Source organism: Amblyraja radiata, chromosome 11 (assembly GCF_010909765.2).
Source record: "Amblyraja radiata isolate CabotCenter1 chromosome 11, sAmbRad1.1.pri, whole genome shotgun sequence".
NCBI lineage: Eukaryota > Metazoa > Chordata > Chondrichthyes > Rajiformes > Rajidae > Amblyraja > Amblyraja radiata.
The window spans coordinates 13491141-13613036 of NC_045966.1; the positions used below are offsets into that span (position 1 = coordinate 13491141).

Genomic DNA, 121896 nt, shown 5'->3' on the forward strand with positions numbered 1-121896 from the left:
CCTTGCTTGGTGGAGAAGAGGGATGTGGGAACGCTGTACGCAGGTGGTGACTCACTCTCACACTGGGATCCCCCCTGTCATTGCGCAGTCTATCTGACTCCCTGCATCTCCCCCCCCCCCCCCCTGTGAGGGATAAGATGATTAAACCACCATCATTGTGAGGGGCCGAGTGATTGTAGACACCGACCTTGTGATGGGCCGAAAAGTTGGAATCACCAACCTTGTGATTCGAACAAACAGTCAGACCTTCAGAGCTGTTGATAACATTGTAGAATAACAAGATGAGGTAAGGAATGTAGCTGACAAGACAGAAGCTATTCTTTAGGTCAAAGGCAATTAAGTAGGTTAGGGCAACAGCTACTGCACATGCTTAATAAAATAAATGAATATTAACTTTACGCCCCTCATGACAAAGAACCTAATTTAAATGTACATGCGATGTATGATGTGGGAGGAGAGGGAATGATTGATGACGCACGGAGGGGAGGGTTGGAAGATTGTGAACCTCGGTACCCTGATTGGAAGGGGTCAGAAGGGGAGGCGTCTGATCAATAAAGACTGTATACTGAATTGTATAAAAATAGACGTTTTTCCTTTGCTCGGTGTGTCTCAACTTGGAGAGGCACCCGATTCTGCAGACTCGCAAATAAAGCATTTCTTGTTTCCACGATTTAGTCTCTGAGTAGTGATTGTGAGCACAAACCATATATCTCACACCCCTCTATGAAGCGAAGGAAATATGCAACGTTTCGGGTCGAAACCCTTCTTTAGACCCGGCCCGAAACATTGGCTATTTCCTTCGCTCCATAGATGCTGCCTCACACCCGCTGAGTTCCTCCAGCATTTTTGTCTACCTTCGATTTTCCAGCATCTACAGTTAATTCTTAGACGTTTCGCGGATGGCTGCATCTACGGTTCCTTTCTGTTGGGGGGGGGGGGTCGGCGCAGAGTCCAGGCCCGTAGTGGCTCCTGATAAGTGATGTGTTCCCTCCGCGGGTGCTGCCTTGCCCGCTGAGTTCCTCCAGCACTGTGTGTTTTTTGTTTGGCTCTGAAGTTGAAGGTGGATCCCCCTGTGTCTACCTTCAACTCCCTGTCTGTGGTGGCTCAGCGGGACGGGCAGGGGCTCTGGGGAGAGGGTTGCAGTTCTGGTCGAGACCCTTCTTCGGACAATCACAAGTACTCTCACCGACGAGAGTTCAATTCAGTCTAAAGAAGGGTCTTTTCTCCAGAGTCGCTGCCAGAGGTGAGCGGGATGGCAGAAAGTGCTGAGATGGCAGTCGGTTCCGCTGGCCGGTGATGGAGGCCGCTCGTAGCCACGCGAGCTGCTTCACTCCCCGGCCACAATGCGGTGGCGCCCGGAGCGCCGCGGCAGCGGTGAGTGAGTGTTACTGGCATAAACCCCGACCCTCTCCTTCTCAATGCTTCTTCCCTCCTCGCAACTTTACCCCTGGCTAGACTCCCCACACGCTGTGAAAGGAACTCTCCCCCGAATTGTCATGTTACTCACGACACGTGACTCAATCATAATTATTTATTTATATATTTCTACCCAAAAAAATCCCAATTGGGCCCCGCACCTCCTAAGGCCGGCCCTGGGTCTATGTAGGAGTGGCCATTGCTCCATCAAGCATGTCTCTGCTGATTTTACTGTATGACTGTACGGGCGGCACAGTGCCGCAGCGGTACAGTTGTTGCCTTACAGCGATTGCAGCGCAAGAGTCCCAGGTTCGATCCCGACCAAGGGTGCCGTCTGTATGGAGTTTGTACATTCTCGCCGTGACCACGTTGGTTTTCTCCGAGATCTTCGGGTTTTATTCCCACATAGGGTTGCCAACTGTCCCGTATTAGCTGGGACATCCCATATATTGAGCTAAATTGGTTTGTCCCATATGGGACCTTGTCCTGTATTTGACTGCTACTACTCTGTAATCACCAGAGGGCACGCTTACAGCCAGATCCTAGATCTGATACGGCATCGTGCATGCGTGTTGCATGTGCTGTTGATGCCATGCTTGATTGAATCACCTGTCATCCAATCACAGGCCCCCTTATGCTCATAAGTTGGACGCTATATTTTGCCAATTCCTGCCAAAACAAAAAGTCTCAGTAACGCCTGGTGTTGTTCAGTCGGTTTTGCATATGCAAATATGGAGAAACCTGCAAAAAAGAAAAGACTGAAGGTAGGCAAAAAATGATGGAGAAACTCAGCGGATGAGGCAGCATCTATGGAGAGAAGGAATTGCCGACGTTTCGGGTTGAGACCATTCTTCAGACTGAGGAAGGGTCTCGACTGTACAGCTATACAAGCAATGGGAAGCAAAAAAGACGTGGATTAAGCCCGTCAGCGGTGACTCGACGAAGGCCTTCTGAACTTTATGCCGTCAGGAATTATCAATTGACCATGGAGGTGAGAATGACCTAACTCAGCGTGCTTCCACAAAAGTGCACAACAAGGCCACACTAGCTAAAGGTGTAAGCAACATTGGTGCATTCTTCGTGAAATCTACCGCGGAAAATGACAAAATCGCGGCAAGTGAAGCCTCGTATGTGTACCATACGGTTAAACACTGTCTCAGCTACAACTGCACCGACTGTCTTGCTAAGCTCAACGGTGCTTTGTTTAATGTCTTAAATGTTGTGAAGAAGATGCCCTTGTGAAGGCCAACATTTGGATGATTATAATGAATGTTTTAGGACCAAAGACTGTGCGGGAGATTATGGATGATCTGTCCCCGACCGAAGAAGGTGAGCTAACCCTATTTCTCAGTTGCCACCGAAGATCAAACAGGGGAGATAGAAAAAAAATTCCGGTGTGCGTGAGATATTTCTCTGTGTCTGATCGAGTGCAGTGTAAGTGACTTGACTTTTATGAAGACAGTGATGAAACTGCAAATGGCATACATCAAGCTCTGATGAGCTGTCTGGAAAAGTATGAACTGGATATTAGACACGTCACAGCCAATGCAGCAGATAATGCCAATGTAAACTTTGGAAAACACCACTCAGTTTACCAGTTATTGAGCAGTGCCAACAATCGCATTCTGAAAGCTCACATAGCTCATAACGCCTGCAAGCACGCCTGTGTTCAGGTTGACTAAAGTTGACTTTATCGGTTTTGTCTTCTGCCCATCTCTGGGAGTGTCTGCCACAGGGAGATGCATGTACAGAGCAGAAAACAGCAAAAATGCTTGGACAGGCAATGGGGGAGAGCACCAAGGTGATTCATTTGGACCTGCACACAACATTTCTGTCTTAAACTATGAATTTAGTTTGAAATGCTTAATTTAGTTTTATTTTAGATACACCATGGAAACAGGTCCTTTGGCCCACCGAGTCTGCGCCAACCAATGATCCCCGTACACTAGAACTAACCTACACACTAGGAGCACACTGAAGCTTTTCACTGTACCTCGGTACACGTGACAATAAACTAAACTGAACTATACACGAGGGACAATTTACAATCTTTACTGAAGCCAATTATCCTACAAACCCGCACGTCTTTGGAATGTAGGAGGAACCGGATCACCCGGAGAAAACCCATGCGGTCACTGGGAGAACGTACAAACTCCGTACAGACAGCACCGGTAGTCAGGTTCGTACCCCGGTCCCTGGCGCTGTAATGTAGCAACTCTACCACTGCATCACTGTGCCATCCACTGATATTATCTGATATTATTATCTGATATTCTAACCAAGCAGAATTGTGATGGTCCGGGACAATGGATGTTAGATGTGTTGGTTACCAACACCACACACTGGCTTGTTCTTCATGGACTGCTCAGACAGAAAGCAGCCTTGCAGTCCTCGTTGGGTTTGCGATGGGTGTAATGGGCAGTGGACGGTCACAGAACTCTTGCAACATAACATTAGCTGATATATCATGTGGATATTGTAAAAAGAAATACCAAGCAGTTCCAACACTTGGCCAAGTTGACGTGCATTGCAAAATAACTTCATGCAGTCTACTCTGTAGTGGGAAAGCCAGCAATGCTAGCAAAGCTATGGACTCTTAGCGATGTTGACGCAGCCCAGACCATCACGCAAACCAACCTCCTTTCCAATCACTCCATCTACACTTCACACTGCCTCGGCAAGGCCGCCAGCATAATCATGGGCGAGCCTCACCCCTCTTCTCCCTTCTCCCATCAGACAAGAGGTACAGAAGTGTGAAAATGCACACCTCCAGATTCAGGAATAGTTTCTTTACGGCTGTTATCAGGCAACGGAACCATCCTATCACCAACTAGAGAGTGGTCCCGAGCTACCATCTACCTCATTGGAGAACCTCAGGCTACCTTTAATTGGACTTTACTGGACTTTATCTTGCACTAAACGTTATTCCCTTTACCCTGTATCTGTACGGCTCACTGTAATCATGAATAGTTTTTCCACTGACTGGATAGCATGCAACAAAAGCTTTCCACTGTACCTCGATACACATGACAATAAATTAAACTTTTCATCTAGTACATACAGCATAGTATTATAGCACTATAGACCATAGTACTATAAACCATAGTACAGCACTGGAACAGACCCTTCGGACCACAATGTCTATATCTTGTTGCACGATACTGTACATATTTTTCCATTCCCTGCATATTCCAATGCTATCATATCTGCCGCAACCACCACCCCTGGCAGTGTGTTCCAGGCACTCACCACCAACTTGTAAAAAAACTTGTCCACGCATCTCCATTATACTTTGCCCCTCTCAGCATCTGTTGGTTTCTGACAAGATGGAATTAATTGCTCCGAGCACTCTTTGAATCGAGAGCCTCAGTGACCTCCCATATAGATCATAGAAACATAGAAAATAGGTGCAGGAGGAGGCCATTCGCCCCTTCGAGCCAGCAACGCCATTCAATATGATCATGACTGATCATCCAAAATTGTCTAAGAATAAGGGGTAGGCCATTTAGGACTGAGATGCGGAAAAACTTTTTCACCCAGAAATTCACCATGAATTTGTGGAACGAGGGCATACACTGAAATATTGATCTCTGCAGGTTCCCACAGCATGCTAATTCAATCTAAACTCTGGATGTCTTTGCAAATTGAGAATTATTGTTCATCTGAATTCACCGGACTTGCTCATGTTCTAACAGATCACCGTATGATGAGCCATGTCCGGTAACTTTATCGCTCATCTAAAGTGGCAAGCATCAAGCATTAAGTATACTCCGAGAAAAGAATGTATACATACGCACGCACACAGACACACACATGTGCACACATTCTGACACATTAATACACACACATGTACACACATACAGACACACTCATTCATGCATATCCACACACACACACACACACACACACAAACGCACAACTTCAAAGAGTCAAAAGCCTCCCTATTAGCTCATGTCTAAGCAATGAAACATCAATTTTAGGATTTAATCCAAAAATGACGATAGTAAATAGAACCAAACAAACAAGATCTCATTCAGAACAGAATGTACATAACAGGTTGAGATTTGCTTAACATCTGCAATGTTACTCAGTGTGTATCATGCACGGGGGGACTCTTTTGACATCAATACTCCATAAGGGAGAGTCCTACTTCCCAATAAAAAGCAATACATGACTCCTCTCTGTTTTAATGTTGGAATAATTTGTGTTTTGCATTGCAAGGTGCAAACATAATTTGGGAACTTGTTAGTATCTGAAAGCAGCCCCAGGAAGAATAGAGCATATGGATATCATAGTCATAGTATCATACAGTGTGGAAGCAGGCCATTCAGCCCATCGACTAACATGTCCCATCTACACTAGTCCCACCTGCCTGCGATGGGCCCATATCCCTCGAAACTTGTCCTATCCACTTAAACGTTGCGATAGTACCTGCCTCAACTACCTCCTCTGGCAGCTCGTTCCATATGCCTACCACCTATGTGTGAAAAAATTGCCCCTCAGATGCCTATTAAATCTTTCCGCACTCACCTTAAACCTACTGTACATCCTCTGGGTCTCGATTCTCCTACTCTGGGCAAGAGACTCTGTGCGTCTATCCGATTTATTCTTCTCATGATTTTTTACTAAGGTATACATAAAAATAATTTATTTTAGCATTCAATATATCAATCACTTTTCAAATACTAACATAAACTGCAAATTGATTGATATTTCTAATGTGTTCTGACAATTTGGTGCAAAACGATTGCTGCCAGGTAAACTGCAATATTCTGACCTTCAAGAAGTGAGGCATTGAATTAGAGTTATTGCCGATAAGGTTGATATCAGCACTTAATTTTCACAAGGTTAAATACTAGAGGACACAAGTGTAAGGTGACCTGGGGAAATGTTTGAAGATATTCAATGCAAGTTTTGTTTTTACACAGACAGTGATAGGCGCTGCCTAAGAAAGTGGTGGAAGCAGATACAACAGTATTGTTTAACAGACATTGAGGCAGATACATGAACAGCCTGGGAATAAAGGGATAGGGCCATGTGCAGGCACAATGTATTATAGACAATAGGTGCAGGAGCAGGCCATTTGGCCCTTCGACCCAGCACCGCCATTCACTGTGATCATGGCTGATCATCCACATTCAGTATACTGTTCCTGCCTTCTCCCCGTATCCCCTGACTCTGCTATCTTTAAGAGTTCTATCTAACTCTCGCTTGAAAGCATCCAGAGAATTGGTCTCCACTGCCTTCTGTGACGCAGAAAATTCCACAGATTCACAACTCTCTGAGGAAGCATCAACGTGGGTGTGCAATCCCCCAGATCCACTGGCAATATAAGTGAGTCAATGTTAGCATCCTTACCAGGTTGACGTCACCAGCAATAACGGTCTAATTACACCTAGTCAACTCCAATAGGTAGGTTATGTTGTACACGTACCTCACACTGGATTTCTAAAGCACGTATTCCATTCTGAGTTCTGCCAGGGCAGGAGACAATAGACAATAGGTGCACGAGTAGGCCATTCGGCCCTTCAGCCATTCACTGTGATCATGGCTGATTACAAAGTGTACAAGGAGATTACAAAGTGGGTCAAGGATATCAAATTGAACTTTTTGTTGTTGTTTATAATGGTGTCTACTGAGTCATGTTTACACATCTGTTGCGCTGCTGTAAGTAAGAATTTCATTGTTCCATTTCATGACATATGACTTTACTTTAGACGTCAGTGATAACAGCCCGGAAACAGGCCCTTCGGCCCACCGAGTCTGTTTCGACCAGCAATCACCCCGTACACTAACCTACACACTAAGGATAATTTACAATTTACAGACAGCAATTAACCTACAAATCTGTACGTCTTTGGAGTGTGGGAGGAAACCGGAGCACCCGGAGAAAACCCCACATGGTCACAGGGAGAATGTACAAACTCCGTACAGACAGCACCCGTAGTCAGGATCGAACCCGGGTCTCTGACGCTGTAAGGCAGCAACACTATCGTTGCGCTACCGAGCCGCCCACTAAACATTGACAATAAAACACTCTTAACCATGAGTTTCTTGACTCATCCTTTAAAAACTGAAACAAACCCACCAATTCTCAGGAACTGCTCTAAAATGGAGATGCCTTCAGCAAAGAGAAGCTGAAACCCGTTCATTGGTGGCCGATTAGGAAAGGGGGAGATGCGACGAGACCTGGGTGTCATGGTACACCAGTCATTGAAAGTAGGCATGCAGGTGCAGCAGGCAGTGAAGAAAGCGAATGGTATGTTGGCATTCATAGCAAAAGGATTTGAGTATAGGAGCAGGGAGGTTCTACTGCAGTTGTACAGGGTCTTGGTGAGACCACACCTGGAGTATTGCGTACAGTTTTGGTCTCCTAATCTGTTAAAAACATCGCGGAGCTGCGGGTGGCGGCGCTGAACTTTACATCGGGAGCCTGGGATCTCTCGATGAGATCGCCAGTTGAGCTCCATTCGGCGCGGCCTTGTCGGCTCCGGAAGCCGCGGTCTCGAGTAGGGAGGCGGCCGTTCCAGGGTTCCCATGCCGCTGAGAGGACTCTCCCGACGCCGGAACATCATCACCCGGCGAGGACGGCCTGGAACATCGGGCCTCCGTAGAGGCAACTGTGGAGGCCTCAATAGGCCCGACTATGGGTGGACATTGGGGATGGGACTGGACTTTGTGCCTTCCCCCATAATGGGAACCATTGTGGGGGGATGTTTTTATGTTAAAGCTATTTATTATTGTTATGTTTGTATTCTTTCTTATGTGCTGCATTGGCAAAAAGAATTTCACTACACCTAGGTGTATGTGACAATAAATCAACCTTTGAACCTTTGAACCTTTGAGGAAAGACATTCTTGCCATAGAGGGAGTACAGAGAAGGTTCACCAGACTGATTTCTGGGATGTCAGGACTTTCATATGAAGAAAGACTGGATAGACTCGACTTGTACTCACTAGAATTTAGAAGATTGAGGGGGGATCTTATAGAAACTTACAAAATTCTTAAGGGGTTGGACAGGCTAGATGCAGGAAGATTGTTCCCGATGTTGGGGGAGTCCAGGACAAGGGATCACAGTTTAAGGATAAGGGGGCAATCTTTTAGGACCGAGATGAGGAAAACATTTTTCGCACAGAGAGTGGTGAATCTCTGGAATTCTCTGCCACAGAAGGTAGTTGAGGCCAGTTAATTGGCTATATTTAAGAGGGAGTTAGATGTGGCCCTTGTGGCTAAAGGGATCAGGGGGTATGGAGAGAAGGCAGGTACAGGATACTGAGTTGGATGATCAGCCATGATCATATTGAATGGCGGTGCAGGCTCGAAGGGCCGAATGGCCTACTCCTGCACCTATTTTCTATGTTCTATGTTTCTATTGGGAATACACAGAAGCCCACACAAATGGTTGAAGGGAAACACTAAGCATAAAGTCTGAAGAAGGGTCTCGACCCAAAACATCATCCATTCCTTCTCTCCAGAGATGCTGCCTGTCCCGCTGAGTTACTCCAGCATTTTGTGCCTATCTTCGATTTAAACCAGCAGCTGCAGTTCCTTCCTACGCTAAGCATAAAGTAATTGGCATCATGATCAGCACAGACATTGTGGGCCGAAGGGCCTGTTCTTGTGCTGTACTGTTCTATGCTCTATGTGCTACGTTTAATTGTCCATAAATGTTAGGCAAAATGTTGGGGTATACAAAAGTGGGTAATGTTTCTGCTAAATATGCATCTTCTTATATGTTCTTCCCTCAATCCAGTTCAAGTCTTTTCTCCTAAGAGCACTGAATTATTTCTAACCATCTATTCATCATGTCTCACATTAAAGGAGGCAAGATAATGTATATTTTTGCCATAACTAAGTAGTATTTCCAACAAAATTGCTGGTGTGAAAATAAATTCCAAAAGCTGTTAAATTATCCTTCATTGTTTGATGATTGCCAAAGGATCATTTATCAGCTTTTTAAAATTTAGTTTCACGTTTTGTTAGAAATACTACCTTCAGTTATGGCAAAATAAATATGCATAATAATTCCTCTGATCCACTGATTACCCGATCCTCGATTCCCTTATGCAATGCATGTGCTTGCATGTCATTGTTTAATTCTCAAACACAAATTTATGGCAACAAAAAGTAAATAATGAGTCTGAGCATTTATTCTGCATGCTATTTGATAAACTGAATCTGAATTTCGGACTTAGGTTACATTTTAGAATTCTTGTAAAGATTATTTCACAAACTGGTGAACTCTAGTTTCAGACTAATTGCCAATTGGCAAACTTCAAATCAGCCGAGTCTTTCATGAAAAGTATTTTTCAATCAGGTTGCCTTTCTCCAACAGGAGAATAGCCAACAAAATTCAGTTTGAAGGAAACATTTATGGACTAATTTTCTGCACAGGTGCAGTCGGGTATACGCATTTGCATGCGATATTTTTCATATCGTGGATTGGAGCACACACTGAGCCACACAGGTTTTTTCATAGTCATCACATATCGTGTTGCCTGCACATTGGGAGAGGATGGGCTGACGTATGGACAAACTCTGCACAGACAGCACCCGTAGTCAGGATCGAACCCAGGTCTCTGGCGCTGTACAGCAGCAACTCTACCACTGCGATGTCCTCCAGAGATGCTACCTGACCGGTTGAGTTACTCCAGCACTTTGTGTTCTGTGCAAGATTCCAGCATATGCACTGCCTTATGATTTTATTGCCAAACTGTGATTGGGTTCATGCCAATTGTCCACTTGGGACTTAGTCAAGGGCTGACACCACCAAGGCAGATGACCACCTGCTTATTCTGCTGAAATAAGCCAGATACAACAGATGCCGGCTCAGTGAAATGTTGAAAAGAGGCTCAGGCCTTATTATTATGTAGAAACATAGAAACATAGAAAATAGGTGCAGGATGAGGCCATTCGGCCCTTCGAGCCAGCACCGCCGTTCATTGCGATCATATAAGATTCCCCCTCATCCTTCTAAACTCCAGTGAATACAAGCCCAGTCTTTTCAATCTTTGCTCATATGACAGTCCCGCCATCCCAGGGATCAATTTTGTGAACCTACGCTGCACTGCCTCAATCACAAGGATGCCCTTCCTCAAATTAGTACGCAATACTCCAGATGTGGTCTCACCGGAGCCCTATACAACTGCAGAAGAACCTCTCTACTTCTATACTGAAATCCTCTTGTTATGAAGGCCAACATTCCATTAGCTTTCTTCACTGCCTGCTGTACCTGCACGCCAACTTTAAGTGACTGGTGTACAAGGACACCCAGGTCTCGCTGTACCTCCCCCTTCCTAACCTAACCACATTGAGATAATAATCTGCCCCCTTGTTTTTGCCACCAAAGTGGATAACCTCACATTTATCTATATTATACTGCATCTGCCACGCATCTGCCCACTCACTCAACCTGTCCAGGTCACCCTGCAACCTCCTAACATCCTCTTCACAGTTCACACCGCCACCCAGCTTTGTGTCATCTGCAAACTTGCTAGTGTTGCTCCTAATTCCCTCTTCCAAATCATTAATATATATGCTAAACAGTTGCGGCCCCAACACCGAGCCTTGCGGCACTCCACTCGCCATTGCCTGCCATTCTGAAAAGGACCCGTTCACTCCTACTCTTTGCTTCCTGTCTGCCAACCAATTTTCTATCCATGTCAACACCCTACCCCCAATACCATGTGCTCTAATTTTAGTAACCAGTCTCCCGTGCAGGACCTTATCGAAGGCTTTCTGAAAGTCTAGATACACTACATTGACTGCCTCCCTTTAATCCATTTTACTTGTCACATCCTCAAAAAATTCCAGAAGATTAGTCAAGCATGATTTTCCTTTCATAAATCCATGCTGACTTGGACTAACCATTTTACTGCTATCCAAATGCCCCATTACATATTATATTGCCCTCTTTAATAATTGACTCCAGCATCCTTCCCACCACCGAAGTCAGGCTAACTGGTCTGTAATTCCCCGTTTTCTCTCTCACTCCTTTCTTAAAATGTGGGATAACATTATCTATCCTCCAATCCACAGGAACTGATCCTGAATCTATTGAACATTGGAAAATGATCACCAATGCGTCCACTATTTCTAGAGCCACCTCCCTGAGGACCCTGGGATGCAGTCCATCGAGCTCTGGGGATTTATCATCCTTCAGTCCCATTAGCCTACCCAATACTATTTCTCGCCTAATGAAATTTTCTTTCAGTTCCTCGACCCCCTTAGATCCTCTGTCCTCCAGTACTTCTGGGAGATTGTTTGTGTCTTCCTTAGTGAAGACAGATCCGAAGTACCTATTCAACTCTTCTGCCATTTCCTTGTTCCCCATAATAATTTCACCCTTTTCTGCCTTCAACATTTCGCCTTGCTACTCTTTTTCCCTTAACATATCTAAAGAAGCTTTTACTGCCCTTCTTTATATTCCTGGCCAGCTTCCCTTCGTACTTCATCTTTTCAGCCCGTATTGCCCGTTTTATTTCCTTCTGTTGTCCTATGAAAGTTTCCCAATCCTCTGGCTTCTGGCTACTCTTTGCTGTGTTATACATCTTTTCTTTTAGTTTTATTCTATCCCTAACTTCTCTTGTCAGCCACGATTGCCTCCTACTCCCCTTAGAATCTTTCTTCCTTTTTGGAATGAAATGATCCTGTGTCTTCCGGATTATGCCCAGAAATTCTTGCCATTGCTGTTCCACTGTCATTCCTGCTAGTATCCCTTTCCAGTCTACCTTGGCCAGCTCCTCTATCATGCCTTCATAATCCCCTTTGTTCAGCTGCATCACTGCCACTTCCGATTTAGCCTTCTCCTTCTCAAATTGCAGATTAAAACTAATCATATTATGATCACTACCTCCAAGCGGTTCCTTTACCTCGAGTTCTCTTATCAAATTTGGTTCATTGGACAACACTAAATCCAGAATTGCCTTTTCTCTGGTCGGCTCCATTATAAGCTGCTCTAAGAATCCATCTCGGAGGCATTCTACAAACTCTCTTTCTAGAGGTCCTGAACCAACCTGATTTTCCCAGTCGACCTGCATATTGAAATCCCCCATCACCACAGTGGCATTACCTTTGTTACATGCCAGTTTTAACTCCTGCTGCAACTTACACCCTACATCCGGGCTACTATTTGGGGGTCTGTAGATAACACCAATTAGTGTCTTCTTGCCTTTGCAATTCCTCAATTCAATCCACAGAAACTCTACCTCGTCAGTCCCTATGTCTTCCCTCGCAGGGGACTGAATTCCAGTCCTCACCAGAAGAGCTACCCCCTGTGCCCACCTGCCTGCCTGTCCTTTCTATAGGATGTATAACCCTGAATATTAAGTTCCCAGACCAATCCTCCTGCAGCCACGTCTCGGTAATCCCCACAATGTCATATCTACCAACCTCTATCTGAGCCTCAAGCTCATCTACTTTACTTCTTATACTTCGCGCATTCAAATATAGTACTTTTAATTCCTTACGCATCTCACCATTCACATCGATCCCTACTACACTTGGCCATACTCTCCTATCCCTTTGTGAGCTTTCTTTCCCGTTAATTCTGGGGTCATTAACTATCCCTTTACTCCCTTTCCCTTTAACTCCGTCCTTGACTATCCCATTTGAAACCGCCCCCCCCCCCCCTATTTATTTTAAAACCACCTGTGTTGCAGTGGCAAAGCTGCCTGCCAGAATGCCGGTCCCCCACCTGTTAAGGTGCAATCCGTCCCTTTTGTACAGTTCCCCCTTACTCCAAAACAGATCCCAGTGATCTAAGAATCTAAATCCCTGCCCCCTGCACCAGTTCCCCAGCCACACATTAAGCCTATCTGCATATTACATGTTGAGCCTATCTTGGACATCCTTGTTCATACACCATTAATGCTGTATCCAAAGGAAGCAATAGCCAATATTACCTCATTGTGTTTCAGTTGCAATCTTGTTACACGTTATTTTCTTCTCTTTAATTTGGTTTAGTTTAGTCTAGAGATACAGCGTGGAAACAAGCCCTACGGCCAACCGCGTCCGTGCCGACCAGCGATACCCGTACACTAGCAGTATCCTACACAAAAGGGACAATTTACAATCTTGACCAAAGCCAATTGACCTACAAACCTGGTTTAAACCTACAAACCTGTACGTCTTTGGAGTGTGGGAGGAATCCGAAAACCCATGTGGTCATGGGGAGAACTTACAAACTCTGTGCAGACAGCACCCGTAGTCAGAATCGAACCCAGGTCTCTGGAGCTGTAAGGCAGCATCTCTACCGCTGCACCACCGTGCTGCCCTTTACTTTTCCATCTTTATCCACGCTTTTGATGGTTTTAATCACTCCAGCATTGTTTTGTTAATATGGAACATGTTTTTGCTCCATGCATGGAGCTAAACTATGCAGCTGACAATTTTTTGCATAACCCCCTAATTCTCTGTGAAACAGATTCATGTGCCCCCTGATTTCCACATCTGGGACTCGTTTCGCATAGCAGCCAGAGATGTTAAATGCAAGTCATTCCAAGAAAGCTGGAAGTTGGAACTGGTTTCTGGAATAGCCATCGCGATCTACCAGCTGGTCACAAAAACTCATCTTGATTCGCTTAATCCCATCCAGGAAGAAGATTTGCTGCGTTCATCTGGCCCATAAATGACTCCAGATTCACCACCATGGCTAACTCTTCGTTTTCTTCTCATTTCTCAGGCAATTAGCAATGATCAACAAATAATGGCTTTACTAGTGACGTCCGTATCCTGTAACTGAATAAATAAGACAAAATTAATCTACTTTACTCTTTTTTTAATGACAAAAATGGTTGTCTACCACTAGGTTTTTAGTTCTGGTGAAGGGAACACACCCAAGGCATAGCCAAGCACCCACGCATCTGTTGACCTTTCACGTCAACAGATGCCAATGAGCATTCTGCATTACTTTAGCCATCTCTGTTGTTGAAGCCAGCTTATTGGCAGAAGTAGTAAACATAGGAGATACAAAGTGTTGGAGTAACTCAGTGGAACAGGCAGCATCAGTTAATCATTTTTCAATTAAGAGTAAGGTTATCAGGGCCTGTGTATCAGATAAAAGACTTGTAGGTATCAGTTGGGACAGGAGATGTTCCAAATATAACTGAATGTATATCAGTTTGGTTTATTGTCATGTGTACCGAGGGACAGTGAAAAGCTTTTGTTGCGTGCTAACCAGTCAGAGGAAAGACAATACATGATTACAATCAAGCCATGTACATAGAAACATAAAAACATAGAAAATAAGTGCAGGAGTAGGCCATTTGGCCCTTCGAGCTTGCACCGCGATTCAATATGATCATGGCTGATCATCCAACTCAGTGTCCTGTACCTGCCTTCTCTCCATACCCCCTGATCCCTTTAGCAACAAGGGCCACATCTAACTCCCTCTTAAATATAGTCAATGAACTGGCCTCAACTACCTTCTGTGGCAGAGAGTTCCAGAGATTTATCACTCTCTGTGTGAAAAATGTTTTTCTCATCTCAGTCCTAAAGGATTTCCCCTTTATCCTTAAACTGTGACCCCTTGTCCTGGACTTCCCCAACATCGGGAACAATCTTCCTGCATCTAGCTGTCCAACCCCTTAACAATTTTGTAAGTTTCTATAAGATCCCTCCTCAATCTTCTAAATTCTAGCGCGTACAAGCCGAGTCTATCCAGTCTTTCTTCATATGAAAGTCCTGACATCTCAGGACTTTACAGGGTATAAATACATGATAAGGGAATAACGTTTAATAACATAAGGTAAAGCTAGCAAATGTCCGATCAAGGATAGTCCGAGGGTCACCAATGAGGTAGATAGTAGTTCAGGACTGCTCTCTGGTTGTGGTAGGATGTTTCAGTTGCCTGACAACAGCTGGGAAGAAACTGTCCCTGAATCTGGAGGTGTGCATTGAGAGCACTTGTAGGAATCTAAATAGGGGTGTCGAATGGGTGACGGGGAAGATCAGTTTTGTATTGCCAAATGCCTCAGGATTATCAAAAACCATGAAGGAAATGTGACTGAAAAATGTCAAACAGTCCTATCTTTTGTTTTGATTGGAGTGAACCAAAAGCCTGCTCAATGGTGCATGATGGAGCCATTATCTGAATAATGGAAACAGGCCCTCCAGCTCATTGTGCCTATGCTGATTCCAGTTACACTAATCCCGTTTATTCTCCCAACGTTCCTATCAATTCCTCCCAGAGTCCACCACTCGTCAGCATGCTAGAAGCAATTTACAGTGGCTAAATAATTCACCAACACCTAGATTTGACATACCACCAGATATCCTAACAAACGTTGAATAAACAGCAGTCTAGAAAAGGGAGGCACAGCGACGCAGTCATTGGGGGAGCTGCTGCCTTACATCGCCAGAGTTCGATCCTGACTACCGGTGCTGTCTATGCGGAGTTTGTACCTTCTCCACGTGACCATGTGGGGTTTCTCCTGGTGCTCCAGGTTTCCTCCCACATTACAAAGACGTGCATGTTTGTAGGTTAATTGGCCACTGTAAATTCTTCCTAGAGTGTAGGATAGAACTTGTGTATGGGGATGATTGTCAGTCGGCACGGCCTCGGTGGGCCGAAGGGCCTGTATCCTTGCTGTATCTCTAAACAAAAAAAATATCCTGACTGTTGCATCATGCCCACATGTGGCAATTCCAATGCATAGGAACGCAAGGTGCCACAGAGAGTGGTGGACTCAGCCCAGTCCATCATGGGCACAGCCCTCCCCACCATCAAAGCATCTACATGAGGCACTGCCTCAAGAAGGCGGCATCCATCATTAAGGTTACTTGTGGGCCATAGCCTCTTTGTCCTGCTACCTTCTGGCAGAAAGTAAAGAGGCCTTAAGTTCCACACCACCAGGTTCAGGAACTGTTTCTATCCACCCATCAGGTTCTTGAACTAGCCGGCACAATCCTGATCCTACATCATCAACAGATTACCATAGTCCACCTCTCACATTACCACAGACGTTCTTTTTCTAATTTTGCTTTGCATTAATGTCCTAGTTTTCTTTTTGCATTGTTCTTTCTTTTAGAAAATTTACATGAAATTTGTTTTTGCCTGAGTTTGTCTGAGTCTATCTGTCTGTGATGCTGGCGACATGACTACAATCAAGACTATGCGAATGAATGGATAGAACAGATTTGGAGGGATATGGACAAAATGCTGGCAGGTGGGACTAGCGTAGCTGGGACATGTTGGCCGGTATGGGCAAGTTGGGCCAAGGGGCCTGGTTGCACTCTGTATCACTCTACGTCTCTATGAACGGGTGTTTTTTTAAACAAGTGCATCTCCCAAAAATGTGAAAAGATCATCTACTGTCCCGATTTCCCATTTCTGGTGAAACAAATCTGACCCAATTTTGGCCCAGCCCGAGCCATTGTGTATTTAATGAGGATGAAACCATATGAGAGACCTTCAAGCCTTGCATTTCTAACATGGTCTCTGCTGATCTTTCCTCTTCCTCTGTCCATATAGGTATAGGTTTATTATTGTCACGTGTAAGAGGTACAGTGAAAAGTCAAAGTCAATTTTATTCCTCACATGCTGCCGATGGTGCAGTGAAATGAATTTGCCAGCAGCGATACACTTTAAAAAAGCACACAATACACAATAGAATCTAACACAGACATCAGTGAAGAATGCTGTGGTGGAAGGCAACACAGTTCAGTCAGTCCTCCTCCTTTGTTCATCCGTGGTCGGGGCCATGAACCCTCCGTAGTCGCCACTACAGATGGCCCGATGTACAGGCCCTCTCGTCGGGATGATCAAAGCTCCGACATCGGGACTGTCAAACACACTCCGCGGCTTGGAGTGGCCGAAATCCCGGCTTGGAGTGTCCGAATCAGCACTTTCCTACCGGAGACCTTGGCTTCAGGATGTTATAGGCCGCAGGCTGGCGGTCGGAGCTCTTCTCCGGCGATACCCGGCAAGGGATCTGACTCCGGATGGTAAGTCCACGCCACGCCCGCTGCTCGAAGCTCCGCAGACCACAGCCCCATGATGCCAAAATCACCAGGCCAGCGATCAGAGCACTCCTCTCTGGCGACCCCCGGCATGTGTTTGCCCGCTCCATGATGGAAAACTCCACGCTGCGCCTGCTGTTGAAGCTCTGGGTCCAACTCCGGGAAAAGCCACTCCAATCCATGCAGTTAGGCTGCGAGGGAGGCGACATGGAAAAAGTCTCCTCTCCATCGAGGAGGTGACCAAAAGTGGTTCCTCCCTCCCCCCACCCCACCACCACATCCCACACAAGACACGCCAAGAGACACCTAAACTAACAATTAACCAACAGCATTTTCGTTATTTCAATTTTTGGTTTTTTTTTTGGAGTGTCTACTACAAAAAAACCAAAAAAAGTTGAAATAACGAACACGCTGTTGGCAGGGCAGCCGACTCGCAGACTATTTATGCCCCCATGCATGCTTTCCAAACAGATTATATATATATACTGTACGTGAATACAATCAAGTCAATCTCAGGTATAATAGGTAGGTAGCACGCACTACCTATCATTCCAGGCATGTCGAGTGAATGCATTATATTATAGTGCACAGTGGTGCAGCAATAGAGTTGCTACCGCCCAGCGCCAGTGACTCGGGTTCGATTCTGATTACGGGTGTTGTCTGTGCAGAGTTTGCCTGTCTCCCTGTGGACCTCCTGGGCTTTCTCCGGGTGCTCCAGTTTCTTCCCACACTCCAAAGACGATGCGATACGATAGAACTTTATTTATCCCAGGAGGGAAATTGATCTGCCAACTGTCATTAAACACAAAATACATGGAATATGAGATTAATGTGATGAGTGGAAAGATTGGGGATGGGCAAAGATTGGGAGGGGGGGGGGGGGGTGGGGGGGAGTCAGTCTACCCCACGACAGAAGGGGGAGGAATTGTACAGTTTGATATCCAGAGGGAAGAATGATCTCCTGTGGCATTCTGTTCTGCATCTTGGTGCTTGTGCAGAACATGCAGGTTTGTAGGTTAATTGGCTTCTGCAAATTGTCTTTAGCGGGTTGCATAGAACAAGTGAACGAAGTAATCGTTGATCACCGTGGGCCGAAGGGCCTGTTTCCATGCTGTATCTCTAAATTATCTCTAAACTATAGTGTACCATTGTATCTTAGGAACAATTTCATTTTCACATCTGTCCACTGGCCTCTGAACTGTGTTTTTGGTGTTGAGAAATAACTATGCAAGTCTCGGGAACATTGGCTGCAATGAGGTTTAAATCAGTGGGCCCACATTTCAAACTATATTTTGCATACTACTGCAATGAACTTTAGGGCACAATAATGAACTAACAGGAAGTAAACTTTTACCAAATTATTGTGCTGCTAAATTAGGTGAACTCTGTATGCCTGTAAATTGAAACGGGAAGTGTGATTACTATCGTGATATGATCTTCTTCAGAATAATTCTTCAGAAAGGGCAGCACGGTGACACAGAGATAGAGGTGCTGCCTTACAGCACCAGAAACCTGGGTGCAATCCTGACTACAGGTGCTGGTCTGTAGTGAGTTTGTACGTTCTTCTCTGGTTTCCTCCCACTCTCGAAAGACTTTTGTTGGTAAATTGGCTTGATCTAATTTTAAAAATTGTCCCGAGTGTGTGTCGGAAAGTGTTAGTATGCGGCAATCACTGGTCGGTGTGGACTCGGTGGGCTGAAGAGCATGTTTCTGTGCTGTATCTCTAAACTAAACTAAAATAAACTGAAAAAAATAATCAGCCTGAGGTCATAGAGACAAAGAGCTGAACAGAAGAAACAATCCCTCAGAACCAACTCATTCATGCCAATTAAGATATCCAACTAAGCTAGTCCAATTTGCCTCTAATACATATCCCCCAAACATATACTATCCATGTACCCATTCAAGTTTATTTTAAATATCATTATGGTACCTAACTCTACCACTTCTTCCAACAGCTCATTCTATACATGCATCATCATTTGTATGAAAATGTTACCCCTCAGGTGCCTTGTAAATCTATATCGATGATGGGAGTAGCGGAAGCTAAATAAACAAGTCACACAGCCCCAAATCACCATTAGGAATATCTGTCAATGACAAAGACGCAAAGATCATCTGAGCTGCTAAACAATGGCAGTCAACATTGGCCATAGCTTCAGAATAAAAGGATGTACCTCGAGAAAGATGATGAGAAGGAATTTCTTCAGTCAGTGGGTGGTGAATCTGTGGAATTCTTTGCCACAGAAGACAGTGGAGGCCAAGTCAATGGATATTTTTAAGGAGGAAATTGGCAGTTTCTTAATTAGTACGGGTGTCAGAGGTTATGGGAAGAAGGCAGGAGAATGGGGATGAGACTTGAATGGCAGAGTAGACTTGATGGACCAAATAGCCTAATTCTGCTTCTATTACTTATGAACATTGATTTTAATGCGATAAATATTATGTAACTGCTTTTGACAAAGAATGATAGAGCAATGTAAAAAAGCCAGAAAATTACTGACACAAATAAATTATTGACATTATTAACGTCTGCACTGGTGTACTGCTGTAATGAACCAAATTTTATGCACAAGCAAGAGTCCTTTGCATTTTCAACTTGTTTTACAATAAGTAAAACAGCTTTTTGAAGTTTTTTTGAGGGGGATGGGGATTCATTCTCACCAATAAAGGATGTCGGACGATTCATTTTCAGGGAGGATTCACTTCCAACATGGCTGAAATGGAAAAAAGACACAAAGTGCTGGAGTAACTCAGCAGGTCAGGCAGCACCTCTGGAGAACATGGATAGGTGACGATTCAGGTCGGGATTCTTCTTCAGACTGATTGTCGGGGGTGGGGGAGTGTAAGAAAGGCTTAGTGGACCTTCAGACTTGGATAACCTTTTGTCTTACTTAGAACGTGGTACCGTGCAAGTATTGATGTTTTCAAGAATTGTAAATGGGTGGAATACTAGGAAATCCAGTAACTTTTTCTTTGTCTCCAATGTTACTTCAATGACGTGCAACGCACTTATTAGCAGATGAGTCAGGGACATAAGAGAGCTGCAAGGGTGAAATCACTACAAACACTTTAAAGTTGACATGGTGATGCAGCAGCTAATACCTCACCCGACCTGGGACCTAACACGACCTTGGTCTGGATGCTGTGTGTAGGACTTTCACATTCTCTCTACTGGTTCTTTCTGAGTGCTTTAGTTTCCTCCCATATCGCAGGTAGGTTAATTCACTCCTATAAATGACCCCTTAATGAAAGTAAATAGATAAAAATAGAATCAATGGCAAGCTGTTGGGCATACGTGACAAAGAAAATCTGCAAGGAAAGAGGAAAGGAGGGGTGTAGTCTTCCCGAGGGCCGAATGGTTTCCTTCTGTGTTGTACGAGATCAGGGCGGCACAGTGGCACAGCGGTAGAGTTGCTGCCTTACAGCACCAGCGACCCGAGTTCGATCCTGACTACGGGTGTTGTCTGTACAGAGTTTGTACGTTCTCTCCGTGACCACGTGGGTTTTCTCTGCATGCTCCGGTTTCCTCCCACGCTCCAACATCGTATAGGTTTGTAGGTTGATTAGTCTGTAAAATTGCCATTAATGATTAGAGAGTGGGTGAGAAAGTGGGATAATATAGAAATAGTGTGAATGAATGTTCAATGGTTAAGTGGACTAGGTGGGCCGAATGCCCTGTTTCCATGTTGTATTTTCCAATCAGAAAAGACTTGGTCTGCCTGGACATAATCAAAATCCTTAAATTTCCCTGCATTTCCATTATCCAAAGTCTCTTAAATGTCACTATTGTATTTGCCTACACCACCACACCCATGTTCCAGGCACTCACCACCCTCTGTGTAAAAATACTTGTGCCAATTCATATGTGTCACAAAGATCTTCACGTTACTTCACAATTCAGCAGTCCGACTGAGGAGTTGGCCTCAGTACAGCTGTGGGAGAGATCTGGAAGGAACCCTCTGTAATGTTGAAGTCAACAGAGTCCAAGGAGATTCAGAAGCAGCAGTATTAAACGGTGCCAAAGGCTGTGTACACCTTTCTCTAAGAGCCGAACATGAAAGTGATTTTTCAAGATATAAAATTGATAAATATTTTGTTGTACGGGGTTTAATATTGTTAACATGCTGCCTCCCTGTGGGAAATCAAATAAAGTTTGCCATTACTTGTCACTTATCACTTACAATGTATCACTTTAAATAGATTACCATCAGGTCTCCTGATCTAGTTAGCAAGTGAATTATTGGGAAGCGTGTTGTTTCCTGTCAGCTTCCATGCTTTGTGTATAGAGACACAGATGGACTTACATTTATTTTCCATACTCTTCTTTTTAAGATGTTTCCATATCTGCAGCTGAACGTCGCACACAAGACTCACAAAGTTGATTTTATTTGAGGTTTTGGTAGAATGGTGCGTTTTTGACAGGAATATGTTAAGACCCATCAGCCATAGAAATTCAATTCAGTTGAGTTAAACATCTAGAGTAATAAGCCATTAGCAGTAATGGTGACCACAAAATTACCAGGGAGTCGGAAAAAACCCCCCCATCTGATTCAATACTTTCCATCAGTCTCCTTTATCTGGATTGGACTGCGTATGACACCAGATGCAATGTGTTGGACAGATATCTACCCTCTGAAACGTCAAAGGAAGAGACTTGGCTGCAGCAAATAGCTATATTCAACTCTAATAAGAATTATACCAGAAAGACCATTTGGCATCGGATTTGATAAACAAAACAGATTTGGAATAGTCAATCCAAACTTGAAACAATTTGTTCCAATATTAAAAGGTCTGTCAGTTATAGAATAGTATCTTTATGTGTCAAACTCCTCTATTATGGACAGATACCGTGATTAGTTTAGTTTAGTTTTGAGATAGATCTTGGAAAAGGGCCCTTCGGCCCACCAAGTCCGTGCAGACCAGTGATCACCCAGTACACTAGCACTATCCTACATACACTGGGGAGAATTTACAATTTTAGCAAAGCCAATTAACCTACAAACATGTAGGTCTTTGGAGTGTGGGAGGGAAACGAAAACCCACGTGGTCACAGGGAGAAATACAGCACAAGTACTGATTTGAGGCTGCAGAGAAGATGAATGGGAGATAAAAGTACTGCTAGCACTGCTTGGAGTAGTCTGGAAAGACATTGCATTAGGCAGCTGCAACAAGTCTGCAACTGGGCAACAAACTGGCAAACTGAGTTTAATGTGGAGAAGTGCGAGGACATGTATTTCTTTAAGAGAAGGTTAAAGGCAAATTATTATCTAAATGGACCGAGGCTGCAAATGAGTGATGTACAGAGGGATCTAGGTATTCTGGGATGTAAATCACAAAGAGCCAGGAGACAGGTTCATCAAGTAGTTAAGAAGGTAAATGGCATTTTGACCTTCATAGCAAAAGGATCCGAGTTTAACAATCAAGTGGTTTTGTTAGTCAGGCCACACCCAGAATACTGTGCACAATTTTGGTCCTCTTACCTAAAAAAAAGATATAACATTGGAGGCAGTACAAACAAAATTGACCATATTAATACCTAGGATGAGAGGACTATCGTTACCAGAGATAGTGCCTCTTGCAAGTTGCAAACCTCAGTGCTCCCCTCTCTGCATTCATGTGCAAACTGCTTTTCTCTCCTATAGAAGCTCCAGCTGCTGAAATTAATGCCGGTCATATTAAGGTCCACGGTTTAGTTTGGTTTAGTTTAGAGATACAGCGTGGAAACAGTTCCTTTGGCCCACCGAGTCCGCACCGACCAGCGATCCCCGCACATTAACACCAGACTTCACACACTTGGGAAATTTACACTTATACCAAGCCAATTAACCTACAAATCTGCATGTCTTTGGAGTGTAGGGGGAAACCGAAGATCGCGGAGAAAACCCACGCGATTCAGGGGGAGAACGTAGAAACTCAGTGGAGACAGCACACTTAGTCGCCTGTAGAGCAGCAACTCCACCGCTGTGCCCCCGTTCCGCCCCACAGTCCACAGCTTCATTCAATCTGCTATGAAAATCTCCAAAGTGTAGAAAGCAATCTCTCATCACCGGTGCTGTGTGCATTTCCTGCCAGTTACGAGGTGCTTGTTTAAGCCTGGTATGCTACCGCATTTGTAGGAGTTTGATTCAGTCTCTTCAAATGTCAAAGTGCTCTTGTTGTTGCTGATGAGTTTGCGTTTGCATGGGAAAACCTTTGGCAACAGCATTAAATTTGTATCAAAATATTACTCCACTGAGAAGTTGAGCAGTCTAGTCTCTCATGAGGATTCAGTGCAAGCAGTCAATCGCCCCCAAAGGAGAAAGTGGAAGCTTGCAACTAGTAGTGAGCATTCATATGTTGGCCAGTTATAACCACCCACTGACACCTAAGTCCACGCAGCCTTCCTGGTTAAATTTCCACCCCATGACCGCCTTTCTCTGTTTGGCAACAAGTCAATGGGCCTTTCAGTAAAACTGGCGAACTCTCTTCCTCTTTAGCATAACTCTTTTAATAAAGTGGTGACGTTGAAACGATATATTTGGCCCTCATTTCATCAGGTTGTGATTACACAAGTTGGCCTGCTTGTGTTCAGTGCACCTCTGCAATGCATGTTGTTTGCCTGGTTAAACCTATGGAAGTGTGTGTTTTTTTTTCCACAAGAAACTATAATATAACATTTTCTGTTATTCAAAACTCACAAAACAGGTTATTTCAACAAGAGTGCTGATCAGGTGAAATGAATAGGCGGAAGTCTCTATTAAATCTACAGGAAGGGAATTTGGTTTAAGTACACTAACCTTTCCTTTAGACTTTAGAGTTACTGCGTGGAAACAGGCCCTTTGGCCCATTTAGTCTGCCTTGACCGACGATCACCCCATAGACTAGATCTATCCTACACACTAGGGACAATTTACAATGTACAGAAGTGGCAGAGTTGCTGTTTTACAACGCCAGAGATCCGGGTTCGATCCTGACCACGGGTGCGGTCTGTACGGAGTTTGTACGTTCTCCCCGTGACCGCGTGGGTTTCCCCCAGGTGCTCCGGTTTCCTCCCACATTCCAAAGACGTACAGATTTGTAGGTTAATTGGCTTCTGTAAATTGTAAGTTGTCCCTAGTGTGTTGGATAGTGCTAGTGTACTGGGTGAACGGTCATCGTTCGTTGACACGGACTCGGTGGGCCAAAGTGGGTGTTTCCACGTTGTGTCCATAAAGTCAATAAAGCACTGCACACCAGACCTTCCATGGGTGATGTTTGTTACTGGGAATCTATCCAGAACCTGAACATTCTGATTAAGGCATCAAACTATGCACTTTGGTAGTGAGTAGAAAAGACCAAGCATTTCAGATTGACAAGGCAACATCACATTCAGTGGCAAAAAAACGAAGTTCTGCAGGATCTCAACAGGCCAGACAGCATCAGTGAAGAGAAGTGAACTGGCAACGTTTCTGAATCATCGTCTGTCCATTTCCCTCCACACATGCTGCCTGACCCACTGATCTCCTCCCAGTACAAGATTCCAGCATCTGCAGTTCTTTGCATCGTCACATTTAATGGGATTATTCTTGTTTAATGACGCTAACAGGTTCTTCATGTGAAGCCTTCAGGGGAAAATAGATCCCTTTTCATAGTGGAAAATTGTGCATATCTTTCCAATCTTGGGAACAGCTCTGAAAATAGGTACTGTAGATCAGAGACAGAAATGGTGTGATGGAAATAGTTTGGTCCCGGGGATTTGTCATTCTTTTTTGCCATTATATCTGTCAAGACATACACTTCACATCAGTTTTGGCAAGTTCTGTTCATAAGGTCATAAGGAATAGGAGTGGAATTAGGCCATTTGGCCCATCAAGTCTACTCCGCCATTCAATCATGGCTGATCTATCTCTCCCTCCTAACCCCATTCTCCTGCCTTCTCCCCACAACCTCTGACACCTGTACTAATCAAGAATCTATCTATCTCTGCCTTAAAAATATCAACTGACTTGGCCTCCACAGCCTTCTGCGGCAAAGAATTCCACAGATTCACCATTTTTCATATTTGTTCCCGATCTGTCCAGCTTGTTATTCTACTTCTCACCTGTACCTATGATGCCCTGTGATTATTCCGTTTACACCATTGTTTTTCTTTGGAACTTAAGTGTACACTCGTGTCAACTCCACATTTTGTAAGCTTGCCAGCAGACAGGGAACTCCTGGCATCAGGTGATCTCATTCAGAAGCCTGCTGTGCCAACACAATCAAGACGTTGTCAGGATATCCTAATTCTATGTCCTATAAACATTTATCACACTGTGTAATAAATATGCCAGTTTAGATTTTGTGTACATAGTCATAGAATTGTACAGCAAGAAGACAGTCTCCTCAGACCAACTTGCCCATGCCAACCAAGCTGCCCCATCTATACTAGTCCCACCTACTCCCATTTGCCTCATATCCCTCTAAACCTTTTTTAATCGTGTCTAAATGTCCATATGTCTTTTAAATGTTGTAATAGTACCAGCCTCAACAACTCCCTCTGGCAGCTCATAAGGTCATAAGTGATAGGAGCAGAATTAGGCCATTCGGCCCATCAAGTCTACTCCGCCATTCAATCATGTTTGATCTGTCTCTCCTAACCCTATTCTCCTGCTTTCTCCTCATAATCCCTAACACATGTACTAATCAAGAATCTACCTATCTCTGCTTTAAAAATATCAATTGACTTGGCCTCCACAGCCTTCGCTGGTAAAGAATTCCGCAGATTCACCACCCTCTGAGTAAAGAAATGCCTTCTCATCTCTCTCCTAAAGGAACGCCCTTTAATTCTGAGTCTAGTCCTAGACTCTCCCACTAGTGGAAACATCCTCTCCACATCCACTCTATCCAAGCTTTTCACTATTCGGTACATTTCAGAGGTTCCCCCCTCATTCTTCTAAACCACAGTGAGTACAGGCCCAGTACCGTCAAACGCTCATCATATGTTAACCCACTCATTCCTGGGATCATTCTTGTAAACCTTCCCTGGGCCCTCTCCAGGGCCAGCACATCCTTCCTCAGATATGGTGCCCAACATTGCTCACAATATTCCAAAAGCTGCCTGACCAGCACCTTATAGTGCTTGTTCCACATACCCCACCATCCTCTGTGTGTATGGATAGTATACAGTAAATCACATAAAAGTACCGAAGGTTAGCCTTCCATTGAAGCCTAAAATTACCATTGCGAATAATGTATCTGTACATGAAAGATTGGTAACTTCAGCGCTATTTCCTTTTCAAATTGAAACAAGTGCATACAGTCAATTTAGAAGCTGCCATTATTGCTTCATTGATTTAGATCTCACATTTTGCTGTTCACTTGAAATTTCTCTTGGAACAATTGCTGGTGAAAATCAAAAAGGGACGTATAGTTTTAAAGCATTTTAAAAAGGCAGTTTTATCTGTCTCCAAAACAATTATGATTCCAATAATCTATTTTCTCTTTGTTATACTGTGGGTTATTTAATCTGTTACAAAATCATTGTAAGTTAATTTGATCATCTAGTGAAGGGTTGTGTGAGGGTTGTAACATGGAAGGTAAATTTTCTAAGGCAAAGCTAGTGGTCACCAATTCCAATATTAACATTAACCATCAAAAGTGCTATGTAAAGATACACTGACTTCTGCGACATAGCTTCTGATTTATGGTCTTGCTAATGGGCACTTTACAATGGGAGTTAAGCTTTATAACAATTGTCTTTTTCCCTGATGCGTAGCATTTGCTGCACATTGAATATCTTCGGTTTCTGGGTTTGTAGGTTTAAGTAGCTTCTGGAAATCATCTCTAGTGCACTGGGAGTGGATGCGAAAGTGGAATAAAATACAACAGTGGCGGTACGATGGCACAACGGGAAAGCACCAGAGACCCAGGTACGATCCTGACGATGTACGGAGTTAGTACGTTCTCCCTGTGACTGCGTAGGTTTTCTCCGGGTGCTCTGGTTTCCTCCCACATTATGGGCTGAAGTCCCTGTTCCAGTGCTGTTCTATGTACGTTTTCCAAGTCTATAAGTTTTTGGTTAGGCTGCCTTTGAGGTATTGCATGCACCTCTGGCCATCCCATTGCAGGAAGGATGTGGAACATTTGAAGAGGATGCAGCTTTATTGGATTTTGGCTAGGCCGCATTTGGAGTATTGCATGCAGTTCTGGTTGCCCCATTACAGGAAGGATGTGGAGGCTTTAGCAAAGGTGCAAAGGAAATTTACCAGAAAGATGCCTGGATTAGAATGTATAAGCTACAGGGAGAGGATGGTCAGACTTGGATTGTTTTCTCTGGAATGTCAGAGATTAAGGGGGGGGGGGGGGGGGACTTAATAGAAGTATATAAAGGTATGAGAGGTAGAGATAGACAGTCAGAATCTTTATCCCCAAAGTGAAAAATCTAATATGAGAGGATCAAAGTTTAAAGGAGATGTGCAGGGCAAGATTTTTAAACATAGAGGTGAGTGCCTGGAACGCGCTGTCAATGGTGGTGGTGGAGGCAGATATAATAGTCAAATTTAAGAGACTTTTGGATAGGCATATGGATATGCAGGGAATGGAGGGATATGGATTATATGCAGGCAGGTAAGAGTTAGTCTTGGCATTATGCTCGGCACAAATGTCGCTGGCTGAAGGTGTAGGCAGAGCCGGATTTACCATTAGGCTTCATAGGCTGAAGCCTAGGGCCTTGAAATCTAGGGGGCCTCCGGACCAAGGCAGGACACCTGCCGTTCAACTCTGAGCGGGCCCCCTTCTCTATCTTTCTATCTCTGTCACTCTCCGTCTCCGCTTGCCATCCGAATCCATGTCCGGGCCGCCGGGTCTCCGCTCTCTGCTCGCTCCTCATCCGCCGGCATGGCCGGCCGCCCGCCTTGCACATGCGCACTGGTATGGCCAGCACATCCTCCCCCTGCACATGCGCACAACCATGGCCAGCACATCATCGGCCGCCCTGCACATGCGCACTGCCACAGCAACTGGTCGGCGCTGGGCACTTTCTCCCTCGTTTTGAATTGTGGAAGATCTGGCCGCCATTTCTGTCCAGTCGCCGCCTCGCCGCGACCACTGAAAACCAACGCAGAATCACTCCATGGAGCTGGAGTAACTCCCTGGAGTATCTCCCTGGAGTAACTCTTGCTTCTGGTTTCCTGGTCCTCCAAAAATATTCTAAATGGAATTTAAACTGGAGGTGATGGACGGTCCATCACCAAACTCCAAACTCAGAACAATAATAGCCTATTGCATTTTATCTGTTTATTTTTTGTGTATATATATGGTCTATGGTATATAAACACACTGAACTTTTATCTCCTGTTCTGTATTATGTTTACATATTCTGTTGTGCTGCAGCAAGCAAGAATTTCATTGTCCTATCTGGGACACATGACATAAAACTCTCTTGACTCTTGACTTGGACTTAAGCAAAAAATGGTTCTTGGGGAAAAAAGAGCTACCGTAAATTTAGTTGCATCTGGTTGGGTAACTATGGTAGGGTGAAGACTATTCCATGCTTTAATTATGCGGGGGAACTAGCCAGCAACTCTGGATAGAAAAAATTGTGTGACGTTTCGGGTAGAGACCTTTTTTTAAGACTCCCTCTGGTTTTAGTGTCTTTAGTTTAATTTAAAGATACAGCGTGGAAACAGGCCCTTTGGCCCACCAAGTCCACGCTGACCACCGATCACCCGTACACTAGTTCTATCCCACACATTAGCGACGTAAGTCAAGAGTCAAGAGTGTTTTATTCTCACGTCCCAGTTAGAACAATGAAATCCTTACTTGCAGCAGCACAACACAATATGTAAACATAGTACTCTGTAAACAAAGTTATAAACAAGAAAACAAAACGGTGTCTGTTTATATATGAATATAAATAGCCTGCACTTGGTCTCACAGAGGTTGATCATACGCTGAATAATCCAACCACATTTTTGTTTGGAAGTGGAAAGAAATAACAGAAATTGCATTCATTGCAACGTGTAAAAAGAATTGAGATACTATTATAATTTTGCTGCATGTCATTGTGGTATATATCATGTCTTGATTGGTGAATATGTTTAGTTTGTGACTTTATTTGAAGCAGAAATAATATGTGAATGCTTCATTCAGCATAATTCCGACTGGTAACTACGCACTTCATCCGAGCACATTATCGCACACGTCATGCAAGCCGTCTTAAATGACCACCTAAACTGTCAATTGGCAACCTAGAAAGCTGCCAAGGTTGCCCGGCTGACACCAGAGAAAAATAGTTGTGATTGCCCTGCAAGGTGTATAATATTTTTGACACTGTCATAGGCCTTTCTTACATATGCTGTCACAACGCACTGTCGTCTCTAAACAACCCTTTAGTAATTTTCCTTGCCCTCCATTTCAGAATAATAGTGTTTTAAGCCGATAACTCGACACTAGTACTGGCAATAAATAAATAAATAAACAAGCTCAGCTTTCCAGCCCCATATCTCATTGGCCACGCTCGGCTGCAAATCGGTGTCAATCTGGTGGACTTCCAACTTCCTCTAGTCGTGGGGGTGGGGGATTGGGAGGGGCCTCACAAGTGGAACAGCCTAGGGCTTATCTTCATCTAAATCCGGCACTGGGTGTAGGAAAGAACTGCAGATGCTGGTTTAAATCGAAGATAGACACAAAGTGCTGGAGTAACTCAATGGGACAGGCAACATCTCTTGAGAAGGAATGGGTGATGTTTCAGGTCTTCAGACTCTTCGGTGTAAACCAGCATCTGCAGTTCCGTCCAACACTTTTGAATGTAATCAGCATTCTCCAGTGGCTGGTAAAGTGCTGGAATATATGTGTCCTATGTTATTGTGCTGTGGAATTTAGTGATCTTTTAAAGATACAATAAAAAAGGCTACCAAACCTGTTTAAATTGGCAAGAAGTGGCGCTGTGGAATCTCGAACCTGATGAGTGAAATCTAATTCTACTTCAACACGGTTTAGAACAAGCTGCTCAACCTTTTAAAACGCTGCATGGTCTAACACCGTGACTGTTTCAGTGGAGTGGCAGCTGCGGACTCAAACTTTTTTTTTGGTTTGGTTGCTAATTATAAGGTGCTGCTCTTGCTCTTGCGTGAGATTGATGTACAGAAAGCTGTTTGCAGAGAGGAGCAATCTGTCCTAATTAGCAGCAAGTAAAGGCAATTCTGAAAGCTGTGCACACAACCTACAGAGTCGAGAAGCAGGCGGATGAAAATAATAGCACGACTTGAGTAAAGCGAGCACGATAATGAAACTAATGCTTCATTTACCAGGCGCCTACTTTTTGGCAGCCTCTGCCAAGCCCATTGTGTAGCAGCTACACCCTGCAAGTACTCACCATATATCACTATTCAGTCTTGAAACTGAAGAAGGGTCTCGACCCGAAACATCACACAATCTTTGTCTTCAAGATACAAGTTACAAGATACATTTATTTGTCACATGTGCCAGATGGCACAGTGAAATGAGATAACCATACAGCCATACAATAAAATTAAAGAACACAACACACGATAGAATTCAACATAAGACATCCCCACACAGCAGAATCAAAAGTTTCCCACTGTGAGGGAAGGCACCAAAGTCAGTCTCTTCCTCCAATGTTCCCCAATGTTCACCCGTGGTTGGGGCCTCCCCGAGCCCACCGTAGTCGCCGCTACGGGCGGCCGGGGTGATGTAAATTCGATGTCGGGGCTGGGGGACCTCCTCAGCGGCCTGGATAACAGAGTCAGCCATCATTTAGGTAATAGTCTACTTTTGTGTTTTTGCCACCAAAGTGGATAACCTCACATTTATCCTCATTATACTGCATCTGCCATGCATTTGCCCACTCACCCAGCCTATCCAAGTCACCTTGCAGCCTCCTAGCATCCTCCTCACAGCTAACACTGCCCCCCAGCTTCGTGTCATCCGCAAACTTGGAGATGTTGCATTCAATTCCCTCGTCCAAATCATTAATATATATTGTAAATAGCTGGGGTCCCAGCACTGAGCCTTGCGGTACCCCACTAGTCACTGCCTGCCAATCTGAAAAGGACCCGTTTACTCCTACGCTTTGCTCCCTGTTTGCCAGCCAGTTCTCTATCCACATCAATACTGAACCCCCAATACCATGTGCTTTAAGTTTGTATACTAATCTCTTATGTGGGACCTTGTCAAAAGCCTTCTGAAAGTCCAGATACAACACATCCACTGGTTCTCCCTTATCCACTCTACTAGTTACATCCTCGAAAAATTCTATAAGATTCGTCAGACATGATTTACCTTTCGTAAATCCATGCTGACTTTGTCCAATGATTTCACCACTTTCCAAATGTGCTGCTATCCCATCTTTAATAACTGACTCTAGCAGTTTCCTCACTACCGATGTTAGACTAACTGGTCTGTAATTCCCTGTTTTCTCTCTCCCTCCCTTTTTAAAAAGTGGGGTTACATTAGCTACCCTCCAATCCTCAGGAACTACTCCAGAATCTAAAGACTTTTGAAAAATTATCACCAATGCATCCACTATTTCTGGGGCTACTTCCTTAAGTACTCTGGGATGCAGCCTATCTGGCCCTGGGGATTTATCGGCCTTTAATCCATTCAATTTACCTAACACCACTTCCCGGCTAACCTGGATTTCACTCCCGAAGTGTCACCTATTCCTTTTCTCCAGAGATGCTGCCTGACCTATTGAGTTACTCCAGCGAAAATATATAGTTTCTACCTTGCATCTATCAGGGCTTTTGTCAGGCCTCTCTTTTACGTTGTTATTATTTCATTGAGTCAAGTCAAGTCATGTCAAGTCAAGTTTATTCGTCACATACACATACGAGATGTGAAGTCTCCTTGTTGCGTGGAAAAGTGGAATTCTTAAGAATGATTGCAAAATTGAAGACAGGGCCTTTACTTTGCTACAGTGTGATTTATTTCAATCGTGCCAGCCACAGCGGGGTCCTTTCAATTTTGTGGATGAGTTGAAGAATAAATTCCTATTCTAAAGCTAGCTCAAGAGTCGAGAGTCAAGAAGAGTGTTTAATTGTCATATGTGCCGATCCAGAACAATGACATTATTACTTAGCAGCATAATAGATCTGTAAACGCAATACTAAATAGATAACATGATATAACAAACAAACCATCTGAAGCATCCTACCAAAAACTAGAGGGCAGTCCTGAGCTACTATCTACCTCATTGGAGACCCTCGGACTATCTTTGATCAGACTTTACAGCAAAGATACTAGAGGAACGTTCCTCTAGTATCTTTGCTTTACAGGCACTACATGTTATTCATGTTATTCCCTTTATCATGATCACCCATGATCGCAATTAATCCGCCATTCATTGCTGACTCGAAGGATGTTCCTCCTGCACCTATTTTCTATGTTTCTATGTATCTGTGCACTGTGGGTGGCTAGATTGTAATCATGTATTGTCTTTTCGCTGACTGGTTAGTACAATACAAAAGCTTTTCACTGTACCTTGTTGGTACATGTGATAATAAACTAAACTCAAACTCAAACTCAAACCATAACAAAAGTTCAATAAGTTAAAAAAACAATATCAGTGCAAAACAAAGCAAAAGCCTGAAATCCCTAGTGAAACCAAGACAATTCATAGTTTGAAATATAGTTGTTATTTGTAGTTTTTAAGAGCCTGATGGTTGTTGAGAAGAAGCTGTAGCTGAATCCTGATGTCAGAATTTTTACTGAAGCCAATTAACATCCAAACCTGTACGTCTTTGGAGTGTGGGAGGAACCCGGAGCACCTGGGGGAAACCCACGCAGTCATGGGGAGAACGTACAACCTTCGTACAGACAGCACCCGTATTCAGGATCGAAAACTGGGTCTCTGGCACCGTAAGGAAGCAACTCTGCCGCTGCACCACCATGCCGCCATCTTACCATACAGCTGTAGAAGTTCTAATGTTTGTTCCAGGTGCTTCTTGGTTCTATTAAACTTTCTCACTTACTCGATTATTTGTTGAAAGCTACAAAAAATATATATTATTCTTGCCATAGCTTTCACTTTTGTAGGTTAGTTAATAGATATCTGCAAGCTAGGGTCATAGGGTCCTTGTGGCTTGCTAAATAACTAGTGGGGGCCTCGGAAAATATTGAATATGAAAGCCAGTGCAAACTGTTGTGCAACAATATTCAAACATTGAATTAATGTTTATGTCTCCAGAGTGGAAGATAAGCCAACAAATTTCTGATACAGGATCAGAGAGAGTCAGTGCCTTTCTACCTGATGGGAGTCAGTGCAAATATAAAGGACGTGAAAAACCTTGAAACAGCTTACTGCTGGATCAGTTAAAAATAGGTCACGATTCTGATAAGAGATGGAGAAATAATCATGGGCTAAGGAGAAACTGTTTGTTTCCAGCCGTTGATTGGTTTAATATTGAAAGCGCATGTGTAAGATATTATTTACACAGTGGACTGTTAGGTCGTGCAATACATGACTCGTGTTGGTGTCTCCAGCTAAATGAATGGTGCGCGGGTGTGTTAAATAAATATTCCAACAATATAGACCTACACAAATTTAAGAGGTTACCCTGATATATTTGGCTAATTGGCAAGTCTATCATCTATAATGTATGTACAATTATGTACAAGCAGTACAGAAAATTGACAAGACTATTGGCAAAAATAATGACAATCAATTTTCTTTATCTGAAGAAAGATACATAAAATAAAACTCGACGGGCAGGCAGCATCTCTACAGAACATGGACAGGTGATGTTTCAGGTCAGGATGCTGCCTGGCCAGCCGAGTTACTCCAGCATTTTATGCTTCATAGCAAAAGGATTTGAGTATAGGAGCAGGGAGGTTCTACTGCAGTTGTACAGGGTCTTGGTGAGACCACACCTGAGTATTGCGTACAGTTTGGGTCTCCTAATCTGAGGAAAGACATTCTTGCCAAAGAGGGAGTACAGAGAAGGTTCACCAGATTGATTCCTGGGATGTCAGGACTTTCATATGAAGAAAGACTGGATAGACTCGGCTTGTACTCACTAGAATTTAGAAGATTGAGGGGGGATCTTATAGAAACTTACAAAATTCTTAAGGGATTGGACAGGCTAGATGCAGGAAGATTGTTCCCGATGTTGGGGAAGTCCAGGACAAGGGGTCACAGTTTAAGGATAAGGGGGAAATCGTTTAGGACCGAGATGAGAAAAACATTTTTCACACAGAGTGTGGTGAATCTCTGGAATTCTCTGCCACAGAAGGTAGTTGAGGCCAGTTCATGGGCTATATTTAAGAGGAAGTTAGATGTGGCCATTGTGGCTAAAGGGATCAGGGGGTATGGAGAGAAGACAGGTACGGGATACTGAGTTGGATTATCAGCCATGATCATATTGAATGGCGGTGCAGGCTTGAGGGGCGAATGGCCTACTCCTGCACCTATTTTTTATGTTTCTATGTCTATCACAATATTATTGCTTAAATATATATATTGGTATTGGACTTTGCATTTTGGAAAAGTCCCAGCTGAGAGGAAGACAGCAAAATACTGAAAATATTGGGGGTGAAAATGACTTCAGTTTGTTAGGAAAATGAAGGAAATGGTAACAGAATACTTATACAGCTGATTGAGAAATTATGTTCAACTAATTGATGACTTCTTTGACAAAGTAACTAGCATGTTAGATAACAAGGAAGCCAATGGATGCAGCAAATTTTGTGATAGAAGCTTTGGTCCGTGAAGTGCCCCATAAAAGATTAGATAAGCACCTGTAGACTTGGACATAATAGGTTAAGTCCAGGGGGTCAGATATGAGGCTTTATGTGTGGGCCAGATATGTGGCAGAGGGGCAAGGAGCAAGGCCAAGCGTGCATCCAGAGTCAAGGTCAGTACTAGGTGTGCCGTCAGAGCTAGGACAATGGGAGTGTTCAGCACTGTGAACCTAAGCAGGTAAGCAGCTATGATCAGGGTAGAATAGGGGGCCAGGTGTAAGGCTGGACTCAGGGTCAGGAATGAGGGAAGGTATGCAACTGGAGTCAGGGTCAGGAATAGTAATTAGGAATGTAATTTAGCCTAACCTTATTCATAGCTAATCCAATTTAAAGTATAAACGTTGTATTCAAGTGTAAGTTAAGACTTGCTACAGTATGCACCAGATTGCACAATTTAAAGCTGAAAAATGCAAAAGCTCCGTACCTTTGGGAGGGGGAACAATGGTACCCCCTCCCCTCCGTCGCTATGTTCCCTCCGGCTTGGTCTCTCGCAATTTCTCACTCCCAACTCTCACCCAATGTTGTCAGCCCTGCTTAACTGAAATATAAACAGAGAATGCTCTCTGATCTAATGGCTACTTTCAACATTCTGTGTTGATTTCAGATTTTAGTATTTTTCCAGAAACTTGTTGATACTGTGGTCGGTGGGGAATCTGGGCTTTTCCACCCATCGTTCAGCAGACAAAACGTGTACAGAAAAGGTACGTGCTTTAAAGGGAGAAGTAGAAGAATGAGACAGAATTAAATTATCGCATGGAAAAGGAGCAGAGACAGGCTGAATGTTATTACAAATGAGCGCGAAACAAGGTGTTATGACGACAAATGCGGGGCAGGGGTAAGATATGGAGATAACAGAAATAAACAAATGGAGAATGGCCATATTGTCTGACGCAACCTCACTTATACAGATCGGCTGGTTGCAATCGTGTTTATATATAGGGAGCGAGAAACGAGCATGTTGCAATGAAAAAGTAGTTTTGTGCTGTGTAAATTCAATGCTGAAAATGTGTGGGCTTAATTTTCAAGGGTTAGGAAACGTCTTTGGACGGTTTTTACGGGAGCTAAATGCAACAACCCTCTCTCGTTGCTCCATCTACAGGCCACTGCCGTGCCACTGCCGATAGTGGGCGACTGCACGGAGCTCTCCACACAACTTCAGTGAGTGCCTGCCTGCTGGTTCTGAAGACGTTTTTTGGCCCCCGCTTCGGGATCCACTGGAAGGTGTCAATTCTCAAGACACCCCGCTTTTCCTTTTTGCCACCGAGGATTTTAATGTTTGTGGGACCGAATGTTTGTGGACGTAAGTTTCAATTCGCACCGCGCAAAAAAACAACGCGAAAAAAAGTCAAACACCAACCCTTTGGTTGCGTTTACTGCTGACCGAGACCTAACTATTGACACACCCCCCTCTTGTGTCATATGTCTTTATAAATCTTTATATTTGTAAGCATTTTCTTTCCGAACGGACCGGGCACTTTACGTGTTCGGAGGGTCGAGGCCTTGAATCAGACCGAGTTATTGACAGGATTTGAGATCTTATTCTTTTGCGGCAAGAAATTTGTTTTTTCTTGCTCCGTTTCCCTTTCCCTTCTGTCGACGGAGGCTCAGTCTTTAAGAGTTTTTTTTTAATACGAATGGGTTGTAGCGTGTGCACGTCTCGGAAACGCCTTCACACCCACTCCTAGTGAAGGGATCGACGGAAAACTAGGAAGAAATAACGCGAAGTTGTAGTGTTAGGCGGTGTTGGCATACGTGGGGCGAATGTTTGGATCCCGGGGTATCAGGAATCCAGAGTATCTTTCATGAAACCCGCATAGTTCCACGGATACATTTCTTAAAGCGGCGCTGCCCCCCACACCCGTACAATTGACACTTCACTATTCCAGGCCAGCCGACTGCAAGATAAAATCGTGCATGGGTGGGTTGGGGGGGGGGGGGTGAGACTGTGCACAGAAAGGTGTGATTTCAGATGCACGCCTGTCTTTCTTTCGCGAAATCTTAAGTTTGATTTGCGTTGTTGGGAGGTTTTGTTCGGTTGGGTGGAAGGTGGTGGCGGCGCCGCTTTAAGGGAGCGGTGCGGCTGACGTTGGGGGGCGCCGGGACGTGTGCTGGCGGGAGCGCGCACGGCGGGCGGGTGCTGGCTGGCTGGCGGTTGGGCGGGAGCGCGCACGGCGGGAGTGTGCTGGCTGGCTGGCGGTTGGGCGGGAGCGCGCCCTGGCGGGGAGGGAGCGCTGCGTGGCCGCGCGCGCCCGCGGGTTTGTAGTCGATCGGATCGGGCCGCGCGCGAGCGGTGACATTGGGAGCGAAGAGCGCGGGCGGGCGGGCGGCCTGAGGCGAGTCAAGTCGAGCGGCTTCCTCGCTGACCGAGCGACTTCAACTCAGGGAGAAAGAAGGAGGGAGGGAGGGAGGAGCGGCGCCATGAGGTGAGCGGACGATCTCGGTCGGTTGACGGGGCTCATAAATTACATCGAAGGTGGAGAGAGGGATGGAAGGAAGGGAAGAGGGAGAGAGAAGGGAGGGGAGGAAGAATGAGAAAGAAGGGGGACGGGGAGAGAATGGGAGTGGAGGGTTGGAGGGAGAGCGGGCTTGGGTGCTGTCAATGTCCTGTGGCGGCCTCGATGTCCTGTCCCCTGCATTCCCCTCACTGTGACCATCTGATTGCAGACATTGGACTCTTTCTCTGGAAGTATTACTCTACAATGCAGATAAACTATCTTTTGCACCCAATACCTTTGCTGCCTGTCCCTTCTGAGTTGCTCCAGCATTTAGTATCTATCTTCGGTATAAACCAGTATCTGAAGTTACTTCGTGCACCTTTTTCTTCACTCTACTAATTGTATTTGAGTTTGGCTTGATTGTATTTATGTACAGTATTGTCTGAGTTGATTGGTTAGCATGCAAAAACAAAAACGTTTTGCATTGCCTCGATGACATGTGACAATAATAGATCTAAAAGCTTATCTGGTTAATTTGTGTAGGGATAATCTGAAGAAGGGTCTTGACCCAAAACTTTGCCTATTCCTTTGTTCCAGAGATGTTGTTTGACCCACTGCGTTACGCCAACATTTTGTGTCTATCTACGGTGAAAACCCACATCTGTAGTTCCTTCCTGCATAATTTGTTTAGGGGTTGCACATGTGCACGTGCATACACACACGCATGCACAACATGTGGCTTTAAGTCGCTCTCGAATAATCAAAATTGCTGCAGGAGTTCCCATGGGGGCCTAGCCATTGTCTACAGAAACTATCACTTAACTGTTAGTGGATCCAAGTCGGGGTTAAAATCTGAAATGTTTGCAACTCTTATCAAAATTGTGTTGGGGTAAGTGGCAGAAGGAGCGGTGTACATTGTTAACTCCACAACCATAAGGTCCGTCAACCTCCTCCTGCCCCTTCTGTGAAAGTCTGTGCGGTTCTCACATTCAGCCATCTCGGAATCCACAAAATTGGAATGGAACCAAGTCGTCCTTGCTCCTTGGAACCAAGAAGTAGTTTTACATAGATCGAGAAAAGATATCTCGGAGGTCTCTAGTTTTGATCGACTGTGACAGAGCTGGGATCATCTAAAGTATCGTATAGGGTGATTTCACGAAAGGTCACTGGAGCGTAAATCCCCACTCACGTGACCGAAAATTTTAACTGGGGGATAAGCGTCACTTCCAGTACATGTTAGTGAATGGGAAAACACGCACTTTCACACCCGTTAAAAACATCGAAAACGGCCAGGTTTTGAGCTGCAATTTACGGAGCCAGTCGGGGTGACCGTGAGGAACAGCTACCTAAATTTACAGTTTTAAAAAAAAGATAGAAACTAAGGTAAATACAAGAGCGAGCTGAAGGTGTAAAAAAGGCGGAAGTTGATTGCGGACTTTTTTCTTGGAGATTTAAAGATCCAAAATATCGGGGATTATCGCGTTTGCTCGCTGCATTTCATCAAAAGTGGCATTATTGGCTTTGTTATCTTTATTCATTTGTTAGATCAAAAGTATTAAAAGTTAGAAACCCGTCAGTAAAATTGCAAAATCGCCCATGGTTCTCAGGTGGGTTTTAACATGCAAAATGAAAACGCTTCTGAAGCTCCATTTACCATTTAAATAATCGTAAGCTTGCATCTCAGTAAAATTGATTTCCAAACGCATTGAGAGTTTACGATTATTTAAATGGTAAATGGAGCTTCAGAAGCGTGTTCATTTTGCATGTTAAAACCCACCCGAGATCCATGGGCGATTTTGCAATTTTACTGACGGATTTCTAACTTTTAATACTTTTCATATAACAAATGAATAAAGATAACAAAGTCAATAATGCCACTTTTGATGAAATGCAGCGAGCAAACGCGATAATCCCCGATATTTTGGATCTTTAAATCTCCAAGAAAAAAGTCCGCAATCAACTTCCGCCTTTTTTACACCTTCAGCTCCCTCTTGAATTTACCTTAGTTTCTATCTTTTTTTTGGACTGTATATTTAGGTAGCTGTTCCTCACGGTCAGCCCGACTGGCTCCGTAAATTGCAGCTCAAAAACTGGCCGTTTTCGATGTTTTTAACGGGTGTGAAAGTGCGTGTTTTCCCATTCACTAACATGTACCGGATGTGACGCTTGTCCCCCAGTTAAAATTTTCGGTCACGTGAGTGGGGATTTACGCTCCAGTGACCTTTCGTGAAATCACCCTATATTCATATTTTCAGAAGGCACATAGTTTGTGCTTTATTTTGGCAGTACCTGCAGTTTTGTTCTTCTCCTTTTCTCTGTCTTTTTTATGGTTGATGTGCAGATGTCAGTTGGTGCAGCAGATCCCAAAGATAGCACTGCCTGCAGCATTTAAGTGACAAAGACTATCCCCACATTATGAAATTTGGCTGCTCAATACAGGTTCTGACCGCATTTGATTATGAATGGACTAAACCAAGCTTCAAGTTGATGTCGACCACTCGGCACATTTCTTTGCGATATACAGTGCCCTCCATAATGTTTGGGACAAAGACCTATCATTTATTTATTTGCCTCTGTACTCCACAGTTTAAGATTTGTAATGAAAAAGAATCAGACGTGGTTACAGTGCACATTGTCAGATTTTATTAAAGGGTATTTTTATTTTGGTTTCACCATATAGAAATTACAGCTGTGTTTATACATAGCCCCCCCCCCCCCCCCCCCCCCCCCCCATTTCAGAGCACCATAATGTTTGGGACACATGGCTTTACAGGTGTTTGTAATTGCTCAGGTGTGTTTAATGCAGGTATAAGAGAGCCCTCAGCTCCTAGTCTTTCCTCCAGTCTTTCCATCACCTCTGGAAACTATTATTGCTGTTTATCAAAATGAGGACCAAAGTTGTGCCAATGAAAGACAAATAAGCCATTATGAAACAAGAATAAAACTGTTGGAGACATCAGCCAAACCCTAGGCTTACCAAAATCAACTGTTTGGAACATTATTAAGAAGAAAAAGAGCACTGGTGAGCTTACTAATTGCAAATGGAATGGGAAGCCAAGGAAGACCTCCAAAGCTGATGACAGAAGAATTCTCTCTTATATAAAGAAACATCATGAAACACCTGTCCGACAGATCAGAAACACTCTTCAGGATTCAGGTGTGGATTTGTCAATGACCACTGTCCGCAGAAGACTTCATGAACAGAAATACAGAGGCTACACTACAAGATGCAAGCCACTAGTTAGCTGCAAAAACAGGAGGACACGTTACAGTTTGCCAAGTACTTAAAACAGCAATCACAGTTCTGGAAAAAGGTCTTATGGACAGATGAGACAAAGATTAACATATCAGAGTGATGGCAAGATCCAAAGCATGCCTCCGCATATGTGAGACGTCATGGGGGTGTTATGGCCTGGGCATTTATGGCTGCTGAAGATACTGGCTCACTTATCTTTATTGATGATACAACTACTGATCGTAATAGCATAATGAATTCTGAAATGTATAGACACATCCTAGCTGCTCAAGTTCAAACAAATGCCTCAAAGCTCATTGGCCGGTGGTTCATTCTACAGCAAGACAATGATCCTAAACATACTGCAAAAGCAATAGGAGTTTTTCAAAGCTAAAAAATTATCAACTCTTGAGTGGCCAAGTCAACCATCCGATCTGAACCCAATTGAGCATGTCTTTTATATGCTGAAGAGAAAACTGAAGGGGACTAGTCTCCAAAATAGGCATGTTAAAGATGGCTGCAATGCAGGCCTGGCTGAGCATCACCAGAAAAGGCACCCAGCAACTGGTGATGTCTATGAATCGCATACTTCAAGCAGTCATTACATGCAAAGGACACGCAATGAAATACTAAACATGACTACTTTCATTCACATGACTGCTGTGTCCCAAACATTATGGTGCCCTGAAATGAGGGGGACTATGTATAAACACTGCTGTAATTTCTACATGGTGAAACCAAAATGTATAACAATGGCCTTTATTAAAATCTGACAATGTGCACTTTAACCACCTGTGATTTCTTTCTATTACAAATCTCAAATTGTGGAGTACAGAGGCAAATAAATAAATGACGGGTTTTTGTCCCAAACATTATGGAGGGCACTGTATCCCCAGATGCAATGAGATTTTACGTTGGATTTAGAAGCAGCGTGCTGATAAAATTCAAAGCACATGAACACCAGAGAAGGAAGCCAATATTATTAAAACATTCACATATGTCAGCATAACATTATGAATATTTTCCCTTCAGTTCACGCCAGAATTCAACATTTCAATATGTTGTAGTCCTATTTTGCCTATGGTCAAATTGAAGTTGTTTTAATTAACTACAGTGGGTTGATCCTTCCACAGTTTGTTTTCCTAAATTGGTTAATGGTTTGTTTTGAATTACCACTAAAACCATGTGTTTCTCAATGGGACCATTTTAAATAACATTTGTTTGTTGAAAAGCATTGCTCCCTGGAAAATACACAAAAAGATAATTTAGACAACATGTTAATGTTCAGGGATACATTAGGTTTGCTGATAGCACTAAAGTGTGCGCTGTTGTAGATGGTTGTCAAAATGGTTGTCAAAAATTTCAGCAGGACCTTGATCGGTTGGGCAGGTGGGCTGAGAAATGGTTAATGGAGTTTAACATAGAGAAGTGCGAGGTGTTGCATTTTGGGAAGACAAACCAGGGCAGGACACGGTGAATGGAAGGGCTCTAGGGAGTGTTGTAGAGTAGAGTGATCTAGGATTGTAGATTCATAGTTCCTTGAAAGTAGCGTCACAAGTAGATAGGGTGGTCAAGAAGGCTTTCAGCACATTGGCCTTCATCAGCCAGAATATTGAGTACAGAAGTTGGGAGGTTATGTTACAGTTGTATCTCCTACTTTAAATCATCGGCATACCAAAAGATGAATCTAGTGGTAAAATTGAGATTATGCAAAGCAATATGCACAACAATAACTTCACCAATGTTGTTTATTAAATGATTGCTGGCTGAAAATCAATGTTTTAGCATAAAATACTTTTATAGATTTGATAGTTGTTATAACCAAGTTCAACTAAAATTATTCTAGTTTGACAATTTCTGTGACTTAAGTAACTATATATAAAGGTGCGTGGTGTTCTGCATGTTTCATGGATGTTCACTAGAGGTGCACAGTTGTTGAAAAATGTTGAATAATTAAATAAGTAAATTATATATTTGTATCATAATACTTGTATTTCTTCTGTGCTGAATTTCATTCATTTTTAAAAAGTGATTCATGTGCATGAAGATAATGTTTGCAGTGACATTTTTAGCAGTATGCAATTGAGGAACTGAAGTCTCGCAAGAATAGATTATTGGCAAATCTAGAGATAACAGTGCAGAGGCTGTTGAGAGGACAAGAATTAATTTGTGAAATTACTGTCACAGAAGGCAGTGTTTCATGTAGGCTTGAAATTGGGAAAAGAGAATATTTTAAAGTGCATTGGCGAGGAAAGGTAGTTTGGAGATGGGCAACAGTTGCAAGGATTGGGGAGTTGAGGTACGGATTTGTTTTTAGAGGATATGTGTGGCAGTGAAACGAGAGGAGAGGAAACCATCTGTAATGCTATTGAGCATTGGGAACAGGAAATGAAAATTGAGTGTTGGCAACATATGGCAACAAATGGGTTCAAGGCTGACGCACTAGATCTCATGCTAAGGTGAGATTGAAGAGAATGCGAAAGGAGATGGATGCAAAGCAAATACAATATGCAGGATTGGGGATAGGCATGTGGGTGTAGGGATGATTGGGCTTGGGGCAATGGGTAAATAGCAAGTATAAAATCAACAGTTTGTGAGCTGTGGAAATCTCCACTTATTAGATAAGATTACCTGACCGTGCTCTACAAAATGAAGTAATTCTTCATCTTGTAGATCTGAATTCGCGACATATGTGGAGAAATTGTGTTAAGAATGTCACATGGTGATTAGTGCAGAAATTTGTAAATTATGGGTGTACTCAATTTAAATCAAATTGAAGAATATTTGAAGTAACTTGGAAGACGTCAAAAGCTATCATGTTTCATTTTCTATGTTTTGTAATCACTATCCCAGCTGAATTATCCTTCAATTTGTTGCAGGTTTTGCTCTAAGTATCCACCCCAATGATGGCGAATTTAATAGGGGATGTGAACATGAAACTGGGAAAACAGACCTGGAATGTGGCTGATGATGGATTAGGTGGAGCAAATGGTAATTTGAAAGACTGCGAGGGATTAATAGAAGGTGGGGCGATGCTGTCAGCCATGCCTGCACCCCTGATGCAGTTTCTACCGTCTGGCGGTGGAAGTATCAACAAGCAGCAACTGATTGGAGTTGAGATCACAAATGGAGCAAGTGGGCAACAGGATCACTTTTTCCAGGCGGCCAATGACCTGTCTGAGCTGGAGCAAAGTCTTGCTGCTTTAAATGAATTGCAGGATTCAGGGATCAGAGCACAAAGCGAGAGAGAAATAGGTCTGTACTCGGGTACCGGTGACGACGATCTTATTGAAGTCTTTGGGGATAGTGACTCGGTGGGTTTTTTGCCAGATTTTGAGTTCTTCCCTTCTCCAAAGGGGGAGAAGCAGCAGGACAGCCCGTGGAGCCTGACTGGTTTCTGTGGAGATGACGAATCAGGCTTGCTGTCGCCCCTGTCCTCTGAGCCAGCCCCGCTTGTGGGAAATCTGTTGGAACTACAGCCTATCGAGGATCGTACTATCTCTTGGCCAACTTCAGAAACTAAGAATATCGAGAGGAAAGAAAATATCTGGGCTCCATTGCCAGCCATTGCCTCTATTTCGAAGGAGGTGAAGCAAGAACAGGAGAACTACATCAAGTTGGTCACTCCAGGAGTCATCAAACAGGAGCAAGTCAATAGGGATTACTGCAGAGCTGCTAATGGATCATCATTAGCACAGAGTGCAGTCAAGGATCCCATTTATATATACGGTACGGAACCGGTTCCAACCTGCGGTGATAATCGACCCATCTTCGACTTCATTCCGGCTATCTCAACTGTAACTCAAACCTGGGGAGCGTGCCAGCGTCCCAATCCAGTTTATTCTGGCAGCAAGGCAGGGGATCTCTCTTCTGTGAGAGGAGCTTTACCAGCCAAGCGCAATAGGTAAGCATCATTATTGTTGTTCTGCTTTGGGGAAAGAAAAACGTGTTATTGTAAGAATAAAACATCTTGGCAGAAATATAAATAAAGTAGCACTTCATTGAATGTGAAATTCTTTCCACGCTTTAATGTCATAAAATGCACACTCTTTTTCTAGGTTCCGTTATCTACATTTTAATGGGAATGCAAGTTCCTGTGTGTGGCATTTATATCTGCCTGGAATTTATAATGGCTCAGTTTTCTATGCAGACCATTAGCCACGCTACAATAACTTTTTTTCCTCTTCCAGTGTTTTACATGCCAATTACAGAATATTTGACTGAAAATTTGGAACAGAATCAAGTTCCTGTAACTTAATTTGCCAGGAAATTGTTTCACTTTTTTTTAATCCATGTATAATGCCATGACAGATGAACTGGTATGTATATGTGTTTATGAATGTCTTAAAGGATATAGAACAGTCGGGAAGCATTTAATATTTTTGTTTTATTTCATCAAAACTAGTTTTGAACCACTGTGTTAGCCATGCCAAAAATTGCCTTGATCAAAATGAGAAAAAAAATCATTCAACCAAGAAAAAGTTTAAAGTAATTCTGCAATATGTTATTCTGCTTCCACAAAACTGGCATGAATGTGCCACTATGTACACTGAGAAAGGAACTTGGGTTCATTTGATTTATGAAATTTGCTTTTCACAGGCTGTAGATTTGGGTTGGCAAATTCAAACAATATATGTTGAAGTGAATCAAAATTTGTTGAGAAACTTGGGTTCGTCTTTGCCTTATTACCGTTCTTAGTTCGAGGATACTGGCTCAGTGGAAAGTTAATAAACTTTTTGGTTAAGAAAACCGGTTTTCTTAATATTTATCACAAATATTAAAAGAGGAAATAAGATATTTGTATGTAAAAAGAAAATTACGGCACATGCTGAAAACATGGAATGAAAACAAAATGGTGAAAATAGTGATTGGGTCAGGCAGCATCTTTGGAGAAGTAAATAAGTTAATATTTAAATTGAAGGACGAGCATCTGAAATGGAAATATAAGAAATGGGAGTAGGTGTCGACCATTTTAGGCTGTGGGCCGAATAGCTTTTTCGTTCAGGTTCGTGACCCAACTCACAGAACTACCTGAATTTTTAACATATTGTGTAAAAATATATAAATCATACCTGAAACCCACCAAGAACAAAACCTGCACATTTTGTTTAAATATGACAAAAACTTCCAATTTTCTAAGTAGTAATTGTCCAATCAATGCACGCTTGACATTGAGGTCGTATGCAAATCGACCAATCCTGCGCTTTGTTTTATGGTCGCTAGGCAGCGAGGACCCTGGGATCATGGCTGCCTCCTCATTACATCAATATAATAACAAGATTTCCAAGGGTAACGGTAATTCTAAACTTGCTGATCAATTTTTTTTTCATTTGATATATCCGTATAAAGTAATGATGTGAAGTGTTAAAAATGATAAATAACAAATGTACAGCTAGGGTCAGTCGGTCGGTTGGGCTTGTTGGTAGGCCGATGAATGCTGTGGAGGATCGGTCGGGCTCTCGGTCCGCCGGTGGATGGTGAGAGTGATCGGAAGGCCGGTGAGTGCTGCTAGGGGTCAGTCGGGCAGTTGGTAGGCCGGTGAGTGCTGCGAGAGGTCGGTCGGGCTGTCGGCTCGCCAGTGGATGCTGCGAGAGGTCGGTCGGGCAGTTGATAGGCCGTGAGTGCTGCGAGGGGTCGGTCGGGCAGTCGGCCGGCCGGTGTTGCAGCGAGCGGGCGGACTGACGGAGCCGGCTATGAGGGTGCTGAAGGCGGCCCGGGTGGTGTGCAAGCCAGTGCAGCTCCCCACCATCATCACCACGACGATCCAGAAGGGCATGCTGGACGCGCTGCGGGGCCACACGTACGGAGCCCGCAGCCGATCCCAAAGCGGCTCCAGCTCCAGCCCTGGGCAGCTCTGGAAGGGGATCGAGTTAGGGTTAGTATAGGGTTAGGCATTTTCCTCTCAGTGGAAGATGCCTTGGCCTTCCCCCAACCTGGCATTGCCCCAGTCCCACTATGGCCGTGACCCCCACTCTGCACACTGGCAGTCAGTGGGGTTCAGTAAACGGGGGAACCCAGAAGAACTGCCCTCACCCATTAATTAGGCTGGTTCAGGAGCCAGACCTCTGCAGGAGTCTCATTCAAAAAACACACACAATTATATTAATTATATTATTTTTATATAATTATAGAAAATAGGTGCAGGAGTAGGCCATTCGGCCCTTCGAGCCTGCACCGCCATTCAATATGATTATGGCTGATCATCCAACTGGGTATCCTGTACCTGCCTTCTCTCCATACCCCCTGATCCCTTTAGCCACAAGGGCCACATCTAACTCCCTCTTAAATATAGCCAATGAACTGGCCTCAACTACCTTCTGTAGCAGAGAGTTCCAGAGATTTACTACTCTCTGTGTGAAAAATGTTTTTCTCATCTCGGTCCTAAAGGATTTCCCCTTTATCCTTAAACTGTGACCCCTTGTCCTGGACTTCCCCAACATCGGGAACAATCTTCCTGCATCTAGTCTGTCCAACCCCAACCCCTGTCCAACCCGATTATACATCATTATATATGATTACAGTCTTATTCACATCATATATATATATATATAATTTATAATTTAAATAGACTGCAACACGGAAACAGGCTCCCCATGGTGTAATATGGGCTTTGGACACTAGATGGCTTACTTTTTTTATCTCATTTTCTAATTAGTTTAATTAATTAATGTGCAACTTTTGGCACTGACGAGTTATGACTTCCTTCTCAATTGTATTTTATCTAAATCTGTGCAAAATTTCATGTAGTTCCGAGACATGGGTTACGAAAGTTGATTTCTAGACACAATTTTGATGCTCGGCCCACAGCCTATTTTGATCTTTTCAGCCATTCGTGACATGCTTTAAGATCGTGACTATCTCTGTTCCATTTTCATGCACTATTCATTTCCCTTAATATGTAGAAATTGATTGCTCTGTTTTTGATCGCATCACTGAATGATCTTCATCATCTACATCCTCCCCCTTGGTCAGATACTCCGCCACTTCAACCTGGACTTCCACTGTTACGCCGATGACACCCAGATCTACCTCGGCACCAAATCCCCCCACAATCCCCCCCCCCCCCCCCTCCCATATCAACTCCTGTTTGTCAGCTATAAAAACCTGGATGCAACATAACTTCCTCAAACTCAACAGCGATAAGACAGAATTCCTCCTCATAGGCTCCAAATCCACACTCAGCAAAATCAATAACCCCACTCTCACCATCGACGGCACCACTGTCTCCCCATCTCCTCAGGCCCGCAACCTTGGCGTGATCTTTGATTCCACCCTCTCCCTTGAGCCTCACATCCGCCATGTCATTAAAACCTCCTTCTTTCATCTCCACAACATCGCCAAACTCAGACCCTCTCTCACACCTCCCGCTGCTGAAAGACTCATCCATGCCTTCATCTCCTCCCGACTGGACTATTGCAACTCACTTCTCCTTGGCATCAGCTCCACCTACATCAACCGACTCCAACTGGTCCAGAACGCAGCCGCCCGACTCATCACCCACACCAAATCCTGGCATCACATCACTCCAGCCCTCAAACAACTTCACTGGCTTCTCATCTCCCACCGGATCACTTACAAAATCCTGGCCCTCAATTACAAAGCCCTCCACCATCTGGCCCCCCCATATCTCACTGACCTCCTCTCCCCCTACCAACCCTCACGGTCCCTCGGATCCACATCAGCCGGTCTCCTCTCCATCCACAAGTCCAACCTCCGCAGTTTTGGGGACAGAGCCTTCTCCAGGGCAGCTCCCAGGCTCTGGAACTCCCTCCCCCAACTGTTCCGCAATTCCGTGTCCCTCACCATCTTCCAGTCCCGCCTCAAGACCCATCTCTTCACCTCTGCCTATCCTTAGCCCCACGTCCCCCTCCCTTTTCATCTGTGCATTAATTGCCTCGTATTGTGTTTTGAATTGAATTCTGTCTTTACTTTGTGTACTAGTCATGTCTCTACTATTTATTTCATTCCCCTTACATGTTTTTCCTCTACCTGCTAAATTTTTGTAAGGTGTCCTTGAGACTCTTGAAAGACGCCCATAAATAAAATTTATGATTATTATTATTATTATTATTATTATTATTGGTCTCTGGAGAAGAGAGTTAAAAACACTCCTGAGTGAAGTTTATTCTATCTTACCCTTTTATTCTGATACTGTGTTTGCTTGTTCAAGACTACTCATTCAGGAAAAACATCTTTGCTGAATCCACCATGTTTCACTGAGATTACCTCTCATTCTTCTAAACAATATAAGTACGGCTTTGTCTATTCAATCGCTCTTTGTATATTATACTTACCATTCCAGGAACCAGTCTATTGGATCTTTTCTGCATTTGCCATTGCAAGGGCATCTTTTGCTAAGCAATGAATCAAAAACTGAACAATACTCCAAGCTAGATCTCTCCAAGGCCTCTATATAATCACAGTAAGGTTTTTATTCCTGCACTCAATTTTGCCCAGAGTCAATGTCAACATTCCATTTGCTTCATCTGTATGTTGGCTCTTGGGGCTGATATGAAAGGGCAGATAATAGCATGGATAGCAGGTTGGTTGGATGGCAGAAGGCAAAGAGTGGCAATAAAGGGGGGGTTTTCTGGGTCGGAGCTAGGCTGCTACTCATCACGTTGTATATTAATGATTTGGATGAGGGGATTGAACGCTTTGTGGCCAAATTAGCGGACTATATGAAAATTGATGGAGGGGCAGGCAGTGTAGAGAAAGCAGGGACTCTGCAGAAAGACTTGGACAGATTGGAGAGTGAGTAGAGAAGTGGCAGATTGAATAGACTGTAGCAAATGTGGAGTCATGCATTTTGGTAGTAGGAATAAAGGCATAGACTATTTTATAAATGAGGAGAGAATCCAGAAATCAGAGGTGCAAAGGGACTTTGGAGTGCTGGTGCAGGATTCCCCAAAAGTTAATTTGCAAGTCAAATAGGTGGTAAGGAAGGCAAATGCAATGCTCGCATTTATTTCAAGAGGGCTAGAATCCAAAAACAGGGATGTAATGCTGATGCTCCAGCTGGTCAGGCTGCATTTGGAGTATTGTGAGCAATTTTGGGCACCATATCTGAGTTGTACTGAGATGTACTGGCTCTGGAGAGGATCCAGAGGAGGTTTACAAAAATGATCCCAATAATGAGTTGATCAGCGTTTGACAGCATTGGGCCTGTGCTCACTGGAGTTTAGAAGGATCAGGGGGAACCTCATTGAAACTTACCAAATAGTGAAAGATAGAGTAGACGTGGAGAGGATGTTTTCACTAGTGGGAGAGTCTAGGACTAGAGTTCAAAGCCTCAGAATTAAGGGATGTTTGCTTAGGGAGGAGATGAGGAATTTCTTTGGTCAGAGGGTGGTGAATCTGAAGAATTATTTGCCGCAGAAGGCTGTGGAGGCGAAGTCAATATATATGGCAGAGATGGCTAGATTTTTGATTGGTATGGGTGTCGGAGTTTATGGGGAGAAGGCAGGAGAATGGGGTTTGGAGGGAGAGATGGATCAGCCATGATTGAATGGTGGACTAGACTTAATGGGCTGAATGGCCTAATTCTACTCCTATCACTTATGACTTTATTATATTATTTAATAGGTATTTGCAGGAGATTTAGTGTTTAGTGTTGATGCAGAGAAAATATCTTAATGCAGCTATTTACAAAGAAATATATTTTGAGAATTATTGGAATGACACTTGTATGTGCATTGTAAGTGTAGATCAGCATTGGCAGAACTGAAAATTGTTCTTTCATTTAACTCTTAGTGGGATTTGTCATAGAACAATGGCATTGAAAGCATAATTAGATGGAACCTTTTTTTCAGAAAGTCTGACTAAATTATATGACTGCCCTGTTTAAAACAAATGACGACTACTTTCTTAATCATGTATTGAGTTTGATTTGGTTGCTAGAAAATCTAACTCCCATGAATAGCGATGGCGAAACCAATTCTTTAACTGTAATCTTTTGTTATTCAATCTGAGCTCCAACCTACCTTTGGTCAATTCAGAGGTTGGCTGACAGCATTATTTAACAGCAAAGCTTGGATCTAAAGGGTGGGGATGTTGCTAAAGAATTGTCAACATATGCGTTTAATACACTATTAGTTTAGGGTGTTTAAGTTGATGCACAAACACATTCAATGATGTATTCTGCAAAGCAACTGATATCCTCAGAAAGTCAGCAGCTTTGACCGTCGCAATTCTGTAAAATGTTATGTGCCAGTAATGATTCTTGAAATGTCACTGGTGCTGCAAAACACTGCCACTGAATTATGTGCCCAACGTTTAAAGAATGGCTTCATGAGCATGAAGGGATTAAGGTCAAAACAAAAGCTGTTTGAGATTCTTTTGAGAATTTTTATTGGCGGGAGGTTTCAAGAAGAGCTGTTTTTTTTTTTGTTGTTTCCTTCTAAAACTAAAAGTAATTGCTTGACTAAAAAGTTTTATTTACACGAGCATATGAAACATTGACAGAAAATGCAGTAGGGGTGTAACTTTATAAAACGGGTAGTTCTGCTATAACGTCATATCATAACGTGAATTGAATCTAACACATTTGATGAGTTGGGGGATCTTTATTTGTATTATATGGGCCAAATAGTTTATAACTCAATTTCAATCTGGAACACTTAGAAGTTGCTTTGGAAATTTGTAAGCAGAAAAAAAATAGTGGAGGGTGTTTCAATACAGGCACCTCCCGACATATGTAATAAGTGACTTGCACTTATCTACACAATTCTTTAAGCACACTGCTTTAGTTCTGCGGGTCATGATACTCTGGGTAACAGTACACTACTGCCATCACATGCAGCAATTTCTGGAAGCCTGTGAGCTCGTGGATGCTCCCACATGGTTCCTACGTAATGCTCCCACGTAAGTCAGGGAGCATCTGCATACCCTCCCAAGACAGACACAAAAAGCTGAAGTAACTCGGTGGGTCAGACAGCATCTCTGGATAAAAGGAGTATGGGATGTTTCGGGTTGAGACCCATCTTCATACATCTTTGGCTGTTTAATGTTGTTAATGGCAAGGTTGTGTGTGTGTTCAGTAGACCAGATACTGAACAAATAAAATGACAAAAATAATTATCCAAAATGATAATAGACAGAAATAACCAGTTCTGATACAGAAAGAAACCTGTTGGATGTGAGGTGCAACATTGCAATAAGAAAGATTGAGAAAAGCATTGGGGTGATAACAGAGATTTGCTTGACAGCACTCTGCACTTTGAGTCTATTGTATACCCATGGATTAAGATCACAATGTGCATTCCATCATGTAAAAGATGAAGGAAGAGGACAAATTTCCGTAAGCAGTGGCATATAAACAGGATACTAAAGAAAAAATAAAGAGCTTTGTGAGGTGTGAAAAGGCCATGTATGATGGTGGATGCTGCTCTCCAGATTCTCTCAATTCGTTTTGTACTTGGTCGTTTTGAGTCAGATTTGCATGGGTTTTCTGATTGATTGTGTAATCCTTTTAAGTTTATACACGTGGGGGAAACGGTTTCTTTCCAAGTACAGGTGCACAACCTTTTATCCGGAGTTCCGGAAACCGAAAAGCTCCGAAACCCGGACATTTTTTCCAGGATGTCGTCTGCACACCAAAGCTCGCGTTTGGCGCCAAACTTGACCCGAAACGACCCACGGTCAACCCAGGTCTGTACTACTGTAGCGGCTGCCTCCTCCCCGGAGACCGGGGAGACACTTAAACATCTGTAAATCATTGCTTAAATGTTAGTCGGTTAGTTTGGAAGGCTTTTATGTGAAGGGGGGGGGGGGGGTGAAGGGGGAAACTTTAATTCTTAGTCCCCTACCTGGTCGGAGAGGCGGGGAGCGGGCAATGCCTTACCGGGTCGCCTTGCAGTAAGCTCGGGAGCGCTGTGACCGCCGACTCCCAACATCGCGGAGCTGGGGCTGCGGGCGTCCGGCCGCGGGCGGCGCCGGTTGTAGCACCAACCCCGGCAACTCTACCCCTGGCTGCGCGGCGCTCCAAATCCAGCGCGGCCCGCGGCCAGACGCCCGCAGCCCCAGCTCCGCGATGTTGTGTGTCGGCGGCCACAGCGCTCCGGAGCTTACCGCACGGCGACCCGGTAAGCATTGCCCGCTCCCCGCTGGTATCCCAGCGCTGCGACGCCGCCGACTCCCAACATCGCGGAGCTGGGGCTGCGGGGAGTCCGGCCACAGGCGGCGCTGGATTTGGAGCGCCGCGCAGCCAGGGGTAGAGTTGCCGGGGTCGGAGCTCCAACCGGCGCCGCCCGCAGCCCCCAGCTCCGCGATGTTGGGAGTCGGCGGCCACAGCGCTCCGGAGCTTACTGCACGGCGACCCGGTAAGGCATTGCCCGCTCCCCGCCTCTCCGACCAGGTAGGGGACTAAGAATTAAAGTTTCCCCCTTCACCCCCCCCCACCACATAAAATCCCTCCAAACTAACTGACTAACATTTAAGCAATGATTTACAATGATTCCCCGGTCTCCAGGGAGGAGGCAGCCGCTCCAGACTTTTCAAGCCGCCCGCGCTACCTACCTAATCTACGCTAAAAATCTTCCATTCGGAAATCCGAAAAATTCCGAAATCCGAGAAGTGTCTGGTCCCAAGGCTTTCGGATAAAAGGTTGTGCACCTGTAATCATAATAAATCAAGATATTCAAATGACAAAGTTTAATTGTTCCAATATCTTTATTTTAAAACAGAACTTTCTGCTTTTCTTTCATACAAATATTCCAACTATGAATATTTATGATGCAAATGGTCCGTGGTATCTTTCCAGCTAGATCAGTAGCTCAACGGCCTTTATATTTGCTTCAGACAAACGGTTATGTAGATGTAAGTCTTGTATTGTAGGCTATATTTTACATCACAGGTTCAGATTGGTGTCATTTATTGCTGTGCTGTCGTGTATATTATTCCCTCTTTTAAATATGTTGGAGAGTTGCATAACGTTGGCAAACTCTGCCGTGGTTTTACGCTCGTCTCCACAGACACAGTAGTATAAATCTGACTTCCTTTTTCTGTTGACCAAACCAATTATTCTCATTTTCCTGCTTTAGTCTTTTTTAATAAGAAATTTGGGTTGTGTGCATCAGGAAAGATTTTCTCTATATAAATTAAACTCTTTAGATGCACCTATATTTGGAATAAAAATCTATATCTCAGTGAATTTGTTTTCAGGTGAAACAGACATTTTACACAAAGTTTTGGAAAGCATAGTAAAAGATAATCTGTTTCATCTAATTCTTTGAGCAAACCAGTAATCCTGTTCTGCCATGTCCCTACTATTTTTTTTTTCTCTATTTATTTCTCCAATTCACCTTTGAAAGTCACTATTGAATATGTTTCTCCATTGTTATTGGGCATGCCAGTCCAAATCTTGTTCTTTTGTTGGCAAAAAAAAATTTATTGTGTTACCCCACTTTTCCCAGTAAATCATTAATATTGTTATTGACCCTTTCCGGCTCAAAAGCTGTGTTTACTCAATACAAACCCTTCATTTTTATCAAATCTCTCATTTTCCTCTGGTTGATCTGGCATGCCCCATTTGGGGAATTAATCAAATACATTTCTTAATTCAGCCAAAAGATATAGAACCTTCCAAAATGTTTGCCTTAATGGTTTACGGAAATGCCATGGTAAGAGATTTTGGTAGCAGAAAAGAAAATAGTAAAACCTTTTTCTTACTCAGTTGCTCGATGATTTTCTCCTGTCAGCAGCTGAACCCTTGCAGGTGAGGGAAATCATAAGGATCGATATTGGTGCTCTGTCAGACTCACCAGACTATTAAGTGGAAATTCAGCAGTAAACGGGAGGATTCTTATTCATGATCACCATTTCGAGACTTGTTCAAAGCACACGTTTGTTTTGGATCAAGGTGACGTAATGGGAGAAATCACTGTGATCTCTATTAACCAATTGTCTAAAAACACCAATATTATTACATGCACTTAAACATGATGACGAGAGGTCACTTGACAGGTCTGAAATTGTGCCTCGGTACAGAGTTAAAATCAACAAAAGAAATTAAGGTAATTGTGTTTATTTCTTGCTGGTTGGAGATATAAATGTTGTTCAAATATTGCACTTAGTTTTATGGGATTGCAAAGTCTTGGGTAACAAAGAAATAGCAGCAATGGCTGTATGTTGTTGTTAGAGAGTTGTATGGCATGGAAAGTTGCACTTTAGCTTATCATGTCCAAGCCGACTGGTGGGCACCCATCCCTATTAAATCCAACTTCCAGCACTTAGCCCACAGTCTTCTATGTCTAGGCGATTCAAATGCTCATCTAGACACTTCTTAAGAGCTGTCCGCTTCCACTACTCTTCGGAGATATAAATCCAAGTACATACTCTCTGGTGAAGGGTGTCAACCTGCCACTCTTATCATATTTGATGCTTCATATGTAAACATCCATAGCGTACTTTGTCTTTCACAATTACGTTTGTAATTCAGACATTCTTCAAGAGGAGGAGAAGGTTTTCATTTTATCTTGGAATGATTTGATTTTCTGTCTTTAATTACTGTGCAGTTTAAAGACACTTGATCTTCTGACTTTTACTGATGCTAATGTACGGCTCAGAATTTATTTCAAAGTACCTGTATGTTTATTCTGGGTTATCTTATGGATTGTATAGGATAGGCAAAAATAAGCATTATGGGATGTTATTCTAAATCAATCCTGTCATCTTTATTTTTAACACCCTTTTCAACTCCATTTCATGGCATGTCACTTTCACTGTCGCATATGGTCAATTCCTGAGTCATCGCGGGAAGCTTGGTAAGACATTTCTGGCCCCTAACAGACCGATGAGCTTAACATCAGTGGTGAGTAAGTTATTAGAGGACATTCTGAGAGACAGTATCATCATGAATTTAGAAAGACAAGGGATATTGTATCTCACAAATTTGATTGAGTTTTTTTTGAAGAGCTGACGTAGAAGATTGACGGGCTGGGTGGTGATATTGTCTATGTGGACCTTTTTAAGCTACAGCATCGTATGCTGATCGGGAAGATTGGATCAGGGTTGGCTAGCTAATTGGATACAACGTTGGCTTGCAGGTAGGAGGCAGAGGGTGGTTGGTGGCAGAGGGTTGTGTTTCAATCTGGTGTGATCAAAGTGATCATTGCTGGGTCCACAGTTCTTTATTCATATTAATAATTTTGATGTGAATATAGGTGGTGTGAATAGTAAGTTTACATATGGCCCTTAAATTGTTGGTATATTATGAGCTGTTGATCAACTGAGTGAATGGACTGAGGAATGGCAGATGAAATGTAATGCAGATAAATGAGGGTGTTGCATTTTGGTAAATAGACCTAGGGCAATACCTCGGTTGTGTTTATAGAATAAAGAAACTTAAGGGTGCAGTTACGTATTTTGATGAAGGCAAGGGTTTCGGCCCAAAACGTTGCCTATTTCCTTTGCTCCATAGATGCTGCCGCATCTGCTGAGTTTCTCCAGCACTTTTGTCTACCATTTACTGAACAATTTGTTGACAATTTTCCTCTATGCAGACACATTTGCTTGGAAAGTATGTCCTTTATCCCTATTCTTGTTTCTATCAGCACCCTAGGATGGACTAGATAACATGTCGTCCTTAAGTTCAGGGAGTTTCTCCAGCACTTTTGTCTACCTTCGATTTTCCAGCATCTGCAGTTCCTTCTTAAACGTTCAGTAAAGGGTGTAAGGATAACCCAGCAATAATGGACAGTTAGCTTAACTATGGTGGTGGAAATATTTATATTGATAAGGGAAGTCAACCTGTTGAATCTGTTAAAGAGAAATCTGGTTTAACTGGCTTTATCAGTTTTTGGAATGGGATAGATGAGGGGAAAGCAGTCACAGTGGCATTTATGGACTTTCAAAAGATAATTGATAAAATAGAAAGTAATAAACATTATCAAACTTAAAGTCCATAGAAGAGGTTGCGGCAGCAAATATAAAATTAGCTAAGTGACTTGAAAATGAGAGCATTCGTGAATTATTATTTTCAGACAAGATACAGATTACTTGTGTACAAATTAAGATTACTTTCTTGCACCTTACCACATTCCTGTGACCTTCATCGTGTGATTCTTGATACTGACGATGAACATTTAAATAAATAAAGATTTACAGCTCCCTTCTCAACATTTTTGATATTGATAAGAAAGTAATTTGTTTTGCTTTTATATAATAGCTAAAATTTATCAGAGAAACACTTTACACTGAGGAGGAGGGCAACATGAATTTACGAGTTTACACCTCACAAAGCACTTTCATTCATTTTTGGAATGTCTTGCTGTCACTTCTGTTCACCAGTGACTGATAAGATCAATTTGGGATCTACAGATGAGACAGAATGTGCTAAGTGTGATGTGATTAGTTTGGAAGGTGGTGCATTCTTCTACATGCTTATGCATGGACTGAAAATTCTCAGAATGCTGCTGCTTCACTTGTGGACCTGAGGTTGTAGTGGGGATAGGCAGAAAATGATGGAGTAACTCAACGGGACAGGCAGCATCTCTGGAGAGAAGGAATGGGTTACGTTTCGGGTCGAGACCCTTCTTCAGACTGATGGTCGGGGATGTTGACTTTCTCAAGGAGGCTTTGCATCCGGAATCTGTTTAAAAACAAATTCAGGTTTAACTTGTTTGAATTTTTCATTAAAAAAAATATTTCTGATGTGTGTCTTTTGCAAATAATTTTATCATCTTTAGACACAATTCTGACAGATATTTAAATTTTGTGTTGTTGTATTTCCCAGGCATATTTAAGTCATTGGTAAGACAAAAATCACTGCTACTCACAATCTGCCAGAGCCAACAAACTCACGCAGTTGACAATCTGCCAAAACCTGCAACCACCAGCGATATGACCAGCGGGGAAGTTCCGAAGTTCAAAACAACAACCACACATTTACGTAGATTGCAACTTTTTGCGAATCCTCGCTGTAAGGAAGGGGACAAGGGGTCGGGGTGGACAGCTGAAAATATATCTTAAGTAGAATATAAGGCAGGGAGAGCGTTCTCGATTGTCACAGATGACTTCCACCACACTGTACTTAGCATAAATAACAGCTGCTAAAGTGATTTATCTGAAGTCAAACTACTTCTCAATCATTTTTCCCCCTTCAACATTTTTTATGCTGTGGAAATGCATATTTGGCAGAGGGTGCAGCTCAGGTGAATAATGGAAAACTGGTGTAATAATTCCAGATTCTAGTAGTTTTATTCTAGTGCTTTTCCAGCTCTCATTAATCTGTAACCAACTTTTTTCATTGAAAAATAGTTGGTGTTCTTTTAGACACCAGTCTAGACTGATTATGGCAGGGAACTAAAACCTGTTTTCTTATCTGGTCTCCGGCATTTACCCAATGCCTTCATTAATACATTTTAGAATGATTTCTGGATCTTCTGGGAAAACTACCGGGTCTCCAGGTCACTAACTTTGGGTTTTATGTCTGCAAGCTCCAATTGATGGGCGAGAATTAGATGTCAGAGAATGCATCTGCACAAATCAGAACTTGCAGAACAACAGGTCCCAGACCCAGCAAGTGAAAAGGTTATTGGATGTACCTGTATTGCTTCAATTTGAAAAAATATGTGGGCATTGCTGACAAGGCTATCATCTACAGTGCCCTCCATAATGTTTGGAATAAAGACCCATCATTTATTTATTTGCCTCTGTAGTCCACAATTTGAGATTAGTAATAGAAAAAATCACATGTGGTGAAAGTGCACATTCTCAGATTTTATTAAAGGGTATTTTTATACATTTTGGTTTCACCGTGTAGAAATTACAGCTGTTTATACATTCCGCCCCCCCCCCCCCCCCCCCCCCATTTCAGGGCACCAGCTCTCTTAAACCTGCATTAAGGAGGCAATTAAACACATCTAAGCAATTACAAATACCTGTGAGGCCATGTGTCCCAAACATTATGCTGCCCTGAAATGGGACGGGTTGGGGGGGGGGTGGGGGTGGGGGGGCGCTATGTATAAACACTGTTGTAATTTGTACATGGTGAAACCAAAATGTTAAAAAAATACCCTTTATTAAAATCTGACAACGTTCACTTTAATCACATGTGATTTTTTTTTTTCTATTATAAATCTCAAATTGTGTACAGAGGCAAATAAATAAATGGATGGGTCTTTGTCCCAAACATTGTGGAGGGCACTGTATTTATGATCTCTAATTGTCCTTGAGAAAATAATGACCTATTTTCTACAAACCTTAAGTGGTTCTCTTGGCCATTTTGAAGGACATTTAAGAATCAACTATGTGGATACAAAGGCACACGTAGAAACATAACATAAAAGATGCTGGTTAATACATAAAAGGACACAACGTGCTAGAGTTAGTCAGCAGATCAGACAGCAACATCACCTGAAACGTCACTCGAAACGTCACTTATCCATGTTCTCCAGAGATGCTGCTTGACGTGCTCTGTTAGAGTCGAGAGAGAGTCAAGAGTGTTTTATTGTCAGTTGACACAAAACTCAGCGGAGAAACTCAGCGGAGTAACTCAGCGGAACAGGCAGCATCTCTGGAGAGAAGGAATTGGTGACGTTTCGGGTCGAGACCCATCTTCAGAGATGCTGCCTGTCCTGCTGAGTTACGCCAGGATTTTGGGTCTACCTTCGATTTAAACCAGCATCTGCAGTTATTTCCTACGTGTTTTATTGTCATATGTCCCAGATAGAACAATGAAATTCTTACTTGCAGCAGCACTACATAATATGTAAACATAGTACACTGTAAACAATATAATAAACAAGAGAAAAAGTTCAGTGGGTGTGTATATATACACACATACTCACAAATACACATGTATATGGATCATATACATTTGAGATATTATTTGTATATATAATATATATATATATATCACACATACATATACACACACGTACACACAAAAACACAATAATAGTGTAATAATGACAATAATAGTCTATGTAGTTAAGAGCTTATTTGCGGTTGTAGTTAAAAAGCCTGATGGCTGTAGGGAAGAAGCTGTTCCTGAACCTGGACGTTACAGTTTTCAGGCTCCTGTACCTTCTTCCCGATGGCAGGGGTGAAATGAGAGTGTGGTCAGGGTGGTGTGGGTCTCTGATGATGCCAGCTTCCTTTTTGCGGCAGGGATTCAGGTAAATCCCTTCGATGGTGGGGAGGTCAGAGCCGGCGATGGACTGGGCAGTATTCACAACTTTTTGCAGTCTTCTTCGCTCCTCGACATTCAAGTTGCCAAACCAGAATGATGCAACCAGTCAATATGCTCTCTACTATACACCTGTGGACATTCAAGAGAATCCTCTCTGATATACCAAATCTCCGTAATCTTCTCAGGACGTAGAGGCGTTGATGTGCTTTCTTTATAATAGCATGAGTGAGCTGGGTCCAGGAAAGATTGGAAATATGCATGCCCTGGAATTTGAGGTTTTTTACTGCACCATCATCCTCTTGATATAAACAGGATTGTGGGTCGTCATCCTTCCTCCTCCAAAGTCCACAATCAGTTAATTGGTCTTACTGATATTGAGAGCCAGATTGTTGTGGTGGCACCGTTTTGTCAATCGATTGATCTCACTTTTATACTCTGACTCATCCCCATCTGTAATTTGTCCAAAACGGTGGTGTCATCGGCGAACTTGAGATGGAGTTCTCACTGTGTCAGGCTATACAATCGTGAGTATAGAGTGAGTACAGCAGGGGGCTGAGCTCATCACTCCAGCATTTTGTCTCCTTAAAGGCACATGTAGGCCTGACTGGATTAAAATGATGGATTTTTCTTCCTGAAATACAGTAGCACACATTTTTTATTGTGATTGAATACTTATTCCTTAAGAGATGGAGAAATAACAGTGAGATCGATGAATTACATCTGAAATTTAGCCCAAAGAAAAGTGAAGTGATTAATTTGTGGAGGAGGAAAATAAGAAGGCATTATCAACCAAATGCCAAAATTTGAAGAGGTGCACAAATCGTGTTCTCACAGATAACACACAGATTGTGACAGAATAGGTTAGATGTTTTATGAAAGGGCTTCATGGTTTGCCAAATGAAGGTGTAATGTTTCAAAAGCCTTTGCAAATTGCAAAATTGATCTCGGCTAATTATTCAGTCCCAAGCAACATTTTAGAAAACACATTTTACGAGCATGGTATCTGGCACGAGAATCTTTCTTTACATAGAGAAATAAAAGTCATTGAGCTATTTTGTGAATTATAGACATATTTAACATTTCAGGATTATGTAGTTTTGATACATAAATAAGAATGAAACCTTGCAAGGGAATTGATGCTATTGCATTTATAATATTGACATAATAATGTGGAGATAAACAACTTGCTGCATGAATTAACAAGAAATGCACACGATGAAGTTGAATGCAATGCCATTTCTATTTGTAAGTTTCTCTGAAAGATTTAGCACAACTGCAGGGAAAGAGCAAGGGGATGACATTTTCTTCCACCTTTAAGTCATTCTTGAAATTCACTTCTATTTCTAATGGCTCTCTAGCCATTTTTATATGTCCAATTAATTTGTCTAATATCTTTCTACATATAATCTAATTTTTAATGTTATTAAATCTATTAATGTCAGTTGTTCTGCCTGTATTTAGAATGAACTTTGATGTAAAGCACAATGGCAATACTAGCTTACTTTGGACTGGACTTTAAAAGTCAATTAAAGGAATGGCACCCCAGACGTTGGTAAGAGTTGTTGAAGATATGATGAACCTCCGTGGTATTCTGCGGAAGTAGAGATGTTGAAGTGCTTTCTTGGCCATAGCTTCAATGTGGTTGGACCAGGACAAATTGTTGGTGATATTTTCAGCTAAGAACTTGAATCTCAACCATCTCCTTAGAAGAATGAAGAGATTTGGTATGACAAATACTCTATCGAACTTCTACAGGAGTATGGTACAGAAAATATGAACTCATTTCATAACGGCCTGTTTGGTTATCAATTGCCCAGAAATAAAGGAGTCTACAGAGTGATGGGCGCTGCCTGTTCCATCATTGGTAATGACCTCAAAGGCAGCCAACATCATAAAAGACCCACACCATCCTGGCCATGATCTAATTTTACTACTACCATTATTGCAGGAGCTTGAAAATGGTGCCCACCAGGTCCAAGAACAGCTTTTTTCCAGCAACGCCAGCTCATAAACACTACACAATACTAATATCAGCAACAGTGTTTGGTTGTATTATGGCCTTTATTTTTGCCCTACTATGGTTGCCTAATATTGAGGGTTACTCATATATTAAATTTTTGGTTATTAAATATTTTCTGAGTTATGTTTACTGGCTTGTTAAGCTGCAGGCAGCAAAGAAAAAATTCATTGTTGGTGTTTATGATAGTTAAACACTCTTGACTCTCTTGATCTCAACTTTGGCACCGTTGATGCTAATGAGGGCGTGTACGCCACCTCATTTCCTAACTAGCTTTTTTGTCTTGCTGACATTGAAGGAAATGTTATCTTGACAACATGTTAAGCGCCTGTCCCACTTGCGTGTCCTTGACACGCTAATTTTGCAACCTCGTGGTCGCGTTAAGGCGCGACGGTCCCGCGAAGGTCGCGTGCAATTTCATTCGCCCGCACAGTCATCTGGAGCGCATGACGTCATTTGAAGATGGACACAAAATGCAGGAGTAACTCAGCGGGACCGGCAGCATCTCTGGAGAGAAGCAATGGGTGATGTTTCGTGTCGAGACTCTTCAGTCTGAAAGAAGGGTCTCGACCCGAAACGTCACCCATTCCTTCTCTCTAGAGATGCTGCCGGTCCCGCTGATTTACTCCTGCATTTTGTGTCATCTTCAATTTTCATGGCCCCGCTCTGGGAGTGGAAGTCGGGGGGGGGGGGGGGGGGGAAACCGGACGGCAATGGCTGTGAGCCCCAGGCTGATCTTGGCGATCGTTTGCCTGCTTCTGCTGCTGTTGGAGGTGAGACGTTGCGTCGCACTAGGGTCTTGTGCCTGTCCCACTTTGGTCGTCAGTTCCGCGACAGGCCGTTGGCGCGCGAAGATTTCGTTCACTACAAAGATTTCGGAGCCCCGAGCGATATCGTGCACAACTCCATACCCCTCCGCGCTTCTCAGTGGGACCGGCCCCGCGAGGCCATACGATGCCCGTGCGCCTCAACGCGATGACGAGGTCGCGTAATTTGCGTGCCAAGGACACATAAGTGGGACAGGCCCTTTACTAAGCGCTCTATTTCTATATCATAGTTTGAGATTGTACTCCTTGATAAAATTGAAACCTATGGAACTGAATGCAAGCGAATAATCAGAAATAGAGTAGGGATGCTGAGCAAGCAGAATTTGACGGTGTATCCCACTTTGATTTGCATCAGGGGGTCATATTTGTATTTATAAACAAATTTGTATTGAGAGGAGTAGTATACCATTGCGTATAAGTCTTGCTGCAGTTATACAAAGTTTTTTAGACTACACCTGGGACAATTTGTTCCGTCCTGGGCACCATGTTCTTGGCGGAAATTGTATTTTTCTTAAAGGGAGTTAAAAATAAACTTGGAAAATGATACTTGGTTCAAATTAAGGTGTTATTTGGACTTTTGGAAGATTAGGGGGTGACGAATGAAGTTTTACAGAATGTTAATATAACTCATAGGTTAGACCAATGCTCTTCAACCTGGGCGGTACCGCCCACTAGTGGGCGATTTAAGCTTTCAGGTGGGCAGCAGAATAATTAAATGCTGTATTAAAAACATCCAAGATGTACAAACTCAAATCTGAGAGAATGTATGTGAAAAGATAAAGTTACTATCATTTTAGAGAAAATTGTTTGAATTATGTATTTTAAACTTTTATGCTGCATTAATTTTTAACGATGTAAAATATTGTAATGTTTAACCGCCACCAAACCCCCAGGAGCCAGCACCAAGCCCCCTCCGCCCCGGCTGTGAGCCCGGCACGACATCTCCGGATGGGGACGACCCATCGGCGGCGCCGGAGACACACGCAGGCTCCAGGGCTGTCGATTGGCCCGGCGGGGCCGCATTGCTTCTCTGCACTGGCTGTGGGCCAACCGACAGCCACCGGAGCGACAGGACAGTGGAACTCTCCTGCTGATACCCGCCCAATAAAAGCCCCTTCCCCCGGTCCCTGCCTTCTCTTTCCTACCATCTATTCCGTTGACCGCCGCTCCATTGCGGGAACCACTGCTCAGCGATTCCCGTCGTTTCACCGAGTGAGGCCGGAGCTCTGGGTTTGTGGAGAATCACACCTGCCCTCCCACGCCGCTGCTCCAGCACCGAGTGGGGCCAAACGACAGCCACTGGAAACGGCGAGACGCACAGCGGACAGTCACCGGCCCGCCGAGGTCGCTCTGTGACCTGTCAAGATGTCGAGGGATTCGGGTCCCACTCACTGTGGGGGAGGATAGGTGCCACAGACCTGGAGCTCTGGCCTCAGTCGGTGCAGCGTCGAGAATCGCTGAGCAGTGGTTCCCGCAAAGGAGCGGCAGTAAACAGGATAGATGGCAGGAGAGAGGAGGCAGGGACTGGGGAACGAGAGAGGGGCTTTCTCTCTCTCTCCCCCCCCCCCCCCCCCCCCCGGCAGCAAGTCTGGGGCCGCCACCGGCCACCATTCTACATGGATTAAGCGTGGGAGACCCGGTTCGATCCAATGTTTTTCTCCAGTCACCCTTGACCTGAGCATGCACAGTCGGAATACCGAACTCGCTTATACGGGAATTGAACATACATAAATCAAGATTGTGCCATAACATTTTCATTCAACGTGCCACGATGTTGGTTCACCGGTGGACATGTAGACATGCAGGGATTTGGGCAATTGGGAAATGGCAAGTGGGTGTCTGTGAGAATGGGCTGATAACATCACTTTGCAAGCTGCTGGACCTGGCTCCACTAAGTCTGGAACTTTGCAGAAGTTTCAGGAAGCTTCTGCACCTGTGACCCACTGGTTGCAACAAAGTCTGGGCTTTTGCAGGAGCTCCAGAACACTGACGCTTAATGCATGCTCGTGATTGGTCTAGAAGGGTGGCCTGCACCTGCAAGTTTCTTATTGCCATAAAGATGTTTCTATTTTGTTTCTGTGTCCCCCCACTGTCACCCGTGATTGATTGCCTTCAGTGGTATGTTTCTCTATGTACTAAGATGTTTCTACTTTGTTGCTATGTATGAATATATTTGCAGGTACTGTTATATGATTGGGCGAAGGAGTTGTCACTCCATGTATCTTCTCTCCGGTAATTGGGTTTGTAGGGTTTGCCCTCCCCCTGTATTGTCACCAAACAGAGAAACTGTCTGAAAAACCCTGAAAGAGGAGACCGTCGCTTGTTCGTTACGAAAATTGAACCAGATATTCATAGTTTTTCGAGGATGTAACTAGTAGAGTGGATAAGGGAGAACCAGTGGATGTGTTATATCTGGACTTTCAGAAGGCTTTCGACAAGGTCCCACATAAGAGATTAGTATACAAACTTAAAGCACACCGTATTGGGGGTTCAGTATTGATGTGGATAGAGAACTGGCTGGCAGACAGGAAGCAAAGAGTAGGAGTAAACGGGTCCTTTTCACAATGGCAGGCAGTGACTAGTGGGGTACTGCAAGGCTCAGTGCTGGGACCCCAGCTATTTACAATATATATTAATGATTTGGACGAGGGAATTGAATGCAACATCTCCAAGTTTGCGGATGACACAAAGCTGGGGGGCAGTGTTAGCTGTGAGGATGATGCTAGGAGGCTCAAGGTGACTTGGATAGGCTGGGTGAGTGGGCAAATGCATGGCAGATGCAGTATAATGTGGATAAATGTGAGGTTATCCACTTTGGTGGCAAAAACAGGAAAGTAGACTATTATCTGAATGGTGGCCAATTAGGAAAAGGGGAGATGCAACGAGGCCTGGGTGTCATGGTACACCAGTCATTGAAAGTAGGCATGCAGGTGCAACAGGCAATGAAGAAAGCGAATGGTATGTTAGCATTCATAGCAAAAGGTTCTACTGCAGTTGTATAGGGTCTTGGTGAGACCACACCTGGAGTATTGCGTACAGTTTTGGTCTCCTAATTTGAGGAAAGACACTCTTGCCATAGAGGGAGTACAGAGAAGGTTCACCAGACTGATTCCTGGGATGTCAGGACTTTCATATGAAGAAAGACTGGATAGACTCGGCTTGTACTCGCTAGAATCTAGAAGATTGAGGGGGGATCTTATAGAAACTTACAAAATTCTTAAGAGGTTGGACAGGCTAAATGCAGGAAGATTGTTCCCGATGTTGGGGAAGTCCAGAACAAGGGGTCACAGTTTAAGGATAAGGGGGAAATCTTTTAGGACCGAGATGAGAAAAAAAAATTTCACACAGAGAGTGTAATTCCGTGCCATGAACAAGCTGCCCCTGTAATTGGCAGGACAGCGCTAACTAAGAGTGAACTTTCAGCAGTGCAGGTGAACTATGTGCATCTTCAGGACAGCAGGAAATCATCCTCTACACTCAATGACATTTCATCATAAGAAATGGCGAGATTCAGAGAAGATCTGTGGAATTCTCTGCCACAGAAGGTAGTTGAGGTCAGTTCATTGGCTATATTTAAGAGGGAATTAGATGTGGCCCTTGTGACTAAAGGGATCAGGGGGTATGGAGAGAAGGCAGGTACAGGATACTGAGTTGGATGATCAGCCATGATCATATTGAATGGTGGTGCAGGCTCGAAGGGCCGAATGGCCTACTCCTGCACCTATTTTCTATGTTTCTATATCCAACATTAGTTTCTCAGCATCAGGCACAAGGATCTCATTAAATTAAAGGCAATTTCAATTAATTTTATTGTTTTATGCTGTGTATGTAATTTTTTTAATTTAAATATTAGTGGGCAGTACGGATATTTTACCCTCACGAAAGGCACAAAGGTGGGTGCTAAGTATTTAAAGGTTGAAGAGCACTGGGTTAGACAGAGAATAGTAATTGCTGCTGGGTTGAGATTTCTAGGGCTAAAGAAAGTTGTGGTTTTCAGGAATAAAGATAGGAAACACTTTCACATAGTAAGTTTGGAACTCTTCGAAAGTGCAGTTGAAGCTAGATTAATTATTAATTTTCAGTCTGAGTTTAATATGCTTTATTAAACTGAAGATATCAAGTGATATATGATCGAGGCAGAACAGATGAGTTACAAACCACCTTGAGCTACTGGGATTTATAATGCATAAATTCACATTCATTTCATAAAGATTTCTTGAGACTCAAAATTGGCAGAGAAGTTATTGTTATCTAAATAAACCACAGTTATCAGAAACAATTGATTTTGTAGTGCATTGTTTCAGTGCATTGTACACTGTTCAATGTAATGTAGTGCTGCTCTACAGCAAAAGTCCAAAGGGTATTAAATTGCTGATGTGTAACTATTTAAAGTCCATCTTGAAGCCGAGATATATGCTAAGTGCCTCAGCTGTATTTTTAACGACATCGCTTCCTATCTTAAATTGTAGGCAATTTACAGCAGTACTCATGCGTAGCATTATCTGAGCCAATATTGGTGGCTCTGCAGAATTCGAACTGACATTTAGATATTAAATGCCTATTATGCTGACAGTCAAATTAGAGGTGCAGGTACCAAAGAATGAAGTAAATATAAGGTAGGGGTTTCTGAGTAAGACTTGAACAGTTTAAAACATGCCTTACAGGACCTGTAGCATGCACGCACGATGTGTAGACTTATTTTAAAATAGCTAATAGAGATTGTTGAGGATTTTACAAATGTCTCTTCATTGACACTTACGCAGCCAGAATCTTTGGTGTTTCTTGATGCAGATGTGCAGACCTGAAAATAAGCAACATTTCTGCCTGCGCAGAACAATGAATTCTGGAATCAACCAGATCATTTTTGATTGATTTGTGGCTGCCTTCTGACCTTTAGGACTGCAGAAATGTACTGTTGTTTACTTTATAATAACAGCCCAGCAGGAAAATCGTTGATTGGGTACTGTTAATTGGCACTTTTCCAGCAGGTCAGGTTCCCTTTAAGCTTCTGAATATTCAGGTTACCAAGGTTCATTGTTTTCTGCTGTTTATCTGACAATTTGCTTAATATTCACAATAATCCAACAAAACAACTATAGGGCCTGTCCCACTTTCACAACCTAATTCACAACCTTCTTTACTCGTGGACATTTTTTATCATGCTAGAAAATCGCTCCGACCTACTTGATACCACGAGTACCTAGGACTAGCATCACGGCCTGCTACGACCTCCTACGGCCTTGTGACGACCATGCTGCGAGTATGAGTCAAGGGCAAAATCATGTCAAGACCTGGAACAACGGGATTCATGATTGATTAAGCTTTGTATATATGGGGGGAGAAAAGATGCCAAAATAAAGCGTATATTACTTGTATATAATTTATTTTTAGCCATTTTTGTGCACATCATATTGAAATGCTGTTTTAATGCTTGGAAAATCACAGCTGAAATAGTGGAACAGTAGTCATGAGTAACCTGTGTGGGAATTTGCAAAGAATTTCCCCCTAACATTGTGAAAGTTTCTTGTTTCTCCATTGACTAGGGATGATGGTGAACAAAGTTGCAACATCTCTCAAATGATGAGAACATTTGAAGATCATCATCTCCTGTGAAAGGAAGTTGCATTTTTAATGGTGTATTGCAGAATAATTGAAAATTATAGTAAAACTAATGTTATCCAACCAATTGGAAATTCCTATAGTTTGACATCTACTTGAAGGGTGCTGAAAACTGCACTTTTAACATGCTGGGGCTCCTATTCCTTTCACAACACGAGGACTTAGAACACAAGAAAATAGGAGCAGATGTAGGCCATCAGGAGCTTGAAGCCTGCCCTGCCATTTAATATGATCATGGCTGATCTATGCTGGCCTCAACTCCTGTGCTATGTCTCTGTATCTCATTACACAAACTATATCTACTCTAGTTTAAATACTTTTTATGATTCAGTTTCCACCAACCGCTAGGACCAAAACTTCTAGACATTCTACACCCGCTACAAGAAAAAAATTCTATGTACCTCAATTTTAAATGACAGTCCCCATACCTAATGGTCCCCTTTTTTTTAGATTCTTTCACTATTGAAACATCTCAATATCTACCCTATGAAGCCCTTTACGATATTGTATGTTTGAATAAGGTCACCCCTCATTCTTCTAAACTATATAGGCCCAAGCTATTTGGTGTCTCCATGATTTGACAATGCTCTCATTTTGGGGATTGACTTGGTTAATATCACAGGAGTCTCCTTTCATTTTTTTTGTTTTATTTTATTTGTTCTGTTCTTTTAAACACCTTCCTGTAAATTCATCCCTTCCACCAAAGTTTGGTCAGTCCTGTGCTGCTGATGCTTTCTTCAAGGATAATGTGAAGGTGTGTTTCTCTCCTAAGAGCAATATCATGCAGAAATCGTATTGTTCTTCATTCAAAATTATGTTTCCTTTGAAAACTCACAGCGAAGTACAAATTACTTCCCTTAGCTTAATCAACATGTTCCTAACTTTCGAGCCGTTGATAGAAGTCTGGTACTTGACTTGAACTGACTTAGACTTCCAATTGCTTCTTAACCAACCAATTAAAATTGAAAGTACACAAAAAAGCTGGAGAAACTCAGCGGGTGCAGCAGCATCTATGGAGCGAAGGAAATAGGCAACGTTTCGGGCCGAAACCCTTCTTCAGACTGATCGGGGATGGGGGAGGACAAGAAAGAAAAAAGGAGGAGCCCGAAGGCTGGGGGGTGGGAGGAGACAGCAGGGGGACTGAGGAAGGGGAGGAGACAGCAAGGACTAACATTGGGAGAATTCGATGTTCATGCCCCCAGGATGCAGACTCCCCAAGCGGAATATAAGGTGTTGTTCCTCCAATTTCCGGTGTTGCTCGCTGTGGCCATGGAGGAGACCCAGGACAGAGAGATCGGAGACGGAGTGGGAGGGGGAGTTGAAGTGCTGAGCCACCGGGAGGTCAGCTTGGTTATTGCGGACCGAGCGGAAGTGTTCGGCGAAACGTTCGCCCAACCTCCGCTTGGTCTCACCGATATAGATCTGCTGACATCTAGAGCAGCGGATGCAATAGATAAGGTTGGAGGAGATGCAGGTAAACCTCTGTCGCACCTGGAACGACTGCTTGGGTCCTTGAACGGAGTCGAGGGGGGAGGTAAAGGGACAAGTTTTGCATCTCTTGCGGTTGCAAGGGAAAGTGCCCAGGGAGGGGGTGGTACGAGAGGGAAGGGAAGAATTGACAAGAGAGTTATGGAGGGAGCGGTCTTTGCGGAAGGCAGATATGGGGGGGAGATGGGAAGATGTGGCGAGTGGTGGGGTCACGTTGGAGGTGGCGAAACTGACGGAGGATTACTTGTTGTATGTGACGGCTGGTGGGGTGAAAGGTGAGGACTAGGGGGACTCTGCCCTTGTTGCGAGTGAGGGGATGGGGAGAGAGAGCAATGTTGCGGGGTATGGAAGAGACCCTGGTGCGAGCCTCATCTATGGTGGAGGAGGGGAACCCCCGTTCCCTGAATAATGAGGACATTTCAGATGTCCTGGTGTGGAACGCCTCATCCGTGGAGCAGATGCGGCGTAGACGGAGGAATTGGGAGTAGGGGATGGAGTCCTTACAGGAAGCAGGGTGGGAAGAAGTGTAGTCCAGATAGCCATGGGAGTCAGTGGGTTTTTGTGTACCTTCGATTTTCCAGCATCTGCAGTTTCTTCTTAAACAATTAAAATTGAAAACTTGTTATGACTTTGTATAGATATGATAACTCTGGACTGATTTTATTTTTCCTTCATATGAACAAATGTTCACTCACCACTGACAAATAGAGGAATGATAACCATTTAATGAACAATTTCAGACAGTTATCAGCTCAATGAGTAAACTTTGGAAAGGCTGAAATCGGTACCAAATTTAATATTTTTGAATGGATGTCCATGCACCAGTGCTTAAAAAATAATTGCTTTTCAACATGTAATCATTTTTATACTATTTGAAAATATACTATGTAATTGCATATACCTAGGATCCCAAAAAGATTGTAATTGTGGAATAAAATGTTAATCTGTAGACAAAGTATGGTTCCATGGGATCTTTTACATCCACCTGTGACCTATACAGAGATACAGTTCAACTTTTCAACTGAAAGGGTGCACCTCTGGCATGGCAACACATTGCTGTTAATTGTACTGATTTTTCAATGCTAAAGTGTCTGGTGTGAGGTTTGAGCCAACAATTTCCTGACATTTCTCATTGTCAAAGCTGTCTTCAAGGCAATGTATACATATATCTCTAATCAAACTTGCAAATCTATTTATTGTCTCCGTCCAAGACTATACAACACAATCAGTAGTCCAATGTCTTGATTTAAAAAAAAATACTGCCTTGGAAATGGAGTTTGGGAATAAAATACTCAGCAACTGAAAACATATGAATGCATTTACTCTCTATATCTCCATATATAACTTTAAGTCTTTGTTGTGTTTGTGTCTCTGTGTGTGTGTGTGTGTGTCAATCTGGTTAATTCCTATTTTCTTCCAAACGCTAGGCCACAGCCTTCCCATTTCACACATCCTACTCATATTTTTCCCCTAGTGGCGATAAACATCTTTCCGTCGCATTTCCACCTATATTTCAGGTTATTAGTGCATAAATTTTAGTTTTTAATTTTATTTAAACATTTGGGGGGGGGGAATTACATGACAAACATTATCTGGGGGCCAAGGAAACATACTGTTTCTGTGAGAACATGTCAGTGTTGCATTGTTCAGTAATCAATAATCAGTTTGAATCCAGATGTAATTACCATGCAAGAACAGGAGATCATTGACTGATATTCTTGATAAAAACATGGCACAGGGCAAAGGGGAAGAAATTACAATGAAATGGTTTATATAAAAAAACACTTTGCCTTTGATTCCTAGTTATTCCTTTAACCTTGGCAGAGAACCTTACAATCTCTCCACAGTTACTATGACTTAAAATTAGAAACGGTGGAAAGAGAGAGAGAGATTCAATCAGCTGAAGGAATCTCATTGAATTTCCTTTTTTTGTGTTGGAATGCAGTCCAATTTATTTTGTTTAGTTAACAGTAACAAGTATGTTATAACTTGTCCAGGGGATTTTATGGATTTTTTTAAACCTTAATGTTGATTGAAGCCACTCTGCATCATATGCAGTGTGAGTTCGATCATGTATGCAAAATATGTACAGCAACCTTTAATATGAATCATGTACCGACAATGAATTTAAGCCAAATACACATCTACATTTTTTTGTCATGTATTAAAGCTTTTTTTTTACTTTGACCCATTATTCTTTTCTATTTATCTGTGGCTCTGCCAAAAGAAAGGAACTGAGCCAGCTGCACTTTATCCTTCTTTAGATCCCTTATCCTTCTTCAGAGAATAATCCCATTTTTTCTGACTTTTCCCCCAAATCAAAGTCCCTTATCATGGGTATATGTTGTTTAAGAACACCAAGGTTTTGACTTCCTTTTCAAAAAGTGGCTAACCACCTGTGTGGAACTTCTATCACAATCTGCAGAAAATCCTCATAAACCACATTCTTCTCCATTAGATTCTTCCACTCCATTAGATTCTTTCTCATGATGGCAGATTTCCTCCTCTGAAGGATATTAAATACCCAGTAATTTGGTGGTCAATGCTAATGTATTATTTTTATTGGTTCAAATTATTAACTTAATTTGGATTTTGCAGGCAATAAGACCATAAGACATTGGAGCAGAATTAGACCATTTAGCCCATCGAGCCTACCCCGCCATTCAATCATGGCTGATCTATTTTTACTCCTCAACACCATTTTGCCTTCTCCAGGAATGTGCTATCAAGGGTGGTGGTTGAGGTAGATATGCATATTGGATACAGCCACCATAGTGCCGGTGCCGAAAAAGTCCAAAATCACCAACCTGAACGACTACCGCCCAGTTGCCCTGACTCCAATCCCAATGAAGTGCTTCGAAAGGCTGGTCCTCTCCCATATTAAATCCAGCATCCCTGCCTCACTGGACTCCCATCAATTTGCATACAGGGCAAATAGATCGACAGAGGATGCCATCTCTCTGGCCCTTCACACTGTCCTGACTCACCTGGACAGACAGGGCACGTATGTGAGGATGCTCTTCATTGACTATAGCTCTGCATTCAATACGGTCATCCCCACCAAGCTCACCACCAAACTCCACCAGCTAGGCCTCAGCTCACCGATATGCGCTTGGATCCAGAACTTTCTCACGGAGCGACCGCAGGCAGTGAGACTGGGCCCGCACCTGTCCTCCACCATCACCCTGAGCACCGGCATACCACAGGGTTGTGTACTAAGCCCCATGCTCTACTCCCTCTTCACTCACGACTGTGTCCCTGCATTCGACACCAACACCATCGTCAAGTTTGCTGACAACACAACAGTGATTGGGCTGATCACCAACGGTGATGAAACAAACTACAGAGCGGAGGTGCAGAACCTGGCGGACTGGTGCGCCAATAACAACTTGGCACTAAACACCTCCAAGACCAAGGAGCTGATTATTGACTTCAGGAGGTCCCATTCTGGAGAATATGCCCCAATCTCCATTTACGGGGAAAGTGTGGAGAGATTGTCCAGCTTTAAGTTTCTGGGCACTCACTTTTCAGAAGACCTCACATGGTCCACGAACACCGCCGCGCTGGTCAAGAAGGCGCAGCAACGACTGTTCTTCCTGAGGACATTAAAAAAGACTGGTCTGCCCCAACAGCTGCTGACAACGTTCTACCGCTGCACCACAGAGAGCATACTAACGTATGGCATCTCTGTGTGGTATCTCAGCTGCACGGAGGCGGAGAGGAGAGCTCTTCATCGCGTCGTCAACAGAGCGCAGCGGATCATCGGGACAGAGCTACCAGCCTTGGAGGGCATCTACCACACGCGGTGCCTCAGGAAGGCCCTCAGCATCCATAAGGACTCATCACACCCCTGCCACGGTCTGTTTCAACTACTACCCCCCGGCAGACGTTACAAGGCCTTCTACGCCCGAACCTCCAGACTCAGGAACAGTTTTATCCCAAGAGCTATAGCGGCTCTGAACCGGCCCTAATGAGTGCCCCCCCACTCACCCCCTTTGGACAGTCTCCCTCAGATGGTCACGTCAATCAATTCAGCTTGCTTATTTATGTATTGTATTTATTTACCTTTCTTGTACATCAGTGGAGCTGCATACTAAATCTCGTTGCACTGACGTGCAATGACAATAAAAGATATTATTATTATTATTATTATATGTAGGGATATAGATAATGTGCAGGCAGATAAGAGATGGACTTGGCATTATGTTCGGCACAAATATTGTGGCTGATACAATACAATTTATTTGTTGTCATTTGAACCCAGAGGTTCAAACGAAATTTGGTTTCTGCAGTCATACAAACAAGAAGAACCAAGACAACATAATTTACACAAACATCCATCACAGTGAATCTCCTCCTCACTGTGATGGAAGGCAAAGTCTTATCTCTCCCCTGCACTCCTCGTTCTCCTCCCGATGTCAGAGTCAAAGCGGGCGATGGTAAATAAGTCCCGCGGCAATTATAAAGCCGCGCCGGGTGATGCAAGGCCCTGCTTCGGGTCTAGGTGTTGGAGCCCCCGGCGTGCGCTAACAAGTCCCGCGGCCATTTAAAGCCGCGCCGGGCCATGATGTAAGGCCCCGCCCGATGATGGGCCTGTTCTTATGCTTTACTGTTCTGTGGTTTAAATATGTGTAATCTGAGACACTGAACAAAGAAAGTGGAGTAGATTAAAAATGTATGTTAAACATTCACGTTTAATCATTGAAAAATACAGGTGACCCTCCATGTTACAGGGGATTGCATTCCTAGACTCTGTATCATGATTTTTCCCAAATGGGGAGCCACGTTACCTGCGTGTGTTAAATTTGTTTTTGTTTATGAATTTTATTCCATATCAAATGTTTGGGTGGTAATTTGTGAATTCCGGAAGGACAAAATTCCATAATCTGAATGATCATAACACAGCAATTTCCCGAATAAAGTACCTTGTTCTGAAACCTGGTCATATGTATTTTTAAATAGGAAAATAAATCTGCCGGGTTTAATTTTGTTGTTTATATTTGGTTACTTTGCTTGGATCATTGCTGAATTTTTTTTAAAATTCAGGATGTTTATGTCAAGTTCACATGTATTGACACAGGCACCGATTAAGGTACAGTGATATTTGAGTTACCATACAGCCATACAAGTAAAATAGAAACACAATACACAATAAATTTAACATTAACATCCACCACAGTGGAATCAACTTTCCTCACTGTGATGGAAGGTGATAAAGTTCAGTCATCTTCCTCCTTTGTTCACCCGTAATGGTCGGAGCTTTCGAACCCTCAGCACTGCCTCTGCCAACGGTTCAAGCCCTCTTGTCGGGAAGAAACTCTGGTGTTGGGACGGATCGGAACACTCGATGGAGCTCCCGAGTCGGTCTCTTCTTAACGGAGACCGTGGCTTCACAGTGTTAAAGTCCACAGGCCCTGTGGTCAGACTACTTCCAAAGCGATCCTCGGCAAAGGATCGTCCGCTCCGCGAGGGTAAGTCTGCGCCATGCTTGTGGCTCGAAGCTCCGGGCCTGTCTCCAGGAAAGGCCGCACCAATCCAAGTTGTCTGGCTGCGGGGGGGGGGGGGGGGGGACGGGACAGAGAAAGATCTCATATCCGTTGAGGTAAGTGACTGAAAGATGTTTTCCGCTATTTCCCCACCCCCCACATGAAACATACAGAGAAAATATAAAATATACATTTTAGACACACTAAAAATAACAAAAGTCGAAATGACACAGGCTGCTGGCGAGGCTGCCATCACGGAGCCACCCGGTGGTAAAGATTATATCAGAGGGATGCGATTGCGTCTGGATTTGATTTGATTTGATTCAATTTATTGTCATTGCACTTTTCAGTGCAACAAAATGGTTTAGCCTGCAGTCATAACATAGAATAAATAACAAACACTCAACACAGTTTAAAGTCCCAAAGTCATTGTCTCTTCCCTCCTTTCTCTCCCTCTGCGCTGAGGCAATCCAAGCCTCCGATGTTGTGACCCCACCAGGTGATGGTAGGTAAGTCCCGCGGCTGAATCCGTGCTCCGCAAACGGGCCGGTTCAAACTCCGCGGCCCGGGGCGGTCGAAGCTGCCGAAGCTGCCGCCCTCCAGTTCAGCGGACGCAGCTGTAGTTGCGGGAGCTCCAGAAAACAGAACTCGAGCTCCCGATGATGTCGTCCACTGGTCCACGGCCGAACCTCCAAGGCTCCAAAGTCGGGTCGGAAGTTGGTTCGCACCGCAACCACAGCCCCGAAGTCGGCCAGCCTCGCGTTGGTAAGTCCTGGCTCTGCCTCCGCAGCCTCGAGGTCAGTCGCAGTTGGAGGCCGCCAGCTCCGAGATAGGCCTCAGCGCAGACAGACACGGAGTCGCATCCCCCCCCGAAGGAAGAGTCAAAAAACATGTTACACCCACCCCCCCACACATACACAACTAAATAAACCGAAATAAACTGTAAAAACGGGACAAAAGAAAACAAAAAACAGAAAAGACAAACGGACTGCAGGCGAGCCGCAGCTGCAAGGCAGCACCGCCACTTCCGGTACACACTTTTGTTGCATTAACTGGCAGAATGGAAACATTTATAGAAAAGCTAATATTATCTTGGTTATCCCAAATTGGCAAAAGAAAGAATAAGCTGCAGAAAAAAAAATCAAAGCGATTTGTTTCATATTTGTTCTGCTTTCAAGTTGTTGGCAGATTTACTTAGGCTTCTTGCACTTATGGTCCTTTCCATCTGTTTTATTGTACGTGGGCTGCAGAAAACCAAAATGCATACAGTGCCCTCGATCATTTATTTATTTCCCTCTGTACTCCATAATTTGAGATTTGTAATAGAAAAAAATCACATGTGGTTAAAGAGCGCATTGTCAGATTTTAATAAAGGCCATTGTTATACATTTTGGTTTCACCATGTAGAAATTACAGCAGTGTTTATACATAGTCCCCCCATTTCAGAGCACCATAATGTTTGGGACACAACAATGTCATGTGAATGAAAGTAGTCATGTTTAGTATTTTGTTGCATATCCTTTGCAAGCAATGACTGCTTGAAGTCTGTGATTCATGGTCATCACCAGTTGCTGGGTGTCTTCTCTGGTGATGCTCTGCCAGGCCTGTATTGCAGTCATCTATAGCTTATGCTTGTTTTGGGGGCTAGTCCCCTTCAGTTTTCTCTTCAGCATATAAAAGGCATGCTCAATTATGTTCAGATCGGGTGATTGACATTTGCCACTCAAGAATTGACATTTTTTAGCATTGAAAAACTCATTTGTTGCTTTAGCATTATGTTTGGGATCATTGTCTTGTAGAATGAACCACTGGCCAATGGGTTATGAGGCATTTGTTTGAACTTGAACAGATAGGATGTGTCTATACGCTTCAGAATTCATTGTTATACCATCATCAGCAGTTGTATCATCAATGAAGATAAGTGATCTAGTACCTTCTGCAGCCATACATGCCCAAGCCATAACACCCCCACCACCGTGTTTCACAGATGAGGTGGTATGCTTTGGATCTTGGGCAGTTCTTTCTCACCTCTGTGATGGCTGATGCTCTTGCCATCACTGATATAAGTTAATCTTCATCTCATCTGTCCACAACACCTTTTTCCAACCTGTGGTTGCACTTTTAAGTACCTTGGCAAAATGTTACCTGGCCATCCAATTTTTGTGGCTAACCAGTGGCTTGCATCCTTTAGTGTAGCCTCTGTATTTCTGTCCATGAAGTCTTCTGCGGACAGTGGTCATTGACAAATCCACTCCTGAAGAGTGTTTCTGATCTGTCGGACACGTGTTTGGGGATTGTCTTTATTATAGAGAAAATTCTTCTGTCATCAGCTGTGGAGGTCTTCCTTGACCTGCCAGTCCCTTTGCAATTAGTAAGCTCACCACTGCTCTCTTTCTTCTTAATTATGTTCCAAACAGTTGATTTTGGTAAGCCTAAGGTTTGGCTGATGTCTCTAACAGTTTTATTCTTGTTTCTCAGTCTCACAATGGCATCTTTGACTTTCATTGTCACTACTTTGGTCCTCGTGTGGATAATTGATAAACAGCAATAAAAGTTTCCAAAGGTGATAGTAAGACTGGAGGAATGACTTGGTGCTGAGAGCTCTCTTATACCTGCATGAAGGAGGCAATTAAACACACCTAAGCAATTACAAACACCTGTGAAGCCATGTGTCCCAAACATTATGGTGCCCTGAAATTGGAAGGGAGGGAGGGAGGGAGGGAGGGAGGGGGGGAGACTGTATAAACACAGCTGTAATTTCTACATGATGAAATCAAAATGTATAAAAATACCCTTTAATAAAATCTGACAATGTACACTTTAACAACATGTGATTTTTTAAAATGTAAAAATCTCAAATTGTGGCGTACAGAGGCAAATAAGTAAATGATGTGGCTTTGTCCCAAACATTATGGAGGGCACTGTAACTTCGTCTCACAGATTCGATCTGACTTGCTGAATGTTTCCAGAGGTTTTTGATACTTCATTAACTGTAAAATCTAACTTGTTGCTCACCCTGTTTTTTTTAAACTTACTTAAAATAATTTCTTCAAATAAGCTTGTCGGTACCTCAGAACTCCTTTGCTTGATTTTCATTTATTCTATTTTGAAGTATGTAGGTTGGTCTTTATTAAAAATGCTATATAATGTCAATTGTAGAAACTGAATTTTTTTTTTTGCTGGAAGTGTATAAAGAACACTGGATCTACATTTCACATTTTTTAAGGTGACAGGCTAATTTCATAATACTCTTTTTTTTTAAGTATGCAATCTTCTTGACTTTATACATAGCAACTGGGTTAAATAGAAGAGTATATTCTTTATGGTTTACAGGTGAAAGATTAGTTTCTGTTTTTCAAGTGTGATTTGCCGTTCACACTTTGATTTTCTGGATAATATGGTGTCATGTTTTACAGTTTAGGGTATTGAAAGGATATGCATTTTTTAAATTGTTTTTCTCTTGGCAGTTGTTAAAGATTACATTTTATTGAATCTAGTCCTGTGATTCATCTTTAGTGTTCACGAATGACATCTCAGATACTGTTGGTTAATGGTGCAGATATCCTGGAGTGCAATGATAGGTTTATCTAATAGTAAATCAACCTGTGAATCACACAGCAAGGTTTAGTGTCCAATTGTTGCCATGATCAAAGCTTTTTTACCTATTAATTGGTATGTTAATTTGTATATCAGCAACTACACAAAATAGTGAGAGGTGATGAGAAAATTAGATGTTTGATTTGTTTTTAATATGCTTTCAAAAGTCTATCAAAATAGTATTTCCAGTTGTCAGCAAATGTTTTTCCATTTGGAAGCAATTTCTAGCAAAAAAAGTAATGGCAATTGTCATCATTATTAGGATATTGTGTAACATTGAGAATGATTACAGTGTCATTTGAACCAGCTGCTATAGTGAGACTAAAATCTGATCAAATGTATTCCCCCCAAAATGATCCATCATAAACTCCACATAAATTGCAATGTGATGGGGATGGGGATTTTTGACAAACAGAATGGCATATCCTGAGAGGAATGCCTCTAGGGAATGTTCCCTCTGAGGAAGGAGAGGGAAGATATGTTTAGTATTTGGTGTTGGTCATTTGCTATTGAATGTGGAACCTGGTGGGTTAGAAGAGGAGGACATGGAGACCCCTGTCCTGATTAAGAAAGGGTGTGTTGAACCATTAGAAGTATATCAACAGGGGGAAGAAAGTGTACTTTAGTTGTGAGTCATAGACCATGGTTAGTAGCATGACTCCTGAAATGGAGGTGAGAGGTTGAGGAAGGAAAAGGAATATTTTGAAAAGTGCCATGTGGAAAGTGAGAGAGAGAGAGAGGGAAATTGGCGATTAAATTTGCAGTTCACTAGTTTTTTTGTAGGAAACAAAAAAATACCTTTCCCGTGAATTAAAGGTAGACAAAAATGCTGGAGAATCTCAGCGGGTGAGGCAGCATCTATGGAGCAAAGGAAACAGGTGACGTTTCTGGTCGACACCCTTCTTCATATCTATAATAAGAAATACAGCAGACGGTTTGTGCAGCACATCAACAAAATGCTTGACAAGAGACAGGAAATCATGCTCTCCCCTAAGGGCACAGTGGTAGAACTGTTGCCTTATATCACGAGAGATGAGGGTTGAGCCTGACCTTAAGTGCTGTCTGCATGGAGATTGCATGTTCTCCCGGTGATTACGTGGGTTTCCTCTGGATGCTCCAGATTCCTCCAACATCCCATGTGAGTGAATCAAAAGTGAGATGGCGTAGAACTAGTGTGAACAGGATAGACACAAAATGCTGGAGTAACTCAGCGGGACAGGCAGCATCTCTGGAGAGAAGGAATGCAGAGATGCTGCCAGCATTTACCCCAGAGTTACCCCAGCATTTTATGTCCAGCTCCAATTTATACCAGCATCTGCATTTCTTTCCCACAAGTGTGAACAAGAGATCGATAGTCAGCATCGACTTGGTGGACTGTTTCGATGCTGTATGTTTTAATCAATCAAACTAATCCGCTGCCACTTCATTGGCACAACTTCCAAAAACAAAGGACCTTAATTATCTCAATTACTTAATTGGATTTTCACTATAAAAAAACTAATTTGGCTTAGCTTTGTGCAATCAACAGTGCTAAGATTTATGTTCTCTGGAATGGCACAGGATATTAGAGTTTCAATCACATTTTGAACTATGTGCGAAGCAGCTCAAAAATTGTGATTAAAAAAAAAATGCAGGACTAATAAGTCCTCGTACTGAAATGGTCTAGCTTTAAGCAATTATTAATTGGAATCAATAGAGTAATACATTCATTCATACCTTTTATTTTTATTTATATATATGCTTATATATACCAGATGTTCCACAACAGCAATATATATATATATATATATATATATATATATCTCTATATGTCTCTATATCTCTATATATCTCCATATGTCTCTATATATCTCTATATATCTCTATATATCTCTATATATCTCTATATATCTATATTCTATATTACTAAAAGTCTGTTCTTGACCGGCTTTGGCCATATGTGCTGCAATTTCCGAGAGAACGCCGCCACCTACGGCCGTCATTTTTGGCCACCTTGCTCAGAGCCCCCCTCCGCCATATGTGTGCCGAGGATTTTCCCCGTCGATGAAAAATGACAGAGATATTAATGATTTTACAAAATTCCCCATTCTCTCAGCTGCCACTGCTGGCGGCGGGGGGGGGACTATAAATCTAGGAAGCGGTGTGCCTCAATCAGTGTCTGCAAGCTGGAGGAAGGCAGAGGGTCACATTTCTCTGAGCTGTGAATAACACTGAACACATGTCTACTCAAATGTAAGTGTCCTTAGTGGTTCTAAAACGCTTGTAGAATGTGGCTATTGGTTCTAAAATGTTTGCAAAAAGTGTTTATTGGTTCTAAAATGTTTGCAAAAAGTGTCTCTTTTGGTTCTAAAATGTTTTTTAGGTTCTCCCCCCCCCTTTCCTCTCCCCCCCCTGTCCTCTCCCCCCCTCCCCCTCCTGTCCCCCCCTCCTCTCCCCCCTTTTCCTCTCCCCCCCTCTCCTCTCCCCCCCTCTCCTCTCCCCCCCTCTCCTCTCCCCCCCTCTCCTCTCCTCTCCTCTCCTCCCCTCTCCTCTCCCCCTCTCCTCTCCTCCCCTCCCCTCTCCTCTCCTCTCCTCTCCTCTCCTCCCCTCCCCCCCCCCCCCCCCCCCCCCCCCCCCCCCCCCTCCTCCCCCCCCCCCCCCCTCCTCTCCCTCTCCTCTCCTCTCCCCCCCTCTCCTCTCCCCCCCTCTCCTCTCCTCTCCCCCCCTCTCCTCTCCTCTCCTCTCCCCCCTCCTCTCCCCCCCTCTCCTCTCCCCCCCTCTCCTCTCTCCCCTCTTTTTCTCCCCCCATCCACTCCCCCACCATTCCTCCCCTAAACCCCCTCCCCTCCACACACCCCTACCCTCTTCCCTCCACCCTCCCTGCTCCCCACCTCTCCCCCTCAGCACACCCCCTCTCTCCCCCCCTCTTTCCCCTCTCCTCCCCCCCCCCTCTCGCCCCCCCCTCTCTCTCCCCTCCATCCCCTCCCCCACCCTCCCTCCCTCCCCTAAACCCCCTCCCCTCCACACCCCCTACCCCGCCCCCCCCCTATGCCCCTCTCTAGTTGTGACTGCAAGTTGGGGGCTATGCGTCAGTAGTTTGGGTGTTTATCTACACCCCCCCCCCCCCCCCCGCAGTCACGCTAATTACCCCCCTTGCTATTATATTAATATTATTAATTTGCTCCTTTTACCCCATAACCACCCTATCTTCTGACGCATAGCCCCTAACTTGCAGTCACATCTAGAGAGGGAGGGGGGGAGGGGGGTTAGAGAGTGAGGGCAGAGACAGAGAGAGACACAGAGAGGGGCAAGAGGGATAGGGGGGTGGAGAGGAGGAGAAGAGGGAGGGTGGGTGAGGGGGGAAAGGTGGGGGAGGAAGAGAGAGGTGAGAGTGAGGGGAGAGAGAGGGGTGCTGAGAGGGGGTGAGGTGGGGAATCAGGGAGAGGTTAGGGAGGGTGGAGGAAGAGGGTAGGGGGTGTGGAGGGGAGGGGGTTAGGAGAGACTGGGAGAGAGAGAGGGGGGAGGAGTGGGGAGAGAGAGGGGGGGAGAGAGAGGGGGAGGGGAGAGAGAGGGGGAGATGGTGGAGAGGGGATAGGGGGAGGTGGGGGAGGGGGGGGAGGTGAGGGGAGGGGGAGAGGTGGGGAGAAGGGGATAGGGGTGTGTGGAGGGGAGGGGGTTTTGGGGAGGGGATGGAGGGGAGGAGAGGGATAAAAAGAGGGGCGAGAGAGAGAGAGGGGAGGGGGGGAGGGGGTAGAGGGGAGAGAGAGAGAGGTGGGGAGAGAGAGAGAGGGTGCCATTTTACCCAAACCCCCCCCAAACAACCATTTGCAGGCAGTGCTCTTTTCCCTCAAACTAACCATATTTTCATTTTCAAATCACATTATGGGTACTCATAGCTGTGGAGACATTTGTTCAGTCATTCAGAGCTCTGATTGAGACACACCACTTGCAGAGACTGATTGAGGCACACCACTTCCTGGTTTTATAGTCCCTCCCCCTCCCTCCAGCATGGGGCAGCAGAGAGAATGGGGAATTTTGTAAAAACATTAATATCTCTGTCATATTCCATCGACGGGAAAAATCCTCGGCACACATGCGGCGGAGGGGAGCTCTGAGCGAGGTGGCCAAAAATGACGGCCGTAGGTGGCGGCGTGCTCTCGGAAATCGCAGCACAGATCGCCAAAACCGGTCAAGAACAGAGTTTTAGTAATATAGATATAAATAATATTAATATATATTGATTTATGTGTATGTATGTATATATGTGTGTGTGTATATGTATATGTATGTATATATGTGTATGTGTGTGTATATATATATATATATATATGTGTGTGTGTGTATGCGTGTGTGTGTATATATTGCTGTTGTGGAACATCTGGTATTTTACAGTTCCATGGAAGAATGCTTTTTGATTTTATCAGCTCATTGGTTTCACTTTATCAATGTGTTGCTGAAGATCAAGTTTGCAAAAGACAAAAAGATGTTACTTATTTCACACTATGCCATTTCAAATATTGAGATGTGTACATTTCTTAAACTACATGCTTATTACAGGTTGTTTGCATGTGATATTCGGGTGATGGAACGCGATTAATCCTGCTATTCTAAACTCTACTTCTAAACTCTACTGCCTATGTCCTTGAAACTATTCAGACCTGGAGAGATTCCAAGACTGAAATGCGCTCCGCTGCTTGTCTTTGTGAAAATTGCACAGGTTTTTTCCAAATGGTGGCAGCTGCCATTTTATGCAAGCAATTAATTTTGTTGTTGGGCTTTTAATATTATTGTTTAATTTTTCATATTTTCAAAATGATAAGTAGATGGTAATCTTTCTCTAGCTACATGTGTTAAGTGCCATGTGAATGGATTGATTTATTTTATTTGACTTTCATTTGATTCCAGGGTAATATCTCCTAATAATGCTGTATAATTTCAGATAGACAGTTATATTTTTGTTTTTCTTTCCAGGTTTCTTTCCAGACCTGGTAAAAACAGCAATATTTTGTATTCCTTCCTTTCAACCTCTTTTAAAATCATATTGCACGCACGCACAAATGCCTATAATTCTGGTAGCTGGTCACTTATTTCGCTGTCATTTAGCATTCTTGATTCGCCTGTATCTGTATAGGTATAGATTTTTTTTTTGTTGAAAAGTCTGCTCTATCTGAATCTGCATCTGACATTATTCCCAAAATGAGAATGGCAGATATTTTGCTTATTATCACACTTCAAAATGTCCATATCCTTGTTGTACAGAGCAAAGAAATAAAAGATGGGGTGGATGCATATTCTGTATCCTGCTGCTATGTGCCTGAATGCTATGATTGTTATGTGATTGAATTTTATTTTACATGATAATCCTGTTTTTTCACCAGCATTTGGAAGTTTTAATCTGCAATTCATCCATTATGTTCTGAGGAATGAGACAAAAGTGAGAACCATGCAAGATATCATCCAGCATTGTGATTAAAGGGAGTTGAACAAATGGTTTCAAGCTAGTCATTGAGGATTTTGGACTTGTTTATTCATAATGGTAGAGGAGGTAGTTGGTAATTGAGAAAAGGACTTTGCTTTTCTGAATGTAGACAAAAATGCTGGAGAAACTCAGCGGGTGAGGCAGCATCTATGGATCGAAGGAAATAGGCGACGTCATGCTTTTCTGAATGATGCCAGAATAGTGGCCAGTGCTAAATGTGGCTAAAATATCCATTAAAAATATGGAGTTACACAGGCAGCATCTCTGGAGAAACAGGATGAGCGATGTTTTGGGTTAGGACACTTCTAAAGACGGATGTGGCTAAGTCTGCTGTGCACTAGAAATGCCAAAAGTGTCATTGGGTTGAAGAAAACAATGACTATGCAAATTTGTAAACTTTATTATGTGCACACTTGGGTAAACACATCATCACTGGGAGATGAGACTGTGGCTCCCAGGAATAACAGTTAAGAGAACACAAAATATAATTTATGAGAATTGAAGTAAATATGTCGCATTTGCATTGGTGAGCAACACCAAGCTGGTAGGTATGTGAGGGACTGAACTGCTGATGTTGGTTTACACGGAAGATAGACACTCAGCGGGACAGGCAACATCTCTGGCTGGAAGGAATAGGTGACGTTTCAGTTCGAGACCCTTCAGAGAGTAGATGGGAGAAGTAATTTTTAACTGAGCTGTCATTGCAGAGCGATGTGGAATCACTGTGCCTAATAACATTAGGATATTCGCCACTCAACTGGTGTTCAATCTCTCTCCTGTACACTAATCGATCACCACCCATGATTTGGCTGATCACAGTGGTGTCATTGGCAAATTTATAGATGGCAGTGGAGCTATACTTGGCCATATAGTCATGGGTGTACAGAGAGTAGTGCAGGGGCCTAAGCATGCAGCTGTGTTGATAGTGTGGAGGAGATATTAATGATCTGCACTGATTGAAGTCTGATCATGAGGAAGTCAAGATGCCATTTGCAAATGGAGGTACAGAGCCTTGGAGCTTGGTGATGAGTTTAGAGGAACAATAGTGTTTGAACACCAAGCTGTAATCAATGAACAGCAGCCGGACATGTGTTCCTGATATCCAGGTGGTCCAAGGCAGAGAGGAGAGCCAGTGAGAGCATCTATTGTTGACCTGTTATGGGAATAGGCAAATTGAAACACACCCAGCTCATTACTCTGGTAATAATCTACCTCTCAAAGCACTTTATTATGGTATATGTAAGTGCTACCAGACAATATTTGTTGAGACAGGTCACCATGCTCTACTTGGGATCGATGCCCTTTTAAAGCAGGTGGAAACCATAGACCGCAGAAACGAGATGTTGAAAATGTCCTTGAATATTCCAGTGAGTGGTCCACACAAGTCTGTAGTATATGGCCGGGTACGCTGTGTGGACTGGATGCTTGGCATTGATTCACCTCCTAGAAGGATGCTCTGACATCAGCCTCAGAGACTGAGAGCATTGTGTCGTCAGGGGCAGTGGGGGCTCTTTGTAGATGTGTCATTCTTTTCCCTTTCAAAGCGTTAACATTGAGTCAGTGATTGAAAATTTTGGAATTCTGCCATTCTTATGGAGGAAACACCCTTCGATTTTCCCAGACATGAATAAATTGCTGGCTATGAATGAAAATTCAGTTGCAAGATGTTAAGGGTGCCAATAAACAATATTTCACTTAACTGGCATAACATTCATGTCAGTTCTTTACCTCAAGAGGAAATGCTTTCTTCTGAGTGCACTGCCTTTTCCCAAATATTTTTCCAGTTTCCATGGCATTAAATAAAAGCAAGAGTCTCCATAACTACGTTGTTTGAATTTTTGAGAAGGTAACAAAGTACAGTAGATGGCAGTGCTGTAGACGTGGTTTACATAGAGTCCAATAAAGCCTTTGACAAGATCCCACATGGTCTGAAGAAGGGTCTCGACCTAAAATGTCACCCATTCCCTCTCTCTAACGGATCACAGTTTAAGGATAAGGGGGAAATCTTTTAGGACCGAGATGAGGAAAGCATTTTTCACACAGAGAGTGGTGAATCTCTGGAATTCTCTGCCACAGAAGGTAGTTGAGGCCAGTTCATTGGCTATATTTAAGAGGGAGTTAGATGTGGCCCTTGTGGCTAAAGGGATCAGTGGGTATGGAGAGAAGGCAGGTACGGGATACTGAGTTGGATGATCAGCCATGATCATATTGAATGGCGGTGCAGGCTCGAAGGGCCGAATGGCCTACTCCTGCACCTATTTTCTATGTTTCTAGAGATGCTGCCTGTCCCACAGAGTTACTCCATCTTACATGAGAAACTGGTTCAAAAGGTTCGGGCCCAAAGGATCCAGAGCAAATTGGATCCAAAATTGGCTTTAGAGACAAAGGCTAATGGTAGAGGATTATTTTTGTGATTCAACGTTTGTGATTAGTGGTGTTCCTCAGTTATCAAAACTGGGAATCTTAGTTTGTAATATAAACATTCCCTTACTTTAGGGTTATTTTTAGCAAACCCTTGTGTAACTTAGATCTTATGCAAGTCGGAACCACCTTAAAACAAAGTAGCAGGTCGGGCAGCATCTCTGGAGAACATGGAGAGATGTTGTTTTAGAGTGGGAACTTCCTTCAGACTGATTCAGTCTGTTGAGTTACTCCAGGATTTGTGTTGTTTCACCTTAAAACCAACGAGCCCTTCTTCATCAGCTGCTGCACGATCCGGTTGACCTGGCTCTTGTTGCAGCTCGCATTGTAGCTCGTGGCTGACAGCACTTGCTTCAGGCCGCCGCAGCAGCACGTACTCTGTCACCATGGGACTCCTTCCCTTTTCACCAGCTACCGCTTCTTCCTGTTGATCGTCGCTTTATCCACTCCCCCCTCCACTGCCACTCCCTCCTCCTTCCCAACAATCAAGGTATTGGCAACTGGTGAAGAAGGGCTCGCTGATGCACCTTGTGGAAGATGTCAGCAACTCAGCCGGGTCTTGCTCTCCACTGACTACCACGTTCTTGCTCCCCTTCGCAATGTTGCACCGAGCCCGGGCGACGGTTTTATAGCCCTCGCCATCCTCCTGTTGCAATAACACATGTCATTCAGGAAATGATACCACCTATTGTGAATTGTTAACATAAGTTTGAGTTTACGTAATTCATCTATTTAGGGAGCAAGTTAGGGAGTGCCCGTTTATGTGAATGATTTGGATGTGGATATAGGCGGCATGAGCAGTGAGTTCACAGATGACACAAAGGTTGGTGGAGATGTTGATATTGTGGAGGGTAGTCCTAGGTTAGAGGTGATATGAATGTGTTGGTGAAATGGGGCTGAGGAATGGCAGGTGAAGTTTATTCCCAATAAATGTAAAATGATGCATTTTGGGAGTGCTATTGAGCCCACGGCATACACCGTGAATGGCAAGGTCCTTTGGAGTTTTAAAGAACAGACAGGCCTTGGTATACAAGTCCACAGATACTAGAATGTGGTAGTGTAAGAAGATAACATGGTTAAGAAAACATGAGATAGTCGCCTTCATTTGTTGGAGCATTGAATACAAGAGCAGGAAAGTAATGTTCCAATTTAAAAAAACATTTTCCAGACCTCAGCTGGAGTACTGCATGCATTTCTGATCACCACAGTAGGTTAAGGTGCATTGTTGTCATGTGCACCGAGGTACAGTGAAAAGCTTGTGTTTGTGTGCTATCCAATCAAATCAAATAATAGACACAAAATGCTGGAGTAACTCAGCGGATTTAAAAGCAAGACATTAACATATTGAAAGCGGGAAAATTATACAGTGGCACCCTATAGATAAGTCTTAAGACTCGCTGTATTTAAGGCATACAATTAGAACTTAAGTTTGTGAAGCATCATCGTGATGCTGCCTTCAATTTACCAGTATTGTTTGATTAGCCTAGGAGAAGACTTTGTTAAATATTACAGTTTGGACCCCTGCTTCCAGAGAACGAAATGATATCATTACCAAAGAAATGCTTTGCCAGGCAATATAAATCTCACCATTGACTGTTTAAATGTAAATACCCATGGGATATTTGTGTGTCAGATATGATATTTTATGTGATCTATACATTTTTTCCTCTAGCTCTGCCCTGAAATCTGATGGATACTCAACAACCATCTCCACCTCCAATGCCTCCTCAGGGCCACCTGCCAAAGTCTGTCTAGTTTGCTCGGATGAAGCGTCTGGATGTCATTACGGTGTTCTTACTTGTGGAAGTTGCAAGGTTTTTTTCAAGAGAGCTGTAGAAGGTAAGGATTTTAAAGTATTAATGTGTTTTAACTTAATCATTATACTATAGGTAAGATGGGCAAAAGCAACATTTTATTTTCATAAATTCATCAGTGCTTCCTGTGCCAAAGTGTAAAAAAGGAACTGTGGTAAGAAATGAAACCATATTGCAGAAAGAAATTAAAACGAAAAAGTGAAATTTGCCTCTGCTTATTTATGATTATGTAGAATATATATTGTGGAAATGCACTGTTTGACTCATCAGTATTTATGGGTTCCCTTGAACATTCTCCCAACTATCCTCATTTACTTTATTAATGTAACCTTCTATCCCCTTATCCCACCTCCCCATAAAGAAATCAATACAATTTGTTCCGTCACACTCTGTTGGTGAGTTCCATATTCAAGGCACTCCTCTCAATTCGTTAGATAGACACAGAATGCTGAAGTAACTCAGCAGGTCAGGGAGCATCTCTGGAGAAAAATAATAGGTGAGCTTCTTGGTGGTTCCCTAATGGGCCTGTCCCACTTAGTCGACTTTTTAGGCCACTGCAGGAGACTATGCAGTCGCCACATGTTCGCAGGTGGTTGCCGGGAAGTCGCCTTCATGGTCGTGAGGAGTTCCCGCTTTCTGGGAACTAGTCGCAGCCTCATTGTCGGCGTGAATATTTCAACATGTTGAAAAATTAGCGGCAACTAGAATGAGGAGAGTAGCGAGAATTCATGAGCCGTAGGTGGGTCGCCACGAGGTCAAAGGTTCTTGGAGGTTCTCGTAGGTTGTAGCCGGTGCTGACCGGTGAATTTCATTGGCTCATTGGGGAGAAAAAAAGGTAAGCAGTAGTTTTCAGAACCAAGGATAACCAACCGGTAATGTTAAATGTCCGCCGAGCTTCACAGCCGTGTATCTCTGACTTCTTAAAAGTTGTCTCCACTCCTTCTCCCTCTTTCCCCCCTCCCGCACCCTTTAAAAGTACGTACACTGTGCTTTAGCCGTCTCTTTACAGCGCCAACCTTCCTGTTCATCGCGGTGTGTGTCTGTTTCACCTTGGCTTTGCACCGTATGAATTTATTAGACAGCGCTCCCCCCACGTGCCCTGTCCCCCGCCTGCATAACGGGCTGGTGAAGGAAGCGATGTGTTTGTGTGTGTGTGTGTTCCACTCTGACAGTTGCCATTCCAGTTGACGGTTTTTCAGGCGACTACCGGCAACTTGACAGTCGCCGGCAGTCCGCTGAAAGATTGCCTAAGTGGGACAGGCCCATTATATTCCCATATGTAGAAGCTTTGTCTCCGTTGGATAATTTCACCAAAGCCAAGTTATGTCATTATTGCCATGTGGAAACTAAATGCAAAGCTAAGTCTGCAAATTTACACAAAGCGCAAAGTGCTGGAAGAACTCAACAAGTCAGGCAGCATCAGACCACCAGGGGCGCCGGGGAGATGGTAGCCCTGCCAGCAGTCTGTCTGTCCCGTCAACAGAGGGCTCAAGGCCCCCGACCGAGGAAGAACACAAGGACTTAAACTTTATTTTGCCTTCCATCACAGTGAGGAATGTGTAGGAGTCACTGTGGTGGATGTTCATGTCAAATGTGTTTTTGAGTCTGTTGCTTTTAATTGTATGACTGACCTGGCCAGTGAAATTCCTCGTATGTTGCAAAACGAATAAATTCTGATTCTGATTTTGATCTGTGGAGGGAACGGACAGACAACGTTTTGTGTCAGGACCAATCTTCAGACCTGAAACGTGTGTTTGTCAATTCTTTCCATAGATGCTGCTTGACCCATTGAGTTCTTCCAACACTGCGCATTTATTATTACTGTGCAACCTGTTTAGGATTTAACAAGTCAGTTAAGTATTAGAAAAGCCTGGATTCTCACTGGTATCTTATTACTTAACACACAGTGGCTAAGAAACACTCTTCCATCAACTCATCATTCCATAATGTAATTGCAAAACTGGCTCAACATCCCATATATTTATAGCATGTTCACCGCATAGAAGTATGCATCCAATCTAACTCATTTGATCCACCCACTTAGCGTTGATATAAGCCTCCTTTCACTGAAACAAAAAATAACCTGCAGAAAATCTGAAATGAAACTAGAAAAAATGGATACGCATCAGATCAGATGGGGAAATAGCGTTAATCAGAGATTATTGACCTGAAACATTAGCTCACATTTTCTATCCATAGATGTTGCCTGACTTGGCTGAGTGTCTGCTGCATTTTTTGTTTATTTCAAGCTTCTCTTACTTGTCGTCTTCGCTTGAATTTATTTCTGAGTCATAGCCATGGATACTTCAGCTCTTCGGCCCAACTTTTCCATTCTCTTAGCTCCAATTGACTGCCACTCTGCATATAATTAACACTCTGGAGAAAGATTTGAATGGACTCAGTCCTTGCCTCGTATTGGTAAAGTTATTTGTCAGAATATGGTTGTTCTTTTGTTTATAAACAGTCAATTTGCAATTCTACCTACTTGTTTTGATGCATGACTGCATCCGAAATGTTGACTATCCTTTTGGCTTTATGGATGCTGCATGAACCGCTGAATTTCTCCAGCATTTTTTGTTTTGCGTGTTCATATTTTTGTTGCCTATAAAATATAAGCTATTCATATTGTCCCAGTCCTATATTGACTGGATTACTCTGCAATGGTACTCTCATAATGAGGACAATGAAGATAATTCAGTTGTCACGCTGGATGCAGAGAAGGCATTTGATCAAGTAGAACGGCAGTATTTATACAAGGTACTCCAAAAATTCAATATGGGAGAGAATTTTATTAGATGGGTTAAACTACTTTACGATAGACCTACAGCAAGAATACTAACTAACAATACGCTATCTCCAAAATTTTACTTATCAAGGGGTAATAGGCAAGGGTGTGCCTTATCACCATTGCTATTTGTCCTTATGATAGAACCGTTGGCCGAAAGGATTAGAAATCACCCGAATATTCATGGATATAACACTAAGGACTCAAAGAATAAAATTTCACTATATGCTGATGATATCCTTTTATATATTACTAATACACAAACGAGTATACCCACCTTATTAACACTAATTGAGGAATTCGGCTCTTTTTCAGGATATAGAATAAATTGGAATAAAAGCGAAATTATGTCTTTAAAACCACAGGATTCGAGACACTTACTAAAATTCCCCTTCAAAATTGCAACAGAAAAATTCAAGTATCTGGGTATTCAAATTACGAGAAGACACAAATCATTATTTAGTGCCAATTTTATACCACTATTAAATAAACTGAATGATATGATTAAATTTTGGAAAACGCTTCCGCTCTCATTGATAGGTAGAATTAACGCTATAAAAATGACTTTCTTACCACAATTAATATATTTGTTTCAAGCGATCCCAATATATATTCCAAAATATTTTTTCAAAAAACTAGATTCCACTATCACTAATTTTATATGGGATTACAGAACACATAGAATTCAACGAAAGCATTTGTGCAAATCTAAAGAAGACCCTTTAGAAGAAGCAATGAATATTAAGGCTGATTCAAAAAAATTAATATCATACTTTTATAATAATATATTATATAGAGAATCACCCTCAACAGAAGCACAAAGGGAAGTTTGGGAACATGAGCTTATGATAAAGATCTCGAAGGATAGATGGGAAAAGTATTTGATGAATACACATAACTGTTCTATTAATGCAAGACATAATTTAATTAAATTCAAATTATTACATAGACTATATTATTCAAAAACGAGGTTGAATAAATTTTATCCAAACGTCTCTCCCAGATGCGATAAATGTTTGTTTCAAAACGCTAATATAACACATTCATTTGTAGGATGTACAAAGTTGAATAAATTTTGGCGTGATATATTTGATATATTTACAAAGCTCTTCAAGTCAAGAATAGAACCCAAAATGGAATGGATTATATTTGGAATATTAGGAGAAGATACCAATTTAAATAAAGACCAAAATGTTTTTTTTAATTATGGGTTAATAATTGGAAAGAAATTGATACTTAAATTTTGGAAAAATACAACCATACCAACTGTTAAAATGTGGATTAGGAATATGATGGACATAGCACGCCTTGAAGAAATGAGACACCGACTAATAGATAAATATGACCAATTCTTAAGGAGTTGGTCTCCTTACATCGACTTTTTGGAATCATGTGATGCAGCGGTACCATAAGGATTGCTGATTTCAGTTCATGCCGTGGATAGATTTACATCTCCGAATATAGATTTGAAAAATTCTCTTTTAAGGGGCCTTCTCTTCTATTTCTACTTTCCACTTTTTCTTTTCTTTTTTTATTTTTTATATACACACTTCACGTTTTTCTACTCTCTACCATCTATTTTTCCACTTTTTCCCCTTTCTATTGTTTTCTTTTTCTTGTCTTGCTTACTTCCTTCTCATAACATAAAACTAGAGGTTGTACATAGAATGGATTACGGTATGACATAGTTGGCACCTAAAATTAGGTGCCACTGTATTGTTTTGTACTGTATTAACTTCTAATAAAATAAACAAAAACAAAAAAAGAAACTAGAAATAAGCTATTCATATTGTCCCAGTCCTATATTGACTGGATTACTCTGCAATGGTCTTGTATCTTTGATAGACACAAAATACTGGAGTAACTCAGCGGGACGCGCAGCATCTCTGTGCACATGTCTTTTGCAGGGTGTTGCCTCTGAACCATTGGGAAGTTCTAATGTTGGTTGTGCCAATGATATTTTCACTTAAATTTACTCTTTTCCATGTAGGGCAGCATAACTACCTCTGTGCTGGAAGGAATGACTGCATCATTGACAAGATTCGCCGAAAGAACTGCCCAGCTTGTCGTTTCAGAAAGTGCCTCCAAGCTGGGATGAACCTTGATGGTAAATTTGGTTCAACTATCTCCATTCAGACTATTATGATCAAATGGGTAAATGGTGAAGTTATGGGAAAAGTTGGTAATGGGAGATATCTGGTTGTCCTTGCATTAAAATCAGAGAAATATAGAGCAACGCTTTAGCAACCTATTAAGAAAACAAATGATGTGTGATCCTTATAATGAAGGGACTGGAGTAAAGGAACAAAGCTTTATTATTAAAATTATATAGGAACATAATAGAGACACAAAAGACTTCAGATGCTAGAATTTAAAGCAAAAACAAACCAGGCAGCATATGTGGAGGGAAATAGACTGTTAATGTTGGGGGTTGAGAGCTTTTCTCTGAATCAGACTTTCAATTTCCATCCACAAATGTTGTCTAATCCACTGAGTTCCTCTGGCAGTTTGCTTTTTGATCTGACAAGAATACCCGATAGTTACTTCTCTTGCAGCTTGTCCTTTGAGCCTATGTGAGGCTTTTTTGGGACAATGTAGGAGACCAAAGGTGAGATGGAGAATTAACTTGGAGGCTCATGGTTGTCATTGCAGATTGAACAAATATGTTTTACACAAAATCAGTTCACAAAGTTGAAAGAGGCACAAGAGAGTTACTGTTTCACTCAGATAGAAAATGTGGATCCCCGATTAGGCAGAGGAAGTAAAGGATAGGTGTTATATCTCATGTAGTTGCATTTGAAGCTGCTATGAGAAGGGAATTTAGTGTTGGTAGGAGTGGAAGAGGGAAATAGGGGAGGTCACAGAAGAAATGGTCTAAATGTGGGGAAGATCAGATATGTCGGAGGACACTGAGAAGCCTGAGCGAAAATTGCAGATACCCTGGTTGAGGATTGTGAGTCATCATTAAATAAGGCTGAGGTGCCAGAAGACTGGTGGGTGGCAAATGTTGTGCCTCTATTTAAGAAGGGCTGCAGGGAAAAGCCTGGGAACTACAAGCCAGTGAGTCTAACATTTGTGGTTGGAAAGTTACTGGACAGTATTCTGAGCGTTATTTATAAGATATAAGCATTTAGATGGACACTTGCTAATTAGGGATAGACAGCATGGTTTTGTACGTGAGAGATCATGTCTCACAAATCTTCTTGGGTTTTTTGAAGATGTGACCAAAACAATTGTTGGGTCAGCTGTAAACATATATTGATTTCAGCAAGGCATTTGACAAGGTTCCACATGGTAGACTGCTCTGGAAGGTTAGATTGCATGGGATCGAAGGACTGATAGATGACTGGAGAGAAAATTGGTATCCTGGAAGAAAGCAAAGGGTAATGGTGGAAGGTTGTTTTTCGGACTGGAGACCTTTGACCAGTGGTGTGCCTCGGTTCATTGCTGGGCCAATTGCTTTTGTCATCTATATCAATTATTTGGATTTGAACATACAAGGCATGATTAGCAAATTTGAAGATGATACTAAAGTGGGTGGTAGTGAAGATGGCTGTCAAAAATTGCAGAAGGATATTGATCAATTGGTGGGCTGAGGAATGGTTGATGACATTTAATATAGAGATGTGCAAGGAGTTGCATTTTGGGAAGTCTAACCAGGGCAAGGACTTACACAATAATTGTCAGGGCTCTGGGGAGTGTAGCATAGCAGAGGGGTCTAGGAGTGCAAGTACAGAGCTCCATGAAAGTGGCATTGCAGGTAGATCGGGTGGTCAAGAAGGCTTTCTGCACATTCACCATTGTCAGTCAGAGTATTGAGTATAGAAGTTGGAAGGTCACATTATAGTTGTGCAAGGCATTGGTGAGGCTGCATTTAGAGTATTACTAGACTAAGTGGGACCCGTTGGGTCCTATGGTGACACAGGAGGGCTGGTCCACCAACACAATAGTCCACCTCTCCACGAATTCCAATATTGGTGGCCAGTGGGGGGCTTTCCGGAGCGTTAGTATGGGTGTTGTAGGCTAAAGGGACTGGTTTCCAGAGGGCTAGTATGGACATTGTGGGCCAAATGGATTCTTGGGGTGGCAGTTCAGTCACTCAAACCTGATGTGCTGGCAGCTCATTCATCGCTGGTGGGCTGGCAGTTGACTCACGGCTATTCATTGAAATTCCATTTCAAGCCGGGTGCAAAACCACTAAATTCAAATGTAGTTTCGTACCACTGCAAGCAGGGTGCAAGGCCACCAAATTCAAGTGCAGTTTCATACCACTTCATGCAGGGTCCAAGTCCACCAAACTCAAGTGCTGTTTCATGCCACTTCAAGCAGGGTGCAAGGCCACCAAATGCAAGTGCAGTTTCATACCATTTCAAGCAGGGTGCAAGACAACCAAATTCAAGTGCAGTTTCATACCATTTCAAGTAGAGTGCATACCACCAATTTTCAAGTGCAGTTTCCGACCACTTCAAGCAGGGTGCAAGGCCACCAAATTCAAGTGCAGTTTCGTACCACTTCAAGCAGGGTAGGGTGCAAGGCCACCAAATTCAAGTGCAGTTTCCGACCATTTCAAGCAGGGTACAAGGCCACCAAATTCAAGTATAGTTTCATACCACTTGAAGCAGGGTGCAAAGCCACCATACTCAAGTAGTTTCCTACCACTTCAAGCAGGGTGCAGGGCAACCAAACCCAAGTGCCGTTTCCTGCCACTTCAAGCAGGGTGCAGGGCCACCAAACTCAAGTGCAGTTTCATGCCACTTCAAGCATGGTGCAAGGCCACCAAATTCAAGTGCAGTTTCATGCCACTTCAAGCAGGGTGCAAGGCCACCAAATTCAGGTGCAGTTTCATGCCATTTCAAGCAGGGTGCAAGGCCAATAAAATTCAAGTGCAGTTTCATGGCATTTCAAGTCAGGTGCAAGGCCACCAAATTCAAATGCAGTTTCATACCACTTCAAGCAAGGTACAAGGCCACCAAATTCAAATGCAGTTTCATACCATTTCAAGCAGGGTGAAACCACCATAAAACCAGACAAAACATCACATAAACACACTCACAGTTCAGTAGACATTCAGTGTGTTCAGTTGATTCACAGCTCAGACAGAGTCGTGACCTCTCCCTCCCCCATCTTGCAGAGACTGAGCCACACCCACACTTCCGGGTTTTATAAACCCTCCCGCCGGAAGGGGCGTGACCTTCATGGCGTGATTGACAGGAGAGAGTCTCAGCATTTTTTAAACACTAATAACACTTTTAATTTTCATTGATGGGAAGAATCCTCTGCACCTGATGAGCAGACATCAGGTGGGAGACTGAGTAAGATGGCCAAAAATCACCGCCGTTTTATCTAAAACCAATATACAGTGCAAACAGGAAGTTGTCAAGTTTAGACTTTTAATCCAGTGCTTTATTTCAAACCAACCACCACCAACAACCATTTGCAGTGCTTTATTTCAAACAACCACCACCAACAACCATTTGTAGTACTTTATTCAAACCGACCACCACCAACAACCATTTGCTGTGCTTTATTTCAAACCAACTACCAATTGCAGTGCTTTATTTCAAACCAACCACCATTTGCTTTGCTTTATTTCAAACCAACCACATTTTCATTTTCAAACCACATTAAGGGCACTCAAGGTCAGTAAAACCACGCGCTCACAGTTTAGTAGACATGTGTTCAGGGTTATTCACAGCTCAGACTGAGAGACATGGCCCTCTCGTTCACCCATCTTGCAGAGACTGACTGAGGCACTCAACACCTCTGGGTTTTATAGTCCCTCCGGAAGGGGCGTGGCCTTCAGGAGAGAGAATCTCAACATTTTTAAAACACTAATAACTCTTATATTTTTCATCGAAGGGGAAAATCCTCTTGTCCTGCACAGCAGATGGCCAAAAATCACAGCCATAAGTGGCAGCTTTTTTTCTAAAATCAATATACAGAACAATAGGAAGTGGTCAATATCAGACTTTCAGTAATATAGATGTTCTGTCCTGTTACCTTGTTATAGGAAAGATGTTGCTAAGCAGGAAAGGGAGCAGTGAAGATTTAGGAGGGTGTCGGAATGCAAGGTCCTGAACTTATTGGGAAAGGTTGAGCAGGAGGATGGGGAAGATGATCTTACAGAGGTGTATAAGAACATGACGGGAATAGACAGAGTAAATGCACAGAGTCTTTTACCCAATGTAGGGGAATCAAGAATTAGAGGACATAGGTTAAGGTGTGGGTTGGAAAGCTGCAATAGGAACCTGAGGGGCAACCTTTTTACACAAAGAGTGGTAGGTATTTGGAATGAGCTGCCGGAAGAGTTAGTTGAGACATGTACTATCCCAACATTTAAAAATCATTTGGACATGTACATGGATAGGATTGGTTTGAAGCGATTATGGGCCAAACGCGGGCAGGTGGGACTAGTGTAGATTGGGCATGTTGGCCGTGAAGGGTTCCACGCTCTATGACTATGACTCAATCTCATAATTAAGCCATAATCAATTGATGCCGTGTTATCGGTCACAGCAATGGCCTTTCCAATAAGATTTCGCTCTCAGATGGAACACCTCTTTCGAAACACTGCAGTAAATCTAAAATTTTATTTGTAGCTCGGAAGACAAAGAAGAAGATGAAAGCGCCACACAGCAGCACCTCAGAAACCACAACAAAGGCAGTATCACAGGACCTTACTCTCGTGCGCCCTGCATTGCCTGTCTTAAGTCCATCTGTAACCTCGATCCTTGAGATGATTGAGCCAGATCTGTTGTATGCAGGATATGACAGCTCTTTGCCCGATACGCCTAACCGGCTTCTGACAGGATTGAATAACTTGGGTGGGCTACAGATGATCTCGGTTGTGAAATGGGCAAAAACTCTACCAGGTAAGTGATAATTATAGCCAGGATTTGCCTTTTCATGCTTTTTTTTTTGATGATTTCACCAAGATAATGCCTTTTTCACAATCGAGTGCCTAAATCAGCATTTTTTTGCTGTTTTGCTAAAAGGTCGTGCTATTTTCTCTAGTTATACCATGTTTTCTATGTCAACACGTTAATATTAATGTTATTATTAACGTGCTATCATAGTATAAATTGCAAGAAATTTTCCACCACCAGGGCGAAACCGGGGGCGCCACCGTCGGTCGTTCATTCATTCGTGCCCTGCCCGCTGGTTCAGTCTTCTCCAAAATCTATTTATTGCTTCCAATTTTGCAAACTTCCCACAAGCTATCAATTCCCTTGAGAAATGTGGTGAAACATTAGTGAATAACTTGAAGGTTTTCAACAAAGTAACTGATGATATTCGTAAAGTTCCTGGCGATGTAGGTAGTAAAGACATACAAGGAAAATGTGAGAGAGTGATTTTAGCTAACAAAGATCTTGAAGAAATACAAACATAGCTAAAGTTCTCAAAGGTAGTTGTAATGCACAAGATAACGACATGAATATAGAGTCTGTAGCTTGTTTTGGGTATGTCCCAGTGACCTCAGCTGAGGTAGAAAGAAGTTTTTCACAACTGAAGCATATTCTGTATGACAGACGGCATAGTTTAACACCAGATAATTTCGAAAAAAAGGCTAGTAATTATGTGCGACCAGGCAACTTTGGTCATTTAATGTAGTATACCTTTATTATTATTTTTAACCATATTTTGGTGGTGGAAATACATGACTTGTTATGCCTTTTTTGTCAATAAATGCCTATTTCGCGCCCTTTTTGTAATTTTTCTTATGCCTTTTTGCCTGCCTATTTCAGAGTTTTTTAGTGCCTAAACATCCTGGCTCTAGTGATAATGCATTGTGCTTTGAAAATAGGCATAGTCATTCTTAAATAGGTCCTTTTACCAGCATACTTTTACCTCTTACCAGCATACATTTTCATGGATACCATTTGTCATACTTCATCTGAATGACTAACATATGCTTGTGATTCACAAGAGGCAGGTGCTTATAAACTATTTAATTACAAAGATTGTCACAATAAGCGAGTTCGGCATTCCGACTGCGCAAGCCCCGGTCACTACAGATAAACATGGGAGGGTACAGATCTGCTGTGTGTTATTTTTTATTTTTGGTTATCAGACCTTCGTTTCAGTGAGTGCTTTATGCCACCCCCCCCCGGCTCGGGTGTCCTGGCCGAAGTTGTCGAGCCCGGGTCGCCGGGGGTTGGGTTTCGGTGCCAGCTCCGTTCTGGCTCCCAGGGGTGCCGGGGACTGCAGGCCGCACCTCTCCCTGTCCAGTGGCCGTCGGTTTGCCCGCTCGGTGGAGGGTGTTGTGACTCAGACGGAGAGGTTTGGTGGTGGCGGGGCCCGAACGCCGGCCACCGGAGGGGACACACACGGGACGCTGCGGCAGGTCAGGCAACATCTCCGGAGAAGGGTCTCGACCCGAAACGTCACCCATTCCGTTTCTCCAGGGATGCTGCCCGTCTAGCCGAACCGCCCTGGCGGAGGCCGAGTGCCGGCCGTGTACAGGGCTGCGCATGCGGTGCTACGGCGGCTCAGCTGAACGGGCAGCATCCCCAAAGAAAAGGAATGGGTTCTTCGGGAGTAGGAGCGGGGCCAGGCTGGAGCAGGCGCCTCTCCCCGGCCACGGACCTGTGGGCCGCCGCTCCGGGGTCGCCCCAGACATCTCCGAATAGTTAGTAATAAGTTAGTCCATCCAGTGGCATCTAAGCTGAAGGTATGACGCAAGTATTTAAGATGGTATCCATCGAGTTCTAACCTTGTGGGAGTAGCAATATTTTAATGTTTGTTTGAGAAATTAAACTTTTTGTTAGAAGATCATACCTAAGTGCTACAGTGCCCAATGATGTTTACTGATATTCAAGAGGAATCATGCAGAATATTGGTTTCTTTCTGCAGGATTCAGATCCTTACACCTGGATGACCAAATGATGTTACTGCAATATTCTTGGATGTCCCTTATGGTTTTCAGTCTTGCTTGGAGATCTTATAAACACTCCAATAGTAGCATGCTCTTCTTTGCACCGGATCTCGTCTTCAATGAGTAAGTACTGCATCACAAGTTGGCATGGGTGATTCTTAAAAAATATTCATAATCCCAAAAACTTGCCTTCGAAAGAAGAACAAAATGATGATATGGTAATAGTTATTTTAATTAAAACATAATATTGCTGTGAACCTGAGCTGGGCAATCGGTTTCACCCTTTGAAGTGACAGCAATGGATAGCTGACAGTACATCCCAGTGTTGTGGTAGTACTCTAACATTTACTAGTAGAGTGGCATTTTGTTTAAAAGGAAAAGGAGAAATGGGATCCAAGTAACGTGAATCTGCAAAAGAAACAGGAAAAGGACATGCAATCATCTGAATCAGTCTGAAGAAGGGTTCTGACCCAAAACGTCACATTCTATTTCTCCAGAAATGCTGCCTGACCCGCTGAGTTACTCCAGCACTGTGTGTCATCATCTCATAAGCTATTCAATGTTATCATGGCTAACCCAATCACACCCTTGTCTCTAAAACACTTCCCTTGTGCTCTCCCCATACCTTTGATTACCTTGTAGTGCAATTGCCTGTTACTTGAGTATACAGATTGTGTATACCTCAGGCTCAAGCACAGATACTTATGGTTCACCATGTGTCACTGTCTGCCAAACCTGGAAATGAAGCACTTAATCCCTCAATCCATGTCAGTAGTTTAATCTTGTTCCGCCAACTCCATGGTCCATGTACAGAGATGAAGGATCAGAACAAGATTGATATGATCGATAACGTGCAGGATAAGGGAAATACAATTGGGATGTAACACAAGAACACACAGATATTTATTCTTTGTTAGGCTTGTCAAAATGCTTATTTTGGAGGAGGCGATCTGTGCAGACGGGAGAAAAGAAACAAAGCTTGTGTGGTATTTCAGAAGAATTTCATGATTGGGGAAACCATGTGCTTTACTGAAATCTGAAACAAAAACAGAAAGCGTTTTATTCAATACCCAGCAGGTCAGGCGGAAAGAAAAACAGTTTACGTTTCAGGTCAAAAGCCCTTATCAAAACATAGAGTTGTGTTACCTGCTAGGAAGGATATTGGAAAAGAAGGTGGCTCCAATCATTGTGGGTCATGTTCCAGTTTGGAGGTTACTTGGTAGTAACTTGCTGCGCTCCAAACTATTAAACTGTGACTAAAGATAAGGGAATTTTTGCAAGGGAGTGGAAAACCACAAGATCACTTTAATAAACAATGAGATAAACCAGCTCAGTAAGCTCTAGAGATAGAATTTTAAAAACACATTTGGTTGAGATTAACAGGGAAGTTATGCATGTGCACCCTGGTATAACAGAACTGGTGGAATGCATAATTACAAAAAATATAAACCATAGAGTAGTTTTAATATGGATTTTTACTTACACTCAGATCAATCTAAACTGGCTAACCATCTGAAAAGTGGTAAATATATGGAACAGGGGATCTAATGGTTTCCTATTAATTTCTAACATCTGATGAATAATCAATTTTGGCCGGGATCCACCTTGCCCCATTGTAAAGCAAAAGAGATGCAAGCTTGCAGTCTATCATATGATGCCGTCATCAGAACGCTACATATTGGTAGCAAATATTTAGGGCACAAAAGAGACACATAATTTCACCACATCCTCTTGTGGAAGTTCCAGAATGTTGCAGTTAATAAGCACTTGCATAATTCTCACAATACTATTTTTCCCTTTTAAGTAATTTCACCAAAATCATGTGTCCTCATCAATTTTTGTGCCAATCAGCAGAGAGAATGATGAGGACACAGATATCTCAGAGTTGTTCTTGCTTTATCATTGCTTCTCGATGGGCTGATAAAGGTGCTGATGGCCTCTAATGATAGCCATGGTTAGTTCTGGCCATGGGAAAGTTTGTTTTCACCCCTTCTTCTCTTTCCTTACCTGACACAATTTTGTCTCCTTTGCACCTCTAGCCTTTGTCACTATCTCTACTGTTAACCAATTACTTGTCAGGCTTTGCCTCGTTCCTACTTCTCTTCAGCTTTCTTACCCTAGTCTTTGTCTGAAGAAAGGGTCCCAGTCTCAACCTTGGTCTGTCCATTCCCTCCATAGATTCTAAGTATCCCTGTCCCGCCCCATCGGGTGTCCAGGGGGCTCAAACGTGTGGAGTACTGGTGGTTGAGCAAGCCCCCGCTCAGCCGGAAGTACTCATCGGACCAAGGTGCCGTAATCCATCCCGGGAGCCGGTCCCACACAATTTGAGCCGCCTTTCCTCGACACCCTTCGTCTCCCTCCGAGACGCAGGGAGGCGTGTCCTGTACAGGCTCCTCCTCCACACCCTGCACTTCCTCGCCCTGGTCCACCGTCCGGACACCAAGTGGCGGTCGGTGTTCCCTTCCGGTCGCGAGGGGGGCCCCCGGTGGGGGTCCCTCTACGCAGGGATTCTCCCCCTCTACATTGGGGACCTGGGGTGGAGGGTATTGCACCGAGGTGTTCCCTGCAACCTGTTCTCTCCGCGGTTCACAGACTCGCCAGCCGCCTGCCACTTTTGCGGGCTGGAAAGAGACTGTGTACCACGTGTACATGGAGTGCGTGAGGCTGCAGCCACTGTTTCAATACCTAAAGGGGCTGCTCCTTGCCTTCTGGCTGCATTTCTCACCCACCATCCTCATCTTTGGACACCCTGTGCGTAGGGGAGAGGGTAGGGCTGAAGATGTCCTCACCTTCTCTTTTATGAATGGGGATTTAGTTCCCCTTTCTTCGAGGACCGACCGGAGGTTCCGCTGTCACCTCTGCGGGCCGCCCTCGGTGAACGTTTTCAAGGACCTTTCTTCAAGGACCGAAAAAATGGCCGCTATTCGGAGGTTTTCGTTATTTGGATCGTCGGATAAAAGGTTGTGCACCTGTACTATTTTTCCCTTTTAAGTAATTGCACCAAAATCATGTGTCCTCATCAATTTTTGTGCCAATCAGCAGAGAGAATGATGAGGACACAGATATCTCAGAGTTGTTCTTGCTTTATCATTGCTTCTTGATGGGCTGATAAAGGTGCTGATGGCCTCTAATGATAGCCATGGTTAGTTCTGGCCATGGGAAAGTTTGTTTTCACCCCTTCTTTTTCCTTACCTGACACAATTTTGTCTCCTTTGCACCTCTAGCCTTTGTCACTATCTCTACTGTTAACCAACTACTTGTCAGGCTTTGCCTCGTTCCTACTTCTCTTCAGCTTTCTTACCCTAGTCTTTGTCTGAAGAAAGGGTCCCAGTCTCAACCTTGGTCTGTCCATTCCCTCCATAGATTCTAAGTAAACCACAGTGCTGGAGTATTTCAGTGGGTTAGGCAGCATCTAACGGAGAACATGGATGGCTGACATTTTGTGTTGGGGCCCTTCTTTAGACTGAAGAGACCTGACCCAAAATATCATCTATCTATGTTATCCAGAGATGCTGCCCGACTCGCTGAATTACTCCAGCACTTTTTGTCTTTTTTGTAAATCGGCATCTGCAGTTCCTTGTTTATTCCATCATAGATGCTGTGTAATTTGCTGTTCATCTAGCACTTTGTTATTTTGCTTGATGTTTCTGTTCACTGTTAATGAATTGAATGGTATGATTAAGGACAGTGCTTCATGCAATTACAATGAATCATCAGTAGATTAATTTTTGATGATCTTGACTAATCTTGCACAATGCTGCCAATATTTAGTCATTCACAAGGCACAGTATCTCTTTGATAAACAACAGTATTTGAAGAGACATTGTAATTTCTCCTTGGGCATAAAAATGATTAAGATCTTTATAGTTAAGTGACATCTTAATTACAAGAAGATAGACATAAAATGCTGGAGTAACTCAGCGGGACAAGCAGCATCTCTGGAGAGGAGGATTTGGTGGTGTTTCGGGTTGAGACCCTTAATTGCAAGACTCGTACGATATTTAAGATTTTTTAATCTCAATGTACATGTTTCAGTGTTCATTTCACACAGTAAAATATTTAAACCGCAAGTTGAAAGTTGTGTTGTACTTCCTGGATAGCTGCCTGAGATAATTCTTAAATAAACTCAAGCCCAACTTGACAGTATCTGAAATACATTGTTCTTAAATTGATGCCTTAATGCCAGACAAATGACAATGGAAAACAGCATGTTCTTGGCACAAGAGGGGTTTAGCAGCAAACATACTATTATCATTGCTTAAAAGAACATGAACTCAGAGTTGCGAGTCTGTGGAATTCTCTGTCTCAGAGGGCGGTGGAGGCAGGTTCTCTGGATGCTTTCAAGAGATAGCTAGATAGGGCTCTTAAAAATAGCGGAGTCAAGGGATATGGGGAGAAAGCAGGAACGGGGTACTGATTGGGGATGATCAGCCATGATCACATTGAATGGCGGTGCTGGCTCGAAGGGCTGAATGGCCTACCCCAACACCTATTGTCTATTGACTAAATATTGAATATAAAAAAGTGTTCAGGGTAAAAAACTTAATTCGCAATTCTTTCAATAGCAAATGTAAAGGAATATAACAGGAATATTAACATTTTACATGTTAACATTTTCTTTTTTAATTAAAGGGAGCGGATGCAGCAGTCAACTATGTACAGTTTGTGCAAAGGAATGGGCAACATTGCAGTAGATTTCAGAAACCTTAAGGTTGCCTATGAAGAATATCTATGCATGAAGGCATTACTGCTGCTTGGCACAAGTAGGTATTCATCTTGGTAATATTATTAGATTGGGCACATCATGTGAATCCTTCAGTTAATTTGTAGATGTTAGTCTCAGTGCAGTTATAAATATATATAAATTATTACGGGTTAATGCAATGTGGCCAGTTTCTTATATCAGTACATTGTGTCATGATTATCTGAATATTATTTGACGATTTCTACCTCTTTGATTGATGTCCCTCGGACTAGCCTTGACCGGACTTTACTGGCTTTACCTTACACTAAACGTTTTCCCTTATCATTTATCTGTACACAGTAAATGGATTGACTGTAATCATGTACAGGTGCACAACCTTTTATCCGAAAGCCTTGGGACCAGACACTTGTCGGATTTCGGAATTTTTCGGATTTCCGAATGGAAGATTTTTAGCGTATATTAGGTAGGTAGCGCGGGCGGCTTGAAAAGTCTGGAGCGGCTGCCTCCTCCCCGGAGAATCATTGCATAAATGTTAGTCAGTTAGTTTGGAGGGATTTTATGTGGTGGGGGGGGTGAAGGGGGAAACTTTAATTCTTAGTCCCCTACCTGGTCGGAGAGGCGGGGAGCGGGCAATGCCTTACCGGGTCGCCGTGCAGTAAGCTCCGGAGCGCTGTGGCCGCCGACTCCCAACATCGCGGAGCTGGGGGCTGCGGGCGTCCGGCCGCGGGCGGCGCCGGTTGGAGCTCCGACCCCGGCAACTCTACCCCTGGCTGCGCGGCGCTCCAAATCCAGCGCGGCCCGCGGCCGGACGCCCGCAGCCCCAGCGCCGCGATGTTGGGAGTCGGCGGCGTCACCCAATAGCGGGCGGGGATACCAGCGGGAGCGGGCAATGCCTTACCGGGTCGCCGTGCGGTAAGCTCCGGAGCGCTGTGGCCGCCGACACACAACATGTCGGCGGCCACAGCGGTGCTGGGGCTGCGGGCGTCCGGCCGCGGGCCGCGCTGGATTTGGAGCGCCGCGCAGCCAGGGGTAGAGTTGCCGGGGTCGGAGCTACAACCGGCGCCGCCCGCGGCCGGACGCCCGCAGCCCCAGCTGGGAGTCGGCGGTCACAGCGCTCCGGAGCTTACTGCACGGCGACACGGTAAGGCATTGACCGCTCCCCGCCTCTCCGACCAGGTATGGGACTAAGAATTAAAGTTTCCCCCTTCACCCCCCCCCCCCTTCACATAAAAGCCCTCCAAACTAACTGACTAACATTTAAGCAATGATTTACAGATGTTTAAGTGTCTCCCCGGTCTCCGGGTAGGAGGCAGCCGCTACAGTAGTACAGACCTGGGTTGACCGTGGGTCCTTTCGGGTCAAGTTTGGCGCCAAACGCGAGCTTTGGTGTGCAGACGACATCCTGGGAAAAATGGCCGGTTTTCGGATTTTTTCGGTTTCCGGAACTCCGGATAAAAGGTTGTGCACCTGTATTGTTTTTCTGCTGTCTGGTTAGCACACAACAAAAAGCTTTTCACTGTACCTCAGTACACGTGACAATGAACTGAACTGATTTCTAATTTTGTAATGTCATATAGAAAAATTATAAAGAGAATACAAGAACAAGAAAATAGCAGGAGTATGCCATTTGGCCCCTTCAGCCTATCCTGCCATCATCCTGATCATACTCATCTGCTCCTGAACACCGCCTCTTCTGTGCCAATTCTTCACATCTCTCAAATTCCTGATCTTGCATTAATTGCCTGATCTACTTCCTCTTTAAAATTCCAACAGTGATCTTGCCATTAGATTTACCCACAAACCAAACAAAAATCCTCATGTCGTTTCTGTCATGCTTGACCGAGCACCGAACTACTTAATGAGTGCCCTGGGCAATTTATCCTAATAACTAGCTATCTCAAGTTGGATCCATTAAATGCCTTTGACGGCAGCAATTATTGAAGGTGACTCACCACCTTGAGGGCACCTGTGATGGGCAATATTTGATAGTGTTGCTAGCAATGTGCCCATATCCTGAAAATAAATAATCAGTTGGTGTACAATCAAGACCTTAAAGTAATTGTACTTAAAAGTTTGTGCACATCAATGTACTAAATTAAATTTGTCTGTTTAGTCAATTCATAATTAGGCTCAATAACAGTAATTTTTGGGTCTACGATAGGACATAGATTGGAGCCACACTTGGACTCGGCTAATACTGATTGATGGTGGATGGATACGCCATGGAAGCAGGTCCTTTGGCCCACCGTTTATTTCCCATTTATATCCCATATCATCTATTGCTATGTTATGGCTTTTGCTTACTCTCATTGCATAAATCACAAAAGGTGTTTTTCTTCCTCTGCAGTACCAACAGATGGCTTGAAGAGCCAGGCTACGTTTGATGAGATTCGAACCTCGTACATAAAAGAGCTGGGGAAAGCCATAGTGAAGAAAGAGGGAAGCTCGAGCCAAAACTGGCATCGTTTTTATCAGCTGACTAAACTTTTGGATTCAATGCATGATGTAAGTAAAATTCTGGGGAAAAGTAAATGTTTCAAGTATTCCAGCAGACATGCTAACATCAATTAAATTATTGGTTGGTAAACATTTCCTGCAGAGGCAAATTGGAAATGTAATAGCTTTTATTTTTTCAGGACCTGAACAACTACAGTGTTCATTGTCCATACTTGAGAAGGCCTGGTAATCTGCCACCACCACAGTAAATGTCCAAGTCCAGATGATGAGCAACTTGGAGGGGAACTTGGAAGTGGTGGTGGCCTTTATTAACTGGCCTTTATTAATATCTGACAATGTGCACTTTAACCACATGTGGTTTTTACTATTACAAATCTCAAATTATGGAGTACAGAGGCAAATAAAAAATGATGGGTCTTTGTCCCAAACATTATGGAGGGCACTGTGGAATGGTATGTGCATGGGTGGTGGAAACAGAGACAATAGCAGCATTTATGAAGTACCAGGTGTATTCTGATGAAATTAATTTAAATTGGCATCACAGTTGGCACAGACATCTTAGGCAAAGGGCCTGTTTCTCTGCTGCATTGTTCCCTGTTTCATGAAATAAAGTTTTACTATTTTGGCCTCAGAGCTACACAGAAAATAAGTATTCACTTCGTTCCTTATCCTGTCATCAAAACGTTCAATAAAGTTTACTACTTTATATCACTGTGTAGAGACTAAAATCTTAAAATCACCAATGCTGGCATTGACTGGTTAATGTGCCTGCTAAACACTGCCATTCTCCTTCATAAAATACTATTAGACCATTCCCTCCGTAACTCCCTGGCCAATTTGCACCTTCCCACCCAAACCACCCCCTCCCGGGTACTTCCCTTTGCAACCTTTCCCCATGTTCCCGATGTTGGGGGAGTCCAGAACCAGGGGCCACAGTTTAAGAATAAGGAGTAAGCCATTTAGAACGGAGACGAGGAAACACTTTTTCTCACAGAGAATGGTGAGTCTGTGGAATTCTCTGCCTCAGAGGACGGTGGAGGCAGGTTCTCTGGATGTTTTCAAGGGAGAGCTAGATAGGGCTCTTAAAAATAGCAGAGTCAAGGGATATGGGGAGAAGGCAGGAACGGGGTACTGATTGGGGATGATCAACCATGATCACATTGAATGGCAGTGCTGGCTCGAAGGGCCAAATGGCCTACTCCTGCACCTATTGTCTATTGTCAACCGCAGGAAATGCTACACTTGTCGCTTTACCTCTGTCCTCGACTCCATCCAAGGATCCAAGCAGTGTTTCCAAGGATCCTGCACCTCCTCCAACCTTATCTACTGCATCCGCTGTTCCAGGTGTTAACTTCTCTACATCGGCGAGACCAAGCGTAGGCTTGGCGATCGTTTTGCCCAACGCCTCTGCTCAGTTCGCACTAACCAACCTGATCTCCCGGTGGGTCAGCACTTCAACTCTCCCTCCCATTCCGAATCTGAACTTTCTGTCCTGGGCCTCCTCCATTGCCAGAGTGAGGCCAGCGCAAATTGGAGGAACAGCACCTCATATTCCCATACACCCCAGCGGTATGACCATTGACTTCTCTAATTTCAGGTTGTCCTTGCTTTCTCCCTCCTTCCCCTCCCCTTCCCAGTTCTCCCACAAACATACTGTCTCCGCCTCTTCCTTTCTTTTTCCCGTCCCTCCCCCCCCCCCAACATCAGTCAGAAGAAGGGTCTCGACCCGAAAGTTCGCCTACTCCTTCTCGCCATAGATGCTGCCTCACCCGCTGAGTTCCTCCGACATTTTTGTCTGCCTTCGATTTTTCCAGCAGCTGCAGTTCTTTCTTAAATATTAAAATGTTAACGTTCACTCTGTTTAACAGATGAGGGTTGAAAATACAAATTATTATAATCTATAGATCTATAACATTAAATGAGTTGACAATAGTGCAATTAATGAGTTTTATCAACAAACCTTGGAAACAGATTAAACAAAGGAATAGTGAATTTTAGGTTGTGTTGTGAAACTTTCCTTTTTCCACACAGCAAAATGGCAAATTTGACTAAGATCAGGGTGGCGAATATAAATAAGGTTTTGTTCATGTAATAATTTACTGTCAGAGCCAGCACTTCATATACATTTTTTACAATTGTTTTTATAAGGGTGTGATAGATGGTCAGCATGGACCAGGTGGGCCAAAGGGCCTGCTTCCATGTAATTTTCAATCAATCTAATAAGATTGCTCACCAGGAGTTCTCTATCTCAAGATATTTTTCCAAACTATAACACCTCAGAAATCCGGCATGTCCACTGTTAGCAAGTCTACTGTGTAATACTTTTTACATTTTCACAATTTTAAATCCCCCTTCAGAAATGTTGACTTTACGCGTGCTTTGTTTCGGTTTGCTAATATTCTTGTTATTTTCTCTTTTAGTTGGTGGAAGGGCTCTTGCAGTTTTGTTTTTATACCTTTATGCAATCAAAGACACTCAGCGTGGAGTTCCCCGAAATGTTGGTGGAGATTATTAGCAACCAGTTACCAAAAGTCATGGCTGGAATGGCCAAACACCTCCGGTTTCACCACAAGTGACTGCCTTAAAACAGGAAAACAAATTGCCTTAAAATTACCCACCATAGCTTTTCGCAATGTGATGGAATTTTGGAAATGTTTGTCCTGCAAATGCTTGCCATTATATCATATGCACTACATATGGTTTACAGAGGGTTAGGACTGGGCTGGAGTGAAAAGGAAGCAGTTTTATAGCCTAACAACTGTATATTGGAAAATTCTGCATGTATTTTGTGGTGAACTTTTATTTTTGTGTACTGTGACACCAGTTTGATTTTATGCATGTATTCTAATGAGAAGTTTACAGTGTATATCAGAAAAGGGAAAATTGTGCCTTTTTTAAGCTTTTTAAGTAATGTAGCCAATTTGGACAGTTTACTCTATTGTTAATGCAGGAGAACTGGTAACATGCTTAGTATTTTCTTTAACTGTATGTTTTTTTATATATAAGTGGAATTTGAGCCTGATGAAGTTTTACTTTATAACCATCATTGAATTCTGTGTTGTACAAGTAAACTTGGCCATTGCTCTAATGTAAATGTGTAAAAATTGATCATTTTGTAATATACTGATCAACAGTCTGGTATTTGAACTACCTAAAAAAAAATTTGGCGTTTGATTTGAGAGGGCAAACATATTTCTGGAAATGATTTGACTCGTCGAGTGTGGATAATGTGTGCCACGCTCTATGGAAAAAGAGTTTGTGATACATTACTTATAGGAATTTACCGTGGCCATATTTGACTATGTGTCAATTAATTGCCTTTGGCAATGTGATATTTTAGAACTTTATTTTGTTCAGTTGGTTCATCAATGCTGATAGATTTATGTTTATGCTCCATAATGGGGCCAACATGGCTTCTGTGATTAGCTCCAGGATATTAATTAGGAAAATCCCCTTTTAGTTTCTGTGGGGATGACACATTCCCTAATGTAAGCATCTTATTGCATTTAAAGAGGTATTAGAGTAGAACTGATTCTGGTGATTAAACAAAGTTTAGATTTTTTAACAGTTGGGTAGATTGCAGTTACATTATGTAGTCAGTAAATTTCCAGTTGATCTGTCAGTCATGTTTTTGATTCTGTTTGGTGTACAGTTGGAATATTTGGAGACTATACCACCATAATGCAGGGAAATTTAGTTTTCTACTCATGATCGCTGTTCCTCAGATAGGATGATAATTCAAGATATTGTAATTATAGCAGTTAAGTTTGCAGACTTGGTGAAATTGTGAGGAACTGCCTTTGGGGAAAGAAACCAGAGAGTGGAAAATGCTGAAATAAATGCCCCCTCTTATTTGTAAACTACTGTTCTCTGCTCTGTCCTAGAATTTACTACATCAATCAGCTGTGGTGCTTTAACATCAAACGTGGTTCAGACAAAATAATTTAAATCTGTTTCTTGCTGTTTTCATCAATATCTGGTATACCAATTCTATTGGTTGATTTGACCAAGAGCTCAAACTGCAGCCAACCGAAACAGAATGTTGAAATTGTGTGTTAAATTGATTTGGACCTGTTTAGGTCATTTAAATCATCATTTGCAATTGCAGCAAAACTAGCCATAAAACCCTTAAAGCTGTTTGATTCCTGTGATACAGTGGCGATCGGCCTGGAAAATTGGCATGAGAGGTTGAAAGTAGGAGATAGGGTGGTGATGTGTGTTGTTGGACATCATTTCCACAATTACAACAGAATTCTACATTGCTGCTTGCCAGCAATAATGTAGCCACAATTCATTTTGGTGAGTATGCCCAACTAGCAGATGTATGAATTTTACATTTGTGGTGTAACAAAGTGGTATCTTTGGGTGAGGAGGAATTTAAAAAATATCAATCCTGTATATTAGCACAATATATTTAGCAAAAGATAATTAAAAGTAAAAGTTTCACTGCATTCTAATGCCAGAAATTTAAGCTTTTAAATTATTTTTTTCCCTGAATCATTGCTCTTTAACAATTGGGCATGGTGGTGCAGCGGTAGAATTGCTGCTTTATAACACCAGAGACCCAGGTTCAATCCTGACTACGAGTGTTGTCTATATGCACGTTTGTGCGTGCTCCCCGTGATCTGCGTGAGTTTTCTCCGAGATCTTCAGTTTCCTCCCACACTCCAAAGACGTACGGGTTTGTAGGTTGATTGGATTGGTATAAATGTAAATCGCCCCTAATGTGTAGGATAATGTTAATGTGCGGGGATCGGTGGGCCAAACAGCCTGTTTCCACGCTGTATCTCTAAAAACTAAAACTGATCCCCAATTTCTGATCCCCAGTCACCCATATTTGCAGAAACCTGCTGCACTAATAGCCTGTGTGTAATCATGAATTGGGCCTGGTGCTGTGGAAGTCCCATTCTGTAAGTAGCCCTTGCTATTAAACAAGAGGAAAGAGATGTTTGTTTATTTGGGTTTTCTGCTATTGAGCGACTCAGTGGTGCTGACCTGGTTTTCTGTGACTTGTAGAGCCCAGTAAAAATGAATAGAGTATTTATAGTTCATAGCTGGGATGAAAGTGTTATTTAAGATGGATGTATGGGCTACTGTTTGGCTAGTCCTTTTCGAGGATTTTATATTTTATGGACAATTAGAAAAATTGGATCCCATGATTATAGTACCAAAAACATTTTTTTCTTTTAATATCTGATTGTACTTTTATTAGGAGAGAAATATGGCTACAGTTTTTCAGTGTAGTTTGTGACTCGTGATTTTAACCATTTTACCTATACTGCAGGCAAAGACCTGATTTAAATTGTTTTGCATGCTGTTGCAAAGTTGCTGACAATTCATAGTTTTCTTCTCATAAGATTTGACACCAACTCTGCGTCGTACCTGCCAAGATGCAGAATAAACAGGGTAATTACATACTTAAAGCCCAGCTGTTTTTAATCAAGGTTTTTCTCTGCAAAAAGGTGCTTTATCAAAAAAAGAAATTCTATTACTTGGGCTGGACCCGTTGAGAGGAGAACAACATGTATATTTTTATTTCTGCCCTCCGCACCTTAGGAGAAACAAGAGAATTATGTCTACAGCACCAAACAGGTGTGTTTCTATGTTAGCCATCACTCAGCAAAAGCAAAAATATATTCTAACACCAGCCAATTCCAGACCACGCCACTACATCCCTCTATTGAAATAAGATGAGTAAATATCACAAACATAGTTCTTTTTGTATTCTGTCTTGTGAATACAACCATAACCCTGTCTTTGTATTTAGCTACGCAATATATATAGATAACCAAGTAACAAATGCATAGATATATTTTTCAGATTTGAAGCAGATCCTTTAATTATGCAGTTTCTGGTGATGTATTATAGGCTGATTTTAGTTCCTTTATCAGTTTAGAAACAATATCTTCGCACATCATACTTTCTTTAACAAGGATAATTGTGGAGGATTTATACGTTGTAATTATGAAGCAAAGTTGAATGTACCCAGCTTCTCACAGAAACTAAAGCTTTTTGATATTATTTCAGTACATACGGTGCCCTAAAAAAAGATCAAACCATGTGTAACTTAGGTTGTTGCAGTTCTACATGTAATTGACTCATCTTAAATGATTTGGATTTAATTCAAAGTGAGTGATAAATCAAATGTTTCTGGCCGAGTAGCAAGGAACAACATTTGAAAGGAAGTGCATCTGGTGTTAATGAAATGAAAAAAATATACAGTATTTTATAACATACTACAATAAAAACATCTTGTGCTTGGATTGACTTGTGATTGAATTTGAATGAGACCATGGGAAATAATATGAAGACATTTGAAAGGGTTTGAGATTGGTACATGGAGGGAGGAGATAAGAGCTTATAACATTACCTGGCTTCACAAAATAAAATTAGTTTTACAAATTGCTAGTTAAGTCTGCTCATTGTCTAATTCTGATATCAACTGGAAAGTAATTGTCACAATACAAAAAAAAACAACAAATTATTGATAAAAACAGCACAAGACACAACACTCAAAGGTGTCCTATAGAATGTGCTCTGAGAACGCAGTTACACCTTTCCAATAGTAAATAAGTGGAACTGGAGGATGTAAAATGACATTTTTTAAAAAAATGTGCACATCCATGCATGTTTATGGATCAATTTTCTCACAATAGCATTATTAGAAACATAGAACGCATATATCATGAAGAATTAAATAAATTAGTCAAATTTTAAAACGCTTAATTCAATTCAGTGAATAAATTTAATACAGCTTATCAATTCAGATCTTTTTTTTAAAAGAAAATGAATAATATAAGTTGTTAAGATCTTAGTTTCTATAATCTGCCTAATTGCAATGTTTTGACATAATCAGGTTTACAAGGATATAAAGTCCTTCAGAAATGGTGCCATTTTGGTAAGATTAATTAAAAATGATTTACCATCATTTAATATTTTCCTAAATTTTAATTCTATAAACATAAAATACAAACGCTGTCAGTTCAAATGCTAACAGTGTGCCTTTTACAGGAAAGAAGAACATGAGTCCACCTTGTAGTTTTCAATTCAATATTTTTCAGAATGGTCTAATTTTGATTGTATAATTTTAATGTCCATGCACTGAGATAATGTAAAGACTAGACAATCAAATGTGGCTCTATTACCTCAAATACATTTATTTGTGTAGATTATATACAGGATTGTGTTAATAGTTCATTAATGGTGTGCCAGTTTTGAAATATGGAAGAAAAGAATGAACAAATATTACCAATTTCATCATTTGACAGTGGAAAATAAATATACTGAATATTATGGAGAGGTTGCTTATCCTCCCATGATCTCTCATCTTCTCAATGTCACACAACCCATCGATAGGATTAAAACCTGTATGTGTTTTTGTAGAATGTTTTTCCAAGGTCCTGCTTCCCTTTATTATGCTTTGAACTGATCTTTGTGGTACGTCTGGAGTCATGTCTCATTTACTAATAGTGTTGCAGATGAAATTTGCATAATTGTGCAGGTGTTATAAAGTCCAATAATTGTGAATAGCTTTCAACAATGCAGATAATGGACAGAAATTGGATAATAATAAATTTGCTTTTCCACTAACTGCCTACTGTTGTTACTTGGTATGGATGCTTTCCTTCCTACAAAATCCTTGATGTTAATTTACAGAAGTTTCAGATGGATTATTAGAATAATAAAACAAAGTACCAATTTGATGATGGAGGATTATCAGCAAATGTCTTTAACTTTTCGTTCCTTTTAGTTACCCCCTTCCCTCTTGGTCCACTTCTCATCTTACCGTGTCCCAATATCCCTGCTCAAATGTTTAGCAAAAGCTTAACACTGCAAATGTCAAGAAGACAATTTCCATGCAGGGAGAACATGACTCCCACCCATGTTATAATGTCCACCCACTAATCTACACTTATCTACAACACTCTTGTTGTATCATGGTTTGTTCAGAATGCTTTATTGGGCCAAAATACAGAGCTGCCATATAAACCTGTGATATGATCATCTGGCATGTTGCCATTATGAGTTATAAATCTCTGAATGATTAGAACAGTAATTCCGTGCCATGAACAAGCTGTCCCTGTAATCGGCAGGACAGCGCTAACTAAGAGTGAACTTTCAGCAGTGCAGGTGAACTATGCATCTTCAGGACAGCAGGAAATCATCCTCTACACTCAATGACATTTCATCATAAGAAATGGCGAGATTCAGAGAGGATTGCACATGTTCTGTTAGCCTATTGCCCAGTCTGGCACGATATAGTGACCAACAAATTATTTTGCTTTTAAATACACCAACAGGATGACCAAATGAAAGACACACAAAGCACAATCAAGATACAATAATAGAAGGATTGAGGTCCAAGGTAACAAATAATACAGATGTTGGGGCACTGCAACTTAAAAGGACACACAATGCTGGAGTAACTCAACAGGCCTGGTAACATCTCTAGAGAACATGCATGGATGATATTTCAGGTTGAGACCTTTCTTCAGACTGATCATAAGTCTGAAGAAGGGTCCAGACCTGAAACATCACCTATCCCATGTTCTCCAGAGATGCTGCATGACCTGCTGAGTTACTCCAGCTCTTTGTGTCCTTTTATGTAAATAAGCATCTGCAGTTCCTTGTTTCATCAATAATTGCAACTATATTGGTTGTCAATGTACATGCAATCTTTTTCTGTGCTTATTAACGATCTTTTCATTGTACGGACAGACATTGAATTGATTTTTGATACAATACAATACAATTTATTTGTTGTCATTTGAACCCAGAGATTCAAACGAAATTTGGTTTCTGCAGTCATACAAACAAGAAGAAGAACCAAGACACAACACAATTTACACGAACATCCATCACAGTGAATCTCCTCACTGTGATGGAAGGCAAAGTCTTATCTCTCCCCTGCTCTCCTCATTCTCCTCCCGATGTCAGAGTCAAAGCCCCCGGCGGGCGATGGTAAGTAAGTCCCGCGGCCATTAAAGCCGCGCCGGGTGATGCAAGGCCGCGCTCCGGGTCTTGGTGTTGGAGCCCCCAGCGTGCGCTAACAAGTCCCGTGGCCACTTAAAGCCGCGCCGGGCGATGTAAGGCCCTGCTCCAGGTCATCCTCAACCCCGCAACTCGGGCGGGAGAAGTCGCCATTGCGGAAGCCCCGAAAAGCGGTCTCCCAGCAGTGACCCGTGTGCTCCCAGTGTCACCGTCCACTGGGCCAGCGGCTGGAGCCCCCGAATCTCCGGGGTCGGGCCGCAGCAGCGCGCCACCACCGCTCCTCCCGCTCAGAACTCGGCCAGCTCCACGATGGTGAGTAGTCCGCATCTCCGCGACTGGAGCCCCAGGTCGTTCCGGTTGGAGGCCGCTCCACGGTGCTCGGCCCCAACGACAACGGAGACCCGACAGAAAAGGTCGGGTTCTCCGTGCAGGGGAAATATTTTTAAAAGTTTCCCCACCCCACCCCCACACACGTATCCAGTTTAAAAATGGTGGTCGTGAATGTACCCTCCCCCCCCTGATTGTGGTTGTCAGGTAAGTTAGTAGCATTTTGTTCCATTTGGGAATTCCTCCTGGATATATCCCTGCCTAAATGCATTGTTCATGAATTAAAGGTTTAAAAAACCATTAAACTTTTATAAATATCAATAATTATCAAGAAAAAAGTGTATCAGTAAAGTATGCACAAGGAACTGCAATATAAAGTACAAAGGTTACAAGGGCAAGCATTCGCACTCCTCTGCAAAAACATTAATGCTTGAAATTGCAGCAAATTCCAAGTTGTGCTCCATTGCTGGTATCCAGCAGGAGAGGAGCAGCTTGATGAGATTTCCCCCAACATTTACACTGGGGACACTGCTCTGAGATCCTGTCCAAAGTTGAAACTGGTGAATGACCCATAAGCCTACAATGACATATAGATGGATAAAGTGATTGGGGATTATGGGAGGTGGTGGGATCTGGTATGTGACGTTTAATGTGGAGAAGGGAGAGGTCATTCACTGTGACAAGAATCAAACGATGGATTATTATCTAAATGGAGAGTAACTGCAAATGAATCTGCTGCATGATCACAATAAATGACAGGCAGGTGCAATAAGCAATGAAATGGCAAACAGTATGTTGGCCTTTTGTCTGCATGGAGCTGGAATTTAAGAATAGGGAGGCTGTGTCAAAGTTATAACCATATAACCATATAACAATTACAGCACGGAAACAGGCCATCTCGGCCCTACAAGTCCGTGCCGAACAATGGATGCAAGATATTAGCAAGGCCGCACCTGGGATATTGTGCAGAAATTTGGTCCGCTTCCTTAAAACAAAAATGAACAGTGCGGAATATGGTAAAGGCACAGAGCCTTTTACTCAGAGGTGGGGAATTAAGACCAGGGGACATAGCTTTAAGGTGAGAGGGGAAAGATTCAATAGGAACGTGAGGGGCTACGTTTTCCACACAAAGGGTGGTGCGTATGGGACGAGCTGCCAAGAGGATGTAGTTGAGGCAGGTGCTATCACATTTAAAATACATTTTGACAGGTACATGGATAGGAAGGGTTTAGAAGGATATGGGCCAAACAAAGGCAGGTGGGACTAGTGTGGATAGGTCATCTTGGTCAGCATGGGCAAGCTGGGCTGAAGGTCTTGTTTCTAATAATTTGGGGGGACAAAGGAAATTAACTAGGCTAATTCCTGGGATGCCTAGTGTCGTCCTACCACAAGAGGCCAGACCAGGGGTGTCATACTACCGGCCCACGGGCCAGATGCGGCCCGCGAAGGGGTCCAATTCGGCCTACGGGATAATTGAGGGGGGGGGGAAGGGTACATTCACGACCATTTATTATGTATCTGTACGGAGTCCGCACTCTCTCCCACCGCTGTCTGTGCCGGCAGCTCGTGTGTACTTAGAAAGCAACAGATGGCAGTTAACTACCCGCTGTGCATAAGCACCTACCACATTGCACTGAAGACCACGAGGGCTCCACTTATGTCGTCAGACACAGTATCAACACGCAGAGTACTCGGGTAAGTAACACCTATAGCAAGGCTGAGACTGTTTGCTGCTATGGTTCAAAATGCTTTCCAAGAAAAGAAAAGTTGACATCGAAGGTCGGATATTCAACGATAATTAGAAAGATCTTTTTTCCTTCTGTGAGGTCAATGGCAAACCTGTAATGTACTCGCAACAAGTGGCTGTGGCAAAAGAGTACAATATCAATGAGACGTCACCCGGAGAAAAATAAGACAAGTACGCAGGATGCTTCAGAACGTAAAAAGGTAAACGAGCTTGAAGCAACTCTGAAAAAACATCAATCAGTGTTCACCAAAAGTCGAGAGACTCATGATGAAGCTGTCAAGGCCAGCTATATTATTGCCAACAAAATAGCTGCTGTGTCAAAGCCAGACTCAGAAGGGGAATTCATCAAAGCATGCATGCTGATGGCAGCTGAGTTGGTGAGCCCTGAGAAGAGACAGGCTTTTGGTAATATCAACTTGTCAAGAAATACTGTGGCAGAGAGAATCGTGGTCTTTGCAAGAGATTTGAATAGTCAACTAAAAGACAAAATGAAGTCATTTATTGCCTTCTCTATTGCAATTGATGAGAGCACCGATGTACGTGACTGATGTAGCTCTATTGGGAATATTTATTTGTGGTGTTGATGCATCTTTGACCGTCACCGAGGAGTTTGTGGAGATGGTTCCCATGACAACACCACAACAGCGAATGACGCTTCCTCCAGCCTCGTCGACGCCTTGGACAGAGACCTTGGGGGTTGACTGGAGTCACGGTGTCGGCATGGCAACAGGTGGCTCACCGTCCATGGTCGGGAAATAGGCAGGTGTTGCTGCGAAACTCAGAGAGGAAGTTCAGACAAAGAATCCAGAGCAGGAATTCTGGAATTGTCATTGTATTATACACCAAGGCGTTATGTAGCAGGAGCCTGAAAGTGGACAATGTCGTGGATGTAGTCATCAAAAGGGTTAATTTTATTGGAGCCAAGGGACTCAACCATCGGCAATTTGACACTTTTTTGTTCAAAAGTAATATTGGACAAGGCCTATCCTACCACATTGAAGTCCGCTGGTTGAGCAGAGAGGTTGTACTCAAACGTATTTTTCAATTACATAGAAAATAGGTGCAGGAGTAGGCCATTCGGCACTTCGAGCCTGCACCGCCATTCAATATGATCATGGCTGATCATTCAACTCAGTATCCTGTACCTGCCTTCTCTCCATACCCCCTGCTACCTTTAACCACAAGGGCCACATCTAACTCCCTCTTAAATATAGCCAATGAACTGGCCTCAACTTCCTTCTGTGGCAGAGAATTCCACAGATTCACCACTCTCTGTGTGAAAAATGTTTTTCTCATCTCGGTCCTTAAAGATTTCCCCCTTATCCTTAAACTGTGACCCCTTGTCCTGGACTTCCCCAACATTGGGAACAATCTTCCTGCATCTTGCCTGTCCAATCCCTTAAGAATTTTGTACGTTTCTATAAGATCCCCCCTCAATCTTCTAATTTCTAGCGAGTACAAGCCGAGTCTATCCAGTCTTTCTTCATATGAAAGTTCTGACATCCCAGGAATCAGTCTGGTGAAACCTTCTCTGTACTCCCCCTATGGCAAGAATGTCCTTCCTCAGATTAGCAGACCAAAACTGTATGCAATACTCCAGGTGTGGTCTCACCAAGACCCTGTACAACTGCAGTAGAATCTCCCTGCTCCTATGCTCAAATCCTTTTGTTATGAATGCTAACATACCATTCGCTTTCTTCACTGCCTGCTGCACCTGCATGCCTACTTTCAATGACTGGTGTACCATGGCACCCAGGTCTCGTTGCATCTTCCCTTTTCCTAATCGGCCACCATTCAGATAATAGTCTACTTTCCTGTTTTTGCCACCAAAGTGGATAACCTCAGAAATTGGACTATTCATGAACGAGAAAGGGAAGCCAGCGGCAGAGTTGGATGACCCAGACTGGCTTCATGACCTTGCATTTTTGGTGGATATAACAGAGCACTTACATGTGCTTAATGTTAACATGCAAGGCCGCGACAAACTTGTTACGGAATACTACGATAGCATTCGTGCCTTTCAAATTAAATTAGGCCTGTGGGAGATGCAATTATCCTGGAGCAACACAGCTCATTTCCCCTCTTTGCTGTCTGTGCGTGTTGCTCTTGGGAATAATGACAACATGGACAGGTACAAGGACAAAATATCACGACTGCAAAGTGAGTTTCAGAATCGTTTCCAAGTCTTCACTCAGCTCGAGAAGGAATTCTCACTATTTTGCTCCCCGTTTGCCATCAACGCAGTATCAGATGTGGCGGAGGAACTCCAAATGGAACTAATTGAAGTTCAGTGTAACTCGGCTTTGAAATATAAATTTGAGACTGTGGGTCTGGACTCATTTTATCAGTACCCCAAGATTTGAGTATAGGAGCAGGGAGGTTCTACTGCAGTTGTACAGGGTCTTGGTGAGACCACACCTGGAGTATTGCGTACAGTTTTGGTCTCCTAATCTGAGGAAGGACAATCTTGCCATAGAGGGAGTACAGAGAAGGTTCACCAGACTGATTCCTGGGATGTCAGGACTTTCATATGAAGAAAGACTGGATAGACTCGGCTTGTACTCGCTAGAATTTAGAGGATTGAGGGGGGATCTTATAGAAACGTACAAAATTCTTAAGGGGTTGGACAGGCTAGATGCAGGAAGATTGTTCCCGATGTTGGGGAAGTCCAGAACAAGGGGTCACAGTTTAAGGATAAGGGGGAAATCTTCTAGGACCGAGATGAGAGAAAAAGAATTTACACAGAGAGTGGTGAATCTCTGGAATTCTCTGCCACAGAAGGTAGTTGAGGCCAGTTCATTGACTATATTTAAGAGAGAGTTAGATGTGGCCCTTGTGGCTAAAGGGATCAGGGGGTATGGAGAGAAGGCAGGTATAGGATACTGAGTTGGATGATCAGCCATGATCATATTGAATGGCGGTGCAGGCTCGAAGGGCCGAATGGCCTACTCCTGCACCTATTTTCTATGTTTCTGTGACAGACTTTGCCTCTAAGATCCTTTGTATGTTCGGGACAACATATCTCTGTGAGCAAACATTCTCCATAATGAACATTAACAAATCCAAACTGCACTCGCAGTCAACACACACACATCTAAATGACATTATAATAATCACAACTGCTCAGAAACTGGTCTCTGATGTTGACAGGCTGGTTAAAGCCAAGAGATGTCAGGTGTCTGGAAGCAGCAAGTGAAATATGAGTGTCACTGTTCGATGCACTGCTACATGTAAGCAAAATGCATTATGAAATATTTAGTGTCATAATATTGTGATTCATTCATTTTCTGACTTCTATTATTGTAAATGTGATCACTCCAATAAAAATCAGATGCTAACTGTGTTTATTGTCTGACTTTGTTGCTGGAAGCAGGCTAATAAAAATTAGGTGCAGTTGTGTA

General features: G+C 43.0%; 1 protein-coding gene across 3 annotated transcripts; it reads left to right on the top strand.

Annotated features, from left to right (window-relative positions):
* Nucleotides 1-36204: 36204 nt before the first annotated feature.
* On the top strand, nucleotides 36205-115020 carry nr3c1 (nuclear receptor subfamily 3 group C member 1). 3 transcript variants are annotated; one of them, XM_033029344.1, is made up of 9 exons: nucleotides 36205-36379; nucleotides 43629-44653; nucleotides 88467-88633; nucleotides 93384-93500; nucleotides 97993-98265; nucleotides 100247-100391; nucleotides 104901-105031; nucleotides 107321-107478; nucleotides 109851-114031. In XM_033029344.1, the coding sequence occupies exons 2-9, from the start codon at nucleotides 43653-43655 to the stop codon at nucleotides 110004-110006; spliced, it is 2148 nt and encodes a 715-aa protein (XP_032885235.1). In that variant the 5' UTR covers nucleotides 36205-36379; nucleotides 43629-43652; the 3' UTR covers nucleotides 110007-114031. The 3 variants fall into 3 exon arrangements, with proteins under 3 accessions (XP_032885235.1, XP_032885236.1, XP_032885237.1); XM_033029345.1 differs by lacking the exon at nucleotides 36205-36379 and adding an exon at nucleotides 36532-36628; XM_033029346.1 differs by lacking the exon at nucleotides 36205-36379 and adding an exon at nucleotides 37439-37502 and having other exon boundaries at nucleotides 109851-115020.
* Nucleotides 115021-121896: the final 6876 nt, after the last annotated feature.

Bases quoted from the DNA above. Each gene is read 5' to 3' on its own strand.
- nr3c1 (XM_033029344.1), top strand. From the start codon at position 43,653: ATGATGGCGAATTTAATAGGGGATGTGAACATGAAACTGGGAAAACAG. The intron at 44,654-88,466 runs GTAAGCATCATT...TTTTTCCTCTAG, and splicing joins TTACCAGCCAAGCGCAATAG to CTCTGCCCTGAAATCTGATG. The intron at 107,479-109,850 runs GTAAGTAAAATT...TTTCTCTTTTAG, and splicing joins TTTTGGATTCAATGCATGAT to TTGGTGGAAGGGCTCTTGCA.